This window comes from Cygnus atratus, chromosome 1 (assembly GCF_013377495.2).
Source record: "Cygnus atratus isolate AKBS03 ecotype Queensland, Australia chromosome 1, CAtr_DNAZoo_HiC_assembly, whole genome shotgun sequence".
NCBI lineage: Eukaryota > Metazoa > Chordata > Aves > Anseriformes > Anatidae > Cygnus > Cygnus atratus.
In genome coordinates, this window is record NC_066362.1 from 187,265,105 (window position 1) to 187,378,443 (window position 113,339).

General features: G+C 43.0%; 2 protein-coding genes across 4 annotated transcripts; one reads left to right on the forward strand and one right to left on the reverse strand.

The window, feature by feature from the left end:
- Positions 1 to 8,247: 8,247 nt before the first annotated feature.
- On the reverse strand, positions 8,248 to 26,060 carry POLR1D (RNA polymerase I and III subunit D). 2 transcript variants are annotated; one of them, XM_035542554.1, is made up of 3 exons: positions 25,898 to 26,060; positions 17,782 to 17,856; positions 8,248 to 9,621 (listed from the first exon to the last, which is right to left on the reverse strand). In XM_035542554.1, the coding sequence occupies exons 1-3, from the start codon at positions 25,924 to 25,926 to the stop codon at positions 9,336 to 9,338; spliced, it is 390 nt and encodes a 129-aa protein (XP_035398447.1). In that variant the 5' UTR covers positions 25,927 to 26,060; the 3' UTR covers positions 8,248 to 9,335. The 2 variants fall into 2 exon arrangements, with proteins under 2 accessions (XP_035398447.1, XP_050567689.1); XM_050711732.1 differs by having other exon boundaries at positions 17,782 to 17,852; positions 25,898 to 26,003.
- Positions 26,061 to 26,072: 12 nt separating this feature from the next.
- LNX2 (ligand of numb-protein X 2) lies at positions 26,073 to 88,230 on the forward strand. 2 transcript variants are annotated; one of them, XM_035542556.2, is made up of 11 exons: positions 26,115 to 26,310; positions 27,084 to 27,228; positions 61,675 to 62,175; positions 70,333 to 70,568; positions 71,603 to 71,802; positions 75,077 to 75,454; positions 76,999 to 77,145; positions 79,258 to 79,435; positions 81,119 to 81,350; positions 82,994 to 83,152; positions 85,826 to 88,224. In XM_035542556.2, exons 3-11 carry the CDS (start codon positions 61,775 to 61,777, stop codon positions 85,959 to 85,961), a joined length of 2,067 nt encoding a protein of 688 aa, XP_035398449.1. In that variant the 5' UTR covers positions 26,115 to 26,310; positions 27,084 to 27,228; positions 61,675 to 61,774; the 3' UTR covers positions 85,962 to 88,224. The 2 variants fall into 2 exon arrangements, with proteins under 2 accessions (XP_035398448.1, XP_035398449.1); XM_035542555.2 differs by lacking the exon at positions 27,084 to 27,228 and having other exon boundaries at positions 26,073 to 26,310; positions 85,826 to 88,230.
- Positions 88,231 to 113,339: the final 25,109 nt, after the last annotated feature.

The following is a 113,339-nucleotide window of genomic DNA, read 5'->3' on the forward strand; positions in this document are numbered from 1 at the left end:
TGGAGATACTCAAAAGACATCTGGACGCGGTCCTGGACCATCTGCTGAAGGTGTCCCTGATTGAGCAGTGGGATTGGACCAGGGGACCTCCAGAGGTCCCTTCCAACTTCAGCCATTCTGTGATGCCAAGTTGAATGCAGGCCATTATAATAATGCTAAAATCTCATTATGACATCAATACACTACTGTCAACAGACTTCAGAAAGTAAAGACAGCAAGAATTGACAAAGGATGTTGAACTTTAAGAATAAGAGAGACTATGAAATTGCTTCATTTCTAATTTTCACCAGAATGAATTCACAGTGCTCTTCTGATGTCTATAGATTTGCACAGATGTAGGATGGGAATCCTGCCCAAGTCCCACAGTTCTGAAATAAGAATGTTTTTTAAAGGCCAGGAAAATACAGCAATTCATGAAAACCCATTATTGTAGAAGATTTCACTTGCATGCCATGTCATGCCATGCCTACTGGCATTATTTGCAAAAGAACTTTTTTTTTTCATGTAGGACTTAATTTACAAGTTTTACAGGCCCAATAAATTCTGAATGTTGTGCCTGAATGCAGCTGCTTTCATCATGGTCAGACCTATAAACATGGCTCAGGTTTGATGAGACACTTCTCCTTTCTGCAGGGGGGTCACGATTCACTGGCCAGCAAGGGGTATTGGGGCTGGGCCTTGCCCTTCTTCCAGGACGACAGGGGTGTACATCTGTCTTCAGAAATAGGTAAGAAACACTAACATCCAGAGGGTGGTGACCTCTGATATAGTGATGCAATATGTCCTTTATATGTTGTGATTAATAGTGATGTAATATGTCCCTTTTTATGTCCTTAATATGTCACCATCCCTACTGATGTAATATGTCCTTTTTTCTCATGAGACCCCACCTGGAGTGCTGTGCTCAGCTCTGTGGACAGCAGCACAAGAACAGGGACCTGTTAGAGCGAGTCCAGAGGACAGCCACAAGGATGATCAGAGGGCTGGAGCACCTCTCCTGGAGAAGAGAAGGCTCTGGGGAGACCTTACAGAGGCCTTCCAGTACCTAAAAGGGGCCTACAGGAAAGCTGAGCAGGGACTCTTTGTCAGGGGCTGTAGTAATAGGACAAGGGGGAATGGATTTAAACTAAAAGAGGGGAGATTTAGATTAGATGTTAGGAGGAAATTCTTCACTCAGAGGGTGGTGAGTCCTTGGACCAGGTTGCCCAGAGAAGCTGTGGCTGCCCCATCCCTGGAGGTGCTCAAGGCCAGGCTGGATGGGGCTTTGGGCAACCTGGTCTGGTGGGAGGTGTCCCTGCCCATGGCAGGGGGTTGGAACTGGGAGGTCTTTAAGGTCCCTTCCAATCTTAATCATTCCATATAAAATCCTAGATTTGCTCTGGAGGAACACCTGCTCGTTTTTCCCAGAACAGAGAGCTAGGAAATACTGAACTAGTGCACACCAGGCTGAAGCCATTTCTAAGGAGGGCACTGACATGGCTCTGTGTTTGCCATCCAGGTATGCATGTCTAAAACACTGGTGAAATCTGTCTTTTTCACTATACTTGTCATATGAAGATTATTACATGACACCTAAAATACTGCTACAGGGAAAATCAACTCAGTTACGCTCAAAATTTGTAAGACAAAATATCAGTCTAAGCTACTTCCATCACTTTATCCTTTACAGAGAGAGGCTGCAGTGGAACTTAACATCAGTAAAATTCTCCACTGATATTGCATAGCCTGGTACATTACATGATATAAGTACAACATAAGCAAAATAAAACCTGCAGCCAGCTCCTCCTTGGTGAGGTATACGGTGCACAGCTTCACTGCCCCTGCTTAGGAAGGATGCTCAGACAGAATGTCTAACGGCACAGGAGGGAGGAGAAAACAGCCCTCAGTAGACATGGCATTTCTTTAGCTGCATCCAGCCCGGAAAGGGTTAAACGCTTTGTGGTGAGGTGGGACAAACTTCCCTTACGCTCAATTCTGTGGCGAGCAGCGATTGTTTTGACACCTGCACTATGTGAGGGATGGCATGGGCTCCTTTGTGGCGCATAATGGCACATCTTCATTATTGTTCTAATACTCTTAAAAAAAATCCCTAATCTTTCTGTGGTGCCAGTGACTGTAACAATGCTGGGACGTTTTATTTTCTGCTTGCTCTCTCTTTCCCTTAACCCGCTATTGTTGCCATAGCCACGATGGTGCAGTACTGCTGGTTCGGGGAAGTTTCTGTACTGTACCGCCCTGAGCTTATTGTTTAAATCTTTATTATTCAACTGTTCTGAAGATTTACATTTTTAATGGCTCATTTATGTAATCCCATAAATAAAGTAGCAGAAAAGCATCCCACACAAATGAGTGAATTGGGGTTTGAAAAAAGCTGCTGAAGCAGGTCACTCAGGGTCTCAGCTGCGGGGCCTTGATTGGTATCAGCGATATAGCCACTGTGGCAATGGACTTAAGACCACCCAGTCAGCCCCAAAATGGTGCATTACCAAGGAATAGTGGAATGGTGCTATAGTTCAATCTCCCCTATTTATCAGGGAGCAGAGTTCTGCCGCAAAAACCATTTCAGTCCCAGACTCATTTACCTTATTGCTTTGACAGCTGCACCTCTCCCGCAGCAAAGTTTGGATGATTAGCTTTTCCCTGCTAGCAGCTGATGTTGATAGTTTTTTCTTCTTTTTTTTTTTTTTTTTTTTCTTAACCAGTATATTCCTGGGGCTGATAAATTCCCTCTAAAGAGGCTGTGAATTCAAGCACCTGCCTGAAGAATTTGTTTTATAAACCGAGCGCTGAGATGGAGATATGTCCAAACAATTCACTTCTAAAGCTTCTCCCAGCACTCCCCTCACAGCTCCCTCCCCACATACAAACCCTTGCCAAACTGCAAATCCTCTGAGAGGGTCCAGCACGCTTGTAGCTGAAGCCCTGATAATGGCACATGGGGAAAATACACCTTTTCTTACCTAAAAAGTAGATTTTTAGTTGCTAGCTCCAAGAGAGGATGTGCAGCCACTGTGCATCCCGACGCATCTTTGCTGTAGGACATTTACCTCCTGCTCTGGAGAACAGGGATGAGCAGGGAGCTGATGCCCCACACCTCACACCCTTACATGAGCTCACCGAGATGTCCCACAGGAGAAACCCACCTGACTGACTACAGCCAGCACTAGCAAGGTCAGAGTAATTAAATAAATACCATGCTGCTGGTATGTCATTTGTCTTAGAGTGGAATTTAGGGCGGTAAGGAAAGACAGGATGATAACATCTCAGGTGCAGAAGCGAGGAGACGCTTCCAGACCTGGGGACCTGGCTGGTGTCCCCTCCGCTGGGACATGTCGCCGCTGCCATGCCCGCACACGGGGGACGAGCATTTTAAGTGCAAAGACCTCGTTCTGCCTGGCTGCGTGGCGCGGAGTCAAAGGGAGCTGCTCGGAGGCAGCCAGCGGGAGAGGAGACAAAGGCGGGAGAGCACCGGCCGGCCCAAAGGAACAGTGGGGAAGCCAGTAATTGGGCTGCCTCTGCTCGGCTTTTGCCAGGCCGGCAGGTTTGTTTTTCCCAGGCTGGAGCCCAGGCTGAAAGAGAGGCGAAATTATTAAAGATCTCAGCCTAGAGAAGTGTCTAAAAGGAGGGGAAAAAAATAGTTAGTGGCGGCTGGAGGTGGATCTGGTAACGAGAGCGCTGTGGGGGACGGCTGTTCTGTCCTGAGAGCAGAGGTAGCTGGGAATTTATTTTCAACAAGCAAGGAAAAATGAAGTTTGGGTAAAATTCATCCCTGTGGACTTTTATTGATGGTTTAACTCATTTAAAGTTAGTAGGAAGCAATAGTTCCTGCTGTGGAAAGGTGGAGCCGTGCCTTTCCAGCCTCTTCCTCGCTGCACAGAGTTGGCTGCAGGGATCCAGGTCCAACGGGACTGGCTGGAGAGACGGACCCAGAGATCCCCCCGTGTCAGGTCTTGTCCTGGGCAGACAAGGCCAGGAGCCATCCACTACGGCACGCTTCATGCAGGGCTACAGGGCTTTTTGCAGGTATTGCTGCTTTACCCTGCTCCAGCTCATCACCGTGCTGATGCCATCAAACAGCTTCTGGTAAGGCCAGTGGAGGACTGGGACTCTTCTTATACACATTTACAAAGCACAATATAGAGATAAACCTTTCAACGCGTTCATAACCAGGAGGAGCATCAGAGACTGAACCAGCAATGCCATGAGATCCCAGCGACACGGCTTCTCTGGGTCAAGAATATAGAATTCCTACAGAATTAGGAAGACACAGACAATAATCAAGCCGCCTTTCCCCAAACCAGACATTTGTTGCATTTACCAACTTAATATTAAGCTACGTGTAATATTGCTCCTGCAGCACATTCTGCAGCCTCCCCCATTTCTGTGTGCTTGGGTTTCACAGCAAGCAGCACACCGGGGACACGCGGGGCTGGAGGGGAATGGGCACACTCCTGCTGGGGAGGAGGGTGAGGTGAGACCACACCAGGCCTTCTCTGGCTGCCCACTGCCCAGCAAACAAGAGGCCACATCCCTGCACTCTCCCCACCACACCATGGTCCTTTCCTTCTCCTCCTTCATGTCCTCCATGAGGAAACTTAGCCCCCAAAAGCCAGAGCCCTGCTGTGGCCATCCCACTTGAGTTGTGACTGCAAAGGCACAAGCTAAGGATCTCCAGAAGGTGAGCTTCACTGAAACTGCCGAACACATGCACACGTTAGTTTTCCTTTATTATTCTGGACACCTTAAGCCAGCTACAACCATCAGAGTCAACAACTGAGTTTCAGGGCCTGTGCCTCGAGGCTGACAGACATGAAGGACCTTTGCCACCTCAGCACAGAGCTGAGACTGGTCAGGACGGATGGGAAACATGGAAGACTGGCCCCTTGTGCTGCACCTGCCACCCAGGAGAGCTCGAACCAGGTGGGATGTGGTAACTTGGGTTCCTCCCACATGAGGTGGAACGGGCAGGGGGGTGGGCAGGAGGCAGGCAACAGCAGGGTTACCTTTCTGCTCAATAGCAGGAGGACCTGGGGGCTCTCTGGGTTGTACATTCAGTGTTAGAGTCCAATTAAATCCTGTTACATTGGTTTTCTACCATACTCTTTTCTCATTCCTACCATTAAAGGTACCATTGCTTTCACTTTCTGGCAAAGCTTTTATTAGGATTTTTGCCTTTGTGACTGCTGTGTCATATCCTTGTAACACACACTTTTTGGGACAATGTCCCAGCCCACAGTGACACTGAAACAGCAAGAACATGAGTCTATTTGTCCTGTCATACCCCAGACCATAACCACACTCCACAAGTGATACAGAACGCCTGAGATCATCAGCATGAAGCCATGTTGCAATTTTCTGAAAGCATCCCTAAGTAACTACGCTGGGTATCCTTACCTTTCAAATCCCCATTTACAGAGAAGAAACTAAGCCCAGGATCTGTCCTGCTCACTGCCAAACCCGCTGTGGTTTGCCACATCCACGGTCAGACTCATGGCAGTGGTTGCTCTGGAGGAGAAAGGGCTGCACAAGCCTGTAGGACCTTATTGCACACCAAACGGCAACATTGGCAGGCTGATGGCCATCTGCAGAGCAGCCAAGAGAACTGGAGAAGAGTGAGAAACACAGTGTACGCTATCTATGATCCTGCGAAATCTATACTCTTCTTGTTTTCCCTTACAGAAGTTTATTCTTGTTGTATATAGGCAGAGATTAAGTTCTTTCAATTTTGACAGATGCAGCCTTCTGGAAGCATTTTAAAAGGTGCAGGTTAATAGCCTGGGAGTTACTAAAACCATATGTGATAAAGACTAAGCAATACCAAACTGATATATAAATTTTTAAAAGACACATCTACAGCATTGATTTGAGACACTGAGAGGCTGCTAGATATTTGGCATAAAATTATTTTTTTCCTGTATTAAGACTATCCTCTCTAGAAGTCTAAAAATGAGAGTGTATATATATAATTTGCAAATTTTTAAGGCTTTTTTATTAATTGGAACTATGCCCTCTTTAACATTTACTGTTGACTATTTCCCATTGAGAGTCAATAAAACAAAGACTGTACATTAATGCAGAAAAGAGTTTCATTCATAGAGTGTGAGCTACAACGGGATTATTTGCAAGTGCAAAGATCACTCACATGAATAAAGATTTAGTGGATCAGTTACTCTACTGATAAAATGAATGAAGTCCGTCTCCAAACATAATCCAAATATGTTTTCTTGCTACTTATTCAAGCAAGTCTACTTTCGTGTTGTTCCAGTTTAATTAACTGAAAACATATAATTATTAATGAGAGCTCTGATGGGACAGTAGCAGAAACATGCTTCTCAGTGATGAACTTGCAGCCAAAACACAAAAAACATTTCTGTTTGTGCAGGAAAAGCAACCCCCTCCTGCTACATTATCCCATTGATCTAAAAACATTTACATCTCCTTTGTTAACTAGTTTTCAGTAGAAATTTTATAATCACTAAGGAACACTGTTAAAAGTGTGCCTCAAGAAACTCCTGTGAAGTAAACTTGGATCTGTCTAAAAACAGGCTCTATTTTTCCTTCTAAGTTTTATACGTCAAATCTCTTAGGCTTTTCTTGCACATTCATTGCTTTCGTGATTCATCGTAAATAATTCAAACTGGGCTTACAAAAGAGATGAGGTTGTACAATGAACATAAGAGCTGCATGTTATATCCCTGACTTAGTCAAAACTAATAAAAGTACATTATAAAATTCGATCATAAAATGTTTTCTCCTCTTTTACACTGCTTTGTGATCTACATTCAACATCAGCTTGGTGAAAATAAACCTTTTTTGAGGATTTCTGTCCAACATAATAATGAAGTCTGATTAAACAGTTTTTGTGGCTATGGCAAGAGCAATACTCTCACCTGAATAAACTCTGTTATCTGTACAATATGCACTGAAACTAAACAAAGACAACATTGACAGCTCACAGATAAACAAGAAACACCTTTGAAGTATAATTGCGGCAGCATTAACGTAAGGTGCTCTGAAATGAGTAACTAGGCTGCAATGCCCTACTACAGGAAGCTGAGACCATGAGTACACAAATTTATTTATTTTTTTAAGGACTAGGGACCTCTACAAGGAACAAGCGTTCAGAGTTACAGACGTTGAAAAGCCAGGTTCAGCTTTACTCTTCAGGCTTTAAATCCTATCTTTAACATAGCTTATAAATGTAATGGTCATGTCACACAATATGAGCAGACACTTAATGGACCTGGACTTATAGACCTGGACCTATAGTCTAATTTTTGATTTAAAAAGTGATCAATAAATCAATGTTTGACTTAAGAACAGTTCATGAGCTGCACTTTTTTTTTTTTTTAATTTGTGCATTTAGGAAAGGTATTGCTGAAATATGGTGTCAACCAAATGAAAGACTCATGTATGTTCTCTAAATGAGAAAAACGTGGAATTGCATCTGAACCTACCTCCACTGATGAAGACAGATGTTTTTCAGCTGTCTGGTTTAGGTCATGTCAAATCCTCTAGATCAGTATTGGAAGCACTGTCTATCAACTAGCCAGATTAGTTTTGAATGCACACATAAGCAATAGGGAGAGGAATTTGCCACTGCAAAGCCACATATATCCAGCACTGACATTGCAGCAGAAGCTGGCTGGAACTGTAAGTGCAATCCTTCAGATAAAATTATTGAGGAGAAAACAAGCAATGTCCAGTAAAATAAGGACTACAAATGACACCTGTTTATTTAAATCAAAGATAGCCCTAAATTTTCCGAAGATGATACTTTTTCTTTGGTCCCATTTAAATCATTGGAAATTATCTGAGAGGGTGGGACTTCCATTATAGTGCTATGGTTCCTGCAGGGAAATAGAGAAAAATAGCTATGCTCTTCAGTGGAAATGTGGAAGTATCCCACTTCCTCGGATAACAAGCCTAGCAGCCACTGCTGGCCTCCACACCAGTTTAACTACCTTCTCGTTATTCAGAAGAGTAATTCTCAGCTGCTACGTCAAAATTCAGTCACAGCAATCTCCACTTTGGTCTCCCCACCTCCTAGCTCACACGATCTTCCCACGAGAGACAACAGGTAGTAAGTATAGCAAGGCGAGGTAGATCTGTGCCTATAGGTGGCACTCTTGCCCTGACACAGCATTGAAGGACCGTGAAGTGATACTCCTCCTTTCTGTTAGACGACAGAGGCCCGATTCAGATAAGAAACCCATTAAAAGCAAAAAAAACAAAAACAAAAAACACTTTCAATGAACATTTCAGATTTTATTGTCAACACACGTAAAAACTGAAACCTATGTTCAAAACAGTTACTTCTGAGAACACCGAAATACAAACTTTTTCACACAGAAGTTTGTTATTGTAACATAAACAGAAAAAAAAAGACATAGAATATGCTGATGTGTATTATATGTGCTCGAAGTCACAAGTTTGAGAACTGTACCACTACAAAATCATCACATAGGTTTGGGAAGTGAGCATTTGATTGTGTTTAAATATCTCCTCTGCATTTCTAGTATTACACGTTTACTTGGAAACTTCATAGCAGTGGACAAAAACATGATAATTGTCTTCAAGGATTGTTTTGAAAGCACCATGACAACAGACTGTTCAAACTAGTTCCTTACAGAGGGAAGTCTAAACAGAGACAATTATTGCAGTTATGGCTTTTTAGGGGTAACGTTTAATGTTATCTATGACAAGATTGTGAATATACTACACGCAAAGTCGGTATTTCCTGGTAGCTCCTCCTGAAAAGTAAAACTAGCATTGCCCATTTTAAATTTGTTCTTTTTATACTAAAGAAACCAAACTCTTACATGCTATACAAAATAGATGTTCTTAGCCACACACTGACAAGTCTTCCCTTCTTCCAGATCCTGTAAAACTAAACTAACCCAAACAAGCAAAACTTCTTCATCGGTTAAGCAGCAAAAATAAGTTCTGTCAACTTTACACAATAAATAGACTTCTGCTTAAGTTAAATTTATTTCCAAAAGGGTGACATGACTAAACAAGTTGTATTGGACAGTGATGCACGTATCACGCTCCATTACCAAGACCCTAAGCTTAGTCAGAAGGGGAGTGAGGAAAGGAGCAACAGGAAGGGAATGTCTGTTCTCAGACAACTGAAAGATTTATGCTGCACTTTGCTTTTCTCTTAAAGGTCCCGAAGAAACGTTTTATAAAACTACCTCTAGCTACTTCTCACACAAGCAACTCGGTTCACAAACCAATTCTGAACAGCATCTCTTTCTGGAAAAAAACTAACATCCCTGCAGTCCGATGTCTAATGACATTCTTGGCTTGTAACAGCACATACTCATCTCTCCTCATCGTTTGCTAGATCGCTTTTCATACTTATCCTTTGTGTGCTGGTTCCTGTTTCGGTGCCTAGGAGGAGAGTAGCTGACTCTCCTTCTGGACTGAAAGCTGGGTGTGTATGGATGAATTCTGCGTTTCTTTGGTTTTTCTTCTTTCCTGCTTTTGTTTGGCTCCGGCTCCTTACTGACTTCCTTTTGCTCACGTTCTGGGTCTTGTTCTTTTTGAGATGGTAATGTGTTTTTGATGGTATTAATAAGAAATCTTTTATTTGCACCAGCAAGAGGACATTTCAACCTGTAAAGACATTTAAAAGTAATCAAAATACGGGATAAAAACATCCTGAAACAAATGTGAGAGTTTAACTTCAACAATTTTAAGACAGTTTTGTGTTTTTGGCTTTCCTTGCATGCCACCTAGTGTAAACTCTCAGTACAGAAAGATATGCTCAAGGTTGTCTTCATTCTCCTTTTATCTTACTCTTTATAGGATAAAAATTATTTTACTTCAATGGAGTGAAAGTTCATGTGATTTTCACAAGGCAGTGTGCAGGGAGAAGCAGATAAGGCGAGACTCATGGTTAACTCACTCTGTGTAAAGTGACGACATATTTTAAGTTTGTCGGTGCTTAACTTAGCTATTCAGGAATCAAATATTTAATAACACATTCTGAGTCATATGAGAATGGTTAACATGACCACAATGCTGACCATAATAGATTATTTAATGAACTAAGATACTCATAAAGTAAAGGATACACTTGCATGAAGAACCCAAACAACTGTAGTAATAAATCAAAGGAGGCATACCAATTTTAACCTATGTTTAGCAACCACCAAATAAAATACTTTTTCTCTAATAGAAAGTATACTTGATTAAACTCCTTTTTGTTGTTTCTGACTTTTTCCTCTTGCAGCTTAATGCTTTTGCATGTAATTTATCAGTTTCTCTTAGTAAACAAGTACTCCGTGTTACATTTATCCCGTTGTTATCAGTTGTACTAGTTACTCCCAATTTATCATCTCTTCGAGAATGGAATGGAAATAACAGAAGTTTGAATACATTCCTTCAGTAAGCAGAAATCATTCCAAAGACTTTATTTATTGTGGGAGCTACTGTGAGTTTGCCTGCTAATATAGACTGGAGGGATTACTCAAAAAAAGCAGGGATGTTGGGAGAGCACAGTACCCCGTACTGAATCAACTATGGATGATCTTAACACTGCAATGTTAGATCACCTATTCTACTGGAATATTTTGTGTCAGCAAAGACACTATACCCTGACCACTTAAAACCTTTGATAACTCTGAATAATCAGACTAAGCAGAAAAAGAAGAAAATAGCATACTTCATGATATTGAACTGTGCATGGAATTTACTTCAGATCTACTTATTAAGCATTACTGATAATTGTTCTTGTTATAAATCCTCAACGAAATTAGTCATTTTAGAAATATACACTAAGCAGACACACTGTTTTATTTCTGCTATGCATTTCTTGATATTTCTATAGCATAATTACAGTTTGTAAACTTCCTGCATATAAATCTACACTGTTTTACTCAAACACAGGTTAAAAAAAATCAAATTAAAAAATGCAGATGTTCTGTACAGACGTTTTTTGTAAACTAGGGAGGCAGTCATTATGCATTAGCTGTACTACTGAGTGAAAGTACACAGCTAACATTTGTCAGTAGAATGGGGTTTCCATTTCAAGCTACACCAGCTATAAACATGGCAATGAAAATGCCATGGCACGGGCTGCACTTGAGACAACACAAAACAGCCAACATTTAATTTCTCTGCATGTCTTATGCCAGCATTAAAGTGTTGTACCTCAACACTTCCAACCAAGGAGCACAACTTTCCCTAGGATGGATCCAGGTACAAACTATTTTACATTCATATTCTTCCTCTTGCTTTTTCTTAAAAGCTAATGTATTGATTAAGCACTTACATATATAGCACCAGAATGAGACAATCTGCCCTAAATAAATCCACCTTGCTGAAGTATTTATTTCTTTTTGGCACTACGAGCGCTGCCTGAGCTATACTGAGAATGAAAACTGATGAGAAATGCAGGGCTTCAGAGTCAGCTAAGAGATATCATTAATTCACTATCACACAGCAATAAAAATGAGCCCCCAGGTTTTCAGGGAGCAGCAATAAGTCATGGCACTGAAGAGAAACGTCAGTCCTTGGTTTTATTGACTTCAGACTTCAGCTAAGCAAATTCTGCCTTTAAGTCTTTAATGGAAATGAGACGTATGGCACATACGCTACATTACACATGCACGCACACAAATCCATAATGTTTACACGTATATTTGGCATATCTGGAGCTGTGAAGATCCAAAGCGAACTGTATTATTAATTCATTGATGTCTTTTTCAGCATTTCCAATGGTGAGAAAAATGTAGGATACTTCTATAGCTCACTTCCCTGAAGAAAAGACTTTGGCTTGCTGTAGGTCTGATCCTGTGATGTTCAATTCAATGACAGCTGTGCCCTCAATGTGAATTCTGCAAAAAAAGCTCAGTCTATGCAAGGTGGATCACAATCTGCAAACCAGTGAACAGTCCCACACAATGGAGTGCAAATGCTTTGTTTGTTTTCAGAAGACATGTTAGAAGAGCACTAAGGTTTCAAACTCAAGTGTGCCTGAAGCAGAACTGCAGGCATTACCAAAGAAAGCAGCCTACCTGCAACTCTAAAACAATCCAGTTTACAAAACTGACTCCAGTTTTGTAGCAATGTTTTCATTCAGTGTAATAGTTCACTTTGTTTTGCATGTTCGGACAAGCTAAAAAGCTATTTTTCCATGTAGAACCCCATCCTCCTCCAAACACAGGTCCCCCCCGCCCCAAAGTTCCTCTGCTGTCTAATGATGAAATGGCAACTCTCCAATTTGAGCGAGGAAAATAAATAGAAACCATTCTTGCACACATAAATCAACACTTAAACCCACTTGTGTTGCACAGAAGTGGACTTAAAATGTCAACCATCTTACTCTCCAGCAATGCCTGCCATCAGGTTTGGCACTGTATTTCAGCACAGACGCGTACGTTAAGGCTTTTTATCAGAAGAACTCACTGACATTGCTAAGACACTGGAGTACAGAGCCACGAACCACAGTCTTTGAGCATGTCACACAGGGTTGGCACTGTCAGCCTTGGCACACGGAGTGTATCAGATCTTTCCAGAAAACGGTTTATTATGCATGAACTTACAAGTACATTTCTAGCACTTCCAAACTGCCACGGAAAATAGGGTATTTAGCAGGATAATGGCTGAAGGAACAAAAAGCAGCTAGAGGTTGTTTTGCCAAGTGAGTTGCTAAAGCAAGTTGCATGGTTTGGGCAGCCAGATGCGGCTGGCAGGGCACTGCATGGAAACCTGTGCTCTGATCACTATGCTTTGCCATACTTGCTTTGCAATCTCTGTCTGTACCTCCTTCCTCCTGCTCTTTACATCCAAAGGAAAAAGATGAAGCGGAATCACACTGCAGTTTCTGCATAGCGATGTAACATCCATGCAAAGACAAGACACAATACAGCATATCGCAGCTCCCATGCTCTCAAGGCTTTCTGCCTCAACCTCCTTATTCTGCGGTGCTTCTGACCAGCAGATTTGATACCGAACAGAAAACTATCTATAGTCATGAGAGCGATTTTAGGAGTGCTTTGAAAGAAACAGGACTAAGAGCAATTTAATGCTTCTAACATTTATCTGTTGTTTGCAACTTCGTCTGCTCTGACAACGCAGAGCTGAACAAACCATCCTAAAATATGCTGTTTTCTATAGCTTATTTTGGGTAAGCTTTTAAAGTAAAGCAGAAAAGACTATGTTCAGTTCAGCCCTAGCTCACTTGCTACCAGGATCTCTGAAGACCAGACCTATACACCAGAAGAAAAAAACATGTAACGACAGGGAAATCACTCACCAATTATCTTCACGGGCAAAGCAGACTCAGCGTAAGGAAGATTTATTTAATTTATTACCAACTAATAATAGACCAGAGCCTTGAGAACTAAAAGCAAACTAAAACCACCTTCCCCCCTTCCACCCTCTGCTAACTCTCCCCCGCAAGTGGTGCAGGGGAAGGGGTAACGGGGGCTGCGGTCAGTCCCTGACGCTTCATCTCTGCCGCTCCTTCACGGTCCCTCTCTGCCCCTGCTCCACGTGAGGTCCCTCCCACGGGATGCCGTCCTTCCCGAACTGAGCCTGCGGGGGCTGCCCACAGGCAGCAGCTCTTCAAGAACTGCTCCAAAATGGGTCCACAGGCAAGAGAGTCTTAGGACAAGACTTTCCTCTACCAGCATCTGCACCACATAGATTGCAGCATCTACCCGTGCCAGCCACAGCAAGCTTGTAAGATAATGTAACAGCGGCAAAAACATTCCCAAACTAGAAAAAAAAATACTACCAACACCGTTCTATATTTCAAGCCTGAATCTCTGTCTTGGAGACCATGGGCTGAAGGATGACCACTTGGTACACGACTGTCAGCTCTACAATGATTCTGTTTGCAATACAAGCTCAAACAGCAGCTGACTATCCATCTCATGCAACAGGACTGCAAAAAGCTAGGTAGGGATGCTTGGGGAACTTCTTCAAGCCGTGCACTTGAGCTATGGAGAATTAATCACTCTGGAAAGTGAGGGAGCGGTGGCATGAATGTGAAAGCAGTGCCACAACAGTGTTCAGAGGCTTGCTGGAGAAGGTTTTGCTGCCATCAACACCCACCAAGAGACTCCACTCTTTGTAATGGCATATACAATATAGTTCCCTGTGAATGACACCTCCCCACATGCTTCCCTTGATTAACCTGTCAAATACCACTGACTCCAGACGTATTTTGCAGCACCAACAGCTGCTGAAGAGCGACACAAACTGGAATCTGTGAAGTATGAGCAGTAGTAGCCTCTGCCTCTCCTCACCCAAAGAAAGATGTCAGAACAAATCATTTTCTTACAGGTCAAGTTACTTCCTCTACCCAGTGCCAATGCAGGATTGATGGCCCTACAGTAGACGTTTCCAGGGTTTTTGCATCTCTCCTCTCCAGCACTGCTCTGACAAAGGGCTGAGGAAATCCCACAAGTCCTCATGAAACACACCTGTAAGCATTTTGAGTTTGGCAAGCAATGGAGGCTTTCAGTTTTACCTGTTAAAGACTATGCTTTAGTCAAGTTGGTGATGATCTCTGGTGGCTTCTACCAGTTTATACTTTCCCAAATTTGGTCTCCTAATGTGTATTTTGATGAACCAACTTTTTTGCTCATTTCATTTGGTATCCACAAAGCTGGGAGCAGCAGCTACCTTCTTTTCTGTAGTTTACAGTTGCAAGGTTACATGTCAGTCCGGGATCTAATCTCCGAAGCCCTTCAGGATTTACTGTTTACTGTAACATCAGTTACATCTGATGGCATTTTGATAGAGTGCGACACTCAGCTGTGCATAGTTAAGTTTCCTTCCAAGTATTCTACTGGTTATCTCATCTCTCATCTATATATGCAATGCAATACCTAATTGCTGGGCCAGTTCAGAAAGACCAAACAGCACAATTGAGCACCAAAAATATTTAATGAATTCCTTTAAAGGGCTGAGAGCAGTGGCAGCTTCTATATGGTGTGCTGTCCCTGTGCTTGCAAAACTGGATATCAAAGTCTTATTTGGAGTCTGCCTATCGTGGGCTTTATACCTCCCCTGTGATGACGTATCTACCAGCTGTACACTAGCCCATGCCAAAATCCATGGCAGCAGGTTTGTGACAAATGGGATTACTACCATCGGTCTCTCTGTGGATAGACTCAGATAGGAAAACCTCCTGGAGAAGTATCATATACCAAAAAAATGACCTATGGGTGCAGAATACCCTGAGCTGCTGACTGCTGGAAGCTGGGATTGCCTCAATCTGACTGGCAGTCAGCTTCCCGTGCCTCCCACAGCTCCGAACCTCTGGGCAAGGGCTGGGGGAGCAAAGTCCCTCCTGCTGTATGCGAGGAGCGGGATTGAACCACCTGATGGAACTGAACAGGTACAAGTCTACGGACTTCTGTAAGGCCTTTGACGGTCTCACATGACATCCTGATCCCTAAAGTGGAGAGAGATGGATTTGAAGGGCGGACCATTCGGTGGATAAAGAATTGGCTGTACGGCCATGCCCAGAGAGTGGTGGTCAATAGCTCTATGCCCAGGTGGAGGCCGGTGACGAGTGGTGTCCCTCAGGGTCCGTCCTGGGACCACTGCTGTTTAATATCTTTATCTATGACGTAGACAGTGGGACTGACTGCACCCTCAGCAAATATGCAGATGACACCAAGCTGAGTGGTGCAGTCGATACACCAGAAGGAAGGGATGCCATCCAGAGGGACCTGGACAGGCTGGAGAAGTGGGCCCATGTGAACCTAATGAGGTTCAACAAGTCCAAGTGCAAGGTGCTGCACCTGGGTCAGGACAATTCCAGACACGAGCACAGACTGGGTAAGAGCAGCCCTGCGGAGAAAGACTTGGGGGTTTTGCCGGACGAAAAGCTCAACACGAGCCAGCAGTGTGTGCCTGCAACCCAGAAGGCCAACTGCATCAACAGAAGGGTGGGCAGCGGGTAGAGGGAGGGGATTGTGCCCCTCTGCTCTGCCCTTGTGAGGCCCCACCTGGAGTGCTGCGTCCAGGGCTGGGGCCCCCAGCACCGGAAGGATGCGGGGCTGTTAGAGCGGGTCCAGAGAAGGGCTACAAAGATGATCAGAGGGCTGGAGCACCTCTCCTATGGGGACAGGCTGAGAGAGCTGGGGCTGTTCAGCCTGCAGAAGAGAAGGCTACAGGGAAACCTCATTGCAGCTTTTCAATACTTATAGGGAGCTTATAAAAATGATGGAGTGACTTTTTACACATACAGATTGTGATAGGACAAGGGGGAATGGTTTTAAACTAAAAGAGGGGAGATTTATATTAGATGTTAGGAGGAAATTCTTCATTATGCTGGTGGTAAGGCACTGGAATGGATTGCCCAGAGAAGCTGTGGATGCCCCATCCCTGGAGGTGCTCAAGGCCAGGCTGGATGGGGCTTTGGGCAACCTGATCTGGTGGGAGGTGTCCCTGCCCATGGCAGGGGGTTGGAACTGGGTGGGCTTTAAGGTCCCTTCCAATCCAAGCCATTCTATGATTGTATCTTGAGTAAGTAATGCTATTTTCTTGTACTCTTCTTATTCTACTTCCTAGGCACTAGCTATCGGCCACTGATAGAGACAGCTCAGCAAAGATGGATCCCACCTTTGAGCCAGTACAGCTATTCTCATGTTCCTCTGCAGTCAAAAGGATCCTTACTTCATCAGTCTCAGTTCAGGATACCACTGTGCCAATCCCCATGTCAACAACATTCCTCTTCCTGAAGCTTTCTTGGCCATCTCTTCTCCTACATCTTTATCACTGCTCTGGCCTAACAACCTGGTGTTCTGAAGAACAGAGCACCCTCGGCTATCCCCTCCTCTGACAGGTCTCAGCTGTTTGGAAACTGCTTGTTACCCCCATGCTGACCATCATAGACAGCTGAGTAGGACCACTGCTCCTGTGGAGACAGGGAATAAGAAATAGCTGGGAGCAGAAACCCATACATGCTCCTGGAAAGTATTCCAGACTGCACAAGTGGCAGAGAAGTTGCACAGGGACACCTGGGTATCTTCCAGTAGAAGTTTTTGGTTTCCACACCTGGAATTAACTTGCAAACGCTCAGTAACAGGATGCATACAACACTTCATGATGCTGATTATCTGCACTGGTTTACCTGGCTATTTTGCAAGGCTTGCAGAGAAAAAGCATGCTGCATTCAGTACAGCTGTAAGTACTCTAGGAGATTAAACCAATTTAATTATTTTCACATAAAGGGTATAAATTGTATCCCTAGCAGAAATGTTGGGCAAAATATACACAAAAAGATTTCTAAAGTCTTGTTTAGGAAATATAAAAGATTAGCTTTTTAGAGCAAGACACCAATTTAATCTCTTCAGAGCTACTAAAACAAACATAGCTGAGAAATCAGCTGAGAACTTCCTAAACAGCACAGGCTTATCTTGTAATGCTGTTGGTGGAAGAAGCCAGACCTTATCTACAAATGAGTTTATCTGAATGAATTGGTGCACTACTTGTGTGAACATCCTTGGGTTTGGGATGCTGCTTATCAGTCATATACATTATTGTGAGATGAACGACTCTTCTCAGCATGTTTGTTCTCCAATTGCTTTGCCTTTAACACATTCGGTCAAGCAATTTTATGCAGGCAGAATTCTCTTCAAGTTCTTTCTTATCTGGAGTCAAATTTTTGCCCAGACAAATTAATACCTGGATGAAGACAAATTACTTAAACACAATGCAAATTAAAATTCAAAGACTTCTGTTACCCATTAAATGCAAAATTTATTTTGGCATTGGTCATAGTATTTATTTCCTCTTGGCACAACTTACCAACCCATAGCTCCCATTGTTTCAGCTCTGGTTCTCCCACGTTTTGCTTCTTTAAGTAACTCTTCCACAGCCTTCCTAAACATGAGAAGAAGAAAAAAGTTAGCACTTGAGGAAAACAAGAACTTGCCTCTTTATGCACTTACATAAATAAAGTGGAGAGCCCGTTGCTTAATTCATTACAGGGAATAGAGAGGAAATGTTGCAAATACAACAACTGCAATACTAATTTTCATTGGAGAATAGAAATAAAGTGTGCAAAACTGGTACGCTACACCGAAAAGCACAATCCCGGTGCTTTTGGGGAATGCTCTCCCTTGCTATCACTTAGGTTCTTCCTAAAGTCCTTCAACCACAGCAGATCTATTCTGAGCACAGTTCAACAACACTAGCAAACTACCAAGCAGTCAGTTAACAGAATTTCTACCACTGCACCTACCAGTAGTTAAACTGCACTAGCTTCGGTTTAACAGTGGAAGAAAGGAGCTCATCTCTGTGGTTATGAACCACTGTCATTGAAAATGACTACGTTACCAGGATCTTCTGGGAAAAACAGCCACACTCACATGAAAGCAATTACATAACTATGCTCACTTAAAAAGTCAGAGTGTAAATTATGCAAATTGTAGGTAATTCCTACAATGTTGGTCTTTCAGTTCTCTTTAGACATTAATTTCAATCTCAAGTAAAACTTTAATAACCGCTCTACAGTACGTGGTTGAAGTTAATGGGAAGACCAATAAGCAGCTAATGGGAGCCATTTATTACATAAATTGAACGCGTAAGCTAACAATTAGGTTAGTTAACTGTAAGCAACTATACACGTCAACCAATAGGAATTGCAAGACAGAAAAGCAAGAAAAGCAGAGAAGCTCTGCACCTGGCTATAAACCCAGGACACGAAGCTCAGTACTACCAACACTGATGTGGGTAAGAGTGAAGGCTCGAGGACTGGAAAACGGGAGGTGATAGAGGGGGGCACGCATCGCTTTGCTCTCCCAGCTGTGATGTGCCACGACGGCTACTGGTGTTCAGGCTGTGCGAGCAGGACTGCCAGCATCTTCATGGCGCAAAAAGGTAACTGGCAGCAGCTTTCAACTCAAGCTGAAGGAAGTCACGTCTCATTGTGTTATAGTATTATTAGCATAGCAGGATTTTGTTGCTTTGCCACAAGATTCCAAACAAAACAACAAAAAACAACAACTGAGTATTGATTTTGGTGTTAAGCGAAAACTGAGACTAGAGAAGTCAAGGCTCATCATTTAATAGAAGAAGCAGATCTAAGAAGAAAAGCAAGCAGTTTATATAGCAGGCCCATGTGAAGACCTAAGGAGATAGTGCTGGCCTCTAAACAACCAACAGTCATTTATTACCATTTAGGTCACTATGTCTGCACAGAAAACACCAGGGGTCTTAGCTTTAATTGCATACACTACACGTGCATAACAGGGAATGCACATAAACAGTACAGAATCTCCTTCAGTAGCTAATGAGAGAACTTTATGCTGTTACACAGCAGCTTACATCTGTCAGTCAAGATCCAACCCTCTTCAGTTTATGGTCTTAAGACGAGAATATATTATGTGTACATATTCCTTGGTTTCAAGGGGAAACCATTCCAGCCAGAAAAAGTGAAATCTATGCCAGGCAGATATGCAAATACTCACAGATTGTAACTTCTTTGATAGTTTGCATTTGAAGGGCTCTGCACGCAGAAAGCGTCCACAGAAACAACAGAAGAGAAACGCACTAAAATTTGTATTAGTATTTCTACATTCTCTAATCTAATGGCACATTGGTTTAAGGTTCCTCAAAGAAGTGTCTCTGAGGTTATTAGTATGATCTCAGTAGCAGCTGTGCTTGGGATACTTCGGTTCCTTTTTTAAGCATTCATCCCAATGCCAGGACATTTTACATCTCCAGTCATTCACAAAAACTGAGCATCTGCACAGGTAAGCTGTCATTTGTTAGAGTTATCTGCATCTAGATGCTAAGCACTGCTTTATCAACCTAGCCAGGTACTGCTGCCTCCCCAGACAGTGGGATATGTGGCACAGCAATTCCCCAACACCCCAAGAAGTGTCAGAAACACAGGCTCTGTCACTGGAACGTGGGAGATGTTACACGCACAGGTCTTGGAGAAATCGGGACAACGTTTATTTTACTGTCCAGACCCAGAATTCACAAAGTGGATGGGGTTGCTCAGGTAGCAGGGGGCACGGCAGGAACACGCAGCCTTTTGAAAACTTGCCCTGAGCCTTCAAACAGAAATACCAGACAAAAGGCAGGAAAGAGGAAAAAAATCCACCTTTTTCTATCGTGGTTACCAGACGTTCTGATTCTGCTATAAGAAATCTGTAAAGCAGTCAGGTTAAAAGCCACTATATCTGTCGCTATTTTATAATCAAAAACATAAACCAAAGGATTTGAGTTATAAAACACCAGGAAAACATTTTAAACAGCTACAGTTCAGCTTTACGGGAACTATCAGAATAAATTAATATGGTGACATCAATTCTGTAACTTTATGGCTTATAATTCCTAAGTGATTTGAGACACTATTTTGCAAAGTTTATATCACAGATCAGGCTGACTTGGCATCCACCTCAGCAGCCTTGCAAGTCAAAATCCTCCTTTCTTATCAGCAGTTGTTTCCTGATAGTGGTCTTTTAATGTTATTCCTAATCACTGCATCTGTGCAAAGCCCTCCTGACTTGCACAGACAAAGGGGAAAAACTGCTCAGACGATCTCTGAAACAACGCATTTCCACTCACTGAACTTACATTCGCTGCACAAGTCAGTCAAAATCTTAAAAGCTATGCAAACGGGGTCACATTTGCTTTTAAAGGCCTCCTGGGACTCAGCATTCCTTGCTGTCTTCATTTGTACAGCTCGGTTACAATTCAAACATTCCTGCAGCCGCCTGATTCAGTTCCAAGAAGAGCAACATAAGCAAAGGGAACACAACACACAACTTTCACATGAGAAAAACCCAAACGGAGGGAAATCAGGAATGAAAATTAAGGACAGGGGCACATTTAAGAGCACTGTCATTCTGGCATCTTTCATGGCAAGGATAGCAAGCACCACTTAAAACTGGCTGTGGCAATCCTTTCCGAGCAACCAGGCTTTGCTGAAAAACAAAATATAATAACATGAAGATATGTGTATGTATTTTTTTTTTTTAATCTTCATGAGAATGGTCCAAAACTTATTTACTTTTCTGTGGGATGAGGTTTCTTCCTCCATATTCCAAGGTTACATGCAAAAGTCTCACTTCATAACCCTAACAACTCGCATCACAAGTGCATGTGCCCAAAGAATGGGAGAATGTTAAAGGCTCCGATGTTGGGCAAAAATTGCATCTGTTTTCTCTTCTTCATTCAGGGATGGGACTCCATCATTTTTCTGAAAGAACAAATGCAGGATAGAACCCAGACAAGAAAAAGTTTGAAAGGAATTTAACAAGAAATAGGACAGCCTGTGCTGAGCAGGCACAGGGCACGGCCAGACAAGCACGTCCCCACCAGCAGCCTGTTCACAGGTGCCCAGCCCTTTCTATCTCCTTACTCCTGTTTTCCCACTTTGGCTCCTCCCCAAATCACCTAAATCCATCCCTTTCCCTGCCTTTGGCTCCTCCCCTAAACATCCCATAATAGGTGTTGTGCAATCTCTAAATGCTCCTTCCCCTGCATCTCCTGGGGTGCCCCATACTCACAGCAGCAACACCCTGAGGTCCCGGTGGTGTCTCAGCACTGAGTCATCTTGATGGGTGTGACAGCGGGATGCTGAGCCTCTCCTGAGGCACCCAGGGAGGGGCCCGGAGGTGCTGGCCATTCCTCCTGGTCCTTGCCCTGGGTTCCTGCCCGTTGTGGTGCCCCCAAGCTCCTCTAGGCCTGGAGAGATGTGTCCTTGGTGGGCTGATGGCCGCAGGGTGGACCTGGATCAGCACTGGTCGTTATCTGGGCTCTCCCAACTGCCTTTGTCCCTCCCTCCGAGCTCCTCCGTGGGTGTGCCCAGGAGCTTTTAGCTCATACCTAACAAACCCTGCACCTCCACCCATGCCATCATCTCATTAAAGATCCCAGTAAGAACTGGGATGGCAATAGAGTTACTGGACTTGCTTCACAGCATGCAATCAGCTACCGGAAAGCACACAACAACGAGCAGGAAGGCAGTATTTGTATTCAGCGCCTCCCGAAGTAAGAGAAGGGACATTTTATCAAAAGCCCCTTTGCCAAAGCTTGTCACTGCATTAACAACTGCTTGCAGCCCATTACTGCTCCACCTGAAAGGCCAGGCTGCTTGGCCACTGCCATTCCCCAAAGCCCTGAGCACTGAAACCTACCTCCTGAGGCTCCAGGTCCTGACACCTAGCTGCCTAGCCCACAAAAAATGAGCAGCTTACTTCAAAAACTATTTTTTCGACGCAGTTTTATGCTGACTTCTATAACTTTGACCACGCAATAGAAGCAGATGTTGGTGTGCTGATTGCATCCAAATAATATCAAGACCTGCAATCAAACAAAGGTCTGAAGATACTGCCTTCTACAATAGAGGAGTGCAACTTATAATCAACTTCTAGGAGCTAGTTTGTCCCATCTGTGCACACTTACTAGGAAATTTGATGAAAAGGGATGTCAGAAGAAAAGCTTAAGCCAGAATATTGCAAGCAAGAATAAAGAAAGCACAAATATGCCACAAAATTCCAAATGTGTGTTCAAAGGAAAGGCACTCCACAGCAGGCACGTTAATGCTCACATCCTTTGTGGATCAAGAGTCTCACTTCTTCAATATTCTGGTTGCCAGCCCCAAAAGTGCTATTTCCAGGACGTTTCTGCACTGATTTTCTCAGCAGCTTGAGCAGTGAGGTATCCTCACTCAGTTCAAACAACGGTTTTAGCTTGCAGACCACTTTTTGCCATCAAAATGGGAAGAATGACAAACTCAATTATGACACCTAGATTTTAAAAACCAAGAGTAAGAATAGTAAGAGCTATCATTTAATTTCTCCAGGGGGTAAAGCCTATTTGCTAAGAAGTGTAACTGGGACATCTGTGCTGCAAAATATTAGGCTATCAATTCTCAACAAAAGGCTTCTCGTTACAAGACCAAGTAATAGCTTTCCTTGGAATTTAATACAGTATCTCCTTAGGAAATACTTATTTCGAAGTAAATGATGCTCCAAGCAAGCTTGGTAGGCAATTCTAATAAAGAGTGATATTTAAGGTTGTGAAATATCTATAGCTGATGAGATAAAACTCATTATGGCAGAATTTGGATACATGGTAAAAGACAAAATTTCTCTGAGAATATAAAGGAGATGTGCTTGAAACACAAGACACCAAGCACAAAGACAATCTAGGAAGGGGAAAATAAAAAAGTGGGGATATTTAGTAGAAATTACATAGGAAAACAAGTACAGGTACTTGCATGGGAAACAGTTCCTAGGAGATGATTTGTAACTCCCCCCCTCCTGGATCATGCATCTTACCAACATCATTAATTATATATTAAAAGAGTTTGCCCTAGAATTTTCTTAGAATAACTAGGTATTTCACACTTACATTCTAGATCTTCACTGACATACCAGCAAGTTTACGGGAAAAATGCCAGTTCATACTTCCAACAAAGGTTATTGGGAGAGATGGAAGAGAGGAAATAATTCAGTCACATGTAGCAAATAGGAATATTTTAGACACTTGTGATATTTCACAGTTTTTTTGGAATCATAGAATGGTTTGGGTTGGAAAGGACCTTGAAGACCATCAAATTCAAATCCCCTGCCATGGGCAGGGACACCTCCCACTAGGCCAAGTTGCCCAAAGCCCCATCCAACTTGGCCTTGGGTTTTTTGAGTATTTAAATCCATAGCATGCAACAGTCTCACGGTAACTTCCAAGTTCGTATTCACCTTCAGCAGTGACTACCACCCCTATTAAAGTGAAGAAAGCATCAAACACAAGATCAAGCATGAGTCAGATGCAATAATAGCAGGAAAACACGGCAGTAAGGACAGGATAGAGCAAGTAGGATGAAAAGACCTCTCCTTAGACGATCACAAAAAAAAAGCAGGACAACTGGTTTCTCCTAGCAGATCACTATTTGGAATGCTGAGACACAAAATTCACACCCAAAAAACAAAATTCACACCCACAAAAAGTTACACTTCCACCACTCCCCTCCATAAACTAAATAGAAAGCCCACATGCAGACTACTGAAAATACTCCAAAGAAAAACATTTTGAAACAGTAAATCAAAGTTAACACTGTGGCTACAGAACAGAATTGCCATTTTTTTTAGGCTAAAGTCATATTATAAAGGGCTGACAAATTATGAAACCTAGCTAGCACTGTTGCGCTACTGACCTGAGAGTATGATCAACAGGTAGCAGCTGCTGCATATGAAACTAAGGAGTAACGTCTGCCAGCCAAGGATAAAGAAACGTCTACTTCCGACTCTTGAAGACTGCATAGAGAAACATTTTAGAGCAAGAAGTACCCAAGCACGACATCTAAATGCATGCAGCATGAATTGAAGTCAGGGTGCTACTAGCAAAAAGGAGTCGTGAATGCTGAGGGTATGAAAAAGGAACTATCTAATGATAGGCAGAACCAGGACAGAAAGTGATAGTCATAAGGTACGCTATACCGGTTATATGGCGAGCATGGAGCCACCTAAACTCTTATGACACAGTAGCACAGATTGAAGATATGGTACAGCTAAGCCCTACCAGTGCATCACTCCGTAAGTGAAAGTTTCATCCTCATATCCTACCACACTGCCAAGAAAAAGGAATAGCAAGTCCTGAATCAGCTTGAAGCTATGTGGCAGGACAAAACTTCAAATCTGGTTCCTGGAAAGGAGAGCAGCAGCAGGGGACTCTGGAGCAGTCTGCTGTAACCGGTGGGTGAGCTGCTGTACCCCGGGGGGCTGTCTGAGCACCCAAATCCCCAGGATACCAACAGCAGCCAGAAGGAAGACAGCACAGAGGGAGGAGTGGCAAAGAGTCAATAGGCTGTGAATGAAAAAGGCTTGAGTTTGGAATGGCACTAACAAAAATAGCATCCGTGCATATATAGAAAGAAGCTTTAATAATTTAACTGATTATCGGAGAGCAGAAGTAGCTTACCAAGAATTAAGGGCCTCTTAGAAAGCTTTATACTTTCTACCACCTCGGCGGTACCACATTTATCCCATTTTAATATATGTGCTAGATACAAGCAGAAACAAGTGATTTTGTCTAACCACCCTCAGATATGTTTTCTTAAAAGTTAGGAGACAGAACCATGAGAGCAGTTCAGAGAGCCTCTAGTTATCCTTTCACTGCTACAGCTGCTACAGAAGCGCACTCCATCACAAACCAGCTGGCACACACAAAAAAACCAGCCTGTACAACAGATAAAATAGAAATGTTAACCCCCAAACCTGTAAAATAAGCACCTGAAGTCTAATCCTAAAGCAAAGCCAGCAAGGCCTGCTGCACCCGAATATTCAAGCAGCAACCCGCCTTTTGATCTCCCTACACATTTTGATCCCCACAGCGTTTATTTGGGGACACCACAGCACGGATCGCAAAATGAACCACGTTATCCCAGCAAGATCGAAATTTGTGAAAAGTTTAACTTTTTAGTTTACCAGATAAGCCTAGGCCCTCATTTATAACCCATGAGTCACCCGATACTTTTCAACCTTATCTCTAAACGCTATCACCCCGAGCACACGTATTTTTTAAATAAAGCATTTTCCCTATCCCGCAGGAAGGTTTAATTGTCCTAGGCTGCGTTTCCCTGGCTGAGGATTCAAAGTTTCGTCCCGCAGGTGAAAGTTCCCCCCACGGCGAGTCCGGAACCACAACGGAGGAGGAGGAGGAGGAAGATGAGGAGGAGGAAGATAGGAGACCTCCTGCTCAGGGCCTCGCCCCGCGCTGTGTGCAGGGGAACCCAGCCACGGGCCCGGCTTCACCCCACGTTCTCCGCCACCGCCGGGGACGAGGCCTCGGAGCCCGGCCCCGCTCCGCGGCGCCGTCCCGGGCCGCCCTGTCCCCGCCGGGCCCCGGGCTGAGGCGTGGCACCCCCGGGAGCCCGGCCGGCATCTCGGCGCAGGCCGCCCCTCACCTCTCCAGCTCCGGGTCCTCCTCCTCCATGGCGGGCGGCGCCGTGCCCCGCTGCGGCCCGGCGGCTGCTCTCAGGCGAAGGCGGGCGCCATGCCCCGGCCCAGCCCGGCTCGTCGGGGCGGAGCGGGGCGGAGGACGGCGCCGAGGACCCCGGCGGGGAGGAGCCGGGGCGGTGCGAGCCGGGGCCGCCGCCACTCCCCGCCGGGGGCCGCCGGCGGCTGCGGGAGTGCTGCCGCTCCTCCTCCGCCTGACCTCGCCGGAGGCTGCGGCGCCCCCCGCCGCCCCGGGAGGCACCGGGAAGGGGGCGAAGGCACCGAGCCGGCTCCCCTGAGCTCCGTCCGGGGCTCGTCCCCTGCCCTGCGGAGCGGGCACGGCCGCCCAGGGCAGCCCGGCGGGCAGGAGGAGCCGCCGCCGGTGAGTAACTTCGCTGCCCCGCCGGGCAGGGCCGGGCCTAGCCGGGGAGGCAACAAGTGCGGTGTTTTTTGGGGAGGGGGGATCCCAAAGCAGCTCGGGGATACCTGAGCTCGGCTCCTGTGGCAGCTTCAAGCAGCGGGGAAAGAGAGGGGAGGTGCAGCAGAGCCGAGCTCCGGGCTGGGGTTGGTGCGGTGCCGGGGGAGCTGGCAGCTCCTCCAGCCCGCTGGCTGCTGCCCTCCCTGCCCCGGCACCGGCTCTTTCCCATTTCTCGGCTTTTAGCTGCTGGAAATGTGGTCGGGGAGCTCAAAATCCGGCCTCCTGGCAACTTTAAGGCGGCGTGCTCGAAATGTGCTCGTGTTGTATTCGTATTCAGTCAACGACGTGAGGGAACAATTGCTGTGGTAATGCCAAACACGCCTGTCCCTTGTGACTTCTCTCACCGTGTTCCTAATGCATAGCATCGGCTGTTTACCTCTGCAGAAATCCACTATTAAGTACTTCTGAGCTTCGTTTAATTCCTTTTTTAATTACATGATAGCACGGGCTTGTTTTCCTCCCCGTCTGCAAAGTAAAAGTGTTTGTTACGGCTTAGCTTTGGGGTACGTCTGATGGTCTGTGGAAATAAATCCCAAATCACAAATGCGTTTGAGCTTTGGTTCAAAAGAGGAATCGTTCAGAGCTAGGCTCTCGTTAAATAAACAATTTGAATTACTGATTTTTTTTTTTTATTCCTCTCCCCAATTCTTTTTGGCTTCGCTGTGTTTTCCTCTAAGCTGCAATCCAGCAGCAGATCAAGGAGGCTTAGGGGGAAACATCAGATGGTTCCAGTTAGTGGCCCCACCGCCTGGAAAATCGACATGCTACGACCATATGCTGCCACAGCTTTATTAAAACAAATTTCCTCCGAGTGGAAACAAGGTATATAAGCTGACTTTCTAGGGCCAGGAAACCCAATGGGGTCCTTCTTGCATTTACTCTGTTAGCATGATCAGTTTGTTGAGGGAGGAACCCTCTGTTTCCTGATGACAGTGCTGTACAGGATGATTAACCTCAAATTCAGGAAACTGTGAGGAATGCTATTGTGCCCAGTTAGGGTTTTGATGTTGTTTTCAAAGAAAAATGTATGAAATGTCATAGTTTTAAGTGCCTGAATTATTAAAACTCGAATCTCTGAATAAACACAAATAAAATGCATGATTTTAAATGAAGTTTTTCTATAACGAAATCCCACCTGTACTTATTCTTACTCACTAACTCTGGTTACTGACTTCACAACAGATAACCCATGGCCTTGGACTCTTGTCTACAATTGGCAAAACCAACTCAATTTCCCAAGACAGGACTTAAACCTTCCATGAAAAATAAATAAATAAAATTAAGCTGCAATTTAAGGATGAGCCTTTGCAAGAGGAATGCAAGCAGGTGACTGCGTGGAAAAGTTTAGCTCCCTCGAGACAGTTGTTAGTTTAAAAAACACGCCTACTGAAGCAAGCTTCTGCGTGTTTGGCATCTGCTCTCGTGGAAGCCTTCATGACCTCAGTGAAACTTTTGTGTCATAAGGCTTTACCTGTACTAAATGGCCTTTGAACCTCAACTTCAGTATATATTTATGGGCCTGAATCACTAAAAACCAGCAGAAGTTTGTTAACTTCTAGTTAAAACTGTCTGCTTGAAAATCTGAGAAATATCCCCCCCCTTTTTACTCCCATTTTTTCTGTACTCTTAAAAAATGTCTTAATATAGTTGAAAGCATCTGTGAAAGAGAGGCAATATCAACAATATCGCTTTGGAAGGGAAATGTGTAAGCATATGATGTGTATTAGACATCAGTTTAATATAAATTAATGTCATAAATCAGCAAGATGCTGCTTGTTTAAAGAGCTATGAGATATTAAGGGCCATAACTAGTAAGAAAACAGCATTCATGCAGTGATAAAATGCTCCCTGGTGTAAAAGACACCAGAGGAAACTGATTACAGATTAGATGTAGTCAGTGGCTTGTCTCTGATATTTGAAAATCCGTAGTTTGTTTGGTTTGCAGAATTGATTTAACATGACATCATTGAATCGTGTGCTTCTTAATTGCTTTATTGGGTCAATGGAGTTTGTTTAGGAACTGTGGAGCCTTTTGAAGATGAAAATGATTTTAAATATCATTAAGGATGTAACTGTTACGACACAATGTCCACGGAGCAGTAAAAATAATGATGTTGCGGTGTGTGCTTCTTATGGCCCCAGTCCTACAGATCTGTCGCTTACATATGTTTAATTGTAAACATCCAAGTACTTCTCCTGGAATTAGTGGGCCTGTTCTTAGGCTTAACATTAAGCCTGCATGTAAATGGTCTCAGGGTCAGGATTCATATTGGCAAAGTTCATGGGCTAAGCCTGTCGTGTGTTTTCATCCTGACTATGCTGTCTTTTGCGTGAGATGATACAGGTGATGACTTCTGGTTTGGACTGAGGGTTGTTTCATCTCTGTATGCGCACCAGGATGCTGCCTCCATCCTTGCAGCAGGCTTTGCAGTGCTGCAGGCATCTCATTCATTCATCAACTATTTCTGATGGTACAGACCTACCTAGATACCAGTCCTTTCCATTTTCTTAGCTGTTTATTTCAATTACCAAGAGTTTTACAAATAACTTGGGATGGTTTCCTTTTTGAAATTTGATAAAGGCTGATAAAGGGGGGTCCCTAGTTGAGTCTCCCACAATTAGTTGTGCATTATATGATGAAAAAAAAAACTCGTCTAAGTATTCAGATTGCTATAAAATCAGATAACCTATGAAAATGGAAGATTTTAAATTATATTTTGCATTTCTGTGATTTTTCCACCCAGTTAGTAGAATGTATTTTTATTTAAAAAATGGAACTTTGCAGTAGCTTAGGTCAGTATTTGCAGTCTCGTTTTTGTTTAAAGCAAACAAGTTGTGATGTTGCTCTGGATCTCTGGCATTTTGTTAAGAATGTCTCAAATTTTCTTGCTGTCATTATAGCAGAGCAGATCAAATCAGTCAATAAAGTAATTGTGAGGTTATAACAGCATCAACTCAATGTTATTTTCTAAATTAATTTCTGCCTGTCAGTCTGTAGAAGGGTAGAGCTGGTTTACTTTAGGTTGGACTGGTAGATGTTGGGTTTGCCAGGCTGTTCTCCCTTCCTTCTACAGAGGAAGACGTGGTTTTATATTTCCTTGCAGAGATTTGCTAATGCTTAACTACAGTTGGATGGAGTGTGCAGAATTGTTATGAAGAACAGTTGTTTGCGGAGCAAAATTCAGCCCGACTGAGGAATATATCCAGTATACGAAGAGATCCTGTTTTAAAATGTTGTAAACAACAGCAATCGGTAGTTTTAGATCATGAAAAGGATGGAAATAGGCTTATTTATCTTGTTCCTACTGCTGAGCTGCCTGGAATAGAGCACAGCTGACAGTGGTGTGCATTAAAGGAGCACACATCAGGGCAAAGGAACAGCAGCTGTAGAGGGGAAAGCAGGGCTTTTGGGTCAGGTTGACTGGGGGAGCGTAGTGCTGAGCAATATTTGCCAGCACACGGGGGGAAATGAGTGGCCAGCTACCTGCTTCTGCATTGGGGGATTATTTACAGGGGGGGAGCAATTTCAAAGTGTGTTTTCCCATCCCAGCCCCCTGAGATAACATTGCAATTCTGCATTTTTGTGACTATCTCCTAAGAGCTTCCTCAAGCCCGGTGGAACCTGTCAGGATGTTGGTATTACACATCCCTGCGGGCTGGCTGGTTGGAGAATCATCAGGAAGGAGCACGGTTCATCATTACTGACTGACTGCAGGAGTGTTTGTGCCAGCGTTCGTACACGTCGACACTTTTATTGACTCTTTGAGTTGTACTCATCCCACAGATTTTCTTCCTTTGCATGCGATTTTTGCTTGAGCCCAAGGCATCCTCAACAGATAACCCTCTGCTAAAGCAGTATTATTTTCAAAAATTTTACCCTGAAAGGCCAAATAATATTAGAGGGTTTAAAATTCTTACCTTCCTGCGGCTTTCTTTGTTCTCCAGATTGGGTGTTAATCCTCATTTCTGAATTCATACACAGAAAAAAAGACTGCTGGGGCAGCAGCAGTATCTGTGTAGCAGAACTGTAAATTCAGGCAGAGCTAACAGATGGAGGTAAAACTGTCGCTGAGCTGTACACCGAAACCAGTCTATGGAAAGTTCTTTTCAGTGGCTGTTGTATTGTGTTTGGATAAGTTGGCATGTTCTGCCACAGGAATTTTGTGTTTATTCTGAAAGGGCCAGTGCGTGGTGGGTTTTTTTTGGATACACGAGCAACGTTTCAGAACCTAGCCGTGGCATGATTTTTCTGCCTATCAAGTTTTGGCTGGCATTCCTGATCAAAGTCTTCATTTAAAAATAAAAAAAATGTTGGCTGGTATCAGTGAGCCTTCTTGAGTCAATGCGTTTTATTTTATTGTAATGTGAATGTGCATTTGTCTGTGTACCTTGTTTTAGTCCCAGATGAAAAGAGGTGTGTCAGCAAATGTTCCCTATGACTGTACAACAGACCTATACTGGGGTTTTGTGCTGGTATAGCGATGTCATCGAAATCATTCCCCTAATTGACATTGCTACCTGCTACGCCAGCAAAAACATAGCAAAACCAAGAAACCCCACAAGTCCCCCAAGCTCTTAAGCTAACCGCATCTCGATTTCAACACAGCTAGGTCTTCACTGCCTTCAGGAACAGCCCGTGTGCAGAGCAACACATTCAAAGCCCGTCTTCTGCCTGTTTTTACCTGGTGTGCCAGGCAGTGACTTGCTCACCCGAGGAGGAGATGTGAAGAGTAGCAGCAAAAGCCATAGTACGTGGTGTAGCACCTCTGCCAGGCACAGTAAGTCAGTAAGTGCAGGGAGGGCACTGGGGATGTTCCTACCCGTAGGAGCTTCCTGGACTGCAGGAAGTCAGATCCCTAAATAAGGATGATGTTAAGCTGCTTCTATACATTTGGAGACTCAAAGTTTTAGAAAAAAAGTTAACACTTACTGCAACCTCATGCAGGGGATGCCTGAGTTTTACTTATTTTTACCTTCATATGCTATGGGGCTGCCCCTATTGTTAATTGAAATAACTTTTAAGAACTTCTTAATAAAGTCAAGCTTCTTCCAGAACAGGTTGATTAGGATTGCCTTCTGTGCAGGCTCTTTTTCGTGTCTTTATTTCTTGTTTGTTCATGAGGGGTTTTCTCAGCCTTTTATTGTTACTGACAGCAGCTAATGAAGCTCATCTGAAGTGGAGATCTTGATGAATTAGTAAAACATTTCTGTATTTGTGCTAGATCTTCCATTTATATTAAAAATTATAGAGTAAAAGTCCATTCCAGCACTGTTTTTACAAGTAGTCCATTACTAATCTGTCACTGCTTCTAATTAAGATTGAAGCTTTGAAAATCACAGGGCTTCCTGCCTTATAGGAAAGGAGTATGAAATGCTATTTGTGCAGTATTGAATGCCTTCAGAATTTCGGTTTGCTTCTGAACTATTCTGATGTTTTGTAAGTGCTGAAAGTAAAGTTGATCTCATCTAGGTTATAGGGGGCTAAAAAATGCAGATATGTTTGTGTACTTGTGGGCCTGTCAAGCATTTTATCTGAATGCCTTACAAAGATGAGTATGTTGGATCTTCACTTGCACACTACAAAGCTGCATAAGAATTCAGTGACAACCAACCAAGTGCGTTTCTTTTCTGAATCACTTTGTAAAAAAAAAAAAAAAAGGTATCATTCTACTTAGTCTGCCACATAACCGCTGTGCAGTACCTATTACCTGCTGGATGGCTCAGCACGTCTGTGCAGTGCTGATGCTTTTATGTCCTACAGCTTGTGATACGTGTCTGTGGCTGGAAGTGAGACGAGCTGAATTAGGCTTCACCGTGTGTACGGCAGCAAGCTGTCTTGGTGTATTTTTACAGTGTGGGCATGATTCTGTATAAATAATACTTGCATTTTTAGCTGTGGGGAGGTTTCTCCCCTCTGAAATCCATTTTGACTGATAGCTGCTGACTTATCTATTGACTGTGGCTCTCCTGCTTTCTGCAGGGAAAATAACTTCCCAGTGAAGCAGAAGTGAAGGTGAATCAGGAGTTGTAAAAAGGAGAATCAGCAGCACAGCTTGTCTATGCTCTTGACCTGAGCTGTCTTTGCCTTGTAAGCAGAAAAAGAGAATCTATGGGAAAATTAACGCTAAAGTGAGTGGTAATGCAGAATTTTGGATTACTGGACTGTGAAATGAAACTGTTACAGTTCTTTCTTCAGTAAGGGATGTGTGCCGTGCTAATGCAGAAATGTCACAGAAGTGTAATACTTTCCTAAATAATATTTTGAAAAGTTTGGAAAGCTGTGGAGCCAGGAAATGTTCATCACTAAGAGTCGTGACATTATGAAGTGCCGGGTAGTTGATAAAGAACTTTTGGAAACAGCTTGACATGTTATTTCCTATAAATTATTACAACAATACAGATTTCGCAACAGCTATCATTTGTCTTTAAATAACAATCTCGAGTTTAGCAAAGGCAACTCATTTCACAGAGCTCCAGTGCTGTTAGGATGCAGTAATGTCAACATCATGCTGTGATATCTGGCCTCAAAGGGTCAGAAAGGAAAGATTTCTGTTTTAGCTATGATACCGACTCTGGTAAGGATAAAAGATGTTTTATTCTAATAGGTGAGGCAATGCATACCTGAAAACCTGCTAAATTTTAAGGTTAAATTAAAATAGAGGAGCTAAGAGACTTCAGTACAATGCAGTAGTGTTAGGAATAGCTGCTATCCCGTATATGCCTATCCCACATACTCTATTTTTCAGATGGTGCATCACATGCTGAATACTGCTCAGTCATCCCTACAGCTTGATTGTACAATTTAATCTGCAGCTGTGACTTCATGGGGTCCTTTGTGGGCATGAGAGTCCTTCTGCCTGGTTCTGCTTACAGGGGAGTAACTGAATTCAGCACAGTTAGGATGATGTGATTAGAGCAAGGCACCCGTTATGGGATTTCTTTTCTGGGGCTGAATTGCTGCTGGTACAAATCTCGTTAGCATTCTACTTGTAACTTTATATATGGTAAGTTTCTACATATAAACAAATTTCTATCTATAAATAAAACAAAGTGAAAAAAAATGCTTAATCTTTTCAACTTTTTTGCTCTCTTTTATTTCTTTTCAGATCTTGACTAAGAAGTCTTTCTAAACTTATTTCTAGCAAAAAACACTTTATAGAAATCTGATCTAAAATTTTTTGTTTGTTTTGTTTTTACCACTACCTGCTGTTCACTCTAGCTTTGCTTTTACTTGTTAGTTGTAGAGTAACTTTATTCTTCTGGTGCTATCAGCAGTTACAGTGGTGAGGAGCTTGAGTGATGTGGTGTTTAGATAGAAAATCTGTATAAATGCTATCAACATTGATTGTAGAAAATGTCATGAACGATGTCTGGGTTTTACTGGGGGGGATTTTCACATAAATTGCCACAACAAAAATTTGGAAAACAGTAAATTAGTGATGGAAAAGTAATAAACTTTTATAAGGTAACACATGAGTTATTGTCCTAATTTTGCAGCTGATGCATAGGTGCACGTAAAAGGACAGACATCAGCTTGTTTTTGTTATCATCATGTAATATATTTTGGTGTAATCCAGAAATTCTATTTTTTTTTTAAGGATAAAGTTACTTAGTTGTCTGACTTAAAATAAGCCTGCTTCTCACATTTGAAATAAAATGGAAGCAAACAAAAGCAAAAGTGGAATAACAAATTATTTTGTCAAGAGCAGGGAGTACCAGTCACATTCAGATGTTAAAACTGTACTTAAACGTATTTAAATATTTATTTATAAAATTGTATTTAAGTACATTGATAAAACTCTTCAGTGGAAAAATGCTCTGCCTTAAACATGAATTGGAGAGGATTAGGATTTAATAAAGTGAATTACTGTTTCTGTTTGAGGGGAAAAATGTTTTTCCCCAAGGTTTTGATTTTTAAAACTACCGGCTTTCTTCCCAGATGTTCTAGAATATATTACGCATTGTTGTAAAACAACTCTAATCTTTAATACGATTATCTGTAAACTTCCTTTGTTTACTGAGGGATTTTTCAGATTATCAAATCATTCTGTATACAAATCCTACTTTTCTTGGTGCATACTTTTAAGTCTACACTGCATTCTCTAGGCAGCACCCCAAATGCAGCTTCCTGACGTAAATTAATGATGATTATTGTCCTCACATTGGGAAGTGAAATCGAGTCTCCTGTCTCAATTCAGGGTTCACTTCCAACATAGGGTAATGAGAGCAGGTGCACTAAGGCACCAGAGCGTGTGAATTGATTTGCGGTATAAATATAGACAAGTTATTTATGAGTGTATGGAGTTCAGGAGAGAAAAGGGTTGGAGCCAAAGTTGTCATTTGCTTTTTAAGATTTTGTGGGTGTGTTTTTCATGATACCCGTACACCGAAATGAGAGGAACTGTTGTCTGTCATCATCACGGTGGCACCTGTGCACTGGGACATGGGATGGGGTTTAATAAAAGGGAAGGGTCTCTCAATCCCAGTCCTCCATGTAAATATGAATTATTCAGAGCCCAGTGTGATGTGGAATTTCTTGGGACAGTGCAAGCTGTGCAGGGATGTTTTGTTTTTGTTTTTGTTTTTTCTTGCCTGAAACTGTGAGAATCTGCCATGGGGAAAGACATTCAGAGGTCGTCTTCCCTAGCAGCATCTGCCCTCCCCATCCTTCCCCTGGATCGCAGGCAAGATGTAGCAGGAGAAGGAAAAAATAAGCAAAATAGGATGCGCCTTCAAAGGACAAATCAGTGCGGTGAGAGCTGCCTTCGCTGGCAAAATCCTGAGTAAGCAGGTGGGCTTGGCACCGTGCCCTGAAGGTGAACGTGCTCGGCCGGCAAGCCAGCGGGGAGGCAAAGTCCTCGCTTCTGCCCGTGATCTCCAGAAACATCCTTCGTGAAAGCTTCTGGCTGCCCTCTGCCACTTCACCTTGGATGCTGGGAGAAAGAAATGGCCTTTGGTAGCTAGGACCAAGGGGACGCAAGGCTAAAAAAAATCAGTTGATGTAGTATCGGTTGCGTTTGGAAATGACTTGGTTTCTTTTGTGCATGCTGAGCAGCAGCAGGCCTAGGATTTTATTTCTTTGGCGCTCAGAGCAGCAATAAAGCCAGGCCAAGAGGTGTCAAAGTGCTAAAGTGTACCCTGGGCACTTTCATCCCCATTCCTCGGCCTCCCCCCATGCCAACCCCCAGCTCCCCTCTGCTCCCTGGAGGCCCCTGGTGCCACCCCTGCCCAAGCAGGGACACCCAGAGCAGGCTGCCCAGGACCACGTCCAGGCGGCTTCTGGAGATCCCCAAGGAGGAGACCCCACAGCCTCTCTGGGCAGCCTGTGCCAGGGCTCCGTCACCCGCCCAGCACAGAAGTGCTGCCTGGTGCTCAGAGGGAGCCTCCTGGGTGCCCGGCTGTGCCCATGGCCTCCTGTCCTGGCACTGGGCACCGCTGAGCAGAGCCTGGCTCCGTCCTCTCTTCACCCTCCCTTCAGGGATTTAGGGACACGGATGAGATCCCCCTGAGCCTCCTCTTCTCCAGGCTGAGCAGCCCCAGCTCCCTCAACCTCTGCTCACAGCAGAGGTGCTTCAGCCCCTTCACCATCTTGGTGGCCCTGCTTTGGACTCTCTCCAGTGTGCCCAGGCCTCTCCTCTACTGGGGGGCCCAGAACAGGACACAGCACTCCAGGTGCAGCCCAACCAATGCTGAGCAGAAAGGAAGGATCACCTCTAAGCCAAGCTTCCCCAGTCTGTTTCAAAAGGGACAGAAAAGGTGGAAAGAAACATGAGGAGACCATTTCTGGCTGAGTTGTCCTGATGACCAAGGGAACCCTTTGCCCAGCAAGGTGCCTGGGCTGGCACGCTGCACCTGCTGAGGTTTTACAGTGCCCCCGAGGCGAGTCCTGGATGTCACGCCTGTGCTGGAGAAATACTGCCACAGGTACGTTTATCACTAACACAGGAGAGGTCTAGCTGAGTACAGACGGTGATATTCTTAATTTTCCAGGCTGTTGCTATCTTATTCTCAGCTGTCCCTAGACGTCCTCACCATTTTATGTTTCCCCTCTAATGGCATGAGCCAAGATGTCATAATATCCAAAATCAAATGTACCAGAAAATATAATAAATTAGAGTTGGGCTAGCAGAGTAATTGAAGAATAAACTGAATTTTAAACAACATGAGATTGCGTTATGAACTGATTGCTATGCACAAAATGCACCAGAGGAGTGCGACTTCATGTAGATTTACTATTGATGGCAGTATTTCCTAGATTGCTACTAGTAATAAAGAAATGAAAATGGTTTGAACTTTTGAGTTAGTACCACTACATAATATTGCAGCAAAGGAGAAGTACCATTCTAGTTACGCTGCAAAGTAATTCTCAAAGAAAAATTTTCTCGGCTATTTATTTATTTATTTAAGAGGTTTCCATGGGTTTAACTGTTCTGAAGCTTCTACGGCCACAAAGTGAAGGCAGGTTTTGTCATGGAAAGAAGTAAATTTGTCCCCAACTCCTAATGTAATTTTTTTAAATAAGAAATTGTTTATGTAAAATACTTGGTACAGCGAGTCCCTCTCAAGTGAGAAAATTGAGCTTAGGGACATCTGGTGTCCCTAAGAAATTCTAAGGTTATTTGCCAGGTCAGTTATTGCAGGTAGTCTGCATATTTTGTTTGAATAATTTTCTCCTAATTTTTATTTCATTAAAAAAAAAGGGAGCAGATAACACACATATAGGACTTTTTAAAAATAACCCTCCAGCTGCAATACTAGTAGAGATGTTGGGAGACGGTCACGCTTGTCTGAGATGGCATGAGAAGTTCTGGTTTTGTGAGCCAGAAGGCATCTCAGCTGAGATGGGGTAAGCATGCATGCTCTTCAGGTCTCCTGAAATCTGAAATGAGATAGCGCTAGTAAAAGCCATCCTGAGGCTGTTCTTATAACTCAAAGTTACAGGAAAGCTTGGGAAATGCAAATAGTCAGTAGCAGGTATTTGCTGAAAGATTACAAGTGGCTGGGCTGAAGAGTTTCAGTGGGCTGTATGAAACTCGATTCTGTGCAGAAGAGTTGGTGTCGAGGCAGTTGGGCTGTTGATACGCAAAGAAAACTTGAAAACCATTTTGGACTTTACTTTGTTTCCGATTCATCCAAATTTTGAGAATATAAAGAGAATTTTGTAAGGATGAGATCTTTGGCAGCAGTAGTTCCAGCTCAAGTCAAGACTTGGATGCTTCATAAATTGGGCTCTCCAGTGAAATACCAACTAATGGAAGGGCTGTTCAGTGGTAGAAATGAAACCTAAGTGTTCTTTGGTGACAGGGAGTGCAGGAAGGCAAAAAGGCACTATTAATGCATTGAAATAATGACAATGTGTAGTGGTAAGCACTGTGATTTGTAATTTAAGTGAGAAGTTTTAAGTTTAAAGGTTTAAGTTGTATTTCAGCATGAAATTGCATTGTTGATATTCATTACTTTTGTAAAATTTCTGTAAGGTTCTCTACCGGGAACGGTAATGAATACATTTTACTTTTAAACTAATTTTATAAAATAGTGAAAAAGGTAGCTCTTGTGAGTTGAATATGTGAATATATTAAGTGAGCTTTATCACTGCCAAACTCATTTAAAGTGTCGTAAATCCCTTGATTTGTGTTCCTTCTCTATGCCATGACCTAAAGGAAGCAGAAATTTATCTAGAAGAAACAATTATTTTCCATGTAATACTTATTTCCCCTGTGTAACATGTAAAATTAATTATTTTTCTGTATGTATTTTGATGACTTAATAACTTATCTTCTTGCATCCATCCTCTGTTTCCATAGAAATGGGTTCAGAGATCACCAGGAGGCAAGAGCAAGGACTTTTGTGTATGACTTCCCCTCCACGGTGCCCGTTGAGATAGTAAGTGGCAGAAATAAGCCTCCAAACACCACTGCTCCAGCTCTTAAAACTTGTATGGCAGGAAGCTTGGGAGAAGTCAATCTGCCTATCAGTTGGGGAAAACAGGCAGCCCTTACCTGGTTTAAAAAGAAAAAAAAACTTGACCAGTACAAGAATTCCTACAGGAAGGTTTTGAGGAGAATCATATTCAGGATCTGTAGTTGTATTTCCACTCGCCTCAATGGCAAATTTTGATGTTCTGTGAAAGATTCAGAGCTCTCTTGTGCTTTTCCTTTTTCCCTGTCACATCCCAGGTGACTTTTGATGACTTTCACCAACAGCATGCATCTTTGAGAATTTTCCCCGTTGGCATATGACATTTACAACAAATGTTTGCGTGGTTAAGCCTTTATCTAGCTGTGGTCAGTCTCTCTTTTCTAGTATTTGTCACCTAGTTAACCCTAGCATAGTGAAATCTGTGTACCATGGCAGTTTACTCCAGGGAAGACCACTCAAGAGCAGTTGTTGGTGAGGAATATAATGGGTAAATGGAGTTCTTTAAAGGAGTTTTGGAGCATTGTTTTCTTTCAAAATATATTAGTGTCATGGAGGAAAGCAAGCATTTCTGATAAAGTTTATTGCAGTAGTAAATGTTAGGAACGAGTCAGCAATATTGAGCAGTCCAGATCATTTTGGAAGCTGCAGGCAGTTGAATGATGCATTACAATTTAAGCAATATATTCTTCCTAGCATTCAGAAGCAGAAAATCTAAACCACTTTTACAGGCTGAATACATCCTGAAAACATGCAGGAGTCATCAGAATTAACCATTGGAAAACAGCTCCGTCTTCAGTTCCGCAGTGAGGTGCCTAACGGAGTCCTCAGAGGAAGGATAAAGGAGTGAGGGAGCACTGAAAATGAGCACGGAGGAGCTGTTCCTGGGGCACTGGCAGAGCTGCTGGTTTGATGGGAACACTTCTGAAGAGTTAACACTTGAAAGCTGGAAAGACTTCAGAAAAGAGTTACAGAAATGAATAGAGGGTATGCCTTATGGCATTTATTTAAGAACCCTTCTTTCCTCATCTAACTAGTAAATAAACCATGGCGCATAAAAGTAAAGGGAGTTTTCATCATTTTAAAGAGCTGTTTACATATCTGGCTGCGCTTGGAAGCTGCCGACATCAGCAAACGCAGCTAGGTAGGCCTGGTGATGGTCTGCTACAGACTGAGCAAATACCATAAACGCTGAAGAATGGGAAACCTCCAGGAACAGTAAACATGAATAGCTAATACCGACCAGTAAGGATTTCTTTGTGAGACGCGAAATGGCGGAAATGTGTATTTAATGTGCGCAAGCAAACTAATTGCACAGCGGTCCCGTTGGCATCAGCACTTAGTGGCATAATTTATATTGAGGGACGCTTTTCCCGTGGCAGGCGGGCAAAGAGCCAGTGCCACGTAAAGTCATTCGTGTCATCTCAGGGACAGGTGGGACCGGCGGGCTGGGGGCTGGTTTACGAGGCAGCTGCATCCATCCTCGCATACCAGGGCTGCTGCGGGGTCAGGCCGCTGCGGCTCGTTTTGTGGTGCGTTGCTGAGTGCTCCAAGTCCAGTATTTTAGTCTAGTGATCGGCGTTTCAGTGGAGACTGCTATGCTTGAAGAATTTGCCCAGTCTGTTTTTTTTTTTTTAATTATGTATGCCACGAAGCAAGTATAAATGAATGCTTTCCATGCGTGCGTTGGATAAGGAGATGGACAGCTTATAAATGCACTTGTTACTCTTTCATATTCAGATAGACTTTGATGGCTGTAATGTAGCAGCACAAGGTTTTGTGGACGCCAGAAGGAATATGAATTCAGTTCAGTTTCATCCCTGAAAAGTCCAATAAAAAAAGAGAAAAGGCCTTTCACGTATTTTCTTGCATTATTTTCCTAGCTTGATAAAAGCTGTTTCTCTGCAGCCTTAATAAAAGATGTAGCAGTTGAAAGGAAGCTTTTCCCACCTGAAGGAAAATGTTGAGAAATTGCAAAATGAGTTTATAAGATCTTCAGCAGAAATATTTCACGGGGCTTAAGGAGGATCCCATTGTATAAAAGTGGGAGAACCACAGATACAAACTAAATCCCTGCATCAGGCAATATTTTGTTCGAAGTGGCATAGCAATAAAACTGTTTTGTTTGTTCTTTCCACCCTCCTGCTCTTCTGTGTTCTTGAAGAGAGCATGGGCTGGTGGTTTCAAATCAGGGATGGGGATATTTTGGCATTTCCTCCTCATGTAGGATGAGATATGTACCACGAACAAATAACTTCAGGTGAGCTCATTATTTCCATATGTAAGCGGAGGTAAAAAAGCCCATCAAAAGAGTTCAAAAAGCTTAAAACCTTAATAGTTACCAGTGACATTGAGGTTCTTAGGTAAAGGCATTAAATAAGTGGAATATATTTTGACTATATCATGCTCATTGTCTTGTTTCCTCACACCTTACAAAGTTAGAATGTAAGGAGTTGAGAGCATTTTTCCTCATATTTATGCACAACACAGAGCAGTACAATTGCTTAGCTAAATCAATGGGACTTTTTCAATTATAAGGTGCCATTACCTTTCTGTGTTCTTGTCATTTATGAAATCAGCGGGTGGTTAATTAAATTGCTCCTTTGGACTCTTCTAAAGGATGTGTATTAATTATATTTTAGTGATGGTGTGGACATTTCTCAACTTTTTAATGAGGGTCAAAGTTGTTTACCTCTTTCTTAGGAAATAGCAATTTTTTTATTGAGGGTAGTATAATATGGGTGGTTTTGTTCGTTGGTTTTACTAAAATCTCATTAGCTGCTCATTGGGACATTAAATGCTGTGATCACGTTACATGCTTGCTTGAAATCAAATCTTAAAATCTGAATTTTCATGACTGCAAAGCACTGGTAGATCTGCAGAGTCCATGAGATAAACTTCATGTCGATGAAGGGAGGAGGATCATTGCTCAGAGAGGACGTGCTTCCCTAAACCATCCAGCTCTTTTGAATTCGTGGCTTCAGAAAGCAGTTTTGGGGCTCAAAAATAGATTGTCCATGTAGCTTGATGGAGGTGAGGACCCTGGTTTTACTCGCATTGTTGTGCAAAGTTTTGCTGGACTGTTTCACAGTATGGATAAATAAGATCCATGCTGCCTGTCCTAAAAATCCTAGAAAAAAAACATAGCAATCACTTACAGACATGGCTGTTGGGTTTTTTAGTTAATGACACTTGTGCGCTAAAGGAAGCCCCAAGTAGGTGTGCTAACAACTGAATGCTTTTGCCAGGATTAGTTTATATTGGTTCCCCGGATGAAATAGCGTGTTCCTGTCAAATGCTCAAAACCAAACAAAACCCCCTAGCCTGGTGTAAATACCAGCGAGGCTGTCATTTAAGTGCTGCTGTAAACGTCTCTAACAGATGTGTAAAGTTTCTGTAGCACTCCCTGGGTCTTTGAAATACCACTGCAGGTTTTATCTTACAGGAAGGAGCAGGATGGCCCTCGCTTCTAATCTGACGGGTTATTGACAAGTTATTCCACGGGGCTGGTGGCTCCACCGGGGCTGCTGTCTCCTCTAGGCCATGCAGCTCTTTCCCATGAACCAAAAAGACATCAGTCTTCTTTATGCTGTTTATCTACCTTCATTTGTTTAAGACCACATCAAGCCAAAAAGAGTTGAGAAAAGCAGTTTTGGTACAGTTTCAAAATGCAATTTGCTTTGCAATCGTGCTTTCTCAAACAGAGGATGGTATAAAGCCACCCTGAAGTCTTCTGAAGCATCCATTGAGGCATCAAGCTGATTCCTTCTCATCTGGAGCACGCTCCTCTGCTGCTAATTTCTATCTTGTTTGTAAGTTTAGGGCTTTTCTTTTCCCACTTGATGGAACAATATAAGTGAAGGAAGAGGACATTTTCGTGAGGGATGTGGCAGTTACCATATTTAGGTGGCAGTAGACTGCTGCATGGCATTTCTATTAGGTACAGTAAAATGGGATAATAATATTTAGGTATTCAGTTTGAAACTGGGGTTACTGAAGCACAGTATACACAATTTTATAGAAGTAGTGGCTACTGTGTAGCACAGTGGTTGATAGCGTGTGGGTCTGCAAATATTCTTTATATCTAGCATTCAAAAAGAAAACAGGTAAATTACTTTGAAAAAAATATATACTCTTTTTTTTTATACATAAAAGCAGAATAATTCAAGATGTGCACTTTCTGCACCAAATGCCTCTCTGGTATTGAGATACTGACTTATAAAATCCCAGAAACTGGGATTTTTTCAGAAAGTATGCTCAGTTTGGGGAACGTTTTCAAACTTTCATTTCAAATTTTCTCTTAATAGAATTTTCTTCTTCTGGAGGAGATAGGAAATAACATTATATAATCCAGTTTGCTGTTTTCTCCTGGAAACGCTGTGTCTGGAGTAGGCTTTGCATACGGTTTGCAGCACAGGGACAGCGTGACAGGGACTTGAAATGCCCTGCGTGTGCCGTAAAGCTGCTCTGCTCTATACGTGGAGTTATTGGAACTATTCCTGTGTGTGTGATACCCACACATGCTCTCCGGGAGAGCCTAAAAAAAAAAAAAAAGTAAGGCGCCAGATATAGTAGCCCTGTTTCATTATGCATTCGGAAGAAATTGCTGACGACATTTCAGCCTGCAGTTAATTTTAATGTTAGGTTTGGTATTTGAAAAGGACACAGCGTAAGAGAACGCCTGCGGATCTTTTATGCTGGCTGCTGCTACGGCCCCAGCTATTCACGTGAGGGGAGGCGAGCAGATGGATTCCCTGCTGTAAGTAAAGCAAACCCTGCGAGATGCTCCAGCAGTTGTAAGGGGCCGGTCCTCTTTTTAATTGCCCGCTGGCGAATTCATCTGTGTACACCAGCGTGCTGACAACCTTTTTCCTTGAAGTTCTCTGTCGTCATGTGCTACCCTCCTCCTCCTCCTCCATGAGAACAGCAGTGTGGTCTCCGTGCCCTGTGCAGGTATGCCGGCCTCCCTCCTCTCCTCCTCCAAATTCGGGAGTGAAAGGGTAAGAAAAAGCGAGGAAGGAGAGGGGCTGCCGAAGGTTTCGTGACGGATCCTCGGTGCCAGCTGCCTCCCTGCCGGCCGGCGGCTGGCGAGGAATTAATCGTACCTGGGTGTTTCTAGGCTCTGCCTTCTGGAAGATGCTCTTCTCCAGAGGGCTTAATTGCAGGCTAGACCCTCTGGCGAGAATTACAAACGAGAAATGCAGGAAATACTCTTAATTCAGCGTGTTTCGAGTGTGTAGGCTTCTCTAAGCCAAAGTGTAAAGTGAGTCTGTCTTCAATTAACTGTTTCATGCTTTCTGTTTATTTGTTTATTTATTTATTTTTACATTTCTCTTTCCTAAATGGGATGTTTCTCTGGTATGTTGTGTTTAACAGGGTGATGTTTTGCAAAATGCTGTGGTCAGGAATCTAAATTTCACTTGTACTAGGGTGCTTTTTGGTGATTTGCATGTGTGTATATTAATTGTCTTCTTAAAGATTCAAGAATTTTAGCTTTGCTCAGTTGTAAAATCCAAGTTTAAAAGCACATTTCCTGAATTACAAGAGATTTATGACAACCTTTTAGTTTGAAGGTGACAAAGACGTAGAAGTGAAATAAAATGAAATGTTTGTGCTGATGTAAGCAAAGGTCAGTGTATGTTCTGGCTGAAATTAAAGCAACTCCCTCCTTTCTCACAGCTGTTTGTATCGGTTATAAATGCATGAGATGGGTATTGAGAGTGTGGCTGGGAAATAAGCTCTTAAATGCGAAAGCTCTTTGGTCTCCTAGGATACATATGTGGTTATAGTTGTACAGTTATCCGTAAGGCTTTCCCATAGAAATACTAGAAACCCCATTAAACTTCCAACTAGCCTTATAACCCCACCTTACAGCGAAGACTCCTGATTTCATTGTGCTTTGTGCAGTGCAAACTTCGAGAAACAGGAGTCCCCCTGGTAAAGACTTTTTTTAAAACAAAAAGCATCAAGATACTTTTAAATATAAAACAAGAAACAAAAGATCATTCATGCTGTTTTTTTATTATTAATTCTGTTTACTTTCAGAATGTGTTGATAGGAAGAAAAAAGGTTAAGAGTTATAGTGTATAGGTATTTTGGATTAACTGTGTGTAATGTTTTACACACAGTAGTTCATTGTATGCTTTGACCCCCAGTTTGCAGCTAAATGGGAGTGTGTTGGAGCAAAGGATATCCCTCTGTGCATTCCCAAGTCCAAAAGGAGCAGGGAGGGCAGTGGAGAAGGTGGGTCTCCAGCTAGCTGGCATCCCAGCTCTCCAGTTCTCCAAACCCATTATTTAAAAAAAAATCCATCTTCTGTAGCATATGGGAAACTTGCAGTGATTTGTTTTCACTTAATTGGTGAAAAATGCAAGACTCTTTGTAAACCCTTTTAGATTCAGATTTACTTCTATTTATTTCTAATACTAAGCATTGACTGAAGCCAAAGCAACAGAAAATGCTCCAAGAACAAAGGAAATATCAGTTCAGGTTTCAAACTTAGTGAAAAATTCATGTTCTGTTAAACCAGTTTGTATGGACAAGCAGTAGATCCTAGTTCACATATTTCCAGTTCTGAAGGGAAATGTATGCAGATTACTTCCCTTAGCCAAAGTATGCTACATTATTGCAGTAGGTTTCTGGGGTAACTTCTAGGATTTTACCTTTTCCATCTGAAAATCTTTCAGCTGGATGGCATCTTCAGGACCCTTTTCCTTATTTTATTTATTTATTTTTTTTTTTGCAGTGTTCATTCAATACCAGAATGCAGCCTAGTTGCCTTGGAATTTATTTATTGTATCTCTCTTCTCGTCCCATATGACTGATAATAAGAAGCAGTGTTGTCTGTGGCTGAGTGCTGCTTTTACAGTAAGATGTCTCTTTTGAATAAAAATCTCATCATGTTCTTGACTGCACTTGTGGTTGTCAAGCTGAATATAAAAAGGGCAGAAAGGGCTTTTAATTATCCTATATGCCTACTTTTGGGTTCATTAGATTTAAATTTGAATGCTTAACTTCTAACTCTCAAAGCATGTGAAAATCAAGGTTGCTTTATTTATTTTTTTTAATACTAAACAGCTGTTTACAGAAATGTAAGATATTTTTCTGACCATAACTGTGTCTATATGGAAACTATAGAGCAGACTTTTTTTTTTGGTGTGTGGATTCCCTCACACTTCTCTTATTACAAGCTTAATAGAGAGAGGACCTGTCTCAGGATAAAGTGCTCACTCATTTTCTAGTTATTCCTTCTCTTGTTGGTGACTGACAGGTGAAGGTGACCTGGGGTTTAGTCCTTCTGACCCACTGGACTATTTCTGTGAGGCATGAGGCTGCTCTGAACCTGGTAGCAAGTTGGAGTCCTTACTGACAAGATATGGATTTTATGAACTCGTGTTTTGCGGGTGAAATTCTGACTAATTTCCAGCCTTATGTAGTTCCCCATTGCTCACGGGAGCACAGAAGCCTGGAATTTTATTTTCACTGAATCATGGAAACATCTGGGTTGGAAAAGACCTTCAGGATCATGAAGTCCAGCCATCAGCAAGTCCCATTACTAAATCATGTCCCTTAGTGCCATGTCCACATGTTTCTTAAATAAATCCAGGGATGGGGACTCTGCTGGGCAGCCTGTTCCAATGCTCAAGAGTATTTCCAAATACTCCGTCACATGCTTATGCTGTCTTATTAAGCTAACCTGGCATTATTAACACAACTGCTACCAATGGTTTTCCTGTTAAGAGGAGTAGGCTGGTGTCTACAGCAGGGCTGGATGGTGTGTGGCATTTCCGGGGTCTCATTGTCTTGACACACAGGACTGCTCTCTTTTTATGAAAAGGTTTAGAGATCTCCCATGTGGGTGTTGGTCTTTATCTCATGGAGACAGTGTTCTCTTTTGGGTTCATTTCTACAGATACTAGTACACAAGGAGCTTTGTCTGTTATGGTTTCTTGGATGGTGTAGCAATTCAAAAAAGGGTTTATAAAGTTTACAAAACGTTTCATCTAAGTATCTTGCATAAAATATGTGAAAACATTTAGCATAGGCTGGGAGTAACAAAAAAAAATATGGAAATACCTGAGAGTTTGAATTTTTTATTTCTGTGAGCCTAACCTAACTTGTTGAGAAGTGCTTGGCTTGGAAAATGAGCACTGTGGTTAGGGAATGCAAAGAGGATAGGTACTCCTGAGGCTGAATTGTCTGTCGCTTAAAGACCTTTTTCCAAAAGCAATGCTAATGAAGTAATATCCTTCAAAGTGAGGCTGGTAGTTTAAGAGCTAGTTCTTAAGGGTTGAATAGATAGAATAAATGAGGAAGGGAAAACTGTAGCATCCCCCACAGAATCTCAAATGTGAAATTTCGGCGTGCTGAGAAGAGATTGGGCAGTGACGAGGAGGAGGAGGAGGAGAAGGTTGGCTCCCTCCCAAGGTAGCATGCTTCTGTCAGCTTCTCTTGCTGGAGCCATTTTGACCACAGACACAGAAAACCGGTGCCTGAAGTTAGGCTTCGGAGCATCCAACCTGTTGGAGCTTTTAAGCGTGTCGCTCCTTTCCCCTTCTCTTCCCAAAATGTGGTGAACCAGAGTTTCCTACTGAAGTGAGTAAATGCCTTCTATATGTTTTGCAAATTAATGATTATATCTATGAAAAGTTAAGTGTATTTTTCTTTCATAATTCTAGGCCTTTTTTTTTTTTTAATGACAGCTTTTGTTTGCTGGACAAGGGTTGTGGTTGGAAATCTGTCCTGCTGTGATACATCCGCACCCCACCAGACTTCTCTTGACCCTTCCCCTCTTTGCTTGTAGGATGAGTGCCCTTCTTGGAGCCCTTGTACTTCTATTGGACAGCTGTCTTCTAGTTTATTTCTTTGTGTATATAAATCCCTAATTTCTGCATGTGGCTACCAGTTTGGGGTTTTGCATAGGTGCCACCTATTATGTGTCTTTAGTGTCATTTTTTCCTTTGATTTTATTATAATTTGTATTACTCTGTTAGATGGTAGTGATTTTGATTCGTCTGCCTCTGTTTAAGAATCTTATTTTCTTTGTTTAAACAAAGAATGAGCCTACCAAGGAAGTGAGCAGAAATGCTTTAACAGCAGTTCAGCGCTTACTCCTCCACATTATTCATTTTGTAAGGGGGAGGTAGAAGATGATTGCTTAATATTTAGCCCCTGTCACTCATACCACTCATTGCTGTGTGGTGCTAATACTACGCATCTTTGCTGATGTTTTCACTCGAATCTTAAACGACTGGATTTTGACAGTTCTACCGAAGTAGTTTCTTTCCAAGAACACTGTAACAGGATTCAGGGGAGATGCTGCAGCAGCCAAACTGCACCTCAGGAAGATGCATAAATGCACTGTAAAAGGCTCTCTATTTGATCAGTGCTGAAATTCTGTTTATACATATGTATGTGTGTGTGTGTGTGCATATATATTTAATGTGCAGACAGCCAAGATAATACGAAAAGTAATTGAAATAAACATCCTTCAAACATGGTTAGGGACTATAGAAATGCTTTAGGAAAAATGTGGTTGTTTTGGTTTTTGTTTTCATTCAAAAAATGCTATCTTCAGTCTGTCCTTGTAGCTGTGGGATTACAAGGACTGAAGGGGAGGATATACGATTCTTACAGTTTAACTAAAAAACAAATATATTGTTGTCTTTGCTTCCATATTCTTTGTCTCTGTCAAGTTTATTTGTATAACCAGCCTTGACTTCACATAGCTCCACAGCCACTTCCCTCCCCGAGCCCCGTCTGAAGGCCCCAGATCAGGTTCTAGCACACTGTTTACATACAAAATGTAAAGAGCTGTTTACATACAAAATATTTAAATGATTTTTTTTAGTTTAAGGTAATGTTTGAGACTACAACTTCTACATCTAACATGCTGTTGTTATGTAAATCCTGATTATGCGCGGAGCCATTTATTTTAAGTATCTCTGCAGAGTCTGTGTCTAAGGTATGATACGTGTACATCTAGAGAGCTTAAGCAGAAGATCTTGATGGGAGGGTTTTTGCTTTTTGTTTTTCTGACAGACAGATGTCCTATAAAACAACACGGGGGTGTTTTGAATAAATATAGGAGAGCAGGAGGGTAAGTTGAGCTGCGAAGCTGGCTCAGGCTAATTGTGCCTAGGCAGGGAGCTTGAGATAAATGCTGTTTTGACTGCCGACTTCAGAAGGTAGATTCATTTCCTTCTTTTTTTGAAGAGCTGCCCCCATCCTGATGTGGTGATTTCTGTTTTCTGTTATTAGGGAGCACGAGGGCTGTCAGGAGGCCGGGCAGACCAGTTTCGGCGATTGCTGTGGCTTTCCAAGCAATGCCGCTGGACTGCGGGGGCTCTGCTTGGCAGGTGGAGGCCGCAGCCCCGGCCCTGCTGTCTAGACCATCCTCTGCACTTTCTCAGGGACATATGGGTTGCTTCCTCTCTCAGTGTTGGCTATGCGAAAGGCTCTGTGGGCTACTGGAGGCCCTTTGACACGCGCCACCATGTGGGCAGGAGCCCTTGGCTCTCCCGCTGAGGAAAAACTCGTTTTGAGAGAAATTCTTCTTTTTCTCTCATTCAGTAGGGCCCACCTTCATTTTTGAATGATTTGGTTGGCTTAAAGGACTGCTTGGGAACAGCGTGGTGTTGTGGTTGACAGTGTGGGGCTGTGGTTGACAGGGGACACCAGATGTGGCACATCACGTAAGATGGCATACCCCTGAAGGAAGAGCTGTGCCTCCCCGAAAATAGATAGTCCTGTGATTTAAGTAGCCCAAAAGCTCTTTTATCCTTCTTTCCTCCCATCCACCCCCAGCTTTTCTTTGTCATCAAAGCCGTTCTGAGAATAATCCAAGAGCGTTGCTGTCTCCTTGATTTTCCTCCGTTCACACCCATAGTGATTGGGGTTTGCTATACAGATAAGCAGGAAAAGGGAACATGGCTCTCCTCATCCTTCTTTATTTTCTTTGAATTGCCTCAGCTCCTTAAAATTTATATTAATCAAATCAAATAGTATCTGTGTGTAGCCAGGAACCAGTTATGTTTAATCTAGTTAAGTGTTTTCTGTTCATCCGTGGAAGTCCTCATTTCAGGGCAAAGAGCGCAGGGGAGGGCTTTACAGAAGGTTTAGCATCTTGATCGACAGCTTTCTGCTGCCTTCATCTCTCCAAACAGAAAGGGTGGCACATATGTCAAGGGCTGTTGGACAGATTGCACTGCAGAAAATAACCATGTTGGGTAAGCACGTGTTCTGCTCTTTCTTGCCTTTCTCCTCTGCTCCGTTAGTGAGAAGAAAGCCTCACTTATTGACTGCTTGCAGTTAATTTTTGACTGTTAGGGTATTTTTTTTTTCACTCCCACTGGATGTAAAAGCCCACCTGGTACAGCAGTGGTAATGAAGTACTGCTTTTGCTATGCTCTTCACGCTGGGAAGGAAATCTGTCTTTAGCTCTACCACAGGTAACTATGCGTTATTCCCACTTTCATTCCACTTTGCTTCTCTTTGTTTATTTTTCACCGCTGTGAAACCCCAAAAAGGATGTATGTAGGAGCTTGGAGGAGGTTTTGTGCAGGATCAGGCCTACAAGCTGTGCAAACCTGTGGTGCCCACGGCTGGTGTACGATCTGAGAGCGGAGAAGAACAAATCCTTGTACCCAAGGCTGCTGGTGGCCATCCCTGCTGGCAAAGGAAGGAGCAAACTCAATTCCTATCTCCTTCTGAGGGCTTCAAAAGCCCCTTTTCCTGACCATCAGGAAACACAGGGTTTGCTCTCCTGTAGGTTGATGTGCCTTTCACTCCGTTCCTTTTTCAGAGCTCCTCTTGTTCAGTATGAATATTCAAAGTTTAATCTCTGTATTTTCTTTTTTGATTTGTAGATGTCTTCATTAAAGATTCATGTTCTTGTCTTTTTTTCATCTATTTTGAGGTGATTTATCTGATGTAGTTCTGTATTTTCTATAAAGAATTGATTTTTCATATGGTTACAATCCTCATCCTCCCTGTCTCGTTTGAGACTGATTTGACTAAACTAAAGCTATTTTAATCTCCTGCTCCCAAAATAGAAACCATTCCATTTGTGCTGTAGAAAATGGCTGCTGGATGATCTTCGTCTGCTTTGAGCACAACCTTCTGGCTCCTTCCTTAATCTTGCAGAGCCGCTTCCTCCCTTTTTGTCCCACGATCCGCTGGTGTCAGGGTTCCGTATTTTTTGGAGTCATGGTTTTGGGAGATGGGCGTCATCCATGTTCTGTGTAATGGAAAGATGGTCCTGCGCATCCCATCGTGCGCGGTTCCGCCTTCCTTTACGTCTTTTCGTTCGATGGAGATTGATGCTCGGATCCCTGAAATCTCCTCCGTCAGAGGACTGCATGGGTGTCCCTGTGCTGGCTTCCCTGCTTTGGCACAGGCATTTCGCCCACGAACACATGCAGCAGGTGCCCTGCGGAGAGACACCCCTGCCGAAAGTGGCTGCCGTAATTAAAGCCCATCGTCCCCGTTGCTGTGGAAACACAGGGAGCCCGACTTGCAGGCAGCTTCGTTTTCCCAAATAGTCCTTCTTCGCCAGATTTAAGCAGGGCTTCATTCTCGGTGGGGCCATGCCGGCAGCTGGCATGGTGCGAGCGCTTTGGCTGCGTGGGCATTGCCCCAGTGTGTGGGACAAAAACTGAGCAGAGAAGTGAAAAATCTGCAAGGAGATGGGTTTGCTGTTAGCCCAGCGCTGCCGAACGGTTCATTTGTGTTCAGGCACAACTGTATTCAGCTTGAATACAAAAATTCCACTCATTCTGCTGAATGCCTTCAAAAACAGGGTAAATATAATCGGGATTCGGTGGAAGTGTTGCTGATGCATTAAGAGAAATCCATCCTAGTCTAATTCCTGTACTCATGCCATCTCTCTGTTGTGTTTTTTTTTTTTTTTCTGACTTTGAGCTACCAGATGTCATCTTTTGACATCATAACATTCAGTTTTGTTTGTGTTTTCAAACAAGCAAGAGTCAAGCAGCACTACTTTCTCACAGACCTGTGCTGGAATCGAGTTGGGTTTTTGTACTGGACGACAGTGAAGCCCTCAGACATCTGGATAATTAACATGGATGTTATGCAGTCAGTGCAAGTTGCTGGTTCTGCTCCACTTGTTTGCTGTATGGCTTTAATATTAAAACACAGATTGTATCTAATGAGCTAGGTCACGCTTATTGGAAGACATGGGATAACACTTCTCCCCTCTAGTACCGCATGCCAGCTATTTATTTTCCTCGTATTTTTTATTACAGAGCTTCTGCTATCTTGTGTTAGTCCACTCGAACTATGGTCTGCTTTGAAAACAGTTCTGAATCATCAGCCTGATGCTGTAATTCCTGTGAAGGATGCTGGACTGGGAACAAAGGACTAATTTTTCATGTTATGATGTGGTTTTAAGCCATGAATGTAACCACTGTCTAGTTTCCCTCTCCTGTGGCTTGTGTTTATCCACTCCTGGCTGCTAAGAGATGATGTTCACAACCCTAGCGTTTGAACAAGGGGAATTTAGAAAACATGAGGTCTTTTCCAGCTGGGGTGCCATGGAAATGGAGATGTAGTGCAAGATTGGGAACAGACTTCAGAAATCCTGCAACATTCATAAATTAAGAAAACCTTCTCTGAAATCTGGGGTGGTGACCATGCTGCTGTTCAGAGTTACTGATGGGTACACAGGAGCAATTAGGCATTGCCTTGTAAATACAAATCTGAATGGCCAGAAGAGGATGAGTTCAGCCTTGAGAAAAGAAAACTGAGAGGGGATCTTATCAGTGTTTACAAATACCTGAAGTGTGGGAGACGGAGGGATTTGGCCAACCTCTTTTCAGTGGTTTGTGGGGATAGGACAAGGGGCAATGGCCACATAATGGATCACAGGAAGTTTCGCACCAACACAAGAAAGAACTTCTTCATGGTGAGAGTGACGGAGCACTGGAACAGGCTGCCCAGAGAGGTTGTGGAGTCTCCTCTGGAGATATTCAAGGCCTGTCTGGATGCCTACCTGGGCAACCTGCTCTAGGGAACCTGCTTTGGCAGGGGGTTGGACCCGATGATCTCTTGAGGTCCCTTCCAACCCCTACAATTCTGTCATTCTGTGGTGAATTGTCTTTTCCTCCCTGTAAAGGGAATCAGAGACAGACTACCATCTTGCAGCAGCTCAGTTCCATTCTTGGGCCACGTTCAGTCTGGGTTGTTCCCCCAGCTTCTCCACTAACATCTCAGACTGCCTTTCTCATTGACATAGTCACATGTCCTCCACTACTGGTCTGAGTTTGCTCATGGCTGGCCTGGGGATTCTTCTATTAAAAAAAACACCTTGAATTTTTAATGTTATTCTGGCAACATAGGCAAGAAAGAACAAATCTCCAGTAAATTCATCTGGTCCAACAATGTTTGCCATTCCATGTAAGGCCAAAGTGACAGTTTGGCTTTCTAAGGACGTGTCTAAGAGCACAATAAAAAGATAATTTCAGATAGCTTCTAGACGCATGCCAGGGCTCATCTGAAGCTGCCAGTAAATCTTAGGCTGGTAACATTTAGCTGTATCTTAAGTGTTTTTCTAGAAAAGTTGTAACTCACTATTTCATTTTTAAGATATTTCCAAAAAGCTTTGTAATTTTTTTAAAGCTTTTCCCTTTTCCATCATTCATATAAGTTGTTTTTACTTTTCAAGAAGTTCTGCCAAGAAAATATAGCCATATATAATTCTTGTTCCTCTTCTGATTCTGCTTATTCTGATTCTCAATTTCTAAGCACAATAAAGGAATAGACCTCTCATGCCTCTGGAGATTACCATTCAGCACGCAGCTTGAGGCTCCCAGAGGAGGCTCCCATAGGAGCAGTGGCCAGCAGGACCTCACAGTGGCCAAGGCTGCAGAGAGCGGTGGCCTCCAGGCAGAAGGCTCTGGAGGACCACATCCATCCATGGGGAGAGATGGGTGTGAGCACAGCCATCCACAGGGCGTGCAGAGCTCTCCCACCCCACCCCTTTAATTTAAGTTAAAATCTTCCAAATTCAGCTATGCATGAGCATCCAGACTTGGATACGTGGGTGACCTCAGAAAGCAGTCCAAGCACCCGTGTCCAGCTTGGACATGCCTGGTCCAGAAGGCCATGGGTGCAGGAGGAAGAAGCAGCCAGTGGGGATGAAGGCCAGGGGGAGCATCTAACAGGAGCACCCAGCCGCTGCTTTTGTCCCTTCGCTGCTGCCAGAGCCAAGTGAGAGCTCTGTGCAGCCCTGAACTCGTTCACCCCTTCCACTGCCTGTGCTGGGGTCAAAAGGGTGTTTGCATGCGCTTCATTAGCACCTGGCTAATTAGGCACCTGCAGCCAGACAGCAGCTTCCAACAGAAAGCAGAACCGGAGGGCAGCCCTGTAGGGCTGAGAGCAAATGGTCCCAAACTCAGCAAAAACACAAAAAAGGGCACATTTTGGGGGTCTGCCCCAGTCGCCTTCAGGTGCTGCCCCAGTTGCAGCCCCTGGAGTCCCCAGGGTTTTGGGGCTGGGGCCAGGGATGGGAACAGGGATGGGGCTGGGGACATCTGGATGCTTCCCCATTAATGTGTCATGGTGGGGAGGATGAAATTGAGAATGAAGCGTGCAACTGTGGAAGAAACAAAACCTACGGGGCTCGGGGTGAATGTGTGCCAGAGGCTGCCCATACATAAGAAACTGCTGCTGCCATGGGATCAGCACAGCATGCTTTCCTCTTGCCCCAAACCAGACTCTCTAGAAGATTTTTGGGAAGTCACTTGGTTCACCCCATGCTTCAGGTCCTTATTTGTAACAGAAGGACTCTGTTTCTAAATCAGGGGGGTTATGAGGAGAAGAAGGTAGCGAAGCGGGAGGGGAGTGGGGGGTGGCAGCCCCTGCCCTCCGTCATGAGGGGGCTGAGGGTGAAAGCGAGGGAAAATGGAAACATCAGGGTGCGGTTGGGCCTCAGGATGCAGGACCTACACCTCCTGCCAGGAATAAACGTCCCAGGAGAGGAAGGGCTGCTGTCATGAGGTGTTGAAACTAGAAGGAATGGACTCAAGTTGCTCTAGGGGAGGTTCAGGTTGGAAATGAGGAGACATTTCTTCTCAGAAAGAGCAGTCAGGCATTGGAACGGGTTGCCCAGGGAGGTGGTGGCGTCACCGTCCCTGGGGGTGTTCAAGGAAAGGTTGGACGTGGTGCTTAGGGACGTGGTTTAGTGGGTGACGTTGGTGGCAGGAGGATAGTTGGACCAGATGATCTTGGAGGTGTTTTCCAACCTTAATGTTTCTGTGATTCTGTGTTACACTGATGAGAAGCTGGAGCCTGAGCTGGAGAACATCGTGGAACATGCGGAACAAGGTCTTATAGCAAGGTCCTGCAGTTTTGCCACCTAACCTAACCCATAAAAGTGGCCTAAAAGAAAGCTGGAGAGGGACTCTATCAGGGAGTGTATGGAACAAGGAATAATGGCTTTGAACAAACGGAGGGGAGATTTAGATTAGATGTGATGTGAGGAAGAAATGCTTCACTCAGAGCACAAAGCGCACATGGGAATTAGGGCTGAAGATGCACCTTGCTTCTGTTCTTTTCTGTAGAAATAGAATAGAATAGAATGAAATTACCTAAAAAACAGTGTTAAAAATAAACCCAGGGCACAGGATGGGAGGTGCAGGGCAGTCCTTGTGGTCAAGGGGCGGCCTTTCTCTCCGGCAAGCCAAATGGCCAGGGGGAGCCAGCCCCAGAAAAGGGGCCCTCAGCCCCCTAGCCCTCCTCCTTCTTCCACGTGAGGGCATCTTCCAGGCCGCTCCCAACACAGCCGCCTTTGGCCACGCATGGGCCACTCCATCACAGAGGCTTGCTGAGGTCACAGTGGCCACCACTGCCCCGCCTTTGCTCCGGGCCCTATAAAACAGGACCCCTGCAGCTGGCCCGCCACTCGCTGAGCTTCTAGGCACTCTGACAGCCGGCTTGTGCGGCAGGAAGAAGAGCCGAAGCAGCAAGGCGAGCGGCAGGCCTCCTCGGTGTGAGGACAGCAATGCAGTCTAAGGAAGCACCGAGCAGGAGTGCACTTAATAAGAAAGAGACGTGTCATGGGCAGAGGGATCGCGCCTGGGGCACAAGAGACACCAGTGCCCGAGGGACCTCTGGCGCGCAGCCCACAGACACACACAGGCGGTACCACTGGCACCACAGCGATGTGGGGAACAGGCTGCCCCCTGAGGCATACAGTGACAGGGGGCCTGGGCCTAACCATAGGCACAGCTGTGGTGTGGAGCGAAGGCGGGAGCATCAGGCAGACATCTGCGGGGAGCAGAGGTGTGCCTCTCATCCAGAACACAGTGTGGGACCCAGCCATGGCTGTAAAGCAGACAACAGCGTCGAACCCGTGTGTGAAAATCAACCGGACAGTGGCATGGGACCTAGGGGTGGAACTGGACGAGTCCCTTGTTCAGCACCCTGGCCTGAAAATATTCCAGACGGGAGGCATCCCGTTTGGGCAGTCCCGGGCAAGGACTGGCTTATCCTTCTGCTAAGCACCGTGGAGCCCATGGAGCTGAATCCACCAGAAGATGTGGAGGAAGCAATGGAAGTGGATCCACCTCGGCCAGATCAGACCTGGGACTACCGCGGCATGTCTTTGCTACTTGCCATCAGGGCGCACCAACAGCATCGCAGGAGTGCCCGGCCAGCTCCCTAGTCGTCGCTCAGGCTCCATCCGAAGCATTAGCTTGGAGCCGCCAAACACCACGGACATCCCGCAGGCTCACCTGCAAGATGTCCCGACAATAAAGAACTCTGTTGCCGATTCTCAGGGGTTGTGTGAGTGCTTCTTTTCCATCCCCCAGCCCTTGTGCCAGAGGTGGCATCCCTTCTGCACAGAGCCTCGAGGAAGAGCACAAGAGAGGACCCAGCTCCCTTCGGGCTGCTGCGCTGGGGTGACAGGAGGAGTCCCCGAGGGCCACCATGTGCCTTTAACATCTGTAAGAATAGACTGAGGGGTGAAAATAGTAGTGTGTAAGGGATTATAGGTGGCTAATTTCTTATATTAGGAGTGAGTTTCTATATCTGAATAATTGGTAACGGCAGACATAGAGAAGGCTGAGGTACTCAGCAACTTCTTTGCCTCCGTCTGCACTGGTCGACGGGCTTCCCAAGTCTTTCATTTCCCTGAACCCGTAGATGGAGGCTAGGGGAGCAAAGTCCCGCCCACTGTAAGTGAAGAGCAGGTTCGAGACCACCTGATGAATTTAAACAGGTACAAGTCTGTGGGGCCTGATGACATGAATCCCAGGGTCCTGAGGAAACTGGCTGATGGAGTTGCCAAGTCTCACTCTATCATAGTTTAAAAGTCCTGGCGTTCAGGTGATATGCCTGATGAGTGGAAAAATGGAAACATCATGCCCCTACTCTTCAACAATTAAAACAAAGAATTGAACAAAGAGCACTACTCTTCAACAGTTAAAACTATTAGGAGACATTTCTTCTCAGAAGGAGCAGTCAGGCATTGGGATGGGTTGCCCAGGGAGGTGGTGGAGTCACCATCCCTGGCAGTGTTCAAGGAAAGGTTGGACGTGGTGCTTAGGGACATGGTTTAGTGGGTGACATTGGTGATAGGGTGATGGTTGGACCAGATGATCTTGGAGGGCTTTTCCAACCTTATTTTTTCTATGATTCTACAAGTTCAGGGTCATATTTCATAGTAGTTGTTATAACTTCTTTCCACCCTTTTCTGCTACAGGGAATAAGAAGGGGATATGCTGGGGCATCCCTGTGCTGTCAGCAGGCAGCAAAATTTCAAGCCCTCCCGGATGAGAAGAACCAGCCAGCGCACGTTGGCCTTGAAATGAGAAGAAATATGTGTGGGCATTGTCTCATCATCACTTTGTTTAATCACTTTGTTAAGGGTGGCACTCGTTAAAGGCTGTTCTTCCCATCTCGGATTTTGCTTGAGGATATCACGTTAAACAGAACAAGAAACTGGCTTATTAGAATAGTTTTAAGAGGGATTTAGTTGGTAAGATGGGTATTTTCCCTTATTGCTGCTGCGGTACGGTCAGTATTTTTGTGGAATTTTGAACGGTCAGATCGAGGGATCTGAATCTCCAGGATTTTAATAAGGCAGATTAGAAATAGATTACTTGAATGTCTGGTAGCTTTCATTGCAAAATACATATTTCCATTAACTCCAACTTGAAATTGGTGTTACCTATTTGTGACTTATGTGGAAAAACAAACAAAAAACATAATACAAGTTCTGTTTTGCATGTGGTATGTTGGTTTTTTTTGTTTCATTTTTTTTTATCATTCCCATCCAGAGGGAAGGAATAAACATCATGAAATCTGATGTAGGTATGAAGCCTGACACCGTATGCTTTTGGAAGACTTTGTGAAATTCCTCCAAAGAATGTTAGTTGCACCAATAAATCAGACCTAGAGGAAGCCTATGAATAAGGCTACTCCTTTCAGCCTAAAGTAGCTGTCATGCATGCTCTGCATAAAAAATACATAAATAAAAAAAATGCACAGTTGGATGTCCAGTCTCGTCCAGGTCCCAAATGAATTGTGATTTAAAACTGAGAGCAGGGCACCACCTGCACTGTTCTGCTGTCGTAATGAAGTCCCAGGTGAATTATTTTCTAGGGAATTACATGACTTGATAACCAGTCCTGGCTGGCTCTTTTACCCTCCTTTCTTTTTTATTATTATTTTAATTCAGACTATTTTTAACATTCACAGCTTTCCTGAGCTGATACCATCCTGTGGAGCTGACAATCTGCAGTGATATGAGAGATAAACAATATAAGGGATGTATGAAGAGGGGTGAAGCACTGTATTATAAATGGCAGTGCTCTGGTGTTGTGTATTTCAGGGGTACAGTGCTTCTACATGGGGGAAGTTCAGACACTGCTTGCTATCCCAGTTGTCTCTCGAACCATAAATACTGTGTGTGTAGGCTTGGTAAATCGGTTGATATTTTGCACTAGGAACAGCCCCTGAAAAGTCTTGGAACAGATAATTAGGCAGCTGTGGTGTACAATCGATACAAATCCCAGTGAATAATTTTTCTGTTATTGAATATGCTTGTCCTAAATGCAACCAGCAGCACAGGAAGCAGGCAGCAGTGCTGGAGTGAAGAATTCCCTAGGGTTTTTTGGTTTTCGGCGCTGCGTGTGTATGTATGTATGTTTGTTGGTTGTTTTGTTTTTTTAATCTCTAAGTTGTAATGGACTATCTTTCTTGCAGTGAGCTGTGCTGCAATGTTTGAACTGTTGTGGGGAAGAAAAGGGAAAATGCTCTGTGAGATCCAGAGGCAAGCAGGAGTTCCCAGGAGGGGAGGACCAGCAGCGCAGGTCTTTCTTTCAGAAGATGCTCTGCCGGTAGAGAAGAAGCAGTCCTGCACACAAGCAGGGCATGTTTGAGCCATGAACAGACATTCGTTTTGCAGTTGGTCCCACAGGTCAAAGACACAGCCATCTGTTTGTCATTCCCTTCTGGCAGGGCACCACCACCGCCACAGCTCTGCCTGCAGAGAGGTTGTGGAAGGGCTCTCAGGTCATCAGCTGCGGAAAAAGGGCTCAGGTTAGCTCCTATGATCATTATTGATCGTTGGCACTAGTGGCACTGGGAAGCAGCTAGAGGCAACGTCAGCAGCCGTAGAAATAGCACGCCTGCCCACGGCCCAGGCTGCCACCCCCCCAGAAGAGCATCCACACCCTGACTGCCGGCGGGAACATTGAAAATGTGATGGTGAAAGCCAGTTGTCTCAATAACTTTTCTTATTTTACTTTTTGTTCACAATCTGTATTAACCGTTTTAAAAGTGTAGCACACAGAAGGATTTAATTACAGCCTCTCAAAAGACTGGTGCTGGTATCTTTAACCACAGCGGGTATCCCGCAGGTATATTTACTGCACAGCACTACGTCTCACTCTGTAGAAGGCTGCGATGTGAGTAACACGGACCTCACAGGACAGAAGTGCTGGAAGCCTGTTCCTTTTGAAGGAACTGTTCCTAAGAGAGGGTAGATTTAGATTAGACATTAGGAAGAGGTTCTTTACTGTGAGGGTGGTGAGGCCCTGGAAGAGGTTGCCCAGAGAAGCTGTGGCTGCCCCATCCCTGGAGGTGCTCAAGGCCAGGCTGGATGGGGCTTTGGGCAACCTGGTGTGGTGGGAGGTGTCCCTGCCCATGGCAGGGGGTTGGAACTGGGTGGGCTTTAAGGTCCCTTGCAACCCAACCCGTTCTGTCATTCTGTGAATTCGCAGTGCTCAGAGGTCTGCAACTGGAATGCACAGGATGGTCCCGGGGCATTTCTGTAGCCTCACTGATGTAGGATGGGATGTTGGGGTCTTGGTTACTTGGAGAAGGAGGAGTCCTGGTCTTCATCAGCAGTAGGAGCAGTTTGGACACGTAACACATCATTGTCCACACATTTGGACAACATACCCTTACACCAGCTTTCTGAGCCCCTTCTGCACACTGGTCGTGCCGCCGGTGCAGCTGACTGCAGAGCATCAGGCGCCACATGCTCGCTGGCTGTGCTGGTTTGCCTAATGCTCCACGGGGCAAAAGCGTTTGGTAAAGTCATGAATCTATGCAGTGTTTTTCTAGAACACCGAGCTGGTTTATTTTGCATCTCATAAAGAAGAGCCATTAGGTGAGTCGCCTTCCTTCCATACTTATCTGGGAGCAGGAGCATGCTGGTGGAGAGCTGCAGTTTGTGCATGAGGGCTCTGTGTGCTGGGCTCCTTATCTGCTTTCCAATCTTTGAATTTTTACATAATGTGTTTAAGACTGGTTTTGAGTAATCTCTTTTGGGGTCTCATTTTGCATTCTTAGTCTCCAGTAACAAAGAACTGCTGTGCTATTCCCTCCTGAAATCCTTTCCAGAAGGTGTACATTATCTGCTACAAGGCAGGGCAATGAAGAGCATCAATTTCCACAGCAGAATAGAATCCTGGATTACAAATTACTATTTAATCCTTTTTGCGTCAAAGGATATAATAATCCTTGCAAAATGTGCTCTAAGTCTTTTGCTTGGCTGTGTGAGGTTAAGGGGCAAAAACTGAAACAGGAATTCTCTTAAATGTACAACATAGCGAAATGCATGTGTTCCACATGAGTTTGGGAATGTGGTTATGACTACGTTTCAGCAGCTAAAGATAAAGATGATGGTCTTGTGCTGCTAGAAAACTAGCAGTTTTCATTTCACTGTAAGCTTGCGATTACTCTGTTAGAATACAGCCAGTCTCTCTCATGAGTGTTGCTTGGCTGAACTGTAATAAAGAATTCAGGCACAAAATAGGAATTGCTCAAATTTGATTTTTATTTTTGAGTGAGAACATTTACTGAAACTAACTAATTAGCAGGTCTCTTAAAAATGCGAGAAAGCTTGTTTTGTTTTGTAAATCATCCTGTTAAAAGATTCAAGCAATGTGATTTTGTGCAAGAGAGAAGAATAAATAAGGTTGGGAGGGGTAAAGGTTCTGAAACTGTAGACTGATGGTTGTACAGTTTCCTGACCATGGGGCTATTTTAAGGCAAAGTTTAATAACTTTTAAAGTTTAAAAAATAAATTCCATAGTGGCAGATCTACAGTCCTTTGACTGGTGTGATTATTGTCACGTTGAGTATGTTGTAATTTTAATTTTGTTAGATACACAGCAAAACAGGTTAGTTGCTTGGAACCACTTACTTCATATGATCAGTTTATTCTGTGTTTTTACTTCTGGCCTCTGTACTAAATCAAATGTGTCATACTGCATAGAATCAGCCCCTCTTAGCTGTGTAGGAATGAATCCGCAGAGAGAACCTGGAGGTAAGTGGTGGCATATACTCAATATTACTAATGGAAGTAACAGGGTAAGCAATCACTTCTGTTACATTTAGTACAAAATATTGAGACCTTTAATGTGTAATATTCTACATTAATACACAAAATCCAGAAGGAAGAGTAGGACCAGATTGCTGAATAAAATCATAATCGCATATTAAAGAACAAAATTAATTACTTGGTCATATAACCAGTGTTCCTCAATGGAGTGTTTTTGTGCTAGACGCTGATCGCATGCATCTGGTGTGACATTGCATAACGTGATGTCCTTGCTCTCAACAAGCTGCTCCTCTTGCAGGTGAAAGCTATGCAGTGGAGCAGCTGGTACAGAGCTGTAAAATGTTTGTTGTAAAACGAATCACACTGGCATATTTTTTCATTGCTCTTATCCACAACAAATGTACACAAACCAAAAATGTTCTCTTAATCTGTTGTTCCTTAGTGGGTTTGGTAAACCCCGAACAAGTCAATAGCTCTGACAAGAACTTTCGTACTTCATTTGGTACTAATGATTTTTATTTCCTTATTTGCTGCAGAAAGTGACACTTAACTGAAGAAGGGAAGTCCCATTTTCAGAGCAAAGCCATCCTATGAGGAGGAGGAGGAGGAGGAGCACTCCGCGTTCCTAGGTCCGCGATGGGGACAACAGGTGACGAGATGGCTTCGGTGGAGCAGAATGCCTCCTTGAACCCCTTGTGCTTCGAGTGCGGCCAGCAGCACTGGACAAGGGAGAACCACCTGTACAACTACCAGAATGAAGTGGATGACGACTTGGTCTGCCACATTTGCCTTCAGCCCTTGCTGCAGCCATTGGACACTCCCTGCGGACACACTTTCTGCTACAAGTGCCTAAGGAACTTCCTGCAGGAGAAGGATTTCTGCCCGCTGGATCGAAAAAGACTCCATTTTAAACTCTGCAAAAAATCCAGCATCCTTGTTCATAAACTGTTAGACAAGTTATTTGTTCTGTGCCCCTTCTCGTCAGTATGCCAGGAGGTCATGCAGCGATGTGACCTGGCGGCACATCTCAAAAACAGGTGAGCCATGCAGATGATGGCGTTGGTAGACGAATACTTACACACTTGGTAGACTGATTCATGTAAACTGGGGGTGAAGGGGGGAGAGGGGTTGTGGTGGCTTTGAAACTTACGATAGAGCAGTGTAGGAAATGATCAGTTCATAACTGAGCACAGCCAGAGTACTGGATCCAGTTCTGGACATCACACTGCAAGAATGGTGGGGAACACGTGCAGAGGACAACGCAAGTCAGTGGAGGTCTTGAAACGGTGGAAGAAAATGGGGTTATTTAAGGCAGGAGAAAATAAATACAGGGAGGAGGCAAGGGGGGAATGAGAGAAATGCAAGCCATGTCTGCAAAGAGGAAGGAAACAGTGCAATAGGAACAAAGGAAATTTAGTTCAGATTTTAGGTAAAAACAAAATAAAAACAGTCTGGCACTGGCATAGATTGCTTGGGGGTGGTTGTGTATTCTCCACTTTCAGAAGTGTTCACAAACACATTAAACCAACCTTTGCCAGGAATAGTTATGGCAGCACTAATTCTGCCTTGAGATAGGCAAATGGAGAATGTATCTCTTGAAACTCCTGCAAGACCTGTTCTTCTGTTGTTGTTTTAAGATTTTTTTAAAAAATCTGTTCACAGGTTGACTATATGTTGTGTATTTATGCCATGCTTTTTTTCTAGGATTTTTTTTTTTTTGGGGGGGGGGCTTATTCTGAACTATTAATGATTTAAAGTTCTTCTCTTTTATGCCTTCCTACTCAAAGCATTTAAATACTGAAAGGAGGGTGTGGTAGAAAAAGGGAAAAAAGCTTGTCAAATTCAGATAGAGTAATATTTCAGATTGTGTAGACAAGTGCACTTAGTTCTTCCAACAAAGGAAAGCCTCCCTTGACTGCATGAGGTGCTTCTACATGGAGATGTTTCATCCTTCTGTGGAAAGCAATGTCACTTTTCTCATGGACAAACGTTAAACCTGTTTTGAGGGGTGCACTTTACTGCTTTTGTTTTCTCTGTAGTTTGGAGGATATTTTTATAAGCAAATAGTTGTGTTTTTTTAATTATTTTATTACATGAGCTGTGACATAGCATTGACATTGGGCATACCATTAATGTTAAATCTAAAACATAATGGAATTGTGAGTCAGAGCTAAAAAATATTATGCACATCTAGACCAAGTAACACATTTTTAAACTGCTAAAGAGATTTAAAAAATTACAAGAGGAGAATAGTGAAAAATTATGTAGAGAAGGAAATAATGTATTCAAAGGCAATGCCTCTGCTTTCAAAGGATTCTGTTCAAGTGAATTGCATCTGATATCAGAAAATATTTCCTGTGTAGAACTCAGCATTATTTGTACCTTCAATTCAGATCACATATTATGTTTAACTTTCAAAACCTGTGTTCACTTTGCAGAAAGAGGTTTCAGAAGAGCATATACCTGTCCCTGCAAAAAAGCTTCAAAAGCAGAAGAGTAGGCATCGTGCATATCTGTTGTACATACATAGACAAAATGCACTAAAGAAAAAAAACTCAGCAAGGGAGCATTTGTCAGCAGTGATGGTAAAAACAAGCATATTGCCTGGTGACTCTTGGCAAAAGGGGAAGGTGCATGTTCTAACCCTTCTCTTCTCAGTCACCAGGCTGAGATGAGGCTTTTTCATTTCCATTCCACATGAACTTCATCACAGGCTTTGTTGTTACCTGCTTTGTTTTATTTAATTTTTATTATTATTATTATTATTTTTAAATCATGCTGAGCTTCAGAAGTTACCTGTTTCATGCAGGATGCTTCCTGGCTTGGTAGGCCCACCTGTGTCTGCTCTTTGGACAATAAGTTATCTCCATGGGCTTCAAACCAGAGGCCCAGAGGGAGAAATAACAGTGGCTGCAGTGTGACACGGGAGAGGTTTTCTTTCATAATGCTGTCCCCAAAATGCAGGTAGTATTAGTTGTGTGCCTCCTCCTCCTGCCCTCAGTCCGGTCCAGACTCATTCAAACAACTTGTTCAGGTGCGTATTTCCAGCACAGCCTCTTCCATCTTGCTCTAAGCCCCAGATGCTTCCAAGAGCTGCGAGGATCACGGACGTGCAGGACGTTCAGCATCCCTGCAGTCTGTGGTGAGCATGGAGTTGCCTGGGTTTTGCTGGTTGTTGTACCCACAGCAGGGCCGTATACCTGTGTGGTGTCCATGTTAGGGATGTACAGGTACAAATGAGCAGCCTTTCTTGTTCCTTCTCCCGCCCCTTTTCTTTTTTTTTAAATCTCCACATTTCCATGTGTTAGCTTAGGTTCTTGCTTGTTTCCTCCAGGCAAATCACTTCTGATCTATATGATCACTTGGAAGGAGGTGGGAGAGACAGCCTAACTGTTAGGTTTATAATCCCAACATTAAACTGAATAGATTTTTATAAAAGCCAGAATGCAAGCAAGACTCCTGCTACGTGTTTACTTCAACTTCTAGTTTCTCACTGCCATTTCCCTCACCTTTTCAGTCCATTTTTCTTTATTGGCATCTCTTTGAGTGACATAGGGGCTATTTACAGCAAGGAGACATAACTTCTTTGTACATGGAACACTGCGTATGCTCGCCTCAGATATATGTGAAATACTCATTTACCTAATGCACAAGATTATTATGAAATCTGCGTGAGCAGAATCGCGAGCTTTTCCTGTTTGTCAGCTGGAAAAAGCTTTCAGTCGTAGGCTGCTCATCTTGAATTCCTTCTCTTGTCTTGGGATGCGGATGTGCATTTTGAGTACATGGTGATTTTCAGTTTTCAATTAAGTTTATTTGCAAACATCTGAACACCAGTAATTATCATTGCTGACATAAAAGATGGCATTAACTGTGTAGCTTGAATTTGATTTCATGTGGATTAGTGAATCTAGCAAAATCCTGTTACTGATTATTAAATGTAGCAAAGAAATATAAAATTCAGTGTTACTGTAATTTTTAGTATAGATTAATATAAACGAGTCTCAGTAAGCATTTATATAATTAATTTGCATTTCTAAGAAATGGAACATGTTTGGTTAGTTTTGGGAGTTTAAAAACATTCACACTCAGGTTTTCCAGTGTTGTTATAATTGGCTCCCTTTGAGCATAAAAGCTGGAAGAAATGTCATAATATCCACCAGGCAACTCAGAGTGCAAGGTTACTGCAAGCTGCTCTTGAAATAAGAGGCATGATACACAAATGTGATTGCTTCATGGTCACTAATTGTATTTCATGGTACCTTGTTGCTTAAAGAAAATATTAATGATTTATCGATCTTTCAGTTTTGCCAGGTTCATTTGGGAAATGTGGCTTTCAAAGTTGAACACGGTGAACATAATCTGCCTTAAAGGAAAAAACGCATAATAATGCTGGGTTGTACTGTTTTTCTCTGTCAGTTGAAATAGAAAAATTGGTAATGTTTAGTAAAGTAGGTGCCAATTCCACTTCTAAATATCAAAGGCAATTTATCAGAACAAAATCCGGAAAAATTCATAGGGCTTTTTCTGTGTGATTTTGATTCAGTTAATTCTTACAGATGATTCAGACCTGAACAAATTCCACTGTACAAAACCATATTCCTAAATTTGCACGACTTTTTAATAAGAGGGTTAAATATCATGTTTATGTATTCCTTTTGAGTCAGGCTTCAATTTTCCCCTATGTTCTATTCTGGTAGTTTAAGTTGTTATTTTGGATGGGGACATTTTTCCAAATGTTTTAACGTTGAGGCTAACATTCAAGCCAATTTTGTGGAAGGCTAGATTTGAACTTTAAAAAAGCTTGTATTTTCTCAATATGAAGAAATTATTGAGCTACTCACTGTGTGTCAATTAGCATGCTTAATGTACAGGTTTAGATTTAGAAGACCTCCAGGCAAATTAGTTGTATAAATGCGAATACTTATCATTCAAAAGCTTGGAAATCTGTCTTATTTCGGTGTTTATTCTAGTGCTTCTGGGTTATTTTCCTTTCACCCGTTCTCATGCCAGCTACAAGCACTGTCCCTACACTTCTGCTTTTAACACCAAGAGAGTTGAAAAGGATCTGCAGAATTTAACCCTCTTTTGGACTGTCCTTTCTTACACATTTCTTATACTTTCTTATACAACATATTCAGGGCTTCTCCATGTCGCCAAGGTCTTTTTCCATTGCTGGAAAAGAGAAGAATCTGCCTGGGGTTGGTTTCTGCTCTGAAGGCCCCCTGGCTCCTTGTAGGCTCCTCAGATCATTAGATGTAAGAAACAATATGGAACAAAAGCCCTCTTCCTTGTGTCTGTGTGTTTTTGTTTTGATTTTTTTTTTCCCCAAATCCTCTTGGTTCCCGAATCTAGTTAACTCCTAGTGCTTCTTTACTTTTTTTCTTTTATTCTCTTCCCCTGGCAAAAGAAACAAACCCCAAACACTTTGCTTTCCAAAGAGGCAACATGTTTTACTCTGAATTGCAGCTGTAAATCTTGCCAAAATTACTGTTTAAAGTCGCTTTGCTGGCATAGTTTTTTTGAGCGATAGCACAGGCATTTCAGCTGCTTCTCTGCAATCTTTGCTTAAATTCAGCTCGTACTTGGAAAACAATTTAGTGCAAATAGTTTGAGGCTGTTTGGTGTGTTTGCTTTTATCAAAACTCTAGACTGGGCAGAAACTGATGGTGTAAGTTACAATGAAATCTTTCTTTTCAGTAGGCAGTGAGCAAATGTGTTTTTCAAGCCCCTACTGTTATTCCACGGAATACATTATAAACTACATCTTAATTTTGTATGAAAGCTCTTTTTATCTGCAGAGAGGGATTGCTGCTGGTGTTCCAAGAAGTCAGCTTTTAAATGAGAAACCATCAGACTTGGCTGTTTTAAAGTACATATATAAATAAGTAACAATCTGGTATGGATTAAGAGAGGTTGAAGATAAAAATTACACATACAAGCAGAAGCTCATTTTACATCCCACGAACAGCCACCCCTAAAGTTCCCTGATAAATTATATCACTTAGGTCCTTTAGCTGGTTGTTTCAGCATTGCTACTCTTAGGCATTCATGAAAGAAATAACTTCTGCATGTTTTAGAAAAACGTGCCTTCTTTTCTTCTCGCTTGTAGCCAAGTTATTTTGGCTTTGTAGGTAAATATGAAATGCCATTCCTGGAAGAGACATTTCAGTCTCAAGTCCTTCCTTATGCCATTTGTTGTAAGAGAATGAATTCCTGTACTCATAAAAGGAATCTCTGATGCTAGCTTTGATTCCAAGACATCCATCTGTGTACAAAACTTGTTACAACATTTTGTCAAAAATGCTCTTTATCCCAAGCATTTGGTAAAAACAGTGTTAGTGAAGTTGTGCACCTTTAGAGATTTATTGGCACTTGCTATCTGTTACAACTGCTGTATGGTTTCACCGTTTGTGAATAATACCTTCCTACTGCCAATAAATACATTTTTATGTTGCAAGAGGAAATGAAAACCCTTATAAATGTGCTTGAATACCAATACCATCTTTTGCTGCTCGTTAGGTGGAATATCATGTTTAAAGAGCTGGGAACTGGCATCCTGTGAGTTGATGTCTCTACCAGACAGCTCCTTTCCTGGCCATGCAGCTCCACTCTACCAGGCTGAAAGTGTTAGCCTGTTAGTTACTGATTCATTTGGGGCAGAAGAGAGGAATCTGTTACCAGAATTAATTCTTTATTTTTTTATTTTTTATTTTCGTCTTGTCAAGTGTTGCATTAAAGGGATCCCATTGAGCTATGTAGGTGCGCTCAGGAGGTTGTTTACATTTCTCGCTGTTAGCCTTTGAAATGATAATGAAATAGCATTGGCAAAAATAAACCTCAAACCTATTTATATTTCGCGTGACGACTTTAATCAGCTGCCAAACAATGATGGGGGAATGTGCTCTGTGAACGAGGGTGGGGGAGAACCTGTCTACAGCTTGGAAAGCTTTGACAGAAACAGGACGCCGCCAAGGATGGGTTTTGTTCTGTCCTGTTTTGTTACAGCTTAAAAAAACAACAAACAAACAAACAAAACAGGCTTGCAAGGTGAGCGTAGCCACCTACACCTGCTCCTCCGTGATCCACCGGCCTTGTTTTGGTGGAAGATGCATAAGGAAGTGTCTGATCCACAGAAGTAGTCCAGCAAGGCTGGGCTCCAGCCTCCAGGCTCCATGGGATTGAAGCATCACCATCTGACAGCATCAATTTTGAGCAATTCATTCACTTCTTAGCCTAAAATCACCACACATGTAGCAGAGCAGTTCAGGGACAGCAAAGACATGCAATGCAGGGTGGCCTTGGCCTAACCTTGTCAGAGCTCTCAGTAAATAAGGTGTTTCCTCCACAAGAGCCTTTCCCCTTCCCATGTGAGTGATAGTGGAGTTTTTTCTTTATTATTTCTTTTTTTTTCTTCTTTTTCCTGTTGGCAATGCTAAGATTTTGGAGGAGCGTGAGGCTAACCCATCAAGATAAAGTAGTGTAGAAGTCAAGCATTTGCTTTGAGGGGTTGCCTCTTGCCTTTTCTTGGCCTTCTGGGATTCTTGCTTTGAGGTTTGTGTAGTGAAATGGTCAACAATAAAAAAATCCTGCTGAGTTTCACCTGCAACTTTATGTCTCAGGCCACCAGATTAAATTGAGACCAGCCTGATTTTTTATGTTTTTTTCAACCCTTTTTGGCCGATCAGTCTCTCTATGCCAGATTTTATATAGTAATTATTGCCGAAGCAAGCCCAAGAAGCACATTTGTGTTCCTTCATTAAAATCAGATAAACTTTTTCACAAAGCAAAACCTTTCAAGTAATTTTCATCTTTCCTGCCTGCACTTTCTTAAGTTTAAAGATGACTAGCAGGTGCAAAGCAAATCATCTTGGGGAAAGCCGCAAGAAATAATGTCTGAAATGTGTCATTTCATAATGTGAATTGCCTCTAATTTATGTATTCACGTACATTTCACAGCACATTTTGGTTATTTCATTCTTCAAAACTTACAAATCATGATTGTTATTATATATAGATACATCTATATATGTCAGTTTCACTTTATGTGTGTATAACTGCTGAGGGGGTCACAAAATCTATACAGGTGTTTTTATCGAAATTCTTCAGAGCTGAGTAACTTTGTTAGCATTTCTTCAAAATCCCTCATGTCAAAACAGTCTAACCATATAATTATCAAATCCCCTTCGTAGAATATCAGCATGTTGTGATTCTAAAACCATTCCAATTTAACAAGTTAGGGCATCATTAGACTTTTGGCGCCTTTTACTCTGTTAACACATTTCTTCTCCTGTTGCAAACAAAGAATTTCTTGGAGTGTAACAATCTGTCAAGATGCTAGACAAGGAGTCCTTTCAAGAACGTGGTTCCTTTTTTTTTGCACTGCTACAGTATGAGCATCTTTATGTGGTCAGCAGCTCCAGAAGCAGAAGCTTTAAGGAGGATGTCAAATACTGTAGGGCATGAAACAGCCTTAAGAATAATAGGAACTCATGAAAATCAGTTTACAATGGAAAGAATAAAATCCTCATGGTGGATTGTTACTTGGGGGTAAGCAAAAAGCTGGACCTTCCATGTGAAGTCAGGAAGAAAAAAAGGGAAGATGGAGAATGAAAGACTCTCTGCAGATTCAAGAGATCATGAGCAGAGCTGCTAATTACTTTAAACTTTTTGTGCAAATGTCAGGTGTTATATTTTTCAGTACTTTAATACCTAGATTGCAGTGTAGGTAAACTTTTCATCTCTCTCTTTCCTTCCCCAGGTGGCTCCAAGAAAATGTAGTTTCTTTCTTGGCTTACTAAGGTCAAGGGTGATGGCTTCAGGGGATGCTCAAATGTGTTTTGGAGCAGGGCTCCTCTTCTGTGGAATTTTGTCCTGATCCTGTTCAGTCTTTTCAAAAAGATTTATCTTCCAGAAACTGAAATATACATAGCAAACAAGGCCACACTCAGAATGCATCACAGCACATTTAGTTCATGGCCAGAACACTTCGTAGTGGAAATTTTGTGAAGAAGGCAGTCTTATTTTGGGGTGCTGTCCGCTGACATGCATTTTGGCAGTAAAATCCAGTGCATTTAACATTTCTTATGATTCCTTTGAAGCTGTGGCTTTGCAAAAGACTGATATTGCTGGCTGGAGAAGTGGGGTGTTTCGTGCTGCAGACTTGACGTGTGGTGTAAATGTTTCCTTCACAGGTGCCCCGGGGCTTCCCATCGAAGGGTGGCTCTGGAGAGACGGAAAGCGAGCAAGCTGCAAGCAGAAGCCGAGGGTGAGACGGGTCCCAGTGGGACGGAGCAGCCCAGCAGCGTGTCTCCGGACGCAGATCAGGGAGTGGTGCCGGCCGAGCAAAACTTCACACCCGCCCTTTCCACCTGGGGAGATGAGCCCAGCATCGACAATCCTCCTTTTGAAGAGAACACAGGAACAGACAGTATGTCATCAGCTATCTTCTCAACCCTGTTACAGGTTGCTTTTATCAGATGTAGAAGTGGTTACGGTGTCAGAGCTTTCCTCTTTGTGGACCGTAAATGCACATCTTCATTTTCTGCTCTTTCTCTTGCAATTCCTGGAGAAATGCTAGTGGGTTTCCATTATGGGCAAGTATGCAGCTGGGCTAAGATCACAGTTAGGAAGGAAAGAAGTGTCTGTGTGTGTGTACCAGATGTCACGGTGCTGCGTGCTACACACACGTGCTATGCAATAGCTCATGTCAGTCTACTGGCAGTGAGACTGAAGCCGTGAATTTTCTGTAAAACTACAGAAGTTGTTTCCTAAGATGAGATTTCTTTTCCCCTCTCCCCTCTTGGCTCCCCTGCCCGGATCAGCAGGCTTCCTGCACACGGAGTACTGTCCTGCTCGGACAAAAAGACAGCTGAGTAGCTCCTGCATCCACCTGCATCGAACTAGCAGTAATGCCTCTAGCATCTGGGATTTTAGAGAGGAAGCACTGGGCCTTACTGCAGAAGAAGGTGGTCTTTTCCCCTTCCTTTCCATGTGTATTTGCTGTCCCTTAGCATCCCACCTTTTCCTCTGTAGTTGTCTCCACGTTTGCTTCATAAACGGGCTCCTCCTTGGCACCTGTTAACACTTAATTCAGGTGGAACAGCAGCCAATGAAGAAGCATGGTAAAGACATGCTCTGCAGCGTGTACCCCACAGGTGATCAAATTGGAAAGCATTTGAAATTTATGATAAAGGACAGGACCCAAAGGGTTCAGAATATCCTTTTCAAAAAACAAATAACCGCATTTCACAAAGCATGGATGCTACTAAGATGCTGTAGATTACTTCAAATGACATAGGTGTCCCAACAAATAGTGGAATAATCCAGTCACACTTATTTAGTTTGTTATTAAACCATTGTTGTGTGTCGTGCCCATCTTGTCCTCTGGTGATTTGCTTTGTTGAAAGTGAATGCGGTATAAAAGACAGTAATCTTCTTTTTCTTTTTTTTTTTAATTGACAGCAAACCAACAGCCACCTACCTTGCCTGAAGGAGAGATCACTACTATTGAAATTCATCGGTCCAATCCTTATATTGAATTAGGAATTAGCATAGTGGGTGGCAATGAAACGCCTTTGATCAACATTGTTATTCAAGAGGTTTATCGGGATGGGATCATTGCCAGAGATGGAAGACTTCTTGCTGGAGACCAAATACTTCAAGTATGGAATCTCATTACATATTCTGTCTGCTTTCTTTCCATTCAGTTGTTGCAGAACTGTCTGTTAAATGAGATGGGAGATTTTCCTTGTCAGACTTATGTTGTGTAAATGCTAGCTTTGCAATTATCGGTTGGAAGGCCAATTAATATTCAGAGCAGAGCCTGTTGTTCTAGCACTTTTGGCTGTGATGCTTGGTGGGGTTCATGGGATCAGCCCCCAGAATTAGTTTTCCTCCTTAGCATCTCTTATCAATTTTTAAAACATGAGCATTTTTTTCTGTTTTTGAATGTTGTGGGTCTGCTCTTTATTTCAACTTTACGTATGCTTTCCAAGGAAACCAAAGGGTACTTCTGGGTAACAAGTTGGCATGATTTGTCCCATGTGAAAAGCAATTTGTGGGTTGTAAGACTGACTTTATCTGAATTACTATTTTAATCTGGCTTCAATGTTACCTTCCAAAAGCCTCTGCAGCTCATCTGCATCTTTCAGTATTTATAAAAGAGAGAGTCAGTGATGTTCTTCACTGGCACGATTTGAAGCAAAGTGCTCTAAATATTTTTCTGAAAAATCAAACTATTAGAATTTAATTTGGTTATGATAAAATGTGTATTTTTGTTACTGTTTTAAGTCACTAGCCACAGACAATGTAATATGATCTAATTCTATTGATTTTGTGTTGGGGAAGGGGTTAAGTACAGTACTCTGAAGAACGGCAGTAATTGAATTCTACATAAACAAGATAGTCCTCCACCTTTCTTCTGTTTTTGAATCATTCCACCTGAAACAGACATATTGCCATCATTTCAAAATGACTTCACTAAAAATGCTTGCTTTTGATCTGATAGCCTAAGATCAGTCCAAAAGTAGTATCAGCCTTTTTCATTTCAATTTTTTTGAAACCCAGGAGAGGGAAGTAGCTTAAGTATTGTAGTTACACTTAGAATAAAATTAGTTTGCACTTCAGAAAATAGTCTGTTTTGAGAAATGTGCCTTTTCCTCTCTTTGAGTGTTAGGAGAGTAGCTGGCCAGGAGAGTAACCCAAGGGGCTTCCAAAATGTTGCCTTTTTAACGAGCAGTTGCAGACACTGACTGAATGCTACCTAATCTATTCCCATACTCAAGGGCTCTCGTTGGTTGCAGAATAGGGACCCTGTCACTGAAGCTTTGGAAATCCTTGCCATTTGGGCAGGTGTCAATTATGGTTTCCAAAGCCATAAGTGGTGATAAATTGACTATAAATAGGATTTATAAGCTGCAGTGTGTTCTCCCTATCCATGTGCTGACACTGAGGCTGTCAGATGCTAGGAAAGTGCTCGTCGGAGTCCTTTTGTCACCGTGAGGATGAGGTGCGGGAGGTAAAAGCAAAAGTTTTTGGAAGATACAATATCTCTGTTGCTTTAGATTTGCCTGTGCAGGTGCTGAGCTGTTGTGTTAAAATTACCAGGCTTGGTCTGTACAGATGTAATTAGGCATAAGGTTAGACATGGCTCAGTACAAGCTTCAGTCAGTTATTTCCGAAAATGTCTTCAAAGACTTTTTATGAGCAGTAAAGGACTGAAAGAAAGCCAGGAAGGACTGTGGCGTGAAACATACCGTTTTCTTGCCCAGTCAAACAAGATTTGACTTTTAAGATCCCCTTTTAATATTGAAGGGAGCAACATTTAGTAACTGCTACAAGCAAGTGCACGTTGTGTGTGATATACAGATAGGTGCCTAAAAGTGCTCTACAAATTGTCCCTTTTTTATGCTGGACTGTGGCAGCAATTTATGTAAAATATGTTCTAATGAGAATCTGTTTTCACAAGGAATGCTAAGGCTGTTTTATTCTGGAACTGTGAACTGCCTTGTAGAAAGAAGAATTAAATTTTATTGCATATATTCTTGTATGCCCTTTGCAGGCTTCCATATTTTATGTATTTACTTTAGCTAGCGACAGCTAAAAATAAAACTAAATTTAATTTAAGGGCTCTGACAGATGAGCCCTGGTGGATTTCGCTTGTGGCAGCTTTACATGTTATTTCTTCAAGCTGTGCCTCCCCTCCCTCCGCTCAAGGTTACATCTGGTCTGGGGGCAGCGGCTGCATTGCTCAGGATCGGCCGCCCAAAGCCCCTCAGCTCAGATGTGTGATGTAAATGTGATGGTTATCGTACATAGATTTTTGGATCCTTCTCTTCCTAGTTTTTGCTGGGTTTTTTTGTGTGTGTTTTTTTTATGACTTTTTTTTGGTATAGAGATTTGGCATCAATTTTTGTAATTTAGTATACATTCCTTTTGGGTATTTTTTTTTCTACTTAAATCATGTGGGCAGGGGCTCTTCCATCAGGGCACAATAATATGTGCCAAGAATGATGTTTCAGTGTTAACTCTGAACCCCTCGTTACACCACAGAAGAAGGCAAATACTGCTTTTCTGCTAGCTTTTGTGGTGGTCCTGTTTTCTGCTAACTCTCATTGCACTGTCGTTTTTTACCTTAACTTTACAGTGGAAGAGATGACTGAGGATAACTGATCTTTGCATCAGTGGGCCACATAACAAACAGAATTCTTGTGGATAGGGAGGGAGAGCTTAGTTTGGTTTTCATTTACAACTGAATTTTGAACGATACAGGTTGCAAGTCTGAGATTCTGACCTCTACTGAAGTCAATGGAAAAGCTCCGAAGTTCATGCTAAGGCTTCAGACCCATTAAAACCGCCTTATCTTCTGTCTTAATGAATATATTTAAATATTCTGGATTTCAATTTTTTTAATTATTTTTGCATTGTGGAAGTACTGAATATTGTTAGATGTAAGCTTTCCTCAGAGATTTGGGTGAATTCTTTTTATAGCTATTATTTTTATAGATTTAAGTGATAATGAGCTTGATGCTGAAAGCACACGAGATGAAAGCTGAAAGCACACATGAGATGATGCTGAAAGGACACATGAGTTCTTGTTCTGGAGAACAAACTAGGTAAAGTTCTAAGGAGTACAGGAGACCTGGAGAACAAAAACCATGGAGTAAGAGGGTGGAGGGTGTTCACCATTCGAGTGACGTTGTCACCTTTGTGGGAAATAGGTTTGTAGACTGAGCAGCCAAAGTGGGTTTGCAGAAAAGGATGGAAGGAAGAGAGCAGAAGCCCAGTACAAGCAGATAAGTAGGTTGCTCAGGGTAGGTTTTCTTGGATTTTGCAGAGACCTCTGAATTTAGTTTGAAGAGGACTTTATGTCCATAACGAGGAACAATTAAACACATAAGAACAGCATTCTGACCTTTTTTTCTTTTTTTTTTTCAGGTGAATAGCTTTGACATCAGCAACGTGTCCCACAACCACGCTCGAGCTGTGCTGTCGCAGCCTTGCACGGTGCTGCACCTCACCGTGCTGAGAGAGAGGCGCTTCGGGAGCCGCACACACGGCCACGCCGAGACCACCACCACCTCCTCCTCGAGGGAGGACAGCTTCCAAGTCACGCTGCACAAACGCGACTCCAGCGAGCAGCTTGGCATTAAACTCGTTCGCAGGACAGATGAGCCGGGAGTCTTCATTCTTGACCTCTTGGAAGGAGGATTGGCTGCTCAGGATGGCAGGCTCTGCAGCAACGACCGAGTGCTTGCCATCAACGGGCACGACTTGAAGCACGGGACGCCAGAGCTTGCTGCTCAGGTTATACAGGTAAATTGCATTCCCTCCCTGAAACCCTAGTTCTTGTGTCTTGTGCGAAGCCTGGGGTCGAGTCTGTCCCAGACAAAGCAGCTTGTGTGTAATACCTAAAAGCCTGCAAAAAAAGTTTGCTGTGATACGTGTTCTGGAAATAATGCTGCAAAACAGGGTCTGCTTTGGCACCTTGCATATGAAGTTCATCTCATTAGAAGTGAAAAGTGCATTCATTAGTCTTCCCTAGCATGCAGCCTGAATGTTAGAAGGGTGCTCATGTGAGTACCATGTAGCTTACTGCTTGGCCAAAAAAAAAAGGAAAACTATTATTATATTTGTGTATCCAGTTTTGATTTACACTTACTTTTTTTGATCTACACTTAGTGAGACCTATGAAAGTGGGCATTGTTTTGTATTGATTTACCTGTGCATTGAATTGGGGGGCTGGAGTAGGAAAATGGTTTGCCAGGCTTCATAGAAGCAAGAGGTGGCAGCTAGGAACACAGAGTCAGTCTTCCATTGGTCCTGTGCAGTAAAATTCATTTCCTGAGTGTTCAGAAAGGGCTGTTCCAAATGGCTGGCTCTGCTCTGATCACAAATATTACCCAAAGCATTACACAATCAAGCACGTGTCCCCTTCCTATTCCTGCAGGAAAACCTCTACGCCCCACCTGTCTCCTAGTCTGTAAGGAAACAGCTGCAGCATGTTGCTGCTTGCCGCTGACGGGATGTTGGGAAAAAACGCTTTGTTTTTGGTAAAGTTGGAATAGACCAGTAGCAGGGTCTTGCAGTCCAGTGCAATTGCCTTTGGTTAACCCAAGTTTCAGCACCGAATAGGGAACCACGATTCAAATGAGTTGTAAATACATGTTTCAGGTATCATTTTAAGAGCTTCCATTGCAGTTAAAGGAAAATAACAATGATCCTGGGGATTTTAATGCCAGTTTCCCAGTTTCAGGATATAGTGAAACGGTCAGAATGTTACAGTGGGTAACTTTTTTCTCTTGAGGTATGTTTTTAAATCAACGGTAAGTGTTGATACTTCATTTAACATCTATTATCTGAGTCTCCTGATATTCCCACATCTCCAGAATTTGTTGGTCTGCTCATATGTGACATCTTTCTCTGAAGTTTCTTTGGGATATACCAAAGGTATTCAGAGCTTATGACAAAAATCTGCAGATCCTGGAGCCATCATATGTGCATTTCTTCTTTTATTGATAACACATTGCACAAATTCGTAGAGGCTGCAAATGTTTTTTTGTTTGTTTTTAATGTTTGAAGCTTCATAACACGGAGAGAATTAGTCCTTTTTGCAAAGAATTTCCAGGTGATGCAGAGGTAACACCAGGGGAAAAGAAGGAGTCTTAGTGTCCTCTCTGTTCTAGGGGGAACTGCAGCAAGAATTGAGTAAAGGACTGTGCAGTATGAGAAATCTGTGGCACCCCCAGGAACTGGAAAACAAGTTCTACTGTCTTCTTGTTTCATCATATAATTTTCTTCCCCTCTGCTAATTATCAGTATCCTACCAACTTCTTTATTTTGCTTTAAATATTTGACAGGCGAGCGGGGAGAGAGTGAATTTGATCATCTCTAGACCCACGAAGTCACAGACGGTCAGTATCATCCGAGACACAGGGACTCACAACAGCAACCCACACCAACACCAGTCCCAGCAGCTGTTTCACAGCAGACCCAACTCGCATAAGGTTGGTGTTTCTCTTTTAAGAGTTACAAATACAGTTTTCGTCATGCGATGGTCTAAGTGAGTAGTAAGGCGTGACTGGAAGAACAGGTTACATCTTCTTTTCGACCTGCTTAACAAAGATTTCCAAGTACTGAAGTCCTGCATCATGTCTGGAGTAGGAACCAAAGATACACAACTGCATTTCACTATTTTTTGGATTTGCTGACTGCTGTCATTCAAGAGTGTTCTTGTTTCTGTCACTGTGCTGGCTGCAACCAGCAAGGATAGGAGATTTGGTGCACACCATTCAATATATAAAGAGCACGTTGAGGGGATGTGTCATCTCTTCCATGAGCCAACAGTGCCATTTGCAAGACTGCTGAGTTCTGCAAGGTCAAGGTAGGAGAGAGAGGCAGAATGAAGAGACATTCATGAAGCTAGTGTCAAATCATGCATAAGACTGCAGAAATAAAGCCTGTGCTTCAGGTGTTCCTGTGGTTAGAATGACTTATCAGCATGCAGATTTTGTGAAATAATTGTCATGCTGACCGTGTCAACCAAGCCACCTTTTCTCCTATCCATTCTGTTGGCATCACTGTTTAATGTCATAATTCTGCTGGGGGGATTTAAATGTGTTGAAAATATATATATTTTTTTAAGTTTGGGTAATTTCATAAAGGTGCAATGAGGCTCTAGTGAAAAAGGCAAGAAGCTTTTTTTTCTCCTAAGGGGCAAAGGTGAGGCTCCCAAATATTGCTAGTGGCTGTTAGTGCTTGCCACAACAGTACTCCATATCAACAGAATAATTACAGCTCATCTGTAGCAGAGCCTGAACCCACTTTCCATCTTCCGATATATCTTATATTCATATTACAATTCCAAAGCCAATTAATTGGCTGAGCTGATTTCCCTAGCATACCAGTACCATTCATGGTCTCTTTCAAAGTAGCAAGTCTCATGCAACTGAAAGTGATGACCAAGCTAGACTTGTCCTATGTTTTATATAATTTATCTTTGCTTCCCTCTCATTAATCTACAGTTGGTTTAGAAGTCTTTTGGCTTAAAAAAATGTTTATATAATTGCGTGGCACCAGCCAGTTACTCCTAAAGCCTGAAAACTCCAGGAGGAATTGTCCTTATAAGCTATGATACATATATTATGGGATTAGCATGGATATGCAGGCAGAATACTCAATCAGAAGGAACATGTGGCACTGAAAGTGGAAGAAAAGAGTTTCCATTTTCTAAGAGAAAGTGGGAGAATAAAGGAGTGTTTGTATTCAGAAGAATCTTCCAGGTTCTTTCTTCTGTTATTTTGGATTCTTTCCAAGTATTTTGTTGATTTAAGATGTTAGTGCAGGTGTACATGCAGTGGTTTGAATGTATCACTAAATATCCTGAAGGGGAAAGGCTTGAGCAAGTGAAATACACTTTGATTCAGGTCTAAATCCTCTAGATAGGGAAAAGCTAAATAGGGGCTAAACTTTATAATTCATGTGTTAGGAAATGAAATGCAGTGTTTTCTTCTTGCTTCAGGTTTGGGTTATCCTTACAATCATCAGGGAGTCTGCACAAAGCATCCATTAACAGCCTAGAGCATTGATTGGCCTTAGCTACTCGGTGCTCTGAGAGAGGCTACACATCAGCTGTGAAAGAAAACATGGCACATAAGGGCTTTAAATGGCCCCTCTGTTTGATCATGAAAACGTGTTTTTGTTTCTTATGGAGCTTTTTTGTAGTTGTGGGCCATATTCTACTTAAAAATGAGATAATGCTGATATTCACCAAGACATCAAAAGATTTATTTCTGCTTGGTTTCTAATCTTTTGACCATACGGTTTCATAGCACAGTCCTAAAATTTAGCCTGTTCCAGTGTGAGAGCTAAAAGAAACTGTAGTGAGATTTTCAAGAAGGGCCTTCATAAACTTTCTGTCTATACTTAAGCATTTGCATGAGTGGCTTTTTTATTTGATCTGATGTAGAAGAAATCAAGCCGAAGCTAATTTGCACTACAGACTTAGTCCTTTTAAACCTTGTCCAAGTGCCAAAGTATAGCTTTGGGCTGTATTTAGTTGTGTTCTTAGTTTTTGTTTTGTTTAAGTTTTAACAACATTATTTATTCTTGTCAAACAGGATCTCTCCCAGTGTGTTACATGCCAAGAAAAGCACATTACTGTGAAAAAAGAGCCACATGAATCTCTTGGAATGACAGTGGCAGGAGGCAGAGGCAGCAAAAGTGGCGAATTGCCCATTTTCGTGACAAGTGTACAGCCTCATGGGTGTTTGGCAAGAGACGGCAGGATTAAACGAGGTAGGGCTTGGCTTTCCTGGTGGCACGGGTGGCCTCTGATTGGTTTTTGATGAGTGCATTCACTGAAATCAGGTGGTGCCATAATGTCTTTTAACAGATGTAACAAAGCCGTGATGAGTGCTTGTCTTCATGTTTCAATAATGGAAATACAGTATTTATTACCACGCTTTTAGGAAAGGGATGTTTAGAGAACGATAGTAGGGGAAGTGGATGAGATCAGGAAATGTCTGGCTAAATTCTTTACAGCTGACTGTAATCCCCTGAGCTGAGGGTCTGATGTGGTGCTTTGTACTGTAGTACACGCATCCTGTTTTTGTGTTTAATTTGGTGGGATGGGCCCCATCTCTGTTGGAGGAATCTCCAGTCCTCACTATAATATCTGAACAGCTCAGATGTTCCTGATGGCAGGTCGTAGCTCACCCAGGTGAAGTTTACCCCCAAAGCTACTTCTGTAATGACTGTAGAACTTGAATGCTCTCTTGTCCTTTGTCCAGCAGAGCTTGGATTTACTGATCTTCAGGTGTGCTGCAGCACCCATCCCTGTTCCTTGGCTTTACAGAAAGATAAAGGGGACTGGGAGGTGGAGGTTAGACTCAATGAGGTTAGACTCAATGAGGTTAGACTCAATGAAGAAGACAGTCCTGAGTGATCAATATCTAAGCATTGATGATTAAAACATATTGTGCCATATGTGAAGCAAAGACTGCATATGGCATCTCTGCAACTCAGTGTTCACAGAATCTCAGATTGTTTTAGGTAAGAAGTTTAGGGGAAAAAAAAACAACTTCACAAACTGCAAATTTAAAAAGAACAGTGTAGGAACCTCCTTATATGCTTCTGAGATGAATTACACCCCCATACCAATGTGTAGTCTTTCTTTTTCTGTACTACTGTGAAAAGCACAATTGATGGAAGAATCACAATTGCTGTTTCGTTATGCAATATTAAAGTAGCCACAGCAGCAACAAAAGTGATTTAGAGTTAAGCTGCACCTCAACTTTATCTTTCCCTGGGAGGCAAAAGCTTTCAAAAAAAGAGTCTCATTCCAAAGGTGACTCAGTTGTTCACGTTTTTGCTTTGAGATTCCTGGCTTTCACCAATAAGTGAGCCATTGTATGAAGGAGACTCTACTGCTTGGATGGTAAATTACATGCTTGTTTTCACCCTGAGGCATTTAAAAATTATTCTGAAATAAAATAAAAATTGTGGCTTTGTTTTTAGTGTCTTGGACTCTTTCCAGATTATTATCTTTGCACAGATGCTTGCTTTCTTCTAGTAGATTGGTTTTTGCACCAACCTTTCCAGCAGTTTTTGAATTGCTTTCTGTTCTCCCAAATTAAAAGCTAAAAAAAAGCAGAAGACCTAGAACACTCTATGGAGCCTCACTTACCTTTAAGACTTGGTTACGTTGTGGTGCCTGAGTTGTTCTTTTCAGCATTCTTCCTTCCCTTGTAAAGTTTGGGTGTACCCGAGATATTCCACTGGGAACAGTTATGCATTAGAGTTTTAAACAGACAGGGTAAAGCTTAAAAACTAATGATGCTGTTCACGTTCCCAAGGTGCTAGTTCAGACTGTCTCAGCTTCAGAAAAATACAGTATTAGATGAAATCCTGGTGAGAGAGGTGCTGCGGGTATGAACAATCCTGGCAGACTGATGTGTTCTTATTTGCACCTCTGAACAGGCGATGTGTTGCTGAACATCAACGGCATCGATTTGACTAACCTCAGTCACAGCGAGGCGGTGGCCATGCTCAAAGCCAGTGCTGCCTCCTCAGTAGTCGCCCTGAAAGCACTGGAAGTCCAGATTGTAGAAGAACAACCCCAGGCTAATGAAGAACAACTGAGTACCATCAGTGAAAATGAATACGATGCCAGTTGGTCACCGTCGTGGGTCATGTGGCTGGGACTTCCAAGGTACTGAATTAATTAATACAATAATTAGTTACAAAAGCAGAGGTGTTTTTAGTTGCAGCACATCTGCCTGCCCAACCATCTCATTCTGTTTGCCTTGTGCTCATGATGAGGACCATGAACAGGAGCAATGTTTTCTTAGGCAACTGAAAGATGAAGAGACTTGGTTTATTCCCTCACAAACCATAGTAACTGCCCACATGGATTCTTCTCATTGGAAATAAGTAATCTTTTCCATTGCTTAACCATATCAAAATTTCCAGTGGAGTATCTAAAACAGAGAGATAATTAATAAAAACCCAAAGTATTTGCCCATGTGTCTCCGTGCTAATCTACTACTTAAATTTATGAAGCCAAATATATCATGTTAGAATATTGGATCAGACTTTCCATTCTCAGACTTTACACAGGTTTCTTACACACAAACAAGTATGTAGATACAAATCCTCATGTATTTTTTTTCAGGAACCCACTACCATCTCTGCCAAACACAAAATCTCTCAAAGATTTGCAGCTCCCTCCCTCCTCTTTCCTAATCTGCAGTCTGCTTGACATCACCATGCTTCATTTTTACTGTTCTGTTTTTCAGTCTCTTGTGGCTTCAGTATAAACTCATTCTGGCGTTGCTTGCTATCAAGAAGAGCTCCCACTACAGTGAATAGTGTTGCTAACTTCAGTCAGAGTGGGCAGGTTAATTCCTCTTCCTTTGATAGAGTTACCAGGCACAAGCCTGTAGTTAAATGTAAAACAACAAGAAGAAACGAGTGTTTTGGTGGCAGAATACATCTGAAGATAACAGAACCATGAGTTACCTAATCTCAATAAACAGCTCTCAGCTTTGGTAAATGTCCTGGCTTTCCATGCCACGGCTGTGGTTTATTGCTTATATGCTACAGAAGACCCTCTGTTGCTCCTACAGTTATGTTATTCATCGTGCTGTTGTTCTTTAAAGAGTATTGTACTTCGGTAAAGAACTTGGCATCATTTTTACCCAGAAGTTAATTTCTAGTTTCTTTTTCTTTTCTTTTCTTTTTTTTAATTACAGTCTCTGTGTCACTGGCAAGAATGAATTTTCACTTAGGAAGTTAATGTATACACACCATTACAGTTAGTGGAACATGATCGGGATTATTTACCTTCTGCGTAACAAAATGGTTAATCATTTATGTTTTCATTACTGGTGATGCATCAGTTCAGAGATAAAGAAGCTGGTGCATGGACTTTCAGATCTTTTCTTTGAGTAGAAAAAGCCTGAACTGGCTGGGAAGAAAAATGCGCTGTATATTTGACTTGCAAAGTAAACATCGGATATCCATTTTTCCTCCATATTCTTGCCACCTGTGAAATCCCTATAATGCCATATTATTGTCAGTGTGCAGAGTTAACTATGTTTAAGTCATTATTCTAGCACTGTGTTAGTTCTTTTTAAACACGTTTCTGTCTCAAGAGTGTGAGTTTTTTTGGTAATTGGCTCGAATATCACAAAATTACCGTCTGGGAACAGAACTGATTACCATACCTCCCCTTCTCCTCTGTGCTTATTGCAGCAGTGATGGTGCGAGAGCAGGTGTTATGCATAGCATGGAAATGTCTGTATGTGGTATTCACGGCTTTTTCTCTTGCTGCCCTGTGCTTCCCTTCCACAGCTGCCTACATAGCTGCCACGACGTAGTGCTGCGGCGGAGCAATTTAGGAAGCTGGGGTTTCAGCATCGTCGGTGGCTACGAGGAGAACCACACCAACCAGCCTTTCTTCATTAAAACCATTGTTCTGGGAACTCCTGCCTACTTTGATGGAAGATTAAAGTAAGTAAAACACGAGTAATAATAATAATAATCAGTGCTTGTAAATAGTTAGGTGCTGGTGCAGCTCATTGCTTCGTGAAATATGCTGCAGCACCTGGTGCTGGGGGGCTCGTGCACTCCCACTGGGTGTGATGCAGGGAAGCACAGACTGCTTAGGTGGAGGGCAGGGTGTCTGTCACAGAGGTGATGCTTGTGCTGGCACCTCTGCCATCTCCTGTCCTCCACCTCAGCTGCAGTGCTGATGTCCCCTACCATTTCCTTCTCTCCCTTTAACTCTTTTTAGGCATAAAATATTGCAAATATCTCCATGTGCAGGCCTAGTTACTTTGTAATATATTTGTCTTCCTAGAGAAGTGTTGAAAAGTTAAAGAACTTCTTTCTTTAAAATGGGGGAAACTGCTCAATCCTTTCGTAAAGCCTTCTGAAGCCACTGCTGAAAACTCTGGTACTAAAGATGGGTGCTGCTGCTTTAATACAAAAGTGTTAAAGTAAGTGGAAAAGTCAATACCTCTGAAGTGATAGTTAAGGAACAGTGCCTTGAGAGTTATTAGCTGGCAGGAAAGACAGGGATAAATGGGGCAAGTTCCATGGAGACCCCCTGAGAGCTGGAGCAGAGCCCTGAGAGGAGAGGCAGGGGGAGCTGGGCTTGCTCAGCCTGGAGCAGAGGTGGCTCTGGGACACCTAACAGCCCCTTCCAATTCCTGCAAGGAAGTTATTGAGGACATGGAGCCTGGGCTCTTCACAGTGGTGAAGGAGAGAGGACAAGAGATGGCAGGCACAACTGAGCAAAAGAGGTTGAGACTGGGTATCAGGAGAAACGCTTTCCCCATGAGAATGGTGATGCCGTGGCACAGGTCACACAGGGAGGTTGTGCAGAGAGGAGGTTTGTGACACCCAACTGGGAAAGCCCTGGGCAACCTGGTCAGAGCTTATAGTTGACCTTGCCTTGAGCTGGAGGTGGGACTAGAGACTTCTGAGGTCCTTTCTGGCCTTAAATATGATATTATTCTACTTACACGTTACATTGGATGCAATCCCCAGGTCTAGTATACATATATGTATCTTAGCCTCGTGTAGGGTTTCAGAATTAGGACTTACAATTCCTATTAAAGGAAGCTATTAAAGGTTCTCTTGTTCATAAACTGATTTTTTTGTGTGCTTGTGTGGAGGTGGGAGTAAAAAATGTGCCATAGGTTTGTGAACGTTATGTGGCTTGAAGTTTTATGGCATGGTTTTCACATGTAGATTTACTTACAAAGGAACTTGAGAAAAAAATGTGCTTATGCCTAGAGCCTTGCCAGTAATTGATTTTTCAGTTCAATGACTAAATAAATAAATAAAAAAATAGTTTGGCTGAACACAAAATTAGATTTTTTGGCCAGCTATGAAACAGTTTGGATTAAATGAAAGATTTCAGTTCAACCCAAAGTAAATAATTTCAGATTGGGGAATTAATAACTAGAAGTCTTGACAGAAGTGGAAATATGTTCTTAAGAAGGGAAGAGTGCTTGTGGCCACACTCACCCCTTGTAAGGAATGGAAAAGATACTTGTCTGCAATATAGTGATGTAGTACCTTCTGTTCAAATTTACTGAGACTGTGGACTGAGAGTTGGGCCTCTTCCATCAACAAGGGCTATCGTGGGACCGGTCTTTCTGAAGCTGTTCCACTTTGTTTAAATTTTATGAATGTTTTGTTAGGCTAGAGAGAAAGTGAGAAAATAATTTCACAGACCGGTAGTTAGGACAGTTTTCTGCCTATAGTATCTGTCTGATATGATTTTGTAGAACGCAAAATGACTTCAGCAGAAAGGCTGAGTGAGACCCCATTAAGTGAATTGCAATGGGAGAGCTCAGGAGAGCATCTTTTTTACCATCCACTTTGGTGCCTCCAGTAGCTGGAAGGATCAGTGTCAGGAAAAGTCCCGTTCAGTCTCCAGCATCTCATTCCACTGCACTAGGGGATCCCAAACACACTCAGGTTGCAGAGAAGAGATGCCTGCAAGACGGAGCTTACTTAGTGTAGGAAGAACGTGGGTGCTTTTTTGAAATTTCTCTCGAACTTGTAAAAACTGAAGCATAACCCTTCAAGGCCAGTTTTCTCAAGGCCAACATAAAGCACCCTCACAAATTTCTATTCCCTGCTTTAAACCACAGAGATGCTCCAGCTTCTCCATTGAACCATCTGCTGTAGGAGATTTCAAGCCAAATGGTTACATTTCAGAAAATCATAAGCCATTGAAAACAAGGGTCTTGGTTGGAATGTGGTTGTTAACCATAAGTATCTTTACTTACACCTCCCACAGTATAGACATGTTTGGTGAAAATGTGTTATAATTCGCACAAACAAACATAAATGCTCTGTTATACACATGCTATCTCATTACCTTCTCTTGACTCCAGTAGATCTTTCCAGCTCTCTCTTCTCACGTTTCCCTACAGGTCTGCTTTTAATGCAGAACTGTTTTGGTATTAGTGTTGAAATCCATTGATTTGGGAATTTCCCAGATGAGTTTCGTTAGTAAAAGAGACTTTAAAAAAAAACACAAAGGGGTTCAATTTTGCTACACTTCCAACCTGATGGAAACCTACCGCCCCAAGTGCTGTTTTGTTGGGGTGTGATGGTTGTTGCAGAGCAGTTCTCATCGCTGGGTTTTCTTCTTGTGTTTTTTAGGTGTGGTGATATGATTGTTGCTGTAAATGGACTATCAACGGTTGGAATGAGCCATTCTGCACTTGTTCCGATGCTGAAGGAGCAGAGGAACAAAGTAACTTTAACCGTGATTTGCTGGCCCGGAAGCCTCATATAGATTTATGAAATCATTTCGGTTCAAGCAGCTTCATTTTCTAGATAGCTGGCACAAAAATATCTTTTTTTTTCCCCCTATTGATACAGCTGGTTATAAGCAGGGCCAAAACTGCTATACTCACTTTCTTCATTCTTTTTTTCATGGGCCTCTCAGACTCGTTGTATGTTCTCTTTCCATCCTGAAATAGCCATTTCTGTTCGCTACACCCATTGCTGAGGCGAATGCAAATTCACACGTGCTCACACAGAAACTCCCACTGCAATAAGGCTGTCATTGAGCTTTCCCTGTCAAGCAATAGCCTTGTACAGTCAGCAGAAGAACTTAGCGGTTCTCTGGGTTGCTCTGAACAGACCTAAATTTCTATGTAATATATAAGCGTAACAGCCACGTGCCCATTCGTCCCTGAGATGAGAATGTGTGTCGGTAAGGCAGTGGCACATCCACCTGCTGCTCTGAATCAAAGTCAGTTTCCAAAGGTACGCCTTTCCATTTTGTAAGCCTTTCCCTTCGAGTCAGCATTTCAGACTCACTCAAGGAATCCATCGTACTCAAAAGAAATTATTCAGTCCCCCTATTTTTCCTTGTAGGGCATCAGTGTTCATAGAAAAGTAGGACAAAAGCCTGATATTACTGGAATTTTTATAAAGTGCAATAATTGGACTCTTTGTTAGGAAACTTTAATATATTACAGAGTTTGTATCCTATAATGAACAGAAATGTGGAAGTAATTACTGTTGCAATGCTGGCAAGAATACACATGCCCAGGGTCGCCTTTGAGTGAATGGCTTGCAGTATTAGACTTTCCTTTACAAATGAATGTTTTGCTATGTCAGAGAATTTTGATGAACATTTTTACTGAGATCATTTTTACCGTTTATATTGTAGTTGTCAGCTCTCTTTATTCACGTGTGGAAGCGATGCTTTGACTTGTACGTTGTAAATGAGAGAATTACTTGCAGAAAAAGCAAGCTATTAAGAAAACTCACATTATGGTTTACAGGTGGGCAGGCCAGAAGGATGGCTCTTTTTGTTCAAGTCCAACTGCAAAGAAAGCTGCAAAGTTCACTCTTACTCTGTCACCTCCTGACAAATGTGCAAATGCCTTGATATAAAATGCTGAAATAATCTGTCTTGCGTTTCAGGATTTTTTTTTTCCTGTAGAGAGCACCTGCTATTAAGTTGTCAGTAAGAATAATACTGTTTATCTTGGATTGTATTTAGTATTTTTAAAAACAAACGTGTAACTTCTAGACTTTGCCTTTCCATGAGATTTGCAGGCTAAACACCCATTTGTTTAATAATAAAAAAAAAAGAGGTGTGGGGCACATAAAGGAATGTGCTGACCTGGAGCAAAACTTGTATGTTGTCAGTGTTCCGCATATTGGAAAAAGAGCTTCATTTGTAGACCAGGTTCACAACCTGAGCTGATTTTATGAATGACCTCTGTATTGTATTATTCATTACCAGGGAATGTATTTGAGAATCACGGCATATTTCGATTGTGAAGCATGAACTTTCTTTTCAAATTTAGCCATTATAATATCGGGGCATATTATCGCATGTCATTAATTCCAGTAGCTTTGTTTTAAACAGAAATAAAGTTACTCTTTTGAAAAAAAAAAAAAAAGTAAAGATCTCATAGGAATGAAGTGGTTTTATTCCTCTCTATGATGTACGATATTAGTTTAATTTCATAATACTAAAATACAAACAAATGTCCTCTACAGTATATTACTGTATTGAGAATCTTACTTTCTGAAGCAAACACCAAAACGATTTGATACTTTAGCTGATTTGAGTTTCTTCCCATTCCAAAGTGGTGATTAACTGGATACTTTGCTCCTAATGCAGATTTTTTTGTAAAGTATCTCTTACTGTAGACTTTAGGGAAGATCTTGACATATGTACTAGATTTAACTTTTTTTTTAATTATTATTTTTAAAGTAACACTTTTCATTCAAAAACCTGCAAAAATCTGTTTTTTTTTTCTTTTCTATGTGTATGTAACAAAAGCATGGGTTAGCTTAAACTGTGCAGTTTTGTTTCAGTGTGTTGTAGCTTTTGATCAGAATGTTTAGTGAGAATTTTTTTTTTCTGAATGAATTCCTTTCCTGAATCATTTTGCCCCTTTCTCTTGTAGCTGCATAGTTTGTTTTTCCGTGCCTTCTGTTTTAAATTATTTCAAGATTTTTTTTTCAAGATATTGCTATCTAATTGTATGGTATTAATGAAGGATGAATGAAAATAAAAGTTCATTCTACACATTGTAATAACTCAAAGTATTGTCTCACTCTTTGCAAAAGTTATGGGTACCTAAATGCAGATTCGGTTTAAAGGTTTTTTTTTTCCGTGTGGTTTATCACAAATCACATGCTCATCCAACCAGGGTTACGCATCAGCTGTTTAAATAGTAATTCAAGCACTGAGAAATGTCTGTAAAGAGGAGGTAAGATCTATGCCTTATGGTTCTTCACCACAAGGAGCATTTCCTCCTCTCCCCTCCATGCCAGCTGGTACTGATCAGCTTGAGGATGTTTTCACAGCGCAGATTTGATGCAAGGAGACAGTCTTGCTGGAAACATCACTTTTTTAGGATCCCAGAGCTGAAATTTGAGCCTGCTGGTAATCAGTTCCCATCTTCATCTCCTGCAGGCAACTCTGCTCCGTCTTAAGATGTCTGCAAAGCTGGAATGAGCCTTGAAGCAATTCCTTGATAATTTGCCATAAAGCCTTACGACTCACATTGCCCAGATTCCTATTCTCTACAGTAGTTAGTGGGTTAAGAAAGATGAATTCCTTTAAAACAAAAACATACTTATGTACAAAAATGTGCAAGAAGCCTTCTGTAACGCGACACACTGTGAGAGTTTTGATTTACAGGCAGATCCATGATCTTGTTGTTGCAGCTGAATGTGCACAGAGCTCTTTTGTGGGATGGTGGACCTAAGCATATGCAAGCTGTATCTTCGTGGGAGGAACACCATCCCCAAACAGCCGTATGAATCTCCAGCAAAGAATATAAAATAGTTTATTCTGCTTCACAGCATGCCAATGAACCAACATCTGAAGACATAATAGTTCATTTGCTGCTCTAAACTTTCTTTTTAGACTCGGTAACAACAGAGGAGGAAAATTCAGTATTACAAAAGAATTTAGAGTTCTTTTATTCACAGAATCCCTGATGCATTTGGTCTGGACATAATGAAAGCCTAAGCCTGGTTCTCAGATATATCGTGGTAGATAATATTGGAAGCAAGGCAAGTCCCACTCAGTCAGGAAACTTGACCGTTTACTTCTCAGGCTGTTTCAATAGCTGGTGGAAATTTGTTGGCCATCTAAAGTGTGAGATCCTGATGAGATGAAATAACGAATACACCAGGCAGGGCAGCAATGATGGCAAACGTAGAGGTAAGCCCACATGGTCACTGCATTGCACTGTGACAGCACACAGCCCAGCAAGATGGTGTAGCACAAAGGCAGGTCAATGAACATCCTCATCCCAGTTGTCTCAGACAGCTTCTAGGCAAATTTTCCTGCTTAAAAAGTGAATCTCCTCCAAGACATGGAAAAAGGAAATTTGTAACAGAGAGAGGGACAGAAAATGATATGCAGTGACCTCGTCACCCCAACACGTTGTAGCCCAGAGGGTAGGGAAAGCTTTAGACTTGATGCTTCCGTGACAATTCCTATGATGCTATATGGGTAGGACAGCTAAATGGTGATGCTGTCCTGTTTGTTGCCTTATCATGTGGATGGATCACCTGCATGTTGGCACTGCGGTACGGATACAAGCGACTTGGGAAACTTCAACTCAGAAATCAAAGAGGTGAGAGTGCAGCCGAAGGTGCACAGCCTGCTCGGCATCAGCCCTAGGGATCTGCGGTGCGTGGTTGAGAAGGAGAAAGAATGCGTTTGGTTTTGGGGGTTGTTTTTATTGTTAAGCTCTGCTGGTAAAGGCTGGCTGGAGGAGTCTGTGGGTTGCGAGTACAGCCAAGCAGAAACAGCACACTGCGCAGCGGGGAAAGCAAATCTGATTCTGCCAAAGGAGGAATGAGAGCCAGCCACTCCCATCACAGGCAGGAGGAGGAATTGGGCACAGGATGGGAGGGGAGAGCCCCCAGTTGGGGACTGTCGGTCTCAGGGGCAAATGCTGCATCTTTGGGCTGCCCCAATTCGCCCTCCTTCCCGTGCAGCAGCTCTGAACTATTTCTTTATACATACACATACACATATATTTCTTTATAGCTTTCATCTGCACATCTCATCACATTTCATCTTCCAGCCAGCAGCTGTGGTCTCATTGATAGCTCAGCCCTGGATGCCTTTCGGAGAGGCAGTCTGCAAAACAGCCCGTGCTGCCTTCTGAGCTGCAGCTGCAAGGTTTTATGTGATCAAATCAGAAGCATAAGTGTTTGCTTACCCTCTGTAACCCTGATCTGGGGTTGCCCAATGCTGTGGGTCCGTTCAATGTAGAGCACAGAACCTCTGCAGTGTTAGGGGTGCATCTGGCAGCTCTGCTTTGCCCCCAAATCCTAGTATGTGGTGGTGCAAAGGCACCAGCAGGTAAATTTGGTCTTACACAGCTTTTCTGTTATGCTGCTGTTGGACATCACTGGAGGAACAGCTCAAGCAGAGGAGATGAGTTTAGTAACACCAAGCTCTTTCTTCATGCTTTTGCCTATACATGTGGACTAATCACATTCTCTACAGTGCATTTTGTGTCCTGTGCCTTCAGATTTGTAATAAATTGTGGCATATGAGCACTAAATGGCGGTGGAAATTAGAGCTGGATGTGTTTTGTTGCATTAACTAGTTTACCACTAGGCTGGACCTAGGTACTTCACATACAGGAGATGGTATCATAAGCAGAGGGAGAATTTAATTACAATGATGAATTTAATGCTGTGATGGGTTTTAGATGCAGCGGTGCCATCCACTACTTGCAGTTACTCCATTGCTTAGCAACCCTGGCGCCAGGCAGCGAGCCCCAAAACGCCGTTCCTAGTCCCTTAAAGCACGAATCCATCGAAACCTAAACATCCTCCCAGGGAATGCAGGCGGTGGTTCAACATCAGACTGATTGCACGAGCTCCTCCTCGGCCAGCAGCTCCTCTAACACCCAGCAGACCCAGGTTTGCATTTTGGCGAGATGTCTGCATGTTAATTAATGAAGTCCACAAGTAGGGAACCTCTTTACTTCTTCTTTTGATCTGGGGCAAGCCCAACTGCTGGTGGCCCGGCTGCCAGGTTTGGATATAAAGCGATTGCGGAAAGCTACTGAAGAGAAACATTTTAATCGGATTAGAATAGATAAAGAGTATAACCCCTCGGTTATACAATTGAGCTTTATAATCATATTAATCTTTAATACTGGCATTAGTGCCATATTGGAACAACAATCGCAAAAAGCTGCAAGCATAAAATATTACAGATCCTTAAACATATTACAAAATGTCATCCACTGAAGTTAAAAATGTTATCATGTTTGGGGAAATGTGCCAGCTCAAAAAAAGGCCCTGGAGCCTGAAGCCCTCTGTCCATGTGCAGATTAAATGCAGCACAGCAGAGGCAAGGCTTGACCTTTTTGTTTCTTACTTTTTTTTCTTTTTTTTTTTAATGACATTGCTTCCCAAACAGCTACTTCTGCCGCCGCTATTCCCCACCTTAGTCCTCATCCGCTGAGATACCAAGCACATTGGCTCTCTTTGAAAGCACTTAAAGGGTCCTGCAGCACTAGGACTCAGTGCACTAGGCTCAGCACCTTGCTGAGCCCAGCATCTCTGCGACACCCAGGCTGCAGCAGCCACTGCTGCATGCCCTGAGCCAGTGGCCCAGCGGCTGGTAAGCGTCGGTCCTGCAGATCCTAACAGCTGATGGTTTCCACCCCAGCCTAAGTCACTGCAGGCTTTCTGAAATAGCAGGGGAACCACGCTGTCCCCTCAGTGGAGGATGGATTTCACAGAAGGGCTGAGGTTGGCAGGGCCCCCTGGAGGCCCCTGGTGCCACCCCTGCCCAAGCAGGGACACCCAGAGCAGGCTGCCCAGGACCACGTCCAGGCTGCTTCTGGAGATCCCCAAGGAGGAGACCCCACAGCCTCTCTGGGCAGCCTGTGCCAGGGCTCCGTCACCCGCCCAGCACAGAAGTGCTGCCTGGGGCTCAGAGGGAGCCTCCTGGGTGCCCGGCTGTGCCCATGGCCTCCTGTCCTGGCACTGGGCACTGCTGAGCAGAGCCTGGCTCCGTCCTCTCTGCACCCTCCCGTCAGGGATTTAGGGACATGGATGAGATCCCCCTGAGCCTCCTCTTCTCCAGGCTGAGCAGCCCCAGCTCTCCCAGCCTCTGCTGGGTGCCCACAGGCACAAGCATGCACGCAGGGACCAAACCAACACAGGGAATGCAGGCGCAAAGCCATGGCAGTGGGCTGGGGGGGGCGGCGGATCCGGCCCCAAGGGATGTGAAGGGAGCAGTGCCCCTTGCATGGGCGTTGCCGGCCCCTACTGCCCACCCCACAACACCAGGAGGGTGCCATCAGGAAAAGACCCCCCAAAGTTTGGCTCTTTGTGTTCCTTCCCAGTCGACACCCTGGTAATTACACACCTTATGGAGATATGCGGTGTAATCATACCCTTCTAAAAATGCCTTGGATTAAAAGCTTTTCCTGGGTCTTTAGGTGATGGGCCCGCAATTACAGAAAATGAATTGCATTTTAGCTTTCCCCTGAAATTAATAACAGTGGTTCTCCAGTTGACTCTGTGAGTAGTTAATGGAACAAACTGGATGCTTCGCTGCGAGATGGGCTTTAAAGCTATTTGAGAGAGATTCTGTGTTTCAAATAGGAAAATAATTCACACGACGCAAAACCATTTTGTCCACATCTCTGCGGAATAATGGCTGTGTGCAGCTCCGGGATGTGACTTTATGGCGGGGGATTTCGGCATGCGCCCCCATCCCTCGCTGCCTTCAGGGGAGTGACCCGCCCGCTCTGCCCTGGATGAACTTCGGGAAAAGAAAAACGAGACAGGGGGTTAATGATGCAGAAAAGAGCTACAGCCTGTCCTGAGCTGCCCAAATGGCTTTTGCATCAAACTTGAAAAAATGTATTTGTGGGAGTTCATGCCAGGGCATGATAGCAAATATTCCCGGACTTGTTGAGTTTTGGCAACCCAATCTCGCACTCAGCTCAGCCAAACCATGACCATCAGCAAATCTTGCAGTGCTGCTGGTGGGCTGCAACTGATCCCAAAGGATCTGAGGAAAGAGAAGCTGTCAGTCCCCTTACGTGCCTGGTCCCCTGCCCCATGGTACAGGCACAGCGTCGGGAAGGGCTGCGTTTTCCAGGGACATATCTCAGCTGCCTGAAGCAACCCGAGCTGCAGTTGAAATCAACTGAATTTCGCAGGGAGCTTCTTGTGTAAGAAGCATGCTCACTTTTCTTTTGTCTGTCTAAAGGCTTCTGCCAGAAATGTAGTGATGCATCAAGCGTCAAAAAATATTTTTCACCTCCTGAAGTTTCTCCCTACACGCATAAAGGAAAATACTCCCCCAAAAATGACCATGTTCACGATGCTGTCCCTCCAAAGCATCCTCGGGCAGCTGCCCTGAGGTTTCTTGGCACCGATTTCCAACAATGTGCTCCAAAAGCCCCAGCCTGGGACTCTTACGCCTTGCAACATGACTGCTTAAACCAGGCCTGGTTTGGGTATCACCCCACTTCCCAGCCAGCAGGCAAGACTGGATGCAGTCAGGAAGGAGGGCATGTGGTCAACCAAAACCACGGGACGGGAAAGCTGTAGGTGGTTTTCTAGTGTATTTCATAGGTAATAAATATATTCGACAACCTATATATCATCTGTTACCCATAAATTAAAATCACCCATATAATTTACTACAATTACCTGTATATTATAGGTAACAAGTTACAGATAATTGCCCACAAGGTTGCAGCCTGTTGGGTGGCCCAGCTTGGGTCAGGTTGAATTTCATGTGTTCGTTCCCACTGACAGGAGTTCCTCAAGGCATAGCTCTGCTGCCTCGCAGGGCTGTAAATCACTCAGGTGGGTAGAAAAACTAATTTTTTTCTTTGCTTCCTTCTCTCCTAATTCTCCTTCCAGTCATTTTTACCTAATCTAAGAGGAAGCCCTCTTGCACTGCGTGCCTTGACTATGTCAAGGTCTTTGTAGGTGTTATTTTCTTGTGGGCTCTGTGACTACACCACACAGAGGTTATTGACAAGGGTTGTCATTCACAGCTTCACTACGCCTTTGTGTTCTGTTAGCACAAGAGGCCACAGCTCTTCAGCTATTGCTGCTTATCATGGCTGGGGAATTCAAGTTTCCTCTTCTTTGAAACAAAATTAAAACAAAAGCTCGCTCCCTGATGGGCTCCAGTGAAGCCAACCAAACTGGATACGATGTGAGGCTGGTGACTCGTTCCTTGGTTATTGTTTAATAAATGAAAAGCCAGATGGACATCATCAATGTTTTAGGGTGAATATTTCATCAGCTCTACCCTTCATGCTCTGTGTTGCTCCGCCATGGTCTCTCATTCGTGGTGGAGAGTAAGGAGAGCTCACCTGGGCTTTCAAGGGGGTTTCACTTCTTGAATCAAACGTGACACTTTCATGAAAACCATTGACTTTCTCATGAGGCAGGAAGGCTGAGCACAAACACACATCGTTGCAGTGCACATTTCCCCTTTGTTTGGTGTGATTTTTTTTCAGTGTCACACTGATCAAACGTAACCAGGAGGCAAAGAGTAAACATGTTGTGACAGAGACTTCCAAACAACAGAAAAAATGTCCCATTTCCAGCCTCATCTAGGTGTGCTTGACTGGCATTCGGTGAGTCTTTGGAAGCTCTGAATATCAGGTATTTTAGGTATAAATGCTCAGGCAAGTCAACATATTTTTCAGTGCAGGAGCAATGACAGACAAAAGGAGTTTTCTGAAAATTCAGAGTGCACAGCTACATCCCCAGAATTTAAAAATAGGACTAGCACATCTTAAAAAATAAAAGTTAAAAAAATTAAACTCATTTGTACAAAACTGGCAGAGCAAAATAGACATCTGGGAAAAACACAACTAAGCTTCAGCTTAAATATTGAAAGAAACACAAGTTTTGGAAGCCAGTAAAGGCTTCCCAATGCTTGATTACATTGTACTTTCATACCTTGAAGTAGAATCACAGCTGTGACTCTGCAATTTTTGAGCTGTCCGTGAGCTTCTACATCAAGGAGAATTTCACCTGTAGAAATTCACCTACGATGTGCCAGGCATGGGCATCTCTCCCTCTGCCAGCCCTGATTTTAGGCACTGACGCCCTGCCCAGGCAGACATCTGTCATGTTGATTCCTAATGTTTGCACCAGGGAGCTCAGGCTCTCCTTCCAGTTAATGGAGAGAAATTGACACTTTTAGGTGCTGTTCATCTCATCCTAATGTAGTTGTTGAAAATAAATCAGATGACTCACAGTGTAGATGTAGCTATTTCTTCCCCTGTCTTGAAAAGGAGCCTGGGATGATGAGCTGAGGCATGGACTTGGGCACAGTGGACTTCTGCCCACGTGTGCCCAGAAGGAGTTGCTCCAGACTGATGAGATGTCTCCCCAGGGCTGGTGAGATATGGCGCCAAGGGGACAACTCATCCCCTTTCCATCCCTCTGTGTCCCTGCACCTGGGCAAAAGAGGGGCAAGGATGTGAGTGTTGGGTAGACAGAAAAGTTAAAAAGAAAGGAAAGAAAAATCAACCAAAATATTTCCTCGCTGATGGGAAGCTCTCCTGTTTGCTCAGATCACTACCATATCAGCAAACCCGCGTGAAAGTACTGTTAATTTTAATACAATCCCAAGACTAATTAGGTTCAAATTGGGCAGAAAATATTGTGCGAATAAACAGCCCTGCACACAGCCCTCTGTGAAGTTTAAACAGGAGTGGCAGAAAAAGGGAAAAATAGTTTTTATTAATGCATTTACACCTTCTTAGAATCTCCCTGAATTGTGTTTTACCTTTGCTATAAAAATGAAAACATTTAAATTTCTTTAAAATTACATTTTACTTAATTACAGCCAATCCCTAATACCAGCAAACAACCCATTTTGCCTACTTTCCAGCACAAATAGCCACCAGCCTCATCATTTCATAAAGAGTTGTTTTTCTACATGATGTTCTCTATGTGCAGAATGTTAATAGCTACTATAGCTGAATATGAATAGGCTTTGTAGCTCCACTTGAAATATAGAAAAATGGCCCAGACATTAAAAAAGATAAAAGGGAAAAGGGCAGTAATGAATTTAGAGGAAAATGAACATTAATGGTACTAGCATTACCTCATGTTCCACATAACAAATTATTGGAAATCTGTCAAGCACACCAAATTATCTACTCATCTGCTGTTGTGGGGCCCTTTGGAGCCATCCAAAACCAGCAAAAGCAAGACAATTTAAGCTAATTTTACTATTTATAACAATAGAACAGACCATTAAGATAAATTAATGTCATTATCAAGTTTCTATGAAAATGACAAATACCGCTATTTCAAGCAGCTTTAGAAGCTGTTGACTATAATGAAATCTGCTGTACAGGTACTAAAAAGAAACACTCCAAGTAATTATTTTCTAGTAGCTTGTTTGTTTCCTTCACATTCATTTACTTTCACCACAATTAGTTCTGTACACAATATATGGTAACTAAACAGTCAACACTACGCAGCATTAGGACTAATTGGGCAATTAGGATGCAGTTTTCAGCCTTTTAGGTCCTAAAGAGAGCCAGGAGTAAACATTTTAGAGGCAACAATAGCAGCGCTGCCTCGGTTTGTGTTGTTGGAGTTTAAAGGAATACAAAGCAAGGTGATAAATAAAGCCAAGGAGAAGGCTTTACTCGGAGCTGAAGGGAAGGAGGGGGTTATTGGGTTATTAAATGATCCCATTGATGGGCAAGGCCACGGGGGCCCAAGGGCGAGGGCTGCGGAGGGGTCCTGGGGGTGGATGGTGGGCGTCCCATCCGGGGGAGCTGGGAAAGCATCTGCCCCGGGAGGGCTGATTCACGTCCCGTCCAAACATTCTCCTTGCTACGAGAATAATGACAGACGCCACGCAGGCAGCTGGGGGAATTTGGAGGGGTCTCAGCCTGGTTTTTCCCTTGGCCAGCTCCCACGGAGGGCAAGAAGAGGAAGGGATGCTCGCCGCCCTGCCTGGCTCCCCTTTGCCTTCCCCCGATGGCACCGAGCGCTTCCCTGGCTGCCAAGCTTTCATCCGCTCTGGCACTCGGTGCCAGCCACGTAATGGAATAATTTGCATGCTCACACATCATTCCCACACCGCCTCGAACCCCTGCATGGCCGGGATGTGCTGGTGCTGCACAGGGGTGTCAGGAAAATGAGGCTTTGCACAGGGACCTTGTGTGGGGACAACCTGGGGTGAGGTCCCTGGGGACGGGGACAAGCCCCGCCAGCAGCAGCCGCAGTCCCCTGGCCCACGTTGTGCCCCATGTCCCCTTGGGGTCCCAGCTCTGGGGGCACGCGGTGGCCTCTGGAGCAGGGACAGGCCCCAGGGAAGGTGGCAAACAGGAGCACCCCGCATCCTTCCTCTCCTCCTCCTCCTCCTCCTCCTCCTGGCCAGCCCCCGTCCTGGACCAGCGATGCCACCGCAGCACGGTGGTATCGCAGCCCGGGTGCTGATCAGTTCTGTGCTAATGATAATGAAAGGCAATTAGTCTCTAAAAGCATTATCACAACATTCATTGCATTTATGACGTTTTATTAGGACTATCAGTCAGAGATTTTATGAAGCAGAGGTTTGCTTTTTCCTTAATTAGACATTCATGAGCGAATATCAAATCTGACAATCCATTTAGTAATTTATTACAGAATAAAGAGACTCCAGCTGAAATTCAGCTCTGGCTTACACCTCTGGTTTTCACACTGAGTTTAATAGGAGCTGCATCTGTTTGCATCAGTGGGAGTTGGGCTCGGTGTCCTTACAATGGACTGAGTGTGTTCATCGGTCTGGAAAGCTGTCACATCAGGGACACAAATCCTACGACCAGTTCTGGCCTCTGCAGTTTTACAAAGCATTAAATATTTTAAAAATATAGAAAAAAAGGAAAGCATTTCAGTACCGAGAGCTGACCTTGCTATCATTTGTAAGGACTTGTTCAGTGAGGAAACAGGGGCAGCAAGGGGACTGCACAATGCAGAGGAGAAAGTCACAGCCAGAGCTAAGGAAGAAGGCTGCAGCCACCCAGATTCGGCTTGGAAACGAAGCACAGACCTTCCCCAGCCAGGGAACCTAACCCCGAGCCCCCAGCGCCAAAGGAAACAGAGATCTCCAGCCCAAGGGCGGATGCCTCTGTTCCCACACAAGCAATTGGGCTCCAGACAGAGGTAAGCAAATGAAATGTAATAGCCTGTGATAGCCAGGCAGTCTGCCCGGGTGGTTCCAGCTTCCCATCTGCCTTAAATCCCCTGAGTTTATTACAGGGACCTGCAGGCTGATGAGGGAGATCGGTGGGGAGCCAACCTGAGCACACACCTAGGATAGGCATCAAAAAAAAAATGTGATGGGGAAAATGCTTAAGTAACAACTTTGAATATTTTTTTCCAGACCTCTTTAGTGCAGCCTGCTTTGTAAATAAAGGATATGCTGCAAAATTTTGGAGAAAGCAGGATTGCTGGCGAGGTACTCTGCGTGCACAGGAGCAGAGAGCCTTACCACGGGAGCCGGTTACATCCTCAGACTCGACCCTTCTCATGCCATAACAGAGGAAAACCCACAGGTACCCACGCTCGTCTTTGTCCCCGGTGAAGGCAGTGCCAGGTTAGCTCCAGCTCTGGAAATCACGGGAGAGCAGGCTGCTGCCCTTGCTGCAGATCAGCAGCTCCAGCCACAAAGTGCCAGCCGCTCCTCAGGCGACCAGACCCACGTCTAGCACCTCATCTGCTCTGCCACAGGCCTTTCTGCTGTTTTTTTCCTCTTCCACGGATGCTCCTTAGTATTTATTTTACGCAATATTCATAAAAAAATAACACTTTGGTTTTGCAAGGAGAAACCCAAGCAGGGAAAGGGACGTGCCTTTTAGAGGCTTCATCCGCCTCTTGCCAAAACTGCTTTTATCTGTGTTTGTGTGTTAAGGAAAGAGACAGACGGGCAGATGGTGGAAAAGCCACGGGCACACTGGTGAGGGCACAAAGAAAGATAGGACAGAGCTTTTTCCCATTTCTTCACCCTTTACCAGGAGATGTGGGGCAGCAGCATCACCACGGCAGGGCGCTGGGGGAGTGATGAAGAAATCCCCACTTTCCCCCCGCCCCCAGGTTTTCTCCTTTTCCCCCCACTTGCAGAGAGAGCTTTCAGCCCCGGTGTGAGCATGTTAAGATCTGGGCAATGAGACTGCCCTGAGATCGCAAGCAGCCTGAAACAAGCTGCTCCAAGGTGCGGGCTCCCACGGTGGTTTGGGAAGCAGCAAAGCAAAACCCAAAGCAATCAACCTGCAGCCTGCTGAAAATGGAAGTTTGTGAGCGCAGAGATAAACATATTGGTGTGCTGGCAAATCGAATCACACTGGACTCATCACATTACATATTTATGGGCAGAAGAATTCCATCAAATCTCTCCATTTTAAGAAACAGGGATTTTAAAGGATTTTTCCACTAATGGGGTGCAGGACACAGGATGCTGGTGCAGAGCTGGATGCTACCAGCTGCTTACCATGTCGTTCTCCAGGCTGGACGCAGAGACCCAGCCTCTTCCCCAGCGAAATTATTTGGTCCCAGAGACTCTCAGGGCAGTGCTGGGTGAGATGGATTGCGTGAGAATGGTCACCTTACCAAGGGCTTGGAGGTGGTCATGGGGCACCAGCCCAGCCCAACCTGCTATGTGAGTGCCCTGAGCTCACAGGGAGGGCAGGAGCATTGACTTATTTTGGCCCAGAGCGAGGAGAGGAAAGCTACACACACACATAGACACATGGATTGCTGACACGGAAAGCTGCTAAGCTACACTGGCTCTGGCTTGTGTCGTTTGTCTTAGAAAGAAAGGGTGTTTAGCTGAAGACCAGAGGGAAAGGAGTTACTATGATCACAAATGTTCGCTACCATGAACACCTGCCCACATCTGGGGCATTATCTGAGTGATCGTGGGGCAACGCTGTGCAAAGGACCTCTGTCTGGAGGTGGGGTGTCTGGTAGGACCATGGGGGACACAGAAAGCACAGAGACTGGCTCCAGCACTGTGTGTTTCAAATATACCTGTACTGCACACCCTTCTACACTGCCAGGGACGAGGCAGCCAACCTGTGTTTCCTCCCAACCCCACCTCCAGCATTGCTCCTGCTCCATTCTGCCCTCCCGTTGTGCCAGCAGTCATTTGTGCAACATATGGCGAGCAGGACCACCGTGCCTACCTGGAGGAAAAACAGCCCACCTTTCTGCAAAGCCGTCTCTCAGTTCCGCCAGCTCCCTGGCTCCGCGCCGTCACAGAGCTGCTCGTGCCAGTACAGCACAGGTGGTAGCATGGTGGGTGGGAACAGAGGGCAGGGAACGAAGACGAGAGCAGTGACTGATGGAGAACTGCCTCCAAACAAGGCTGTGGTTTTTGGAGAGCAGCAAAGCAGCAACGCCTCTCCTCCCCCTCGCTCCTGCAGCGCGTTGCTTCATGTGCCCGGTCCTGTGCTGTGTCTTGGCTCTGGGGCAGCCACTCTGGAGCCACACGGCGAGTCGGGTCAGGGTGCTTGCTCTCACCTCCAAAACACCTGCAGAATATTTATTTTTAAACCAGATCAGATTGTCACTGACGATTCGCAGCTCAGACACGGCTCCTGCACAGTTGGAGGGGTGGCGTGATGCAGCACAGGCTGGAACAAGGCAAACAGCTGCTGAGGCTGCTCGGAGAGGTAACATCACTGAGCAATGTGAGTCGGGACCAAAGTGGGACCAAGGTGTCCACAGAAGACTTCACAACAATAACTGCAACCTTTCTCAACCCTCCCTTTAAGCTTAAGCAGTGTAATTGATGTTGAACTGCCAATGATGTAAGATGACTTCTTAAAGGAGTTGGGTTTCTTTTAATGTTGGTATGAAATATGCCATGTACATTGTCATGCTTTCTTCTGTGATGAAAACCAAAGAGATAAAAATGGCATATAAATAGTTTCGTGATGTGGTGGTCCTTTATCTCCAAGTAAATTAAGCTCTATAAATAGTAAAACGAATGCTGCAAATGAAATTCTGTAAGTGAGCATTTTAGTTATTTGAAGAACATGATGAATACGGATATATTTTTATCCCCTGAGACTCCAGGTCTCGGAAGCACGAGCAAAGCTCTGACTGCAGCAAAGCAGAGGACCCCAGGGAGGAGCAGGAAGTGGGGAGCACAGTTCACGGCTGCCTGAGCTTGGCTCGGGCTCTTGCACTGCACGAAGGGGAGTTATTGTCACGGAGGGCATGCAGGGAGCATGGAGAATCCATCAGAGAAGAGCCGAAGCTCTTTCCTCGGTGGGCTATCTGCTCACATTGCTGTGCCCTTTCAGGCAAGGAGTAAATCACCTTCTCCATTACCAAGCGTACTGGGGTGAGGAACTGCACCCCAGAGCCCCAGTTCCTCCCAGGGAGCCAACTGCATTCTCTAGACAGCACAGCTCATGCTTCACCTTTCCCGCTGGCCTGAAGGACACAGGCAAGTCATGACTAAATCATGAAATGGCAGCTTGAATTAAACGGTGATTCACTTTTTTTTACAGCCCATTAATAGCAAACCATCTCTAATTACAATAATTTGCGGTCATAAATGACTATTAATATCAGGTTCGTCTGGGACAAAGACAATTTGCTGTCTAAAAGGAGGGACGTGAAATGGTTTTGTACCCAGGTGCTGCTTAAAGGCATGATTTGGGTTGCACATGGGGGCCGTCACAGAAGGTTACACCAACTGTCGTGGTCTTTGGTCAGGAGAGTAACAGGAGAACTTGACAAATAAAATATCCGGGGTTGCGGTCGCTGTGGATAGAAGTCTGGGACTTTGCCCTGAAAGCATGATTTACAATTTGCACGCTTTTTTACTGGGATGGGAGCTATCTGGAATGGATACAGAAATCGTTGTATGAACAGAACGTGCAATAGAGAAACACTTCAGCTCTTTTCCAACCATCCAATTGTTTCCACGGAATGCAGGCACAAATTTCCTTTGTTTGTTTGCTGAAAGTCAAAAGTGGACTCTATTCATAAATCAAAAGTTATGTCTAGACATAGTGCCTACAACACTGTGTACACACATACCTCCCTTGTACGTGCTTACAAACTTAGGATCATAGAAAAACTGGTATGGTATGAGACCTCTGGAGCACTAGTCCATGCAATCCAAACCTCTGCCCAAATCAGGACCAACATCAAAGCTGAATCAAGTTTCTTAGTGCCTTCTCCAGCCAGAGTCTGAAGCTCTCCAAGGACTGGGATTCCCCAGCCTCCTGGGCCACCTGGAGAACACCCCTGCTCCCGAAGGGTCTTTTAATCCAAAGAGTTGCCTTAGATATTTCATGTCACCTTTGCTTGCATCTTACCTTCAGGTTTTAGCACACTTACAACAAGGTCAGTAGGAACTTTGCCCGCCTTTATACGGATCTTTTCCTCCACACACAAGGAGCTTTGTGCTGTTACCTCTCTTCCAGTTTCCAAAAAGCTCTCAATCAGGCCCCTCGTGAAGGCTGTTGCGGAAATGGAGCTGTCATGAAAAATTCTCCTTTAAGGATTAATAACTAATCCAAAGTGGTTAAAAGATATGAAACAAAGGATGGAGAAGCTGAGACCATTTTTCACAATGAAGGAGATAACCACCGGGGAGCTGTGCTGGCCAACATCTTCATAAGTGATTTGGACGAGGGGCGAATAGTGAGGTGAAAAAGTTTGCTGATGCTGCGAAATTGTCGGGGAGTAACAATGACAACTGGCTCTGAGGAGCTGCAGGAGGATTTTAGGCTGTTGGAGTGACTTTGAGGATAAAATGGAAGATGAAATTCAACGTTGATAAATGCTAAGTAATGTGCATGGGGGAAACAATCCTAACTATGTATGCTCGGTGATGGGCTCTAAATTAGCTATTATCACTAGGGAAGAGATCTTTGAATAGCTCTCTGAAATACCAGCTCATTACTCAGTGGTGGTCAAGAAGGTAAATAGGATGTCAGGAGTTATTAGGAAAAGAACAGAGAGCAAAATAGAAAACACCATTATGCCATAATACAGATGTACTCAAACCTTGAATACTGTACACAGTTCTGGTCCCCTGTCTTGAAAGCATGTGCTAGAGCTGACAAACAGTGAGGGGAGGGGAGTAAAGGAATGGAGAGACTTTTTAGGGGAAGTAATTGCAAAAACGAGGACACTGAACTTTGCAGAAAGAAAGATTGAAGGGGAATACAGTGAACTGTTAAATTATGAACGGCATTTAGAAAACAACAACAACAAAAAAGAATGGTTATTTGCTATTTCTCAAAGACCAGTTAGGTGTGCGTAAGTTTTAAATGAAACAGAAAGGTACTTTTTTTACTTATCTTGTGATAACGACTTCCACAGTGTATGAGAGATACAAAGGCACAGGTGAGCTCAAGTAGGGATTAGATACAAACAACATTAAAAAAAAATCAAGTTAAAAACAAAGAGGGTAATGCAACCTCCAGCTTAAGGTTGCATTGGAAATGTGGGCATTTTTCCAATGGGAAAAATGGAAAATCATGTTTAAGCATGAGCACATAAACAGGAATGGATATATAAATGTAAACATGTGCAAGAATGCACACAAACACTATTCCTAAGCCAGAAGAGTACAACAAGGAAGAACAGCTCTACTTGCTCTGTTCATCCAGTGTTCACCCACCACTAGCCACTGCCAGTCTCTCTGAAGACTGTCCTAAGACCCACTCACATGCCCATCACCTCCTTTTAGGATCGCTGCCACAGATGCCGAGCACAGGTCTCTGCTTTCAGGTCCCCAGCTGGAGCTGATGCTCCACACACCACCGGTCCCTGGTGTTGGGCTGCTGACAGCTGGCTTGAGCTTTCAGGAAGAGAAGATGCACAAGTGTGTAAGCATCTTTTCAAAGAATGGCATCTGTGTGCAAAAAGAAAGGCAGGGTTAAAAATGTAATCCACAGTTCACATCACTCTGTCAGAAGGGAACTAAATTGCAAAATCCTGAAATTTTTTCACATGTAAGAACTTTTTTTTTTTTTTCCTCCTGTCCTTGTATTAATATTGGGAATGTGGCATGAGAAAAAAAAATATTAAATGCCATGTTTATGGAGGAGCTTGGGTTGGTAAGCTGCTGGAGGAGCTATGGCGCTATGGAGGAGCTGCTGATGTACGCTAGTTCTTATGCATCCTATGTGAATGCTTTGAGTCTAGCCATCGTGTTATGATGTCTAACTTGAAGAAAATAGGAAACATTTCACTTTTCCAGAACTGCAAGACCCTGACTGCCTCAAGAGTCAGTGGCATGGCCCAGCCCAGCACGGCACAGCCCTCCTTCTCCAGCCCAGCTGCGCTGCTTGGATCCTACATGCAAGGGCAGGATGGGTGCTTGCGACCCAGAGTTTTAATGTCATGCTCCTTAGCTTGTGTTACAACCGAAGCGAGGGTCCTGCTGCTATCCTTCACTTTCACGACACACAATAAACGGAAGGAGCCAGGCATGTGGGGCGCACACGTGTGGACCTGCTCTAATGGCACCGTGTGTTCGTTCCTGCCTCGTGATTCAATGGACAGGGCTAGGAACAGTGAGCATATAAAAGGACGCCACATTTTCAAATTGTCGAGAAATGAATAATGCATTGGGAAGCAAACATAAGCATTATTTCTCTTCTAATCAGTATCATGAAGCATTTTACAAATTAACCACTTTCCCCAGACACTTACCATATTAAGTAGCTCTAGGCAGAGCCCCTATCCGGGTGGACTGTGCCATCTGCATTTAGAAAATTGCCTATACATTTATTAAAGCGAAATTCACCCATTAATTAATCCTGTCAGCATTTTCCCTGGAAACTCTCATTAGCACATTGAGCTAATTACTACAACTAGCAGTACTAAAGGTGTGCGTATGTGAGGGTTGGGAAGGAGGAAAGGTTATTTTAACATAATAAAAGATATAATATTCTTACATTTACATTAAATCAATTAGACAAAGTCAGAATAACTTTGTACTGAGATAAACTTGCCATGTTATTTTTCTCCCATATTGGGTCTTTGATTGCTGGAGGAAAAATATATTTGAAATATGACAGAAATCTGAAGCTGATAGAAGTTCTAATAGCCACAGCTGCATGCTGCTACCTATGTAATTATGTGATGCTAGGTATATTTTGACCTAGTAAAAGAAAAATGCATTTGTATAGCAACACCGCTCAATTCCTTTTCTACTCTTTCTTTACTCAGGATATTTTCTTACTAGCTTGTATGACAGCAGCACCTACAGACCTTGGCTGGACAGGAGGGTTTGGATGCACAGAGTTATCTTGACCTGCCCTGTTTCTTCAGTGAGGTGGGCCAGGGTGAATGCGATAAGCTTTTGACATGCCAACCCAATAAACTTCATTAACTTGAGCCTTTTGCATTGAGGTTTATGTTAACACACTTTCCTTGTGCATCCCATAGGTCGGAAGCAGCTGCTCAGCCAGTGCCTGAGGCTCCGTTGATGGACAGTCCTTTTTTACACCACCATAACCATAACCCAAGGACCAACATCACTGAATGAACATTGAGTGAAACACAGAGAAAGCTCCACAGGGAGCCTGCTGGCCACCCCGGCAAAATAACAGGTGGTAGGGGAAATGGCAGTGCAGAAAAATGAAATTACTTTTAGATATCTTAGGGTAGGAGGAGGTAAATCCAGGAATCTTAGCTCCTCACTGAGTCACCTTGCCAGCACGTACAATTACCCTCAGCCGAGCATCTACTTGGGCAGATGTATTACACCAGTCTCAAAACCAAGGGTCCTCTCTTCTCCAGATACTGCAGAGCACAGGACACATTTTGTAAGTGAGAGACTCTACACAAGGTCATTGTGAAAAACATCCCATCTCAATTAAATGTGACTTGCTCCTACTAATTCTACTGTAGTACAAGCCTTGTAACTATAATTATCCAAAGCTCCAAGCAACAGTACACAGATACTTAACAGCGATCACATCCACAGCCCCAATTCTTTGGTACTCTACTGCATATATAACTTTTCTGCAGCCTTTTATCCTTTCAAAGTCAGTAGGACAGTCCCCATGTGTAGAGCAGCTCTTACACACACACGCCTTCAGAATCAGACCTTAAGTAATGCTTTGTAATCCCAAAGGCATCCTCTATTTAACGAAGAATAATGAAAAGTGTTCCCTGCTCAAAAAGACAAAAATACTTTTTAACGACCTCAAATAAAAAAATGGGTTATTTCAACTTGCTAAGGTTTTTACTTTTTTTTTTTTTATCATATCCTTCCTTGCCTGTTAATTTTGATAGATTTCAGCTGTATTCCTCTAGCAACAAATGGATTCTCCTCTGGCTAAAATAATTGTATAAATAGGGATGCTAATGCTCCCTTTATCTGATTAGTATCAAGTTGGGGAGACTGAGAGTTGAGATTGTATTTGTATTGTAATTTCTATTAACTTCTGCCCCCAGTCCCCTCATAAAGATACTCTAGCAGAGACGTAACATGAAATAGGCACAGGATGTGAAGCAGTTCTGATGTTAAAAATGAAAAGGAGAAAAATTTAAAGAAAAACTTCATTACTGTCACTCATAGCAGATGGCTGCTTATTTAAATAATCAAGTTAAGTAAGATGCATTTAGGACTATCTTGTTTAATTTGGTTATTTAAATAAATAAACTGCCTGTGAGGCACTGGTTTTTACAGACATCATGAGGTGTTGTTCAGCTCTGGTTCGTATTTGCTGATTTTGATATGGTTAGATCCAGAATGGATGAGCTCATCATTTCTCCCTGTGGCTCAACTGTTTTGCTTACATTGGGAATGTTTTAGATCAGATGAGAATCACCCTGACGCACCAACTGATATTATGTTAATGCCTAGCAGATTAATGCTCTGTCAAATTTGCACATAATGAACGTGGCCCGTAACCCGTTATTGAAGTGCACATCCCCGCGTGCCTGCCCCAGCTAACAGGACCCTTCCATATCAACGGGGAGCCAAGAGGGGAGGAAAAGCAGGTTCTGTAATTCCTCTTTTCTGCATTCCACAAAACTACCACTGCACCTGCAGAGTTATCAGGTAGTTACTGGTACGGGAGTGATTATGCAAATGGCATTATGCAATTTTAGCGACTGATCTACCACCACCCAAAGACTCGTTCAGTGTAAAGGAGGCATTTCCAACCCATAGATGCTTCAACAAAGGTAAGGGCTTTACCTGGCAAATGAACGGTGCTGTTCTGCCCTTTTAACTGGCTAACTTGAGCAGTGCTCCTTATTTACAGCTTTGTCCAGATGTTTTCCACTGAAAGTGTTCTTGTGGAAAGCCTCCATTTAAAACTGAACAACTTTTCATTGTTTCTGAGAGGATGCCTTCTGCCTGTGGAATATTCTGCCCCTCTCATCCCAGTGAGCTGGGTTCCAAGCAAAGCACGTTTCAAACAGGGTATGGCAGCCTGAATGCTCACCAGGATCCTTTCCTGGGCTCAGCTTAACTTCTGAGGCACAGCTTACTAACATCAGTAATTTGTGCACTTTGTGAAATGCACTGTGCCTAGAAAACCCAGCCTGGAGAGGGCAATGATGGTAGCCATCACCTCAGGGCACGTTCAGGTACAAGCATTCAGGCCTAAAAGTTGATGAACTCATTTTAAAAAGCCAAGGGAAATATCAGTATCTTTGTTCACTAGGCAAAAAATATCTCAACTGCCAATGAAAAGCTAATAACTTAATTTAATTGAAAATATCCAGATTTGTCTGTCCTGTGGTCAGTTTATAAAAGGCTGGGGAGGCCTGTATGGGAATGTGGAAAACTAGGATCTGGAGTGATGTGAGATGACAAATTTTGATATGAAGTTAATGCAGAGAAGACTTGGACCTGCCTTTCCCTCCTCTGGAGCCAAGATCCCACAGTAAAGCTTTTGGCTTCAGTGAAATGCTACATTTTTTCCAAAATTCAATTTTCATTAAAACGAAAATTTTCCAAAGGGTCTACAATAAATACCTATAAAAATAATAGAATGAAACCGTGGGATTGCCTCTATATACTTAGATATTTTTTAGAGTTGCTCTATATACAACACTTTGCTTGGCTTATGAATGTTTTTAGACATAATTAAAACAAACCATTTACCTTTTAGAGCATCAGTTAATTATATTTCAAGCTTACAAAGTACAGTTGTTTTTCATTACCCACACATGTAACTGTAAAAGCAAAGCAAATGTTACTGTTATAACACAACATTCCTCTTCAAAGTTTACAAAAACAGGGTGAGCTAATGGAAAAATAACTACTAAATAAAGCACAAACTGGCCTGGTTTTAGGCCTACTTTTATTTTTTTTCCCCTTTTTTGGCCTTTTAATAAGAGATACTGCAATTTTTCCACTTCGTTTTCACACAGACACGAAACAGCTAACAATAACTCTTATCTTTTCCAATAGCACGTTGAAACGTATTGCAACCAATACGTACAAAAGATGAATAAGTATGAGATTTGGATGTTAAAAAATTATTCCACCTCTGTTGTTCTATTTCCTTCTAAACAAGTAGACAAACAAGAAGCTTGAGTTCCTGCAAGTATGCTAACTGCCTTACTTGTTAGGATCAGACACAAATTTCATACTGCTTTGAACATGGAAAAACACTACAGAGCTGCAGATTAGTAATTTTTTTTTTTTAAGATGGTGTTATGTTCAGTAATACTTACCAAAGTTCTCATTAGAACATTTTGCAGAACACTTTTTGACAATCTTAGATATAATGAATGCATCTGAGCTTTTGCAGTATGAAAAAATTCTATTCGGTCGTTCTAATACTACTTAGACTTGTGAGTTACCTGATCGTAGTGAATGTGGGAATAATTCAGTCCATTTCTGAGTAGAATTCTGTGTGTTCATGCAGAGCTGGTTTCTGAATTTCTCATCAAAAACAATTACCTCCTGCTGCCCTTGATAGAAAAAAAAAATAAAATGATTCATTTCTTGTGGTTCCAGCATCTGTGTTTAATTTACGTAAATAACTTATGGTCTGATACCATGTAAATATAACTGGTATATAAATCCAAATAAATACAAAAATTGCTTAGAATGTAAAGATGTCTCAGCACAATTATAGTGTTTTAAAATTACTAACAAATAAGTTCTTAGACTGCCACTCGAATATGTAATAGTTCTTTGAATTTCAAATGGACTGAGCTTGTTAGGACTATAATTGCTTGAAGAAAATGTAAACATAAAAACCCCAATCCTGCATCAGAATGTAAAAGAGCAGAACCTGAAAATCATTAAAGTCCTGCTGATTTCTGAAGTTATTCACAGGAAAATAAGGGTTTTTCATCCAAGTTGAGGTCATAATGCAAAATTCTGGATATGCCATTGGAGTAGATGACCCCCTGAGGTCCATTCCAACCTGACTTAAGCTGTGATTCTACACTTCTATCACAAAGTAGTAAATTCTCTCAGACAGCTGTCCCTCCTGGAGCTAAAAACTTATTCCTATAACCCTAGAGCATGTGGAGTGAGGACAGAAGGGAAGGGGAAGAAAGACTATTGGAATTAAACAAGCATTTGATAGCACACTGTAGGTTCTGGAAGTCACCAAAGTACAAAGTGTGGGAACACTCAATTTACACAGGACACTGAGATTTGGCCTAGCTGTGAGAGGTTTGTTGTATATGCCTGCTGAGGGCAAATCCAATATAAAGACAAAAGACAGAGAATTGTAGGAACGGGTGAAATGCAAAACTCTGGATGATGAGTTTTCCATATGTATCTCCTAGAAGAATCCAGTCTGAATTCTGGTTGGAACAGGAGATGTAAAGGAAAGTGTGGATTGGTATGAATGCTTTGTTGTTGAAGGATGTCAACTTTTTTTTTCCCCCTAGGACATAGTTATTTTATTTTATTTTATTTTATTTATTTTATTTATTTTATTTTATTTTATTAAGATGCTGACATCTTGGACCTGTTGGAGGAGCATCCGCACTATGCACAATGAATTCAGAAGGAGGCTTTGTCCCTAATTTCAGACGCACAAATTGCACCTACACAAAAGAGCAAAGTTAAGGAAAACATACCAAAATGAGTAAGATATAAAGCTGCATGTTGTTTTAGAATTCAGTTTGACAGAAGATCATGCACAGTGAAGTGTTGAAGCTACCACTGAGATTTCAGGAAGAAAAACTTGGTACCAATAATTCAGAAAGAATAAAATACTGTAAATCATAATTTTCTGACAAGCCAGTTATCATAATTGATACTTTTCCATGTTCCAGATGCTACGCAAAAAGCAAGCAATTGAGCATCAGGCAAGAACCCTCAATCTTTTGAAGGACTTTTATTTTATTAAGGCTGCCAGCCCTGAGATAACAGGAGAGCCCTGGTGAAGTGCTCAGTGCAGTATTTCTTTATTGTTCGTTTAGATTATAGCAGCACCTAACCTGAGAACACAGCTCCATTGTGCTCGGCATGGTGCAGACATGTAATTAGGGAAAGACCCTGCAACAAAGAGGTTTTAAGTGGGTGAAAAGATGAGAGGAGCAGCACGGAGATGAAATGGTTTATCCAAGTCCACAGGCCACAGCAGTGGCAGAACCGCAACCAAAGCTCATGTCCCCTCGCCCCCAAGCCAAGTGTCACCCAGCCAACAAGAACACGAGGCAAAGCATGTAGGGGAAATTTAGGCCTTATGGATCAGAGCTCTTTGGGCCACTCTAACTCTTCCTCCCTGCTGCTCCAGCATTAATAAAAAGCCACGACTGGTGACTCGCAATGAGCAAATAGCCTTGCTTTGGTGTGTCTGCAGCCTTCATCCATACAACTTTCTTTGTAGTTCTCCTCTCCAAGCTTCCTCTCACCCTGGGCCATCTGATGCCTGCTGTTTTCATGCAGCTTTTGAAATTATTGCTTTCAAGCCTGGAGGAGCACCTCAGAAGAAAAAAAAATGATATTTTAAAATTTTTAAAAAGATGTTCTTATTCTGCTCACAGCTGAGTTTGGGCCGCAGCTCATGAGCAGAATAGTAAGTGGGAGTTTGTGTGTTTTTCCAGGCCGGTTTGTCTAGGTTGTTGCGAGTAATACCTTTTCTTGTTCGTTTTGTTTGTTTGGTTGGTTGGTTTTTTTTTTGCTTTTTTCATTTTGCTTTGTTTTGTTTTGTTTGCTGCAGGCAGGTCATGAGGAAGTCACCTCCTCAGTGGAGGCTGGCCTTGTTCATGGGTGGACCAAAGAGAGAAGGTACAGAGGCCTCAGCCATCTCAGCCAGATCATGTCCTCACCCCCAGCTTTGGGGACAGAGAAGGCCCCTATTCCCCTTCTTCTCTTCTTCCCTATTCCTTTGCTAGTCTCTACAGTATGCCTCCGAAGTCCTCCTCTGGGACAAAGCACCACCCACTGGTGTCATGCTAATATAAATACTAGTGTCTGTGAGCTGAACAGACGTTCTCCAGAAGAATTCAGCCTACACTGAGTGTTGTCTCTCAGTTCCCACTGTAACAATTCCCACTGTTCCTCCTATCTCTTACAATAAACCACACAATATTGAACATCAACGTAAAAAATATCGATACCCCCTAGCATGTCCCCTCTCCCTTGTCCTTGAAATGTCCTGGTTCCAGCAGTTTCTTCTCCTCTCTCTAAATCCCCCACTGCAGCACTCTCTCATCCCTTCACATCCCCTACACAGCCTTCTGGCCAGCCAGCAAGGCAAGGGACACTCTTGGACCGTGGTTGATCCGACGAGAGCTAGGTTGGACCAGGTGACATCCAGAGGTCCCTTCCAGCCTAAATAATTCTGCAGAGCTGTGTGGGATAACTGGGCAGTCCATATACACGCTCCGCCTGGTCAACTGGATGAAGTTTCTTGCCAGAATAAGATGTTAGTTTGAGGGTCTTTCCTCTGTTTAATCACCAATTTTCACAAAACTTGTTAGAAATGTATATTTATACTTATAATAAGTGTACAGTAGCTCTGAGGGGCCACCATCTCTTCAGCAAACTGGGCAGAATTGTCCAAGAGATTAAAATTGTACTGAGTGAACTTGTAGAAAAAACAGATGGACAGGCAGATATGATGATCACATAAGCTGTTTTCATTTAGACTAACATATTACAAAGAAAAGAAAAAGAAAAATGCATAGTTTGTACTTAAGAATTCTTATCAGATTTAATTATATTCTGTCTTCAGATGTCAGTTCTTTACTTTGTAGCAAGATAAAACAAAAAATTGATCTTATGAATTATGAATCTTATGAAAAGATTGAATGATCTTATGATCTTACAAAAAATTGATCTTATGAATTAATTTTGAAGAAAAGTTAGATTGGCCGAAGATAAGCTATTATGTATAAACATGTGAAACACCCTACTGCATTTATTCTTTCTATTTTTCTTCCACAGTTTTCAGAAAGATTTCAACTTTCCTCCTCTTTGTATTCCAAGAAGCTGAACGGGGACTTCCTGATGGAGCTATCCACCAAGTGCATTTTGTAGTTTGTGCTTGTTTACTAAATTGGAGAAAAAAAACACCCACAGAACTCAAAGAACTATTATGATGTGCTATACACTAAAATATCTTGAAGGGAGATGATCAAGACTGTTCTAAAGGGCATTTGACTTTTATCATCTTTAGAGGGAGATAAAAAAGAAAACAAGATTACCTTGGGGAAAAAAAAATACAAAACCAGTCCATTGTAGTACTTCTGATAAAGCAGCTCTTGGCAAGTTACATCGAAGAAAAAAAAAAAAAAAAAAGCAGCAGCAGCTCCTCTGTCCGTAATGTGCATTTTTTTAACATTTACAAATTATTTTTGACTTAGCCAGGCAGGGAGCCTACTTTCAACCCTCAATTTGAAAATCATGGAGGCTTTATAAAGTCTTCCACCTGCATCTCTTTTTTGCATCACAGTTCTTTATCTTCTAAAGGATGAAAACCCGGGCATATAAAAACTTTGTTAAGCTGTCACCATCAATAGAGTAAAAAAAAAATAATGGTTGACAAAGAAGAAACAAATTGCATCTTCGAATAAGTTTCCTTCATGCTCTTGTTAAAAGCTATAACCTCTGATGTTAACTAAATTTAACCCATTCTGACCCTTGCAGTGGCCCTTAACCTTTTCTTTATTCTGCTTCCTGTGGTTGCTGAAGAAAACTGGCCCAGTCCTTGGAAAAGCGCTCTCTGTTGCACACAAAGACCCAGCCTCGCTG

Bases quoted from the DNA above. Each gene is read 5' to 3' on its own strand.
- POLR1D (XM_035542554.1), bottom strand. From the start codon at position 25,926: ATGGAGGAGGAGGACCCGGAGCTGGAGAG. The intron at 17,857-25,897 runs GTGAGGGGCGGC...TCTCATGTTTAG, and splicing joins GAGGACCCGGAGCTGGAGAG to GAAGGCTGTGGAAGAGTTAC. The intron at 9,622-17,781 runs GTAAGTTGTGCC...ATGTCTTTACAG, and splicing joins ACAATGGGAGCTATGGGTTG to GTTGAAATGTCCTCTTGCTG.
- LNX2 (XM_035542555.2), top strand. From the start codon at position 61,775: ATGGGGACAACAGGTGACGAGATGGCTTCGGTGGAGCAGAATGCCTCC. The intron at 62,176-70,332 runs GTGAGCCATGCA...TTTCCTTCACAG, and splicing joins GCGGCACATCTCAAAAACAG to GTGCCCCGGGGCTTCCCATC. The intron at 83,153-85,825 runs GTAAGTAAAACA...TGTGTTTTTTAG, and splicing joins TACTTTGATGGAAGATTAAA to GTGTGGTGATATGATTGTTG.